The sequence below is a fragment of the Carassius carassius genome, chromosome 4, assembly GCF_963082965.1.
Source record: "Carassius carassius chromosome 4, fCarCar2.1, whole genome shotgun sequence".
NCBI lineage: Eukaryota > Metazoa > Chordata > Actinopteri > Cypriniformes > Cyprinidae > Carassius > Carassius carassius.
The window spans coordinates 9,033,213-9,177,391 of NC_081758.1; the positions used below are offsets into that span (position 1 = coordinate 9,033,213).

Below are 144,179 nucleotides of genomic sequence, written 5' to 3' on the forward strand. Positions count from 1 at the left end.
TGGGAGCATATGTTGTTCTATAACTTGGATATACCTTTCAGCATTCATGCTGCCTTTCCAGATGTATAAGCTCCCCAGGCCACACGCACTCACGCAACCCCATACCATCAGAGATGCAGGCTTCTGAACTGATTGCTGATAACAACTTGAGTTGTCCTTGTCTCTTTAGTCTGGATGACATGGTATCCCAAGTTTCCAAAAGGAACGTCAAATTTTGATTCGCCTGAGCAGTTTTCCACTTTGCAACAGTGCATTTTAAATGAGCCTTGGCCCAGAGAAAATGCCTGCGCTTCTGGATCATGTTTAGATATGGCTTCTTTTTTGACCTATAGATTTTTAGCCAGCAATGGCGAATGGCACGGTGGATTGTTTTCACCGATAATGTTTTTGTAACGATGTACAAACTTCATATTTACGGGAAGAAGGAGGCGGGAAGAAGGAAGCGGGAACCGGCGGACAATCAAATGAACTTGACGGCGACGGCTCCTCAGGTTTTGGGCAGCTGGCAGGAGTCCCCCGTTCCCTGCTCATAATAAAACCAAACACAACTAAAATCCAGGCCTGGTCCTCTCTCGTCCGTCACTGTCGTCGCTCCAGTTTTATATCCCTCCATCTTCTCCGTGGGACTCGAGACCGGTGGGTCGAGCAGGTGCGCTCATCTCCAATCACTCCACCGGCCTCGCTCCTGTCCCACGGCCCTCGGCCCTGCCCCACTCGTCTCATACCCCCATCGCAGGCCCTGCTCCTTCGGATTCCTTCACGGAGGCAGCAGGCTCCGGCCCCCTGGCGAACGACGCCGACTCCTCCGCTCCCTCACGGACGGCAGCCGCCCCTCCACATCAAGGGCTGCCGGCAGCTAGCTCGCCCGTCCCCAGCAACTCACTCCAGCCCACCGCCTCGAGCGTCCATGGCGGCACACTCCCTCGCCTGCTCGATGGCACCGCGGATTCACCACAGCGGCGAGGGATATTCAGCAGTGCGTCCCTCCTTCTCCCGGGCTTTGGCACCACTGTAACGACGTACAAACTTCATATTCACGGGAAGAAGGGAGGCGGGATCCGGCCGACAATCAAATGATATTTTAATAATCAAAATAAAGACAAAACAGAGCATCAGCCCCTCACGGATGACTGACGCGCACAAATAAAAACCAAACACAACTAAAATCCAGGCCTGGTCCTCTCTCGTCTGTCACTGTCGTCGCTCCGGTTTTATATCCCTCCATCTCCTCCGTGGGACTCGAGCCCGGTGGGTTGAGCAGGTGTCGCTCATCTCCAATCACTCCACTGGCCTCGCTCCTGTTCCCACGGCCCTCGGCCCCGCCCCACTCGTCACAGTTTTCTAGAAGATTTCCTAAACCCATGTTGTGATTTATATTACAGTAGCATTCCTGTATGTGATGCAGTGCCATATAAGGGCCTGAAGATCACAGGCATTCAGTATGGTTTTCCGGCCTTGACCCTTACACATAGCGCTTGTTCCAGATTCTCTGAATCTTTGGATGATATTATGCACTGTAGATGATGATGACTTCAAACTCTTTGTAATTTTTCTTAGAGAAACTCCTTTCTTATATTGCTCCATTATTTTTCGCCGCAACATTGGGGGAATTAGTGATCCTCTGCCCATCTTGACTTCTGAAAGACACTGCCACTCTGAAAGGCTCTTTTTATACCCAATCATGTTGCCAATTGACCTAATAAGTATCAAATTTGTCCTCCAGCTTTTCCATATATGTACATTTAACTTTTCCGGCCTCTTATTGCTACCTGTCCCAACTTTTTTGGAATGTGTAGCTCTCATGAAATCCAAAATGAACCAATATTTGGCATGACATTTCAAAATGTCTCACTTTCAATATTTTATATGTTATCTATATTCTATTGTGAATAAAATATTTATGAAAAAGTTTGAGATTTGTAAATTATTCTATTCCTTTTTTCTCAAAATTTGTACAGTGTCCCAACTTTTTTGGAATTGGGTTTGTAGATTATAATTTTAATATCAATATTAATATATTAATATAATAATCTGTTAAATGATGTTTACTTCAAAATTTAAAAACTTCCTAATAATTTACCCACCCCCATGTCATTCAAGATGTTCATGTTTTTTTTTTTTTTTCTGCTCCCATTTACCAAAATAATACTGGAGCATGATTTAAAACTCATTAAGTGCATGCTGTACACAACTCCACTTTTATATGCTCATCTATGGAGCATTTACCATCAGAGAAAGTCAGACAAAGATTAAGCTGCTATTAAAAATAACATCTGGCCTGACTGAGACATATTTATTTTTGTTGGGGGTGACGGAGAGTTGTTGATTTATGCACTCTTAGAAAATGTACAAAAGGCCCCTCGGCACCACCAAGTTTTTTCTATCTGTTCCATTTGACCTATTTCTTTTTAATACGACTGACTTTATATGAAATGTGAATTTAACATTGAAAGTCAATGTGATATAAAAACTGCTACTAATTTTTTTAAAGAGAGCAAATAACATTTACATTATCAAAAATCATTTTCACTGACAGTCTAAAGTTCAATCACTCTCAAAAACTCCCATTAAAATCACTGAAACTGTTAACACTCTGAAATCAATATCTTATTTACAGATTCATACACACATCTGCACTTTGTTGTTTCTGAGGAGAGAATTTGCCAGAAAGAGGTATTCCGTCAGTTAGGGAGTGAAGGAAGAACCGGGATTGTACTGATGACTCATCTGAACACCTCTGATTGGCCATTGCAATCAACAGAATCGTGTGTGATTCTCAACAGAATCGTGTGTGATTGGTTATAATGCGCAGCGCTGTAAAAACGCGTCTCTCTCTGGCTCAGCGCCAGCCAGCGAACACAGATCTGAATTTAGCAGCTGATGATATGACTCACTGAACGTTCTCACGCCGGTGTGATTGTATTAATATTAATCGGCTAATTTTTGTCTTTTGGAAGCTGCATTCAACTTGGTTCCCTTCTGTTATAAGTCACACGTACAACAAACTAATGTCACAGTGGTATCGTGTACTGTAATCGAATGTAGCCCAAGTTATTACCTGTTGAACAGTAGACAGCACACGCGGTGTTCATCTAATAAAGATCTTCATCGCTAGCAAACAATAGCAATAATGTTAAACGTTACAACTCTGAGTGAACCGCTTCAGACGCTCAGCGCGTGCGGCAGGGAACTGAACGAATCATTCAAACTGATTCATGAACCAATTCACTCGTTTGCTAACTGGTTTGATCAAGCCTTTGAACAGAGTTGACTTAATAGAATGAATCATTCGCGAATGGGCATCGCTCATTGCCCAGAGAAAAGTAGACGGCGCGTTTGGAATAAACTGAAGCATTTATAACATATTGCATTAAGATAAAGTAACGAGAGGAGCGTCGCCCACAGTAACGAAGTAAAAGTACAGATCTTTTCCAAAAAATTTACTCAAGTAAGAGTAAAAGTACCCATCTTTAAATATACTCAAAAAAGTATGAGTTACCCAAAAAATTTACTCAAGTAAATGTAACGAAGTAAATGTAACTCGTTTCTACCCACCTCTGGCGGTGTGAGCTGGTTTTCCGGCAGTGTCGTTTTACCAGGCTGCTGAGTCAGCGCTGGCTTGGGGCAAGCATCCTTGATCTCTGTCCGATTCAGGAAGAGGTCGCTTTCCAACACCACCAGGCTGGTCATTAAATGCCCAGTAGATCAGCTTGGTGTCGACAGAAGTCCTGGCATCGACCGGCTGGGTAGACGCCAAGGGGGCGGGGTCAGCTGTGGCGCGGCATTTGAAACCACGCCACAAAATTTGTTCTAGGAAATTTGCTCTTTAATACAAACCTCAGCAAAAGCAGGTGGAAGCACCAAAGTGCGATCGACACTTCATGCGGCTTGTGAGCATTGCACTGACAGGACTCTAGGGAAGTGGCGCGGGAGCAGAGCGGCGCAGGAGCAGAGCTGCTGGGGAGTGACGAACTGATCCAGCTGCCAGAAGCAGTATGCCGATCAGGGCTGCTCAGTGGTGGCGAGCTGAGGCGGAGAGCTGTGAAGGCGGCTGGCTGCTGGAAGCAGCAAGCTGCTAGAGAGCGGAGAGCAGGGAGATGCGGCTGATCTGCTGCTCAAAACGGTGAGCTGGTTAGCAATTATCTCGGCTGCTCGAACAGCTTCAGGTCTCGGATCCAGTGAAGAGATCCAGTCAGTAGTTGCTCAAGGAGAATTAATCAGTCTGCCTGGGTGAGACGGCTGCTTATATAGCCCGATGCCCCGCCCCTTTTGGCGGGTTCGGGCAGGCTCGCTCACCATAGGCTCACGTGGCAATTGGTTGTTTCTAAAGAACTCCACGATCCAATGGTCTTGCAGTTCCACTGCATGATTGAAAATGGCTTCAGAAATCGTAGAAAAATACTTTTTCCCATAGCATGAGTGTAGTATCGAAAGGGAACAGATGATTCTTCTGCACAATCTGATTTGCTGCAGCCTGGAATTGAACTGCTGGTTTCGTCTGGTCAGAGAAGAACTGGCCCATCGACTGAGCCTGGTTTTTTCTCCATTCTGTCACCGGTGGAGTTTTGGTTCATTGTCGCTTTCACCTCTGGCTTGCTTAGGTGGGGACACTTCATTTACAGTGATATCATTGACTTGATTGCAAATGATTGCACAGATACTATTTAAACTGAACTGAGATGATACATCATTGAATTCAATGATGAACTGCCTTTAACTGTCATTTTGTATTTTGCTTGATCCACAGTATCTAATAAGGACTGAGAGTCCGGGTGAATATGAGTGTTTGGAAGCTGAACACTAGCGCTCACTGCAGGACAGATGAAGGTGCCGGTGTGCTTACTTGCTCTTAACCCTCATGTGGTCTTCAGGTCTTTGCCCTGAGAAAATTTTCTTTTTCCAGAAAATACTAGAATAAATGTTATCACATTGGACTGAAATTTAATGACTTTGTTCACAAAGGGTATAAATACTTCTGATTTTTTTATTTTATAATTTTCGTATTTTTGGGGGATTTTTCACAAAATTCTCAAATATTGCTTATAAATCTTTCATTGTGCTATATTATCACCAAATACTGGATTCAATCTTTTTATCAAATTATTTTCTTTCATTTATGAGTGGTTTTGCATTTATATTTGCATCTGATTAATTGTAGGCCTCATTTATCTGAGAGCAGACACCTTATTTTTTAAGTGTTTATATATAAAATATTTAACAGTTGTTCGTTTATTAGTTAGTTTGTTTATATATTAGTTTATCACACTAGCATACTTAAATGTTTAATCATGGAGTTAGCTTTTAAATGGTTTTATTTTGTACAAAATGGCACAAAGTCACACATGTGACCAATTGCATGCTCCCTCAAAACTTGCAACATCTGTGGCATTGTGCTGTGTGATAAAACTGCACATTTTAGAGTGCTCTTTTATTGTGAGTAAACAGTCTAAATTTTCATCAGTTTGTATTTAATATTGTGAAAATAAAGAAAAGAAGTTGACAAAAAATGTAATTCAATTGGCCATAATATAGCATAATGAATAATTTATAAGCAATTTTTTGAGGGGGTAATTTTTGCCCTGGAACACCACAAGTGTTAAAGGTTCTGAACACAACACAAGGGTTAAAATAACCCTAGTTTTTGGTCATACAGATAAATGTAAATGAATCTTTCATCTGTAAAGACTACGCTTATTGCACTCAGAATAACAAGGAAACATGCTCTTCTGTAAAATATTTAAAATAAACATGATGAAAAGTAAACATTTTGTGCACAGACAATTTTATTTCGGTCCCATTGAGATAAAAATACAAATAAATGCACCCCCATTTGCACATAACATAAAACATATGGATGCCATAGATCAAGACTTGCAGTGTGGGCTAGTAAAGTAAATGGTCATTTTGATTTCATGCGGACTTTAAGCTTTAACTTTAACAACTCCTGCAATGTCTTCAGTTAACGTTATATATTTTGAATGATCGAAGCAAGAACATGCATTATTAATGTTTCTACCACTGTAACACTTTCTTTTGCATGTTACTGCATGCAAACCGATAAGTGTCAAAACAAACAAACGAAAAATCCAAATGTTACGGCTCGGGTAATCTGTCAATACAATAAGTTATACAACACCGCGAGACACGATACAGACAGATATATATTTAACAAAAACAAAAAAAAAACCCAGTTGATTATTAGGACTGAGAAATTACAACCTGCTTTACGTTGTCAGTTATCACCATGTCATGCCATTAAAGTTAATAACACTTCTGTATTCATTTCTTGTTTATATGGTATATTCTATACCGTTAAGCATGAAAAGTAAAATGACGAGACAAGCAGTAGTGATTTTAGAACGCGTTGCAGAGGCTGCGCAAATTTTGTGACATATTGACGCTCTTGAACACGCCGTCTCTCTTGAACTGAGGCGTAAGTACAGTCAGCTTTTTAGTGCAAAATCGTCCACTGATCAAAAGTAGTGGAGGAAATCAGGAAACCCTGTTTGCCTATGCAAAATGAGGTTTAATATTTGTGCAGCCAAACCTGAAGACTGTAAAGATATAGCGCGCATGATTATGGTGAGACACCATTCAGAACTTGTTAAGCGTTTTTTGAATGCAGCAGGATTTCCGACTATCTTTGAATATTTTATCGTAGGAATTGGCCGTTTATGAAAAGATGCCTGACCAAGTGAAGATATCCTATAAAGGTATTTTTTTAAACGCCTATTCATGTAAAGTTATTAAAGTTAAAATGAAGTCACATGTTTCTTATGTCTTGACTCTACTGGATTTCTCTTAGAGTTGGAGAGGGATGGATTTGGCCCCAATCCTTTTTACCAGTGTCTTGTAGCGGAGGTACCCGAGGAGCACAAGTCTAAAGATGGTAATGATTCTCAAAGACCAAAATCACATAACGCCAAGAGAAAACTGCACGAATATGGCCAACGCTAATTTATAATCTTTGGTTTAACTGAAATTACTTATTATATTAAATGTAGTTTACTTATTTCTTACCATATATTTTAGGATGTTTGTGCCATAAAGTCAGAATTGTAAGTTTAACCAAGAAATATCTTTGCTCATTACATTTAGATTTTTATTCATTTACAGAAGCAGATGCTTTTATCCAAAGTGACTTACATACAGTATGAGGAATACAACAAGCAATTCATCATAAAGAAGCATTAAACACAAGAAGTGTTAGTAATATGAAGCTTCAGACATTGTTAGGAATAGATCAAGCCAGAACAGGGATGTATTAAGGAATAATAAAAGTATTGAGAAAAGTTTTTTTCTCTCTCTCTCTCCAGCAGGGTGAGTTTTCAGGTGTGAATATTTTCAGGGATTTGACATTACGGACAGGGTTGGGAAGTAGATCATTCCAAAAGCAAGGAACTGTGAATGAAAGCAACCAACCCCCACTGCCCCCCCCCCCCCCCCCAGCAGTAGTTAACATGTTGCTATGAAAAAAGCTCAAAGGTCACACCTTCATGAGATGGATGCATGAACTTACAGTTTTATTGCATTTTAACTCCCACAGTAAATGGAGTATTGTGATGTTTTAAGACTTATATTTATGTCTTCACAAGTATTCTTAGAGAAACTGTCATCCCACAGGACATATCAAGGTTGGCTATGCTCTCTTCTTCTATACATACAGCACTTGGAAAGGGAGGACTGTGTATATGGAAGATCTGTATGTGATGCCAGAGTACAGAGGTGTGTATACTTCATCCATTAGTTGAAGAGTTTTGTTCCAAAATGCAAAACTCAGTCATCTCTGCTTACACTACAGGTAAAGGCATGGGAAAGGCTTTAATGGCAACTGTTGCCAAAGTAAGTTATTATTGTTATTTTTTTTAATCTGTAGTTTTATATTATTTGCATAAATCTGTGCATTATGATATTTACATTTATTTTATGGTATTTTGTGGTTAAACAAGGCTAGTTATCTCTATGAATGATCAGTATGTTTTTAATGTAAAAAGGTAAATGTAGTTTTTGTTACTTTATAGGTGGCTAAAGAGCAGCATTGTGTGCGTTTACAGTTCTCTGTATTAGACTGGAACAAGCCCTCCCTAGACTTTTATTTGTCTAAAGGTGCAGAGGACCTCACAGCTAAAGAGGGATGGCATTTTCTCCGCTTTCATGGAATAGCTCTGGATAATCTAGCACAGGAAGCACCTTAAAGAACATGACATAATGACATAAGTAATACTTCGTGAATAGTTTCACTTTGTTTTAATTCCATATCTTCAATCTTAGAAAAGGTTTAAAAATATTGAAACAAGAACAATAAAAGTGTCAATAATGATATTCTAATTAATGTTTCAGTTAATGTTCATTTTTGCACCAACATTCAATGCAAAGTTATTTTGACATCTTTAAAATACATTTTGCAGTAAACATCTTGCTGTTTCAAATTGCACTTGTCCCTAGACATTTTGTTAAACTGAACCTTCTGATTCACTGTGCGCAGAGCAACATTAATAAAACAATGTGTAAGAATGTAAGAACTTGACTGGCTTGCACAAAGCCCAGACCTGAAAACCTTATTTTATAAGTGAACAGGATGAATACCTGTGATAATTGCAACACTGCAATTTGAAACACTGGTTGCAATTTGAAACACTGGTTTATGAAGCATATTTTTGCTGCTGTCTTGTTGCATTCAAAATGCTTAAACCAGAAGATGTCTTTTGTGGGGGTTTTCAAGGGCTTTTGAAACAGTGGCGTGTACACCATTTCACCTGGGGCACTGTTACATTTATACATCATATTTACAGCAGATTAAATGATTTATGAGTAGAGATTTAAATCTACAATTATATAGTAACAGGAAAGGAAAGCTACATGGAGTACATATACTATATACATAAGAACAGAAATTCAAAAGCATTAAGGTTTTGTCGTGGTGCATATCCTTCTCCAGTTCCAGCATTACAGGTGGAGATGGGGGTTATATTAAAAGGTAAGAAGGAAAATGCCCCAACAAAAAATTTATTAGTAACATGTTGGGAATATAGGATAGAAAAAAAATTATAGTTTTGGATGGATCATTGAGGATTTTGTGTAGGATATGAAATTAAACCATTGCAATATTATGCCAGTTTAATATTACCACCAATACCTCTATGGATTTTAACACAACATAATGTTGATTTATTCCTATTGGAAGTAAGACGAGATGAGGGTCAAAATTCATTAGAGGCAGAGTTAACAAGGGAGTATTTATTGATTAAGTGTGAACATTATTATCAGGTTTTTACAGATGTGTCTAAAGAAGGAAGGAAAGGTCAAGTGTGGGTTTGCATACATGATCCCAAGTAGAGGGAAAAAGAACATCATCAACTTTTGGTGTTTACAGGAGAATTACTATTAATTTTAATTACTTATAATATAACTATTAAGTCTGGATGCTCAACAGATTGAAAATAAGATATTTTGATGGAAATATTTCAGATATTACATATAATGTAAATAGGAGTTTATATTGGTTCTTGTGCATATTGTGCATACAGTATCAGGAAATGTATTTAAATTAAAGAAGCTACTACAATATCATATATAGGATGGAACAACCAGCTAGAGTCTTATAGGTCTGGTGGGAGAAGATCCCTAACCCTTGAGTACAGTGTTATTCCAGGAGTAATATTACCAACAATACCATTATGGATATTACCTCAACCCAATGTAGATTTATTCTTATTGGAATCAAGGCAAGATAAAAATCGGAGGATGTTGGAGGCAGAGATGAAATAAGAGTATATTGGGAGTAAGTATGAACAATATGTACATGTTTTCACAGATGCGTTTAAGGATCCACAAAAGGAACAGGTGGGGGTAGCGTACATCATACCCAGATTGAAAGTGGCGAGAGGGGAAAGAATATCAGATCATGTATCTGTGTTTACAGGAGAGTTACTAGCAATTATGGTAGCAATTAATAAAATAAATGAAAGGGGTTTAAGTAAAACTTTAATATGATCAGATTCAAGTTCGGCCTTGATGTGCCTGGAAGCTCAGAAATCAGATACTAGACAAGATATTGTTTTGGAAATCCTACAGATATTGTTCATGATGCAACAGGAAAATAAGATTCACTTTTTATGGGTTCCGGCACATACTGGAGTAGCAGGAAATGAAGCAGCAGACAAGTTAGCAAAACAGGCTATGGCAAAAGAAACTATAGATATGGAAATTAAATATAGCAAATTAGAAATCAAATCAATAATTAAAAGGGAGATAAATAATAATTGGCAAATGTACTGGGACAATGAGGAAAAGGGTAGACATTTACATTTAATACAACCAGTGGTAGGTAGAGGAAGGAAGTCAAGTGAAAGAAGAAAGAAAGACTGTATTATTTCTAGATTAAGATTGGGACATACAGGACTTAATTCAACAATGCAAATAATAGGGAAACATCATACAGGTTTGTGTGAATGGTGTGGAATAAGAGAAACAGTGGAGCATGTACTAATTAAATGTAATAAATATTCAGAGGAAAGAAGTAAGCTAAGAGAAGAACTGCAGATGGAAGGTAATCAGCAATTAACATTAAGGATAATTTTAAATTCAGTAGAAGGGGGCAGGTTAATAATAAAGTTTTTAAGAAGAACCAATTTGATCCATAGAAGGGTTATAAATGTATCCAATTTGTTTTATACAGTTAAGTTATTATACTACTATCAATTTTTTTTTTTTATGTAACAGCATCCCTCTCTGGAATGAGATGGACTTTGCCGTAGATGGAGGAGCTGAACACGCAGCAACATTGAAAGCACGAGTCCTGATTGTTCTGGTAGTGGTGATCTAGTCTAGTGTATTTTGTCTCTGATCTATCACCCACAGTAGATGGCGGTAATGCTCTTTTTAAGAATGCGAACCGCCAAATAAGCACAAAGAAGAAGAAGATCTCTAACCCACTGTAGGTGGCAGTAATGTGATTTTTAAGAATGCGAGACGCCAGTAAAAAAAAAGAAGATCGCTTCTTTGAATAACTCGCTAGTCACCATCTCTTTTCCATTCGATTCGCATTTATACAAATACTTTAACACCAAGAAAGCTCAAATGGCAACAGAAAGCGAAGAGAACGGCACGGAAATGCAAACTGAGGTCTGAAAACTTTGTCACATAAGGGGCCAGTGAAATATTATCGCTGAAGCTAATGCTAGTAACGTTTAGTACTGATGAATTTATGTCTGTGCTTCATGAATATAATTCTAATATTTCTGATGTTAACACACCTGTTTGATATACGATTACATTCAAAATAAAACAGTGACATAATTAAATCTGCTGATCCAATTAATTCAATATGTTTTATCTCTGAGGTCGATGTAAATCATATATTGTGTCTCAGGTGGAGGCGTCAGCTTATTTGCTTGCTCGGTGTAAGCTGGAGAACCTCCTCAATAAGAGCATGAGGATCCGAATGACAGACGGGCGCACGCTGGTGGGTCTCTTCCTGTGCACAGACAGAGACTGCAACGTCATCCTGGGATCTGCACAAGAGTTCCTCAAATCCACAGGTACCCAGTGTACCCTGGACACACTCCTTATACCTTATCAGCACTAGGCACTCAGTATTACTCTGTAAGTGGAAAGTGAAGTAAAGCATGGTTCCTCAAATCTTGTCCTGGAGTTTAGCTCTAACCTTGATCAAACTGATTTTCTAATGATCCTGAAGACATTGATTAGCATGCTCTAGTGTGTTTGATTAGGGTTAAGGCTAAACTCTTCAGTTAAGTGGATCTCTTGGGCCTGATTTGAGGATCCCTGCTCTATAGTGCTGGGGTGTCAAACTCAGTTCCTGGAAGACTGGAGCTCTGCAGAGTTTTGTTCTAACCCTTCTCCAACTCGCACAGCATGTAGTTTTCAAATAAGACTGAAGGACTCAAATAGTTGGATAAGGTTTTTTTAATCTTAGGATAAGGTTTAATTAATCTGGCTCTCCAGGAATTGAGTTTGACACCCCTACTTTAGTGTCAGGTCATTGTACTGTTATTAGCAGTGCTTGTTTATGCAAGTCTACTTTTGCTGAATTTTGTCAGGAATTCAAACCACAATCTAATAATTATCAAATATTTAACACAAACTATTTCTGCTGTGGATACTGTAAAATTTACTTTCAAAAAGATTCAGTCTGTTGAGGAGAGACAGGGCTCCAGACTTCTATAGATCATTACTGCCTAATTTGGTAGCGGGGGTGATGCTGTATTTGTGAAGTACTATAGTATTTCACGAAAAATTGCAGTTACTAATGATATTTCATATTTAAAGGAGTAGGTCACCCACAAATGAAAATGTGCTTACCTTCAGGTCAACCAAGATGTAGGTGACTCAGTTTTCAACTCAAAGTTTTCAAACTTTCTAAAGGTAATCCCTGAAAGTATTTTGACCAATATTGTGCAGGCATTGTACATAATCTCCCAATCATGGTGTGCAAGAAGATGGGTTAAAGCAATGCAGTTACAGTTAAAGCAATGCAGATATGTGTACATTCAATGTTTGAGGACTGTAGAGAGCATATCAACAGGAAAACAAAGCCAAAACCTGGATATTTTAAGAAATTTTGAAATCCTGGCCATAAAATGTTAGAGAAAAATATCGCGCAGTATTATTTAAATACACTATATTAATTTTGTGTTGCCTGTATCTGCTTTTTTGACCCTCAAAGGACCTGTGAGTGAGTAAATTTACAGCAAAGTTAAATTTTTATGTGAACTTTTTTGAAATAATATATAAAGTGTAGCTTTACTTGTATAACAACAGTAACATCAAAAAATGGGTTGGGAGTCTACAGCTCTTGATTTGCCTTTTAATCAAAATTTTCACAGATTCTTTCGCACAAGGTGAGCCCAGGGTGTTGGGACTGGCGATGATCCCTGGCCATCATGTGGTTTCTATAGAAGTGGAATCTGAAAGCCTTCAGATGACCACCCATGGACTCTGACAACTTGATATACTTTTGAGGTCACCATATGGACTACATAGGATGTAGTTTCCACACACACACATTTTTTTTTTCCAAGATCCACTTTAGCTGGAGTTATTCACACCAAATGGATTTTTCTTTATTTTTCAGGGGACTCCAATTCCATTCACAGTGGGTTGGTCCTCTATGTTGAGAAGAATAATAACAGCATGATATGAACTGTACCTTTTTGTTTTTGAATCTGCTTGCATGTAAGTGGTGCACATTGGGTGTAATTATTGACACTTTCATTTTTCAATAAGAGATCTAATCTTTCTCATATGTCTTGTCTTTGCAACACTAAACTACCCTCGTATATCACCAGCAGAGTTTATTCACAGTGCTCATCACAGACCACAGACTTTATTGCTCATCACAGACCACAGACTTTATAATTAAATGTATTATTAGTAATTATAATTACTTCATTGCATTAGTTAATTATTGGTATTATTATTGCATATGTAAACAGAACAGCATATTTCAGCGGTGCTTATTTAACAAGAGTGAGGTGCTAATACATTATATGTATCAGTACAGTACATTATTTAAATGATTCTTATCAATAGAATAAAACAAATTCAAAGAAAATGTTTAGTTTTCTATATAATTAATCTGAATTATCACAACATGAAGATATTAACTGATCTAAAGAAGGGCTAATCTATATAACATCCTGGTCCAACATAATGATCAAGTTAATGTCAAATTATATAATACATTTTAGTAGGGGTGGGAATCTACAGGCTCATGATCAGATCCAATTCAATTTCTGGGGAACATGATCCGATTCAAAAATGGTTTTTGATCCACATTTTTTCTTATTATTTAATGAGTTTACTGATCATGAATTTCAGAGCCTGTATTCACAAAACATCTTAAGGCTAAAAGTAGCTCATAACTCGACGATTTGGGATAAAATCTTTCTCACAAGGTAAGCCACAAGGTGTTGGGACTGGCGATGATCATTAGCCATCATGTGGTTTCTATAGAAGTGGAATCTGAAAGCCTTCAGATGACCACCATGGAAAACTATAGAGACTTTTGGGGTCACCATATCGACTACAGAGAATGTAGTTTCCACACAATACAAATGTCAGTCCTAAATTTAGTACTCATAAATTTTTGCTCTAACAGTGTTAAACAAAGTGTGGTCTGTCACAACGTTCTACAAGCAAAGTAATCACACAAACAGTTACAGCACTTTCAGAACAGTATTGTTTCGCTGTTTGTTCCCTATCAAATAGCTTAAGTACAACATTAACAGCATTGTTAATAAAAAAGTTAGTAACTTATATATATATATATATATATATATATATATATATATATGTGTGTGTGTGTGCGTGAGAGCAAGTGTACAGTAAAACATGAAAAATTGCACCTGTTATTTCAAAGTGTAGCCTTATACAGGGTGTCCGCGGGGTTTTAAAAAGTATTAAAAAGTGATAAATCAAAATTGTCAAATTTAAGGCCATTAAAAGTGTTAAATGTGGTCTCAGAGGTATTATTTTTTTCCAAATTAGGTATTATTTTTTCGGACTATCAGATGTCCTATTCTGATTGAAATTCTATCTGCGTTCGCGTTAGTTCGTTTAAATATGGGCTTTAGCATATCTGGGCACATAATCAAAGATCTTTCGTCTCCGTCTCAACGTATGTTTGATGCTGACGTCATATTCAGTGGTCGTTCGGCATCATCTCAGAACACTGCGCGCTCAACAGAAGTGGCTGGCTTACGTTTTATTTTAGACTTGCTTCAAGGCATATCTTCAACGACTGGACAACCATCGTCGTCTTCATGGGCAAATGCAAGTTTTCTAATAGCTGGGTTAACGACAGTTAATCACCACTCATTGAACTCCAATGAAGGAATTTCGGAGCTGTTTAAAGAAATGTTTCCCGACTCTGACATCGCGAAGTCATTCACGTGTGGTAAAGACAAAACCGGGTACATCATCAGATTTGGATTAGCATCGTTCTTCAAAAAACAGCTTGTGGATGGCATCAACAAGGCTGGGCCATTCGTGTTGATGTTTGATGAGAGCCTCAATCAGACGTCAAAGAAAAAACAACTTGACATCCATGTTCGATACTGGGAGGCTGACCGTGTCCAATCCAGATACATTGGATCTCAGTTTTTGGGACATGGAAGGGCCGAAGATTTGTTGCATCACATAAAGGTTAGTTCTTTTTTAATATAACCCTCATTTGAAGAGTTATTTATTCACAAAGATTTTGTATATTATAGGATGATGTTGGCTAATTTACTGTTGGTTACACAAAATAATAAAATTGGCCAAAGTCCTGCAGTTACTTGAATGAAACCTGTAGGCCCACATGCATTTATTGACCTGTGGGGTATATCTCCAAGGTACAAGAAAATAGTTTTTAGTAGTGCCGTCAACGTTAACGCGTTAACGCATGCAATTAATTAATTTTTGTCTGGTTTCCATCCTACATGGACCTATTGAGATTCTGCCAGAGCGTTTTACTTCTTTCACATGGACAAGCCACCGTGGAGAGGGGCTTCTCCATTAACAAGAAGGTGGAAACCTATAACCTTCTTGGTGAATCCTTGGAGGCACTGAGGTTAATCTGTGACAATGTCAGTAGCTGTGGTGGTGTCCTCAAGGTGCCTTTAACCAAGGACCTGCTGGCTTCTGTGGCCTCAGCAAGGTCCCAGTACAGGCTCTACCTGGAGTAAGCGTAAAAAGAGGGAGAGTGATGCTCAAACACAGAAAAGGAAGGCCACAGAGGACGAACCACAGGAGCTCAAGAAGCAACGCAGAGTCCTGGACGAAGTCTGTGCCATCCTTGAAAATGATGCCAACAAATTGGCCGAGGAGGCAGAGGGGAAAGCTGGGTCAAAAATGGCCCAGCTAATCACCAAATCAAACACACTTAGAAGGAGACACAAGGAGAAAAAAGAGGAACTGGTCAAAATGGACAAAACTATTGAGGAAAAGGCCATGGAATTAAGGCACTTGCCATAGGATTTTATGCCCACAAGTTCATATTAGGCCTATAGCACAAGTGCAAACAATAGTTCACCAGTTCATAGAAGATGCCCGTTTGTGAATCGTCCGCAACAGTTCATAGAAGATGCCCGTTTGTAATGCATCAACTTGCAGTGAATGCCAGCCAGTGTGCTGGAACTATCCATTCTCTCCATTGCACATTTTATGTAGTTTGTTTTATTTTTATTTACTAAGTGAAATAAATGTGCAATATGTTGTCAACATCAGTCTCTAAATCTATTGTTTTTTGTATGTTATATATGTCAAAATCTGTGTAAATAATAGAAAGGTCGCTGATTAACACTTGCAATTCAGTGTCATGATGGTTTTAAAAATTATTCTGAAGGTAGTAAAAAAGGTATTAAAAAGTAGTAAATTTAACTTAAGGATTGCTGTATATACCCTGTTATAATAAAGCCTAAAGCATTGTTTTTTCTTCTTGGACAACCAGCCAATCACAGTCTTCCAAAGACTAGCCCCCCTCGACACGAAGATGAAAGTTTTGGAATTTTCCTTGCTCAGAGTTGCTCTCAGATTGGTCCTGAATTGCTCTCAAGCCAAGACTCCTACGTAGATATTTTTAAGATAAATTAGAATCTGTCTGAGAGGATTCTTTAAGAATGGAATCTTTAAGAATGCAGGCCCTGTTCTTGCCCAGCTGGTTAATGAAAACAAGGACATAAACAAAGGAAAATTTGGAGTTGAGATAACCTTCAAAACCGAAGGTGATCCCTTTTATAAAAGCAAATTTTCATCAAATTGTTTTTTTTTTTTTTTTTTTCTTTTTCAGATTGCCAGCAACAGCCATTTTAGGAATAGTTTGTGGTTTGGTCTCATGACTCCTCTTTACTATTCTTAATGTTTCACATATTTAGGAGCTAGTTTTACTGCTAAAATGCTTTTTGAAATACTCTTAGAGCAAAAATGTAGGACTCCTAAATGTTTGCTCTAAGAGTATTTCTGACATGCCCATTATTTTTCAGGCTGTGTTCGAAATGGCATACTTGCTTACTGCCCAGTACACAGTGTATACTGCCTAACATTTTTTAAAGAATAGTGTGTGAAACTGTATACAATAAGCAGCAAATATTTCAGAGTAGCGTGTTAAAGTGTTGTCACATGATAAAACATTAATTCAGCACAGCTTTGAGAGATTGTTACCTCTCAAATAAATGCACTAACCATTCTTTTTACAAAGGATTGTTAATCAAGGATTCATACTAGTAAACAATGCTATATTGTCCAGTTGAACCCATTTCATAATTAATGGACTTTACTGAGCAAAACTAATAATATTTGTGTACATGTACAGTAAATTAACATACTTTCCAGAAGGCCAACAATTCAGTAAATGTTTTTTTTTATTGGTTTTATTAAGAATTATGATTTGTCACCTTGAGTGAATTGGTGGGTTTTTGTTAAATGTGAGCCAAAATCAACACTATTAAAAGTACCAAAAACTTAAATCACTTAAGTCTGTGTGCATTGAATTTATTTAATACAGAAGTTTCACAATTTGAATTGAAATAGTAAAATTAACTTTTCCTTGACATTCAAATTTATTGAGAAGCACGTATATACGGCTAACCACTTAATAAAACTGTATTAATGCAATCTTTTATTTCCAATTTTCAAATATTTCCTTTATTGAAAATAAATGCCTTTCTGATCTGATATATGGTGGGAAAAGGAGTAGCCTACAAGTTTTGGTAGAACAAGGGCGACCTTGAACCTTGGTCGCTTGTGTCTAAATTATTCATCACATGTCTTTTATCCACTGCGCTACTGCTATTAAAGATAAATGGACATCTTTTGCAGTGCTGTTTATTGGTGGACAGAGTTATTGTACTTAGTCTCTGCCAACAAATTATTTGTTATATTACTTCAATAATTTTATTATTCAATAAAAATGCTTTAAAATAATCTGTGCTGTATAAAGCACTATAGAGATAAAGGTGACATTATTTGAGAATACTGTTTTTAGATACACAGCGATAGCTTGTAGTTTACAAAAACATGTATGTATAAAAGTGTTATATAATTATCCTTCCCCATCTCCAGTTCACTCACGCATTTGAAGAAGAAACATTACATGGAGTGCATTGCGTTTTGGGAAACCGTATCCCATGCATTGTCTTCAGATGCATACATCAAATTTCAGCAAAAGTAGCAGGTAATCTGGGCATTCCATGCATAAAGAGAATTCTCTTACTATTCACAGTATACATGCAGCATACTGCAATATAGTAGTAGTTTTGTGGTAGTAGGCTATTCTGAACACAGCTTCTGTACTGATTTCAGTGTACTTGAGTTATATTTACCAGTTTCTGGTAAATATAGTAGGTCATCCGGGTATTTGATGCATACAGAAAATTTGCACACTATGCACAGCATACATACTGGATACTGCTGAAATAGTAAGAGTAGTATGATATAGTAAGGCATTTCGAACACAGCATAGGAGTTAGGAGCTATTTTTAGCCTTAAGATGTTTTAAGAATATGGGCCCAGATGTTTTGTTCTGCCAAGACATAATTGACTCTGTAATTTCACATAATAAACACATTTTGAGGTACAAGTTCATTTAACCATTCAAAGTTGAGCACCGCATCATACTGCTTCAGAATGAACACACAAAAGCACACATGATGTGAGAATTTGATAGCAGCGATCTGTCATTTACTGTATGCAAATACTTTTTATCACAGAAAAAAAATTACAATAAACTATTTACCATGGCTTCATTCTCCAGTAGACCTCAGAGAATATTTACATTAGAAATGTCACATTTCTGCTTTATAGCAGATTCTGACCATAATGCATAAAAGAGGTCTTTCATGATGTGTTCTCTGTTTTGTGATGTTTATCCCAGTTATTCAGTAAGTTTCTTACACATATATTTTGAGTCCATATTGACTGGATGGGACACTGGATGGTGCAGAGACAGTCTGTACCATACGTCTGGATTGAGGCTGGTAGGAGTATGATCTAAAGTTCTGAAGATGTGATCTAAACAAACAAAACGAGAAAAAAAGAAAGAAAAAAAGATTGTAAATACAGACATTTGTGAAAAACAAACAACTAATGTCACCTGCTGCTGAGCTGTACCAACAATGTCTTAGTCAGGTAACTAATACAATGGTTTGTAAATGAAGTGTCATTTTAATAGGGCATGTGTTGCATACTAAACTCATTTTTTTCTTGTTTGCTGCGTATTCCACAGGAACACAGCAAGCAGCTGCCACCACATAAAGCCATTGTTGCCGAACTCCAACCAATGTACAGCCCGTCTCCGATTTCATACCTAAAGACATAGGACACATCAAACGTTACATCACAGAGGCATTCCAAGACCGCTGATCTTTTATGACTTGCCAATTTTGATAGCTTCCCTAATAATTTGATACTGTTTAATTAGAAAACTCTGACAAATATGATAAACTGAGAAAAAAAACTGATTCTTTTGGTCTTAAAATTTTCTCTAATAGTTCTACATACTGATATGCAGACTCTATATTCCACTTACTTTATTCCTGGATAAAGTGGGTCAAAGAATTCCTGAGTGATATTGAAAGCATACCAAGATGCTGCAATCATCGTACACAGACCTGAAACATGAAGATTAATTTTGAGACAAACTGCAAAAGGTTTAATCACTATGATTCTCCTTACCAAGACAGTCTATTATAGGCTGTTTGGAAGAAATTTATATTATGAAAACATAATCTTTATAGTCTTTGGTAAAACTTAACAAGTTTCAATTCATTAACATTAACAGTATTTAATTGGGTCGCATAACGATACTTATGCAGTATTTACTAATCTTGGTTAAGATTACCCTCTACATATACTATGTTTTTAAAACTGCAGTTTGTATACATTAATGTAATATAACCAAACAATAATTAACAATGAATAGTATATTTATAAAAAAAAAATTTACCTAGATAGTGTATATAATATATAGACTACCATTGACCTAGTATCAAATGCTATATAAAATATTTGTGACGTGACATTCAGCCAAGTATGGTGATCCATACTCAGAATTCGTGCTCTGCATTTAACCCATCCGAAGTGCACACACACTGAGCAGTGAACACACACACTGTGAACACACACCCAGAGCAGTGGGCAGCCATATATGCTGCAGCGCCCGGGGAGCAGTTCGGGGTTCAATGCCTTGCTCAAGGGCACCTAAGTCGTGGTATTGAGGGTGGAGAGAGCACTATACATGCACTCCCCCCACCCACAATTCCTGCCGGCCTGAGACTCGAACTCACAACCCTTTAACCATTAGGCCACGATTTCCCCCTTTTTTTTCTTTTTTTTTTTTCCTTTTTTTATTATATATTGTATAATAAAAATTCACCGTTAGTTGAAAACCGAATGTATGAAAGTTAGCAAATTTAATCCAAGGGTTAACCAGCTCTTTTTAAATAGAAAAAGATAGAAAAAAAAAATGTTATATAGCTGTTTGGTATAAAAATGCCAAACTGACATACTTTAAGACAAGACTCAATTAGATAATGATAGTGTGACACTTTATGGACTTTTGTGTTTGTTTTCATTTCCATTCCTCATATTCTTTGACCTAGTTTCTGTCTCCCTTTGATTGTGCCATCATTGTTTTCAGGTGTTTTGTGTCAATTACCCTCATTAATGTACCCCTTATAAGTTGCATTATGTTTAGTGTTTGGTTGTTCAGTCTTGTCGATGTGTACGTGTGTTTCTGCCTTCCCCCTATGGTCTACCCTCATGTGGATTGTTAAAGACTTTGTATAATCATCTTTCTTGTTACATGCTTCTCTCCTGTATCACACCGTGACCGAAGACTGGACCTTGAAAAAGTAAAGCAGTGTGTTTCCCCACGTTTTTTTTCCCCCAATTTGTCAGTTTTATTTTTATTTTATGGATGATCTTGCTGGAGCAGATGACCTTTCCCTTGAGGATCATACAAGACCATTCATTGAAAAAATCACCAACCATACCCACTATCTGGATTATTGCCTAGAGCGTGGTTGTCCAGAGTTGGTCCCTGTGGGAATTTCGCTGCCTTGTGCTGCTGGTGTCTTGTCCATCGCCTCTGACTGTGGACATCGTGGACCACACCAGCCCCATCCCAGACCCAGATCCCAGCCCACCATCTCCCCGATGCGCAGAGCGCATGCTCGAGCCCACTGCTGATGGAGAGCCAGAGTCTGTGCACTGGATTCTGCCACTCTCCATCGGCGTCATGGCTAGAGCATCCCTTGTCTCTGCCTCCAGCCTTTGAGTCCCGGACTCCGCCTCGGCCCTTCCACCCAGTGGCTCCACCATGGCTCCGTCTTTGCCGTCGGTCGGCCCCCTGGAGTCGTAGGTCCTTCCTCCACCCTGGCTCCTCCCTCCATCATCACCCTGGACTTTATTTCCCTCCCGATCATCTGGCCACCTCCTGAACCTCCTCCTGTCTGTTTGTGCTACTCTTTAGCCATTCCCTCTGTATTCCTTTTCTGAGGCGCAAGGTCACCCCTTCCAGGAGTGGGGCAAAATGTCACACTTTATGGACTTTTGTTTGTTTTCGTTTCCATCCTTCGTATACTCTGACCTAGTTTCTGCCTCCCCTTGATTGTCATCCTCTTCAAGTGTTTCATGTCAATTTCCCTCATTATTAATGTTTCCTTTTTATCTTTTCAGTGTTTGGTTGTCCGGTCTTGTCTATGTGTGTTTCTGCCTCCTTTCTATGGTTTACTCCTGTGTGTGTCTTATTAAAGACTTTGTATCATCTTGCTCGTTACATGCTTCTCTCCCCCATCACACCATGAAAGCACCACACAGACTTTATTAAAGAATGACCTGATTTTATATTATGTTAGTGCTGGCCGCAGATAAAGTTTTAATAGTTGGTGATTTTTATGTCCATGTTGATAATGAAAATGATGCATTGGTATCAGCATTCATAGACATTCTGAACTTTATTAGTGTTAGACAACACATCTCATGACCTACATTGTTAAATCATACTCTAGATTTAATACTGTCACATGGAATTGATTTTGACGGTGTTGAAGTTATGCAGCCAAGTGATGGTATCACAGATCATTATTTAGTTTTTGTGCAAACTTCATATAGCTAAAACTGTAAATTCTACTTGTTACAAGTATGGTAGAACCACCACTTCTACCACAAAAGACTTAATCAGTAAGTAATCTTCCTGATTTATCCCAATTCCTTAGCATATCCAAAACCTCAGAACCACTTGATGATGTGACAGAAACTATGGACTCATTCTTTTCTAGCATTTTAAATACAGTTGCTCCTTTATGCTTAAGAAAGATTAAGGAAAACAGTCTGACGGTGGTATGATGAGCACTTTCACTCTAAAAGAGAGAAGCCCAGAAAATGGAGCACAGTTGGAGGATCAGAACTAGAGGTATTTTGTATTGCTTGGTGGGAAAGTAACCTATCCTACAGAAAAGCATTAAAAACTGCTAGATCTGATAACTTTGTCTCTTTTAGAAGAAAACAAACATAACACCAGGTATTTATTCAATAAACTGGCTAATGAAAAATTAAGCATCAACAAGTGTTGATATTTTCCAACAGCACAGCAGAAATGACTTTTTGAACTACTTTACTTCCAAGATCACTACTATTAGAGATGAAATTGTAACCATACAGTCGTCAGCTATAATATCACATCAGAAGACATGCTGTAGATCGCCTGAGGAACAATTCCACTCATTTTCTACTATAGGACAGGAAGAAGTGCATAAACTTGTTAAATCATCTAAAACAAAAACATGTATGTTAGACCCTATTCCATCTAAGCTCCTAAAAGAGGTGCTTACATAAGTCATAGATCCTCTTCTGACTATTATTAATTCATCAGTGTCATAAGGATATGTCAACAAAAACCTTCAAACTGACTATTATTAAGCTTCTCATCAAAAAAACCTTGACCCCAAAAGAACTATTTAATTACAGACCGATCTCAAATCTCACTTTTCTAACCCAGATACTAGAAAAGGTAGTATCGTCATCCTTACATTCCTTCTTATGAAAAATGGTATCTGTGAGGATTTCCAGTCAGGATTTAGAGTCGTATCCAGTCGTACCATAGTACTGAGACTGCTCTAATTAGAGTTACAAATGACCTGCTCTTATCATCTGATCGTGTTTGTATCTCTCTATTAGTGCTATTAGATCTTAGCGCTGCGTTTGACATTGTTGACCACAACATTCTTTTGCATAGACTAGAAAACTTTGTTGGCATTAATGGAAGTGCATTAGCAAGGTTTAAATCATACCTAAATGAACGCCATCAATTCGTAGCAGTGAATGAAGAGGTATCATATCGATCACAAATGCAGTATGGAGTACCTCAAGGCTCAGTACTAGGGTCATTACTTTTCACGCTTTACATGTTACCCTTGGTAAAAATCATCAGGAAACATGGTGTTAGCTTTCACTGTTATGCTGACAATACTCAGTTCTATATTTCTTTGTGGCCCGGCAAAACATACCAATTTGAAAAACTAGCAGAATGCATAGTCGATATAAAAAAAACTGGGTGACGAGTAATTTATTTACTGCAGAGGTGTTAATTATAGGATCTAAAAACTGCATGTAATAATAACCAAGAACACTGTCTAAGCCTTAATGGCTGCTCTGTCAATTCTTCGTCATCAGTTAGGAACCTAGATGTGTGTGACAATCGCATTCCAGTAAAACACAGGGAGAGAGATAGATCCAATTGCAGATATGATTTATTATTGGGGTAATCCAAAACATAATGAAAACAAGCCAGGGTCAAAACCAGAAAGAAGTCCAAAAACAAAGGAAGGAACAGAAAAGGAAATGGAACGGGAACTCAGAAAACGAGGGGTCTCGGAGGACGAGAAGACTAACAAAGAATTTCGGAGGACGAGAAGACTGGGATATGAAAGGAAAGGACTTCATACAGACAACATGAAAAGACTGGTAAATATAGGGAGGCTAATGACAATTAAGTAAAGGCACCTGGTGCAATTAGCAGGAGTGCAATTACTGTAAAGAAAGGACAAGACTAGTGGAATTCTAGTGCCTACGGTGAAGTGCCTAAGGGCAAGTGAGCCCACTAGTGGACACCCAGGGAAACAGAGACTAGACAGTGTGACATTACCCCCTCCTCCACGGAGCAGCTGCCAGATGCTCCACCCGAACCCAAGGGAAGACCAAAGACACAAAAAGACCAGGAGGGAGGTGGAGCGGCGGAGGATCAGGGGGAGGGACGGAGGGCCAGGTCCATAGATGGAAACCGAAAAAAAGACACAGACAAAAAAACAAAACAACCACAAAAACACAAGTCCAGGAGGACATAACGTGACGCCCACCAGGGCGGAGCAGAAGACCACCACATCCGTGTGGTCGAGGCAGCAGCCCCCCAGGGTGGAGCAGAAGACCACCACAACCGTGTGGTCGGGAAGGGAACCCCCCAGGGCGGAGCAGAAGACCACCACAACCGTGTGATCGGGACGGAAACCCCCCAGGGCGGAGCAGAAGACCACCACAACAGTGTGGTCGGGACGGAAGCCCCCCAGGGCGGAGCAGAAGACCACCACATCCGTGTGGTCAAGACTGAAACCCTCCAGGGCGGAGCAGAAGACCACCACATCAGTGCGGCCGAATAAACAGGAGGACAAGGCTGGTTGGGCAAGTCTGAAACAGAAAACATGAACAAGTTAAGGGTAGCCTCTGTGGCCACCACAGGATCAGTCGGGTGCTCAGAGAGTTCGACTGAGACGTGACGAGACTCTGGAGCCGTGCGCTTCCTCTCCCCTCTCCGTCCACCATGGTGTGACGGCGGCTCCGATCCGTTCCACACGAGCCCAGGGTCGAAGGGGGGCCATGGTGGAGAGCGATGCTGGACCTCCTCTCGATCACTAACTCCTTTGCGACCTCCCCTGGTCCCACGGAAACCAACCAGGCGGGTTCCCTCAAACCCACTCCTATCCCGCTCAGTGGCTGGGGAGGAAACATGAAAAGACATACCGCTGGATATTTAGGGGATGAAGTCCTTCTGTGACGATCGCGTTCCAGTAAGACACAGGGAGAGAGATAGATCCAATTGCAAGTATGATTTATTATTGGGGTAATCCAAAACGTGATGAAAACAAGCCAGGGTCAAAAACAAACAAACAAAGGAAGGAACAGAAAAGGAAATGGAACGGGAACTCGGAAAACGAGGAGGATGAGAAGACTAACAAAGAATCTCGGAGGATGAGAAGACTGGGATACGAAAGGAAAGGACTCCATACAGACAACATGAAAAGACATGGTAAATATAGGGAGGCTAATGACAATTAAGTGAAGGCACCTGGTGCAATTAGCAGGAGTGCAAATACTGTGATGAAAGGACAAGACTAGTGGAATTCTAGTGCCTACGGTGAAGTGCCTAAGGGCAAGTGAGCCCACTAGTGGACACCCAGGGAAACAGAGACTAGACAGCGTGACAATGTGCTATTTGATAGCAATCTTTCCTTAAGAAAACGTGTTTCTAACATTTGTAAAACTGCATTTTTTCATCTCAAAAATATATTCAAATTACGACCTATGCTCTCAATGTTTCCCAATGCAGAAATATTAATCCATGTGTTTATGACCTCGAGGTTAGATTATTGTAATGCTTTATTGGGTGATAGTTCTGCATGCTTAATAAACAAACTCCAGCTGGTTCAAAATGCAGCAGCTGGAGTTCTTACTAGAACCAGGAAGTATGACCATATTAGCCCAGTTTTGTCAACACTGCACTGGTTAACTATTAAACATTTTATAGATTTGAAAATCTTACTTATTATTTATAAAGCCCTGAATGGTTTAGCAACTCAGTATTTGAACGAGCTCTTTTATAAAATTATAGTCCTCCATGCCAGGGGCGGACTGGGACCAAAAATTGGCCCTGGACTTTCTGGCCCACAGCAGCCCACCACATCAAAATGCAAACGCCCCTGTTTTGATGTAATTTATTTATTTGATATTTAAGTATACTGTTTGGGGATTTTAACCAATAGGGCAACTGATCCTCCATTGAGAAAAAAAAAAAAAAAAAAAAGATAACCTGCGTGCTGCAGCTGTTCATTTAGCGACTCCTAGTGAGCGATACATGTTCATCACGAGACAAACATTCTCCTAGAACTCACACTTTGCATTCAATTAACCAGTGTTGGGGAGTAACTAGTTACATGTAACTTAATTACGTAATTTAATTACAAAATAAATGTAACTGTAATCAGTTACAGTTACTAAGAAAAAATGAGTAATTAAATTACAGTTACTTCTGAAAATTTTAAAGATTACAGTGGGGATTACATCTGAATATTTACACACATCCACATACAGATGTAATTGATTTCTTTCCCAAATTGAACTGACTATTCTGAGACGAACGGCCCTATAATTTCCGCGATGCAGAAACATAGTCTGGTTAGTAGAATCCAGTCATAAAAACGGGATTGCTATTGCCTAACACGGACGGAATATGCCACATTGGACAAATATATCAAAAGTACACTTGCATCAAAGCATATGCAAAGTTTTAATATTTGCTATAAATTCAGAGACAAAGGTTACTGTTGTTAAACCATGCCACAAATTTACATATTTATTTATTTAAAAATAAGTACAAATGGTAATCCATTTGCAATAATAATTAAAAAAAAAACATGGTTACTGTACTTTTACGTAATAAAAGCAGTTAATTTTTGTGAGGGAAAAACATGACTCATGTTCAGTATTAGGATTTTATATTGTAGTGATGCACTCAATTTGACATGTAGGCAATTTAGAAAGTATAGTTTTGTTAAATCTTGAGTGTTAAAGTCATGAGGTAGATGGATAACAGGGCAAAATAAAGAGACTGAAAAGAAATGAAGTGAAGGTGAAGTTCAGGAGAGAACTTTTAATTATTTTGCATGTCCCCAAACTAAAGATTTAAATCTTTTTTTATATCAGGTCCATACAAAAAATAGTGTTGTCCATGAATTTGTTTGTATGAGTTTGAGATTTCCCGGTCTGAAATTTTATCCCAGTCCGCCCCATGTGGAAATTAATGAAGCAGACATGCAGACATGTGTTCAAATTTGATCATCTTAATTCAAGTGATGAAGGATTGTAAAAGTCTGACAGTATTGAGCACTGCTGTAAGGTTAAACCTGAATGGTGTAAATGTTTGAAGATGATTAACAGTTGCAAATAAACATTTATTGGAGATTTTGAAAAGTAATCAAAAGTAATTAGTTACATTACTTTAATAAAGTAATTGAAAAAGTTACACTACTATTACATTTTAAATAGGGTAACTTGTAATCTGTAACCTATTACATTTCCAAAGTAACCTTCCCAACACTGCAATTAACAGATGCATGAATATACGGTAATATAAGTTCATGATCCGATTCGTGAACAGATTATTCTCTTGAGTAAATCTTTTAAAATAATCATTTATTTTGTTTAACGAAAATATTGTGGAAACCAGTGGTTCACAAACTGGATAGATCTGAGGTGCAGGGCTCGCAAAATCGCTAGCCCGACGTCCAGGGGCTATTGTGTTTTGCAGTCGGGCTCCAAAATGTATCACTGCTCTTCCCGACGGGCTATCGTGAATAGTGATTTAAAATTCGCGTTGTTCACTCGCTTGGAGGGGTGAAATGTATCGTAGTTGATCGTTTTCACTTGTTTCTAAATCTTGCTGATTCAACTTTTTTAAACAATTTGCGCGCGTTCGAAGCTTGCGCGCACTCATTCAAAGCACGCGCTGTGAGCAGCATTTCAGACAATGCGCGTACAAAGAATTAATTCATCTTTTGGGTATCCTAACTTCTGAATGAATAAATACACACACAATTATTTCAAAATAATGGTATCTGCAAGTATTCTCGTAAACACAGTCGGTTATGTTTTAAGTGAACGTATACAGTGGCCTGCTGCTCAGAGAAATTCGCTGTACCAGATGAATCTGTCTCTCTCTAAATTAGACGAAAACGCGCTTGTTGGCTGCGCGATCGACTCACTCATCCATTTGCGTAGAAAAGAGATGTAATATTATCATTTCCGTCAATAAAAAAAAAAAAAAAAAATATATATATATATATTTGTGTACCGGGTGGGCCGGCCCACATTGGCTAGCGGCCCACCGGGAAATAAGTCCCGGTGCTCCAGATGGCCAGTCCGCCCCTGCTCCATGCCCGCTGCGTTCTTAAAAACTCTGGCAATTTGATAATACCTAGGATATCAAAATCAACTGCAGGCGGCAGATCCTTTTCCTATTTAGGGCCTAAAGTCTGGAATAGAGGTCTTCACGGGTCCATAAATTCGTGCCCGAACCAGAAAGAGACCTGTAATGTACTACACCGAACCGACCCGGACCCGTCTAATATTTCAAAAGCTGGACCCGGACCCGTGTAGTTCCGAGAAATGCCTACCCGGACCGGACCCGTATATTATTTGAAGGCTGGACCCGAACCCGTCGTGAAGACACAGACCCGACTGGACCCGATTGTCACATATTCCACTTTAAATTGCTATTACAAGTCAATAAACATGTTGCGAAAAAAAAACCTATATCTTAATTTAAGGAGCCGTAGTCTGTGATGCATTATAATCACATTAAGGAGTACCTGACTGCCTGTGATGCATTATAATCCTCAGACAAGAAAGTTATTCATGTTATTTCGCTCGTTATTCCAAGTCCAAGCTTAATCCACTCATTATCTCAGCTTCAAAGTTCCCCTTGATGTCACGGTGACGGATGACAAATGCAACTGTGCACATGTACATTCTGACTCGAGCTAACTCGCATAATAACTTCGACTGTTTACCCTTTTGAACTAACATAACAAACGCTCCTTCAGTGCCATGGCCGCTTACGCTATCATCTCTGTGCTCTCTGCTCTGTGTCGAGTCTGAATCTGACCACTAAAACTTTAAGATTAAACGGTTTATTTATATTAGTATAAAAATGGGAGAAAATGTAAAGCGCGGTTTGTCCCTCACTGGTTGCCATAGAAACATGACACGCGCTCGAGACTGCATGTGTTAGCTGGATCATCCTAAAATATGATTTAACGCAATTTGAGCGTCATAGAAAACATTCATGTGACAGTTCACCTCCGATTTTGTTGCTGATTTGAAATATATTAAATATGAGTGTCAAGTCTGCAATTATTACCGTGCAATTATTACCTGCAATTATTACCGTACTTGCATTCTGCGCGCTCTGCTTCTAACGGCAGAGAGAGAGAGAGATTGCTGTTTTATTTTTATTTTATTTTTTTGCTCACTCTGTTCTTTTCGTAATTTTACAAGTTGCAAGTTACAAAAAACACAAGCTGTGTCTGATCACGGCCAGGTGTTCTCCGAGTCCGATGACTCCGATCGCACAGGTATTTGTCATTGTTAGATATATGTTAAACAGACCCGGGACCCGAAGTAATAGATTCGGACCCGACCCGGACCCGGCTGACCATTTAAAATATAGACCCGGACCCGTACGGTCCCGGGTCGGGTCCCGGGTCGACGGGTCTCGGGTGCACTGTGAAGACCTCTAGTCTGGAATAACCTACCTAACATTGTTTGGGAGGCAGACACACTCTTGCAGTTTAAAGTTTAAAGACCCATCTCTTTATCCTGACTTACACATACAGTAACACACTAATATGCTTATAATATCCAAATTCGTTAAAAGATTTTTAGGCTGCATTAATTAGGTAAACCGGAACTGGGAACACTTCCCATAGCACTGATGAACTTGCTACTGTACATCATTAGAAGAATGGCTTCTATGCTAACATTAGTTTGTTTATCTCTTATTCTGAGGTCTACGTAGCCACCAGATTCAGCAGAGACCAGGACAACTAAATGAGAGCCCCGGACACAGATCTACAGCCGGTAAAGACCTTTTCTCAGACGACCACCAGGACAAGACCACAGGAACCAGTTGAGACCTCTGCACAATGTGACTTTGTTGCTGGTCAGAGGAGAACTGGCCCCCTGATTGAGCCTGGTCTCTCCCAAGGTTTTTTCTCCATTCTGTCACCGATGGAGTTTTGGTTCTTTGCCACTGTCACCTCTGGTTCACTTAGTTGGGGACACTTCCATTTACAGCGATATCACTGACTTGATTGCAAAGATTCAATTTGAACTGGATTATGACATCAATGAATTCAATGATGAACTGCCTTTAACTGTCATTTTGCATTATTGAGACATTATTCTTCTAATTAATGCTGTTCATTTGCTTTGACACAATCTGTTTTGTTTAAAGCATTACACAAATAAAGGTGACTTGACTTGACAGATGGTAGCTTTTAACTTCTCATAAATGTTAGTTTGGGAAAGTTGTCACATGATGTCACATAGAGAAATGTTACACAATTCCTTAACAAAACTTTATTTTGACCACAAATGTGGTTTGCTGTTCTTTTGTTACCATATTCTCATCAGTGGTTCTGTGTGCTCTGTGCAGTGTAATGTACCTTGACCTGTAAAAAAAAAGTATCACGACTAACCCCAACCTCCCCTATATTACAGGTGCTAAGATAATAATTGATGTCATTTGGTTATGTTCTTACCTTGGAGTATGAAGAAGACACCTCCAGCTCCAGCGATCCGATCCTTCATTACGTAATTTTCCCCTCCTATTTTGGAGCACTGCATACCCACTAGAGTTGCCACCAATCCGACTGTGCCCAACACAATGGATGTGATCATTAATGCACGGCATGCTTGGATATAACCTGAGAAAAAAGAGAAGGAATGGTTACAAAAAGTCTGACAGCTGATTGGATTGGTGGTTTTGTAGAGGTTCCTAATTTCTGTCCCCTCTTGGTCAAATGGCAAACCAAACCATATTTCTGCTTTAGTGTACAGCATACCCTGATAATAAATAGACTGAGGAAATGAAAAAAAGTGTTACCTTTTTGTCTAAAAATATGGATAATATGCTTGTTAATGCTTAATAATAAACTTATTAAACGTTATCAAATAATTAACAGATCGTTATTTAATGTAAATTTAAATGTTAAAAACAATAACAACAAAAAAATATTTTGTGGAAAACTCTGTGATCAAAATTAAGGAAAAGTAACCACTGTAGCAAGAAAGAAGATTACAACTAAAATTTTGGAGGGTTACAGCTTTCAAAAATTAGTAGGAAGTGTAGAGGCCCTTGCTCTGCATGACTTTAGCATATCTGTGGCTGCAGGATATCACTAGTTAATATAACACTCAGGGTTCAGTCTTTTACCAGTTTGACACAGAACATAATGTTTCCCATCTGACCCAAATTAATTAAACTTGCTTTCGTCACTAAAGTGAACTTTGGATCCATACCATCTGACCCAAATCTCATCATCAATCTCTCTCATCATCAATGAATTTAAGATCCCAGCTACAGTGAAATTCAAAGAATTTAAGAAATTCCAGAATTATTGAACCAATTCCCAACTGAGAGTCTCTGTATTATCCTGTCTTCTTGTTAATTTGTCTTACAAGGACGACCAACCTTTTTGGTGGACTTGAATGAATTAATATCATTCTAAAGCTGCAATTTTCTAGAAATCACAGATTTGGAATGACCAACTTCTCTTACCGTGGCCGCAAGGGTCATATCTTTGGCCTTCATCTGGACAACCTGCTGTCTAAGGGTTTCAGTCACCTTAGATCGGCCCAACATTTTACAATCTCCGAGAAAATTAGAAAAATGCTGCCAGATTTACACCAATAGCTTGGCGGTAAACTTTTTGTAAATTTTCTTTCATTTTGATCAGAGTTCTTTCTTAAATATATCATTTAAGTTTTTCATATGTGCTTCAGAATATAATTCATTTATGAAATGTGCTTATAAAATGTGACATTTTACTCCTGTTAGGATAACTTCAAATATGCACTGACCTTGAAATCTAGAAAATTGTAGGTTGTCTTCAAAATAGACTTCTACTATTTTTACATTTCCACAAATAATTTATTAATCAGTTGTTTATGTTTTCTAAAGTGTAAACGTAAATGTTTATAAATGTTTACTAATCATTGCTACCTTAATGAGCAGTCATGTCATTTGGCAAAATGTGTCCCAAACGACCAGAATTCACCCTATTTGCAGATCTTTATAAATATTTTTTAAATAAATTGTTCATGTTTTTACAATACCCAATCTAAAATTGAGATTATTCATCACTTGTTAATGAATGTTTATAAACACTTACTAATCGTTTTGTATCTTTATGGGCATTGAACTTTTAACTGCTCTAATAACGGGCGGAGAGTGAAGTTTAGCTTTAAGCTTGCTAAAGACATACAGTAATACACATTGTAATTTGGGTGCAAAATGGTTTTATTGCCTCAACACTTATATTAGTACAAACCCGATTCCAAAAAAGTTGACACACTGTACAGATTGTGAGTAAAAAAGGAATGGAATAATTTACAAATCTCATAAACTTATTTTATTCACAATAGAATATACAAGATAACATATCAAATGTTGAAAGTGAGACATTTTGAAATGTCATGCCAAACATTGGCTCACTTTGGATTTCATGAGAGCTACACATTCCAAAAAAGTTGGGACAGGTAGCAATAAGTGGCAGGAAAAGTTAAATGTACATATAAGGAACAGCTGGAGAATCAATTTGCAACTTATTTGGTCAATTGGGAACATGATTGGGTATAAAAAGAGCCTCTCAGAGTGGCAGTCTCTCTCAGAAGTCAAGATGGGCAGAGAATCACCAATTCCCCCAATGCTGCGGCGAAAGAGAATCTGGAACAATCTCTGTGCATAAGGGTCATGGCCGGAAAACCATACTGGATGCCCGTGATCTTCGGGCCCTTAGACGGCACTGCATCACATACAGGAATGCTACTGTAATGGAAATCACAACGTGCTCAGAAATACTTACAGAAAACATTGTCGTTTTATCTGGGCCAAGGCTAATTTAAAATGGACTGTGGCAAAGTGGAAAACTGTTCTGTGGTCAGACAAATCAAAATTTGAAGTTCTTTTTGGAAAACTGGGACGCCATGTCATCCGGACAGAAGAGGACAAGGACAACCCAAGTTGTTATCAGCACTCAGTTCAGAAGCCTGCATCTCTGATTGGGTTGCATGAGTGCATGTGGAATGGGCAGCTTACACATCTGGAAAGGCACCATCAATGCTGAAAGGTATATCCAAGTATGCTCCCATCCAGATATCGTCTCTTTCGGGGAAGACCTTGCATTTTCTAACATGACAATGCCAGATCCAAATATACTGCATAAATTACAACATCATGGCTGCGTGGAAAAAGGATCCGGGTAATGAAATGGCCAGCCTACAGTCCAGATCTTTCACCCATAGAAAACATTTGGCGCATCATAAAGAGGAAGATGCAACAAAGAAGACCTAAGACAGTTGAGCAACTAGAAGCCTGTATAATAAAAGAATGGGACAACATTCCTATTACTAAACTTGAGCAACTTATAACTGTTAAAAAAGAAGAGGGGATGCCACACAGTGGTGAACATGGCCTTGTCCCAACTTTTTTGAGATGTGTTGATGCCATGAAATTTAAAATAAACTTATTTTCCCCTTAAAATGAATTATTTTCTCAGTTAAACATTTGATATGTCATCTATGTTCTGAATATATTTTGTATTTTATTCACAATTTGTACAGTGTCCCAACTTTTTTGGAATCTGGTTTGTATACTATTGTGTATTATTATTAAACATCTTTTTCCTTGAATTATACATCATCAAAAAGAAATAAATATTTTTTTTCAAGAAAATACTTCAATTATAATTTACATATAAAAACAATTATATAAACAGATTGAATCGTGTTGCCATATAGTAATTAAATTGACCCCTGTACACTGTGGACCCTTAACCAACCCATACCTATACCCATACCTCCAAACATCAAACACCCAAATATCACCCATATCACACATAGATTTTCAAGATGTGCATGATTTTATGAATTAAAAGTTTAATGACATTTGTAAACATTTTAATTTACATTAAATAATTATATGTTAATCATTAGGCATTTATTAGTTAACATTAACAAGCACATTATGTTTTAGCTATTTGAATATATATTTATTAACGATCTGTTACGCATTTTATGTTTTGATTTCTTAATGAAAGTAAAGTGTTAGCACTACACTTATTAAGTTTTGTTAGTATTTTTATATTTTAGCTTAAAAGTTTTTATACACAACAATACAATACAATATTATGTGCTTTTATCCCCATCAGTTCCTTGTTCTCTCTATGTAGGTGGAAAAATGTGGAAACTACTCATTTTCAATATTGTTTTTGATAAATCTTCTGAACTTCACATGTAGAGATCCTGCAATCTACAAGAAGTTCCTGAGGAATGCTGTTCCTTGGTTATTTTAACTTTATGGACCATTTGGTTCACACATTTACAGACATTACCTGTTGAATGCATCTGAGGCACAGACACAGTGTAAATATATCTGACTAAAGATACACATAATCTTTCACCTGCAATAAACAAACTACACTAGTGTTGCATGACTTCAATGTCACCATCATTAAGTTTCTGACAATTCTTTCTGTATTTATTTAAAAAAAAAAAAATAATAAAAAAGACTTTGCTCAAGAGTGAATGTAAATACAGCGGTACTGTGAAAGCGGACCATTGAATATATGAGTTTTCTTGTTTGTGTGATGACATTTAAAGTTTATGATTACCTCTGTATTCTCATTTAGCCACATGTTAGCATCCAATATTTTCAAGAAAAGCTAAAGCTTAAAATAAAGGAATATTAATGATGTATTTTATACATCAGAATAAAACATTAAAGTATGTTGAGCGTGTGTTAAATTTCATCAGTCTAACCAAAAACTTATTCAAAAACCCATTGAGTTAAAAAATTGGAACCAGAAGTGCTAAAATTCTAACTTGTCTCTGGATTTGGCTTACAAATAAGTTATCTATAGCATATCTAAGTTAATATAGCATTAATTTAATTAAACATTTTCCATGGATAAAAGCAGAATTGTGTTATATTTGATAGCATCAGAGCGTCCTTCGGAGCATGTTTCCCACACTACTAAGCTGGGAGCGAGAAATAGAAAACCCAAAGTCGAGCTATATTGAGCAAATAGACATTTTTGAGTGGGAAATATGTCAAATATGTGGGAAAAGGACAATTGTTATTATTTTTAATATATAACTGGTTTCATTTGTGAAGAATATTAAAACCGGCCAGTTTTTGTCTTAGAGGTAAGTTACTCAATATGAATTACTTTATCATTAATAGAACTGTATAAAAGCAATATCACTTTCCCAAATGTTCTGTACCAAACACAATCTCATTGAGATTCCATTGTTCTTAATAAAAAACATTTTGTTCATAAACCAATGCAGTAAACAATGAATAATAGCAATACTAGCAATAGTAGTATAGTGATGGTACTATTATCATTACTACAGTTATTTATACAGTTTATTTTTTTTTAGGTATTTTACCTGGTAAAGCGAGCATGGACTGAAAATTCCAACAATTGAAAGTACCGGTGGAGTCGACCGCACAGGACATCCAGAGGTTCTCAAAAATGTCGGCGGTGATGATGACATTATCATCATCTGTAGACACTTTCCAGTAGTGATTATGTAAAGATAATACAGCTGAACCACACGCCAAAAAACCCAAGAGAAGTGCGATAATTTGCAGTATGTCTTTCATATTTATGGATCTTCTGCTTTTCTGGATCTTCTGTTCTATGTGGCATGCGTTCAATCAATGATATGTTACACCAGTAAATGGAATTTAACCTTGTAATAAACATTAGGGGCCGTTTATGATTTTACTGTGCAACAGTCTATGACTAAGCTGTTTGATTACAATGCTTGGTAGCTGCCAGAAGTTATAAATAGGCTACCGCAGGTATACTACTAAAGGAAAACCTATAAGGTAACATCAACTTATTCCAAAGAACCATACAGTAAATTCAGTAATTCTTCCATATACAGTGAAAAGTGGTTTATAGTAGCATTTAAGGGTTAAAGATAAAAGCTTACAGTTATAAATAAATTAACAATAAAAATGATACTGAAGAGAATTCTTTCAAAATTGTTTTTGTCTTTTAAGTTTTTAAGATCACTTGTTTTTTAGATAATAAATTTGAGATTATTTGATTAGTCATGAGGTAATCAGAATCATCTTTATATATGTTTAGAAGAAAAAATTAAATAAAATAAGCAGTTAGCAAATACTTGAGAATGTACTTTTTGAAAGTGTATTTGTATAATCGATACATGCACAATATATTAATATTTGAAATGGAAAAGAATTAACATTCTAAGGAAAGCTGAAGATACATTTCAGTGCTTTATCTTTATTTACCTATGTGCTGTTTAGATTGGAGGGGCTGAATGTTGATACAGCTTTTAAGCTCTTTCAGTGTTTTGCATATTCTGCATATTTTGTGTTGTGTAATATATAGCACTAAAACTTTATGAAAAGTTATTGATACATATGGGTGATACTAAGTTATTAAAATCCCTTAGTATAAATTGCATTCACACCCCCACCACCGGGCAAACAAGTCTTACAAAAAAGTAATACAATATGGTTTTTGTTATTTCAGGCAAGTTAAATCGGTTCATAAAAGTTCAATTGGTTCATTTGGCTCTGTATGCACTTCCAGCTGAATTTATCATCATTATATTAAGATACAAATAGGAACCTTTGATGTTTTATCATCTGGCTGATAATTAGACAACACTTCAATGATTTTATCTTTTAACTAGGCTATAGGCTTTGTAAGTATTCAAACATACAATAAATAACTGGATATCTACAGAAGCCTATATTACCCAATAAATCAATAAATGCTTCCCTGACTATGTGATCTTTAACTTCAACAGAGGAGTGGACAGCAATGTGGATAAGTTTAAAAAGACCCAAGGTGGCTGAATAAATCCTTTCAAGACATAAATTGGAGCACTGGCATTTGGAAATCTTATATGTGAATATGAGGGAATTTTAAATAATATCATGCTTGTTGCACCCCAGCTGTACATAGTGTGAGCTGCCTGACAATGACAGTTCTTACTTTTGCCCACCATTGATGATGCCACATATTCAAGCCCAGACTTGGCAGAGCCACATATTGTAAACCAACACTTGCCAGAACCCACCTCAATTCCATTCCTGAAAATAATGTTTCCTGGGTGACTATTAAATTGTTTACTCCATCAGCATTTCTTCCTCTCTTATTAAAAGAACACCAGCTTTTTACAACTTGTTCACTGAGCAAGTTAGATTACTAAGGTTATAATCTGATAAAACCTTTAACCCTTAATTTTAAAGGTCAGTGTGTAACTCACCCAGCACCTCTTTTAGCACCAAATTAAAATCTTCTTTCCATATATACCCTGACTATATATACCACAATGTGGTTTAGTTTTATTTGCAGCATGTGTTCAAAGTTTGCAAAAAGCACTTGAAACGGGTGTAAATAAAAGAGAAACAAATACAAACAGACAATCTCAGTGCAAAACATTCAAGTAAGGAAAACACTCTTTGTCAACACAAAACATCTCATTTTACCATTTTATATCACTTAGCCCCTGCACTCTCTATTGTCTTCTGGATCTATGGCTACAGTAAGACTCCTACTTAAATAGCAGGCTTTTAGCTAAAATGTTGAGTCTGGTTCTAATATCTGAAAGAAATGCTATTCCAAACTGCCTTAAAATCAAGTAAAAAGCACAAACTGTTTGGGTTCTGACTTAAGTATATACTTAGTTGTAATGTAATAAGGGTTATTTATATATATATATATATATATATATATATATATATATATATATATATATATATAGTGGCGGGAGGAGCACAAGACAGACACAGTGGGCGTGGCGTCAGGCCTCGGAGAGGCTTTTATTAACAGAAAATCAAATAAAACAGGGGATAAAGGTGGCCAAAGGGGAAGAGTGTCCAAAATAAACAGGGAATCTTGTGTCCTCGTCGTGCTGCGGGGTTCATGTGGGTCGGGCAGTGTTCATGGAGGAAGGGTCCAGGTAAGGGGCGGAGTCCTGCGGCAGCACGCGCTCCCCTCTTCGGTCCGGGGCGTGAGGGGCGGTGGCTTCCTCTAGCGGCCGCATCACTCTCGTTGGCCGCGGCGCTGGCAGGGGATGGACGGCCCAGCATCCTGGCCCGACGGCCATGTAAACGGGAGTCCCTCAATGCATCCTTCCTGGACCCACGAGGACGAAGAGACCGGTCTCCCGAGGAGAGGAGCGTTGGGCTTTTAAACAGCGGCGGTGATGAGGCTCCATTTCCTTTAGGTGTGCCCATAGACTGTATAAAAGGGTGTGCCTCATCACACGCCGCCAGCCCTGACTCGTCCAGCGCCCCTCCTCTCACACACCCACTCCAGTCGGGAGCCTGGTGTAGGGCGGTGATTTAGGACGGGGTGCCGGTGACAATCAGGGAGGAGGCAGCTGATTCGTCACAATATATATATATATATATATAGAGAGAGAGAGAGAGAGAGAGAGAGAGTTAATGGACAATTTAATTGTAATTTTCCATTACAGCTGCTAATGTACTGTATATCTATTTTGCATGCTCAGTGATGGTACAGGGCAAAACTAAGAATAAATAAGCTAAAACTATTACAAAGACAAAGAATAAATAAGTTAAAACAATGAAATGCTATATTTTTTAGGATCTATATTATTAAATACCTTTTAAACATTTCGTGAAAATCGTGTTTTTTCTTAAGAGCAATGTGAAATTTTTCTCACTTTAAAAAGCACTGGCTTTATCTGGAGGAAAAGTTATTAAAGGCATCGGTGAGATGATCTGTTCTTTGTCAGTGTCATGATGAATCCAACCCCAAAAGATGGGTTAATACTTTTTTCATTTGCAAGGCATTATGATTTGTCTTGTCTTATCCTCTTATGCAGATTTCTTAGCCACAGCTAAACCAATGAGTCCCACCAATCCAGCCAAACCCAAGCCAATGCCACCAACAATTGCCATTCCAGCCAGCCCATCTAGAAAAGAAATGAGAAGAATGTTAAATGCTAATTCCCTGTTTAATCTTAATATATGAGAAGATTATTTATATACAGGACCTGTATCGGCTTTACCAGAGGTAACCTTGTCCTGGTGGCCCCCCATCACTGCACATTTTCTGTCCCTTATCTCAGTGGTTCTCTATTCCAGTCCTCACGAACACCCAGCTCTGCACATTTTGTATGTCTCTCTTTGTTAACGTACCTGATTCAGATAATCAGCTCATTAGAAGTGAGCTCCGTGCATGAACTGTATTCCGATTGACGTGGTATCTACAGAGTATTCATTTTTCCCTGCTACTTGAGCAGGGGAAAACAGATTTGCGCTCCGCAACGACTTCACACGCGGACAAGTGTGACATCATATATATCTGTAAATAATTACAATTTAAATTCACGTCTTGCATTATACTTCAATGCACTTTGAATGGAAAATATACTTTCGCTTCAAACTGGAACCATGGCAAAATATACTGTGATGTCCACTTTGCAGGGCACTTACGTTCAAATAGATCAAACGGCTGAAGTGATAAGAGATATACACAAAATGTGCAGAGCAGGGGGTCGTGAGGACCGGAATTGAGAACCACTGGCTTATCTAACACACCTGATTCAACTTATCGGCTGAATTGGATGTGTCCAATTCATGTGAGGCATGCAAAATGTGCAGTGCTGAGGGGCCTTCAGGACAAGTTTAAAAAACCCTGACCTAATGCGATCTATGTTTTTTACTGTACACGGATATCTTGACTTGAAAGTGTTTAAATTAACAATTAATTAATTATTTTTAAGTATCAAAATGACCTACTTTTGTCACTGCCTCACCTGACACAGTTTAATAAATGGACACAAAGCGGCCTGAGGTTGGCTCAGCACCGTGCAGCTTAACCCTGTGCTCATTTTCATTTTCAGAAGTATTCAAAAAGTGTTTAATTAATTCAGTCTTGTTTTACCATGGATTCCTACATTATGTAGACCTCACAGTATACAATATATCATGACACTGCTCATCAATTAGGCAGGAACAAAGATGGACACTGGATAATATAACTACACTCTTGAATGAAGGAATTGACTTCTGTTATACAAAACAATGAGAAAGATACTTATTAACAATATTCATGCTCACCTTTCTTCATGGCTTTATCAATGAGTTTCTCCAGTTCTTCAGCTTGAGAATTTCCTGGTTCATTCCTCAGTAATGTCTTGATGTATTTCAGAGCTCTCTCATATTCCTGAAATTAGAGTAAAACAGGAGAATGAACGTAGCAAAGTCATTCCAATATGAGTTTTCTACTGAAAGCATCTGAAAAGCTCTGATAACAACCTTGATTTTATAATTGGCCACAGCCAGGTAAAACAGATAATCCCGCTGGTCATCCTTGGTACCCTTATGGATAAGTTCTGGTGGAAGATAAAACATTTCCTTATTTAGATTTATTAACAAGACAAAACTTTCGGTTCGTTACACCAAATGCTCTTAGACAACAAAATAATTAATGAAAATAGAGATTAAAAAATGTTTGAAATGGGATAAAAATATAGAGTTTTATTATTCAATTACCATCGAGCAACACTATTCCCTTCTTGATGTCCTCCGGGTGTTTGCTCCTGATCAGACACCACGCATACTCGAACTGCGTGTCTTTAGACACAGAACCCTTTGCTAACTCTGCCTTGTATTTCTTTCCAAATTTCTGAAAATCAAAATAATACAAAGTTAACAACGTGTCCACACCAAAAACTCTTTTAATTGATCATCAGGGCAAATAAAAAGCTATAAGCAGTAAGCACTAACATACAGACAATTATTTTAAGGTTATAAATTAGAGCATAGAGCATTTGGCAATTCTATTCAGACAGGAAGTTTTCCCACATGATGTTTCATATTGTTATTTTTTTTATTTATTTTATTATTATTATTATTATTTTTTTTTTTAGAATTAACCATTTCAAACAGATATGGAAAAATACCACAAATTACCTCCAGATCCTCTGGGGAAACAATCTCTCCAACAACAGCTTCCATGATAACGAAAATTATTACGGGTTTACCGTCTATGGTTTACACGCTAGACCATAGACATAACTGAGGTGCGTTCCATTCGACAGGGTCCCTACGCAGTGTTCGCTGCTCCCTACTCCCTGAGCACGGTATATCAGTTGAAGTGGACTTCACTGACAATAACCGCTCATTTGGAACGCCCTGCAAACGTCATCAAAGAAAGTCAACGATGGGGTCGCGCAGATTATGATATAACATTAATATATAGGACTACATTCATATTTAATTTTTTATTTACAATCACATTTAAAATATGTACACTATACAATAAAAAGAGAAAAAACATTGAGTACTATATAATGAAAAACGTATGTTTATAATACAATTTAATTGACTATTGCTGCTATTACTTGACTATTAACAGAATTGAAGCCCTGCTGTAACTGTCATGCAAATATGAAAATAAACTTTTATTTGGTTAACTGTGTATATATGTGTTTTTAATAAATGGTCATATATTGCATAGCGGTCTCGTGCGCCTTCTTCCCGCGCACAGCCGTATAGTAAACACTGAGGTAAATAAAGTAAAATAAAGAAATATGGCAGAGCCTCATCTGCTTCTAGTCGCTTTTACATTATCATACCTTTTTACAATCCGTAATGAATATGAACGAAGACAGCGACAGCGAAGACGGCCGTTCTGACTGGTGATGACGTGCTGCGCGCAATGACAGTTGGGGGATAATCGCTCTCCACTTCCTGTGAAGTGATGTATCGATGTTCCCTTACTCCCTGTGCCGTGCGCAGTGCCCTTCGAACTGAACATGTTCGCTTCCTTCGGATTGGAATCTCACTTAAGATGGCGGAATACCCTGTGAAGTCCACTTCGCAGTACACTTACGATCGAATGGAACGCACCTCTGGACTGTTCCTCTTCTTCTTTCAATTTAGTGGCGGTTGGCAAGCAAATGTATTATGCATTTCCGCCATCTACTGAGATGGAGTGGAGTGTGTAGAATCAAACGAAACACGGGGGCGAAAATAAGGGAAAAAAGAAAAAGAAAAAAATCCTTTATCTAAATTATTTTAATTAGATCTGTTGGCTTTAAAGAGTCTAGTAAAACCTAGAATCATGTAGGGAATTTCTTTGTAGATTTTAAAGTGACAGACTATTTTATCCAACGACTTGATTTGATAATCTAACATTAACCTTTCATTTTTATATCTGAATCAAATTACTGTGCCTGGTTGTGTACATGTGTTATAAAATCCTGTACGTTTCATGTTTTTCAATGATATGTGAGTAGTGAACACACACCCAGAGCATTAGGCAGCTATATATCCAGCACCAAGGGAGTAACTGGGGGTTCAGTGCCTTGCTCAAGGACACTCCAGCCATGGGTATTGAGGGTGGAAGAGAGCGCTGTTTATTCACTCCATCCCCCCCCAACAACTCAACCTTGCAACCTTCGGGTTACAAGCCCAACTCTCTAACCATTAGGCCACAGCTGCATTTCTATCTGCAATTCTTAATGCCTGAGTTTGTATAAATAATGTGCATATTTTTCTTCAGTGATGTGGAACTAGGCTATATGTAAAACTGCCATAGTCTAATGATCAAAATGCAACATACTCTCCAAAGTGATTGTCAGATAAGGACCTCAGTCTGTTCCAGCCAGACATTCTAATAGATACCCTGTTTGCATTTGTCATACATTTTTTTTATTTGAATCCCTCCAAAACCAAAGGTTTCTTACCACAGATACCTGCTCTAACATCTTATAGATATTTCATTTAATTCTTCATTTAATCCCAAGCAATTTGCCCATTTTATTACCTCTTGGAGTTTCCTTTCTACAAAACTTCCATTTCTTCCATTCTTCCATAATGCACCATCATCTCTGTACATTGATCTTCCTTGTACTTTAGAAAATAACTAAATTAAACATCATCATTATATTAAAAATGTACACTTAATATCCAGCAATATCGTCAACTTGATTTCACAGATACTATTTAAACTGAACTGAGCTGGACGATGTCATCACTGAATTTGATAATGAACTGCATTTAAGTGAAAGTTGAGTTTTACTATTGTCCTTTTGCATTAACACACTGGCTTCCTATTTTGATACTGTAAAGCTGCTGTGACACAATCTAGTTAAAAGCGATATAAATAAAGATGACATGGCTTCCATTTTCAGTTGCATGAATCTCTGAATGTAATTTTCCCACTTTAACATTTATTGTCCTATACAAAAAATAACACACAGAATTCAGTTATATAATTTACCTTTTATTCAAAATTTATATAGTTTAATTAATAATCTTTCCCTTCACATCATATTGTAGACCTTCTCTAAAAAAGACATAACATTACGTCTATTGTGCTATGACTTCTTTTTTGCTGATCTTACTACTTTCCTAATATTAAACTTGTTCTCACATTTCTTTCTTTCCTTCTATTCCTTTTTTTTTACGTGAATTTTCTTCAATGAGGGATTTGAGAAAAGTCACATTCAAATAGAAAGTGCGTGGCGCTGTAATCCAAGCAGTAGTGATAGATGTAGAGGACTGGTCTATTTTTTATTTTTACTGGTTTTACTGCTTTATTTTTTATGTTTTTCTAAGATATTTGTTATCACTGTAATAAAAAAATATAGTATATAGTAGGCCTATAGTATATAGTAGACCTATAGCGTACTAATATACTAAGATTTGGTTCGAATAGACAATATTTTAAATATGAGGCTATGTTACAGCTCCCCTTTGAAGCTCTTGTATTTTTCTCCTTTTCCATCTCTCCAATCCTATTCTGCTCACAGGATTGGAGATTAGTTTTGTTCGTGCTTTGTTGCAGTAACTGATGTTTTTGCTTTGCAGATAAAAGGGTAGTTTTAGATTAATATGTTGCAGTTATTGGTAATAAATAATTGATCATAAATAATATCGATGAAAATAAATTATATATATATATATATATATACACACATATATTGTTTTGGGCTTGTTTCTTAAGCTGCGGTTGCTTATTTGTCTTCGCAAGAGTTGGCAACTATGAACACGTGATATACAAATTGATTACTAAGCCAACCTGACAGGTGTTCTTCCCCGTCAAAATGAAGCGCCACGCGACTGCTGATCTATTGAAAAAAAAAAAGAAAAAAAAAAGACACTTGAGTTCATCGGGATAAAGTTTTTGAATAATCATCTTTGATCTACTCAAAGTTTATATAGCTGCAGTTGGCAGAAACTTTCTTTATGGTCATGTACGTTTCTTTGCTGTGGTGAGTATTGTTTTGTCTCTATAATTTCTCACATAATTCGAAGTTGTTGTATTAGGCCTTCTACTGATATAATTTTTGCGTTGCATGTTGTAATAACAAATTACACTAACTATAGATTGCTATTTGTGCGGTTTTTACAAAACAAACAAACAAAACAAAAAAAAACCCGTTGTTCTGTGCTACTTGCAACGCTTTTCTGTAGGCTATAGTTGTGCTGTCAAACTGATGAAGATGTTTTCTTAATTTGCTGATGCTCTTTAAGTTGCTGCGCGTTGAGCTCTCTCGGCCACTGTAATTTTACCTATAAATGTAAAAAAATTAACTTACGTAATTTTGCGTTTTTCAGGTTTTTTTTGGTTGGTTTATGTCCTATCTCTGTTCCTGATTCCATACCTATTGGTAAGAAATGCAGTTCTTAAAAGTTCAGAAATGCAGTTCTTAAAAGTTCAGATGGTTTTGTTATTGTTTTTTTATATAGACCGTTCCACTATGGACAATACAAGGTCCTATGTTAAAGATTGTGTATAAAGTTGTTAAATGTAAAAGCTGTGTTTTTTTCTCAGGTATGTTCAGGACAGAGTGCCATGATCGTCATTTCTGGTTGTCTGTCAACTCAAATTTCCTTGGCAACAAATTTAGGTTCGAAGTTCAAGGTATTCTATTTTTAATTACTCCCTCTTTCTTTCCTTCTTTCTCAATTTTAAGTTCAATTCAAATTAGCTTTTTGCCCTAACAAATTGTACATTGTATTGCCAAAGTATTTATATGAGCAAGGAAAACAGAATAGGGAAATAAAATGTACAAAAATAATGGACTGTATGATGAACAGGTGTACAAAAACAATAGTACTACAATCTTTGCAATGAGTGGTGTGTGTGTCTGTTTGAGTACACTGGTCGACAATCCCTCTTTTTGTGGCAGGCATTAATGTACTTTGCCACTAGTGAAATGCAGTCTTTATTTTATTTTTTATTTTCCATCAAGAAAATATTGAACTTGTTCATTGTTCTCTTGCTATTTGAAGTTGGGACAAATAATTTAAAATTTGGGAAAGAACTGTTTTCGAATGCCATTATAGTTAGGGCAGGTGGTTATGAAATGTAGTTTCTACTTTTCCTTGGCTACAGTACAGGTTTAACCTGACTGTGCTCCGATATTCTGCTGTTGTGTGGTCCCTCTTTAAGGCCAAACAGCATGCAGTTTACAAATAGGGTAGTTTTCTTTTTGTGCATGAATCATTTTGTTGAGCTGAATTCTGCAGGGTGTCAATGTCCTGATGCTGGTTATTGTTAGTCGCGTTGGTCTGATAAGTCTGTTTGTGGAGCCTCAGGACCAGCTGAATGAGAGGCCTCTTTTCATTAATTTCATGGTTTTTAAGGGCTTTAAAATTATGTATCCAAAAATTTGATCGCTCTTTTCTCAATGTGGAGTAAAAGAAGATGTTGGCCTAATTCTACCCTGAATGCATGTATCTGTACCTTAAAGGGTAAGTTCACCGAAAAATAAAAATTGTCATAAATAACTCACCCTCATGTTGTTCCAAACTCGTAAGACCTCTGTTCATCTTCGGAACACAGTTTAAGATATTTTAGATTTAGTACGAGAGCTCTCGGTCCCTCCTTTGAAACTGTGTGCATGGTATACCAGAAAGGTAAGAAAAACAAAGTAGTCCGTGACATCAGAGGGTCCGTTAGAATTTTTTGAAGCATCTAAAATACATTTTGGTACAAAAATAGCAAAAACTACGACTTTATTCAGCATTGTCTTCTCTTCCGGGTCTGTTGTGAGCGCGTTCACTGCAGTGTAGTGATATCCGGTTCGTGAACGAATCACTCGATGTAATCGGATCTTCTTGAACCAGTTCACCAAATCGAACCGAATCGTTTGAAATGGTTCTTGTCTCCAATAAGCATTAATCCACAATTGACTTAAGCTGTTAACTTTTTTTAATGTGGCTGACACTCCCTCTGAGTTCAAACAAACCAATATCCCGGAGTAATTCATTTACTCAAACAGTACACTGACTGAACTGCTGTGAAGAGAGAACTGAAGATGAACACCGAGCCGAGCCAGATAATGAACAAAAGACTGACTCGTTCTCATTTAATTGTTGTGTTTTGAACTCGCTCACAACAGACACTAAAGAGAAGACTCTGAATAATGCTGAATAAAGTCGTAGTTTTTGCTATTTTTGTACCAAAATGTATTTTCGTACCAAAATGTAAATTCTAACTTACCCTCTGATGTCACATGGACTACTTTGAAGATGTTTTTCTTACCTTTTTGGACATGGATGGTATACCATGCACACAGTTTCAAAGGAGGGACTGAGAGCTCTCGTACTAAATCTAAAATATCTTAAACTGTGTTCCTAAGATCTAAGATGAATGGAGGTCTTACGGGTTTGGAACGACATGAGTTATTAATGACATAATTTTCATTTTTCGGTGAACTAACCCTTTAAGGATGCTTTTACAAAACTCTGTATGCGGGGTTTCAGTTAGATTTTTGTCCCATTTTTTTTTTTTGGTCCCAACTCATGATTTAGGAGAGGACACCAAACTTCACTGCCATATAGTGCAATTGGTTGAACAGCTGCTTGAAATAATTGGAGCCAGGTTCTAATCAGAATTTCAAATTTTAAAGAAAGAATCCTTTCTTACTTTCTCTTTCAATTCTCTTTCATGGCCAAGTTAAGGTTTTCATTTGACCTGAATTTCAACCCAAGGTATGTGTAGTTTGTGGCATGATCAATTTTGGTCATATTGAAGGTGAATTTATATATATATATATATATATATTACATTTAAATTTATGCATTTAGCAGACGCTTTTATCTAAAGCGACTTACAGTGCATTCAGGCTATCAACGTTTACACACACACACACACACACACACACACACACACACACACACACATATATAATTTTTATTTTTTTTATTATATATATATATATATATATATATATATATATATATATATATATATATATATATATATATATATATATACCCTTCTAAGAGAGTCTCCTCTCACCCTGCCATTGACAAGGTACAGACACAGGCTTTGACAGAGGTCCATCAGAAGCTTCTTGTTTTTATTTACTTGGTCATCAGGGTTATATCTTGGGAAGTTTACAATGTTTTCTGGGAATCTCTGTCCAAAAATATTGTTATTTCCATTAGCTGTGGTGTAGTCCAGATGAGATCCTGCTGGCATTTCAAATATGTCCTAATGATAGAGTAATATGGATATTCAGAGGGAGGAAAATAGAGGGCACATAAGAAAACCTTTTTAGTGGTTTGGGTAAGGTGCTTTTTTTTAACATAAACCATTCAAGATAAAATGCAAAAATAACAACAGACATATAATACATTTACATATTCCAATAAGAGAAGAGAAAATATTATTCTTTTATATAATCCAGTGTTTTAGAAAAGAAAAACATCAAAAGTACTAAGCTTGGCCGCCTTAATTTGTGCTGTTGTACATTCACAGGCCACTATTTTAAGAAGACTATATGGATCCAATACGTTTTCCCACACGTGTGGTGTAAACCAGTTTTTTTTTTTTTTTGTATTATCTTTTTTGGCATCTTTTCTGTATTAAGCTTATACAGAAACCAGTAACCTCATTTAAAAATACACTGTATTTTAATATGTAATATACTGTATATATATGTGTGTGTGTGTGTATATGACCAATGTGTATGACAAAGCACCGCGAGAGTGATTCAAAAGCACAAGAGTCGTCTGCTCTCTAAGCTCTTGCGGTACTTTGTCACACACCGATCAGTCTGATGGTGATGACCTGCTTAAAGTCAAACAAGCCATATCATTCAATGAACCATTTATAAAGAACCATTTACTTCAATCCTGAATGTATCAGCCATTTAAATGAATCAAACGAATGAATGACTCGATGACTTGATCATTAAGACATTAACCAACACCTACTGGCAGTTTTAGTCTATTATTTAGAGTATCATTTTATTAAATTATTTAATATTTTCACAGTAATAATAATAAAATTAAGAAAATTATTAAAGTTATAAATGTATACTTTCAAACGTACTGAAATAATTTAAAACCGTTAGTTCATATATTGTCGGACGCAACTGTCATAGCACGCATCCTGTGACAAATTTGCCACATCTGTGCATGGAAGTTATCGGTCTAATTGTTCAGCAAAATCAGTCTATGGTGAAAATCAATAGTAGATTTCTTCAAGTCCAACAGTTTAACACAAATATTGGACATAAATGAACATGTTAAATATAAAGTATTAAATTTTAGGTTCATATATCTGGAGTAAAGTTCAATTGAACTGATGCATTAGTCATACAGCGCTCCAGACCGCGCACCACATGAGACCGACACACCGCCATAGAGACAAGAATGAGATGCATTCTAACATAACTATGGCATTAAACTCGGTTAGTGAGGGCTTGTTCAAAATATTGCACATATAAAGGCCATTCAGATTACTTGTTAAAGTGCAATGAAATAGCTTATATCTGCAGACTATGTACATCTGTTTGTGGATTGAGACTTTGTAAAGGCCAAAACTATGTATTTTGCATGCACCACATTATAGTGTGGTGTGCCCTTTAAGAGACTGATCACTTAACTTATAACGCACACTATGTGGTGATGACGTAGAAGGACTACGTGATAATCACTATGAATGATATGTTCGCTCTGCCGCCTTATTTTTCCTTCAACTCTTTCTTGGCGTTACAAATAAAGTAATCTCTCATGAATGAGAAGAGCGCGTTGCAGTGTAAACAGCTGTTTAAAATTGTGGGACACCAACTCCTCGTTTTCTATCTCTTTCATTTCATGGATTTAACAAGTTATCTGAGTCAAAGCATTACAACCTCTTCACCAACTACAGGCTAATCCTCTTTTGTTCGCCTGGGCGTGTGTGTGTAAAATGCGGGGCTGAAGTGAAATAAGTGGGCAGTTTGATAGCCGAATTATAATAGACCGCCTAATAAAAATAAGTTATTTCATACACCATTAGGAGAATGAGCCTTATATTGTCTTGACTATCGACAGAGACATCTGCTATAATCGATATCTCTGACTTTAATACTATTGTCTATCGGCACAACCCCATTGGTCGACCAGAAGATCCAATCCAATCTCACTTAGGATGAGAGGAAATAGGACCTGCCCAAGGAACTCCAATATGCTCTGAGAGCAGTAACTGAAAAAGTCAAAATATGAGGATGCCGGTCAACCAAACTTAATTCTTAATGCCTGAAACTAACAAAGGTATTGGTCATCATATAAGTCACCGCATGCGTTTATGCCTAAAGAAGACAAAGATGTTTAGACAAATGTATGATTTCCATATAGATTGTGCCATAACGGTAAAGGGTCCTCCTATCAAGACTTTCAATCCTTTTCCAGATTCTAATAGAATTAGCTATAACCGGGCCAAATTTGTAATTATTGCTATTTTTCCCTGTTCCAGCAAAAAAAATTCTTTAAGTCTGTTTGGTTTAACCTTGTCCGCTTCAATCACTCTCCATGAAACTTAAGATTGAGGGTCAACCCAATTATGAAGAGACTTAAGTTGGAACGACCAGTAATACAATTCAAAATTGTAATCAATGCCACTTAAGACATCCTGATGGATTGTGCTAGTGTTTCAAGAGATAAACAAAACAATAAGGGGAAAATGGACAACCTTGCCTCATTCCCCATTGTAGAAGGAACGGGGGATAAATAATATTGCCAGTCAAGACTGATGCCACAGGTGAGTGGTATAAAGTCTTAATCATAGAAATAAAATGTTCACCAAAGCCAAAACATTGCAGAAATGCCCACATATAAATCCACTTTAGCCTATCAAAGGTTTTTTCTGCATCAAGTGAAAAAACTGCACAGATCAAGTAAAAGTTGACGCATATTGATAAATGGTTTATAAAACCAGTTTGATCCTCCCTGATCAAACCATGAATTACCTTATCCATGTAAAAGGGAAGAGCTTTAATGTAAACTATTGGATCCCCTGGGTTAAGTGATATCGATCTGTAGCTGGAGCAGTCTAACCAATCCTTCCCTTTTTTTTTTATTTTATTTTTTTTATTGGAGATTTTCAAATAATACAAACAACCGAGACAACAATCAAACAAACAAACAAACCCCAAGTGCTGCAAGTTAAATAAAATGTACAAGTGTATCTGTTAACAAAAAAACATAATAAATCAAAACGGAAGAAGTCAAAAATCTCTAAAAAATAAAATTTCAAATTTTGTGTAGGAAGGATTGGAGAGGTTCCCAAAGTTTCCTGAATTTGTCCTGTTTGTGGTTGAGGTCATAAGTTAATTTCTCCAAAGGAAGAAAGGTTGACAGCTGAGAAATCCACATGGAAATTGTAGGGATCTGAGATGTAGACCATTTTAGTAATATACATTTCTTAGCCAGAAATATGAGGGTAGTAAACAGAGATTTGAGGTCCGAGTCAAAAAGGTCTTTAGGAATGTCATTCAACAAAAAAAGTGAGGGGGATAAAATAAAACGTTTCCCTGTTATCTCCTGGATTGCAGAGTGGACCCCTCTCCAAAATGGTTGGATGTGAACACAAGACCAAAATACATGAAAGAATGTGCAATCTTTCCCTTTTTTAAGAAGTAATGATATCAGCTACATGTTTTTATCTCTGTGAAATACACCATGCTCGACTGCAAAGTTAAATGAGTTAAACGTGTCCATACCAAGATTTCTAAATTTAATTCGGGGGGGGGGGGGGGGGGGCATCTATACTTGGAAATATGCCTTTTTGAAGGCTTTAGTGATTTATAGAACTCTAAACTTAATGAAAACTAATTAAACTCTAAACTTAATTCTAATTTAGCGATACAGTTTACAAACTGATTCCTCAATGTTTTAGCTTACAAATTTATATAGAAAAACTTTTAAAATGTCATAAATCATTGTAGGGTTCATTGTGACCTGACCATCTGATTATTTTATTGCACTGATATATGATTTTGGACCCAATACCATCAGTCTAAGAGCCAATAAGTGGCTAGGTCTCTCCGATTTGAAATTATTTTTGCCTAGTCCTATGCAAAAGAAACTCCACGTTTGAATGTGAAAGTAAATTATTCTTTTTTTCAAGGAGGACAATTGTGTGGCCCGTTGATAAGTAAAATGTTGCTTTTTTAGGTTTTGTAATGATTGGATTTTACTTTCTTATTGTGTAAGCTGATGAATTTCACTTTTGCGAGAGTGGAAGAAAGTTATACAGAATCCTTGTATTGCACACTTAGTAGTTTCCCACAGTATTTGAGGATCTAAATCACATTTTGTATTGATTTCAAGAAATTCCTTTTGTTCTTTTAGTGAATTGATGAAAGTCTGATTGCTTAATATGTTAAAGCATGATAAGGCTTTGGCTTTAATATTGGAAAGATGATTTTACACAACACAGCAGAACGCTCAGATAATAAGATTGGTAATATAGAGATCAAAGAATTAGACGAAATTAGAGATGGATTGGGAAATATGTAATCCATCCTAGAGAAAGTCTTATGCCTATTATAATAAAAAGTCCTTTAGAGGTGGTATATTGAATTCTCCAAAGATCCATCAAATTGAGTTCAGTCATAAATTAAGCAACTTGGAAGATGGATTGGCTGTTGAATTAAAATGAGATTTATCCAAAACAGGATTTACGACAGCATAAAAAAAAAATCCCACCACTAATTGGCAATCAGTCTGCTCAAGCAGTCTATTGGAAATATTAGAAAAATAATTATAAACGGTTTTAATATTGCTCTAGAGCAGTGATCCTCAAATCTGACTTGGAAGATCCACTTTCCTGCAGAGTTTAGCTCCAACACGATAATCAAACAAACCTGCCTGTGATTTTTCTAATGACCCTGAAGACATGGATTAGAGCTAAACCAGGTCAAGTCCAACATTTTATGAGAACTACTGTTCCAGGCGTGTGCATACAAGTCTGATCAGGTCCTTAATCTCTACCAGGTTGGTGTGGTTTGGTACTTTCCAAGTATTGGCAGAGTTGGACATGGTTGAGCATGATCTGTGGGATCTTGGACAGATTTGCCATTTGACTTTTGCAATTCATTGTAAAGTCACCAGAACACTTGATGACCAACAAATGACACCTCAATTACAGGACAAAACAACTACTTTATCATAATTGTCTTGACCTTAATCATAAGATTTGAGTAGACTGACTCATGATGCTCCAGAAAAATATCAGTTTACATGCCCAACATTGCCCTGAATACCCTAATTCACCCTGTATCTCCTAAAGGCCCCGATATACTTCAAACTAAGGTAATTTTCATTCTTTGTTTTGGGGCAAAAAGAAGCTAGAAAAGGTTGTGCGACGGTATACTCTTAACAAACTTTCTGACACGGCCACGCTGCTGGAAGCAGGTGTAGATTAATGTTAACATGACACGCAATGCTTGCACGTATCCCCTAAAGAAAACAAAACGATGAAATGAAGTGAAGACAATCTAGGTGTGAGATGTGGCCCAAGGGACAGAATATTTTAGATAAAAGAATAATGATTTGCAGCAGTGCAGAGTCAAGTATCATGTTTGCAATACAAAAGAACCATAATCAGTCCATAGTCTTAAAACTTTAAAATGATGTAGGGGAAAACATATTTGAATCAATTTGTTGCTTTATTAGTGTTGTTTTTTTTTTTATTACACTGGATAAATTTTTTTGATAAAAACAAAGGTTTATTGTATATTCATTATAAAAACATTATAAATTCATTATAAATTCATTGATAAAAACAAAGGTTTATTGTATATTCGTTTGGAATTTCATTTACTGTATACCCTTTAAATTCGCTTATTGAAAGAGCAGCAGCAGTATGGTGTATCATTGATTTAAAACGCATGTATTTGGTACTTGCTACCTTATATCTTTTACTCTTTCCTTTCATTATTTTCATGGCTTTGGAAAATTTGTCTCGTATGTTTCTCTGCGTCCCTTTTTGCATAACTCTGGGTCATCGACACCAAGCTTCGTTGCTATTTCTTTCTAGGAATGAAATACTGTCTCTGCATCTTTAAAGTCTCTCCGTGAGTCATCATACAGGTGCGGATACATTTGTGCAGCTCAGCTATTCGACACTCTTGTGTATTCAGGAGATGTTGCTCTTCTTAATGACTTTCGAGGAATGAACGGAGAAAATTAAAAAAAAAGGTGGAGTTTCAGAACACACCCACCGATTGTGTAACCGCCATGGACCAATAGAATCTCAAAGGTGTTTAGGAGCTAAATTAACTCCCCCCAGAAAGCTTGCTTGGGTGAGCAGTTTCGAACTGCTAAAACAAACTTTGTTTTGGCCTGATTTTGTTCAAAATAATGTCATATCAGTTCGTTCTTCTATTTTGTTTGAAGTATATCGGGGCCTTAACTGAAATTGTTATTGTCTTTCCTTTATAGCAGACTCTAAGTTCCGTGAGGTTTCTGGTCAGTGGGCAGCAGAGTGTGGCTATACTATGGCACTTGACTCCTGGGGTGACCTGCTGCTGCGTGTTTCCTATCTTGCCTGTCTGGTGGAAAACCAGGTGAGGCACACAAGAAAGGCTTTTCCAAACATTGGTTAACTTTAAATGGTTTAACATTGCATTGTTTGACAGTTTTACAGGAAATTTAATTTTTACAAGTAAAAACAATGAATTGCAATATAAATTGTTGAAAACCGTAAAAGGACATTCCCAGAAGTTTGTGCATGACATGATCACATGTTTTGATATTTTATTGAAATGGTTTCTTTATTTTGTTATCAGTTAAACATTTGTGTTCAGTTAATGTTTATTGCATTACTTCAGTGTTGTGTTCCCTTGCAGGTGTTTCGACTCCCGAACAAAAAACATTTTAATATTTTTGACATTGACTACGTGAAGCTAAGCTCTCGAGACGAGACTTATGACAGATAATATAAGTTACTAATCTATAATTAGTAGTTAATAATTAATAGTCTTTAATTCTGGTGTTATAGCTGCTTTATCTAATGATCCATGGTGCTGACGCTCTCTAGACGCGGAGAAACTCCTCTTTTGTTCATAACCACTCCTCTAGCCCCAGCTGGCCCGCCTTGGCCCAAGGTTTTCGTTGGGCCAAAAAACCCTGGCCGTTGGCCCCGAGGAAGCCACGACGAGGCACAATCAAGCCCTGGAAGTGACAGTGGAAATGCGACTGTCCCTGGCACGCAGTAGCATGCCCGCTTTTGGCCCGACAGTGGAAACACTGCTATAGTTAGCATATTTTCATACAGTGAATTTCTGGCAACCATAGCTCATTTTCAACATTTGTTATAGTATTTGGTAATCTTAAGAGCATAACAGTTAGCAGCGTTGATTCTTGTTGTTTCAGAGGGAGTCTAAATTTCAGCTGCTGGTGTGGTTTCGAAATCAGGACTCAAATGGGAAGGAGAAATCCTACCCTTTACTGCTCACCTGCCCTCTTCAGGTCCCATGGTCACCTCGGGAGCTTGTCTGTGAGCAGAACTACATGGAGGTGGAACATACATTTTGTTTAATGAAGTGTAAATTTCCTGATATAAATAGTTGTGTGGAAACAATCCCCATGATGCTTACACCATAACCCCAGGTGTCTGTGCTGAAACTGCTGCCTCCTGATAATCACATAGGCACAGCATGGGTAACACCAGCCCCTGTGGTAAGAGACTGTGCACTTTTACTGTTTGGATTTAATGTATCTGAATTTCCCATTTTCTGTCATGTACATAATTTACTTACATTGATTGATCAAATACTTGGTCAAATCCTAAGCCAGACTTGTGCCATTAATTCAACCTGGCTTGCTGTAGCCAGAAGAGAACAAGTGTAAAAGGGGGTTCTTCCAATGTCCTTGTTGTTTTTTAACCTGTTACAACCAAAACCTCTGGCTTGCTTACTGGAGGATTAAATCCTTATGTGTTGCCTTTTTAGCAATTAAATTAAGCAGGGCGATATGACCAAAATCTTTACCATAATATTAAAAGTTTCAACAACCATAAGGAATGGCATCATGTAGTAATTCGGTCTAAAATCAGAGATGTTATTAATTGAAATGAATGCCGTGGCCTATTTCTTAAAATTGTAGCTTTAATGACTGCTAATTAAATTTTTAATGTTAAACTCTCATCAGACTGCTATTTTTTTCACTTAAAACAATTTAACTGGATCTTCATTAATGCTTTCTGAGAATTGTTTACTCTAGCTTGCGACAAAACTTTGATTACAATATTAAAATATTTTAATAGAACAATATTGTCCAGTATTCTCAGAAATATACTCCGTATGTCTATCAGTTAACTTGACACTGACATGTACCGGATTCACTGCAGCATGTGCTAAACAACACCATAATTACAGTATAGCTAGATCGAAAATCCAGACGATCACATGTATCATTGTTTTATTTTATGGCATTATAGATATAACATTACGACTTTCTGTAAAGCTACTTTGAAATGATGTATATTGTTGCTTGTCAAATAAATTGACATGACTATGTTGGGCCACTCAAACAGATTGCAGTTGGTGCACATTATACCTTTTTAAAGTAACATGTAATCAAATTGGACAGTTATGTATTTGCAGTGTGTATTATAAATAATTTATCAGTGTGCATCATTATTTTTTTATAAATCTACCCTCATAATCTTAACTCAAAATAACTTCACCTTGCAACCAAATCTCCTCTTTTCTCTGATAACGTGTTTACTGGCACGTGGTTTTAAAATGGCAAATGACAATAGCAGCAATGGTAAAAGACACACAAACTAATCAGTTCCTGATAAAAATCTAGTCCCACTCATTCTTTCTTTATGTGAGAAGGTGTTTCGCTATGTCATGATCAAGGACAAGATGTTCACAACTTATTTTATACTGATTTAATGGTGTGTATGTTTGTTAAGGGCCATAAGCTACATATGATGTTTTCTTGTCTTTTTAGGAGTTGGGAGAGGGTCTGTTGGAATGGAGGGTGGTGTTCCGTATACCAGCACTCAGCCAGGGGGAAGGCATGAGGGAGGAGACTGTTCCAGTGAGATTGGCACATTTGCTGGGTTACCACATTAACACCACTGACTCACGCGTCCTTCTCCGTTGTGCCTATGGATCCAAAATGGCATATATGCTACAGGTCGATAATAAAGCCAAAGATAAAGGAGAGATTACCTACCCCATCTGTTAGAGTATTTTTCTTATTTCTTCTTAATTTTATTCTAATATATATTTTTTGTTTGGCAAAATATTGTTAAAAATAAAGGATAAAAGGAAATAAAAAGGAAGACCCAACAGTTTTGTATTCTGGATGAGTCAGCCTATCATACACTGATTTTCTGTGAGATTATTCTCTGACTGTCAAACTTATTTTTTTTTGTAACTTTTTTTTTTTTTTTCTTCAGAAATTCATGTAGTGTGTGGTGAGCACATACTTTGATATTAATACATGATCTTTGTACTATAATTAAACATTTACGGTCTTGAGACCATTGTAGAATGGGCTGTTATGAAAATTAATATTTTATCTGAACTGTTTCAGTGGGGTGAGACTGATGTAGAAGTGGTGAGTGCCACCATCTTGTACAAGCTTAAATGGACCCTATTGACTGTCGACATGTCAGTGGCCTGTACCATTGGTATGTTACTCTTGCTGACTCCATTATTCTATTTTGGCTTCCTAGTCCAGTTATGTACCCATAACCTGATGTACTTTTAGCCTAAACCTAGTTATCTTTTATGCAAATCTTCCACTAAGCCCCTCTATTCTTTTCCTGCTCACCTCCTCCTCAAATTCTCTCTTTCAGGTCAAGCCCGAATGGATGGTTCTGATGTATTGTGGTCTCTCCCACGTGACCTCCCCACTCTGGTCCATCCTCCCTTCGTAGAAAAGGGTCTTAAGTTGGGCGTTGGGGGGCGGTACCTGTCTGAGTGTGTTGCCCACCAGCGTGGTTACATGATTCACAACAACAACAGGACATTGGAGCTACGTATTCCTTTCGGAGCTGAAGGAGGATTCATCAAGGTACATCTACACTTTTTCGCTAAAAAGCAGAATTTTTCCACTTTTTCATAACTTAAACATACTGAATTTAAACCTTCTGTTACCAACCATCTTTTTCCTGTTCTTGGTCAGAGTCACGTTATTGATGGATTATACTCTCAGTCATATTTTGTGGATGTGTTCCTGCTGCGTGAATGGGAGGATACAGCATGGAGTCTGACTCAGCAGCGAATATTCAGAGCAATTTTTATTCATCACTTGCCACGACCAGTCACCCTTATTAACAGTGAGAACAAAAGCCAATCCACTTACACGCTGTTCTCTAACTGCTACATGTTACTTTTTTCTTTTATAGCCTGACTTTTGACTATCACCATGAAATCGAGTCCATTTTACCTTCTGGGAAGAATATTTGCACAATTAAATTCAAGTATCTTATAAGTGGTGACTGTCAGTTTATGCGCATATGACAGGATTTTTCAGAAAAATTAATACAAGACATAGTCAACCAGAGGATGAACATTATTAACAGCAATTATTATATGATGCAATCACACTTGTAGCAATTTGTTAGTTCTGTATGTTGTTTCATGGTTAGCATCATCTGGGGTCCTCGGAGGGGTTGGCATCATCTCTTCTCAGGTGTTTTGGATCCAGACTGGAGCTTGTGTAAATCCTACAAATCCGTGGCAAAACAGAGAAACAAATGGAGACATAATTAGCGTAGCTGCTGTTCCAACAAAGTAAAATTAGTTAGTTTAACCAAGGATAAAGAGTAAGAATGTACATTTGATCAGATGCAACTGCAGTCACAATTTATGAGATTCATTATTCGAAGGCTTGGCGAAAGAGATGTGTTTTTAATCTAGATTTAAACCGAGAGAGTGTGTCTGAACCCCGAACATTATCAGGAAGGCTAATCCAGAATATGGGAGCCAAATGTGAAAAAGTTCTACCTCCTTTTGTGGACTTTGCTATCCTAGGAACTACCAAAATCCACCGTTTTGTGACCTTACGGAACTTGATGGTTTGTAAAGTGGTCGAAGACTAGTTAGCTATGAAGGAGCTAAACAATTTAGGGCCTTATAGGTAAGTAATGATAATTTGTAACCGGTAAGGAACTTAATAGGTAGCCAGTGCAGAGACTGTAGAATTGGGGTAATATGATCATCATTTTTTGACCTGGTAAGGACTCTAGCTGCTGCATTTTGGACTACCTGTAGCTTGTTTATTGAAGATGCATGACAACCACCTAGAAGTGCATTACAATAGTCCAGTCAAGAGGTCATGAATGCATGAACTAGGTTTTCTGCATTAGAACGGGTAACGTTTCATAGCTTGGCAATGTTCCTAAGAATGCTGTTTTTGTAACATGGGAAATATGGTTTTCAAAAGACAAGTTGCTATCAAATATAACACCCAGATTTTTGACTGTAGGGGAAAAGTAACCGCACATCCGTCTAGTTGCAAACTGTAGTCTACTAGATTCTGTGTACGGGTTTTTTATTTTTTTATTTTTTTTTACCAATTATTAATATATCTGTCTTATCTGAATTTAGAAGACAAGAAGACAAAAACATTTGACGTGTGTGTCTGTCTTGCTCTCTTCTTGCCATTGTAGAGACTGTGCCTTCACAGAGTGAGTTTGCCATCTCATTGTGCTGTTTTCCTCATGATGTTTCTTTGGGGAATGTGACTGTAGCAGGTCAGCCAGTGCTCTGGAAGGAAAGGGAATGGAAAGGAGTTCATCTCTCTCAAATTCCTTTTCCCAACAACACATACATGTATCTGTTTCAGATGCCCTTCTCTCATTCGCTCATCCCACAAAAGGTGATATACCACATACAATGGTTTGCCAGCATTTTTATTTTTAATAAGGAATGCTTCCTTCCCTCTCTTCTTGTTTAGTATTTGGGAGACCGGTTTAGGAGGTACACTCTTTATGGGGTATTCTCTTTCATTCTGTTTCCTGATGGAGAAATCTACAACCATTCTGCTACTGTTGTGGCAGAGCTACAGGATGTAGGTATGTATTGTCCCTCATTTAAATCTGATGAAAAAATAAAAACACTAAAATAATAATAATAAAAAAAAGTTGGCCATGTTATTGGCAAAGTAAATTTATGCTATCTCTGGTTACTATTGTCTTGTTGAACCAGACCAAATTAGAAAAAGCCTTTGATACAACTAAGCAAAGTTTGAATCTACCTTAGTTGTGGGATTTATAGATAGGAACAAGTATGGTTCCAATAAGGCAATATTCAGTATATAAAACCATATACTACTTATTCCATACTATTTAGCAATGTAATGCAAATGTCGACTGCACAACTGAGAACAAGTACAACCAAACTATAACCAGCCTTTACATGTAGTCTTTGGTTCAGTCAGTTTTAATGCAGTCCTCATGACTGTGTAGACATTACCAGTTATTCATGGTAACCATGGTTCCATCTTGAATTAAATTGCCAGTGTGAAAAATGGTGCATACAAAACACAAGAACAAGTGCTAAGCAGCACTGAATTTGCTGTGCTTGAAAAGAGCCATTCCAGGATGCATTTGTTTTATCTTTGTCTTTTGTCTCTCAGTCTTGCCGAAGCTTAAAGGGGAGTGTACAGCACGAGGTGTGCGTACATTGGCTTACTACGGTAATATAGAGTCCTCTGAGTGGAGTTTGTATGTAGGAGGGATGAGGGTTGACTGGGAGCTGGTGGAGCTTGGGGGATTCTCTCTGGATCCCCACGAACTCTACCTTAACCTGGAAGTTCCACTATATGCCCCTGGCATGGCTTATGAGGTACAGTAAAGGCCTGAAAGCCATTATTCATTTGAAATCATGTGACAAGATGATTGATCTTTCAGTGTAAAATTATTACAGTTCATACCAATGCAATGCTTTCCTCTGTCTCTTAGGGCTTGGGACTGCAAGGTCTGTTAGTGAGTGTGCTGGTGAGTTTGGTTCATCTGGAAACAGCAGAAGAACAGACTCATGTGCAGCGCTGTGTGTTCCCTGTGAGAGAGTTATTGGGTAATCTTTACAAACCACTGTACTCTTAATGGACACTTTATCCATACATACCATAACTCTCTTGAAGACCGCTTGTTTTGAAATGCAATTTGTAAACCATATTGAACCTGATGGCAAACATGGGACCTGTAGCCATTGTTGCTTATTTCATATGCAAAGATGTTTGGCAATACCCAGGTTTCCACTGTCGGGCCAAAAGCGGGCAAGCTGGTGCTGCCAGGCACTTTCCACGGTCACTTCCGGGGCTTGATCGTACCTCGTTGGTGCTTCCTTAGGGCCAATGGTCCGAGTTTTTTGGCCTGACGAACACCTTGGGCCAAAGTAGGCCAGCTGGGGCTAGAGGAAAATCAGACGTCACTTCTTATTCTCTATGACAATTGTGTATTTATTTAGGAACATATTTTATCTGTCATAAGTCTCATCTCGAGTTTAGCGCCACATAGCCCATGTCATAAAAATATAATAATTGTTTTTGTTCTGGAGCTTTTATAAAAATATAGAAATTATTTTCTAAATGTGATGTGAACTGTCTATAGGCTACTGAGACTACAAAGCTTTATTTCTGTGTGATTAATTTTCTATCCTGACAAATTAATTCATTATGATGTATCACTTATTATAGTTAGACATTGATGCTTCCAAACGGCCACTTAAATCATGGTCTTTTTGTGATCATGCTAGTTCCTGTGACACATTTCTTATTAGTTTTCTGATAACTTCTCTTTTTTGGTGAAATGATGGGTTTGCATGAAGTTGTTCCTGAGAGGCATGTAAAGGGCGTGTTTTAGTGAAACGTAGCTGAGCTTCTGGCCGACGGTGGAAGCAGTGCTATTTTGGCCTCTGTCCTACTGGCCGGAGGCTATTAGCCCCGTTTGGCTCGTTTAAAGCACTGGCTGGCACTGGCCTGACAGTAGAAAAGCAGCATAATGTTTGAAGGTGCAAAGATTTATAAAAGCGAAGTTAATTTTGAGGTCATTTAAAACTCAATTATGTTTTTAGTGCAGTAAACATTGGAAACATATCTTGAAGGAACTAGTTTCTTCCTTTTGCTTTGTTTCTTCTCTGTACAGTGTGTCTGCCTGATGGAAGAATGGTGGTGATGGTCGACACAGCTGGTGTTTCTCCCCCAGTAAACCCCAATCATACAGCCCTGCTGGATCCTGCTTGTAGACCACTGGAGACTGACAATTCCAGAGCCATATTCAGTTTCTCCATAGACTCTTGTGGCACTGTTGCAACAGTAGGATTTTAATATTTGATCATCCTCCGTGTACAGACAAATCTTGAGTAGTTTCTAGTTTAAGCAATGGATAATGGGGTGTCTTTAGATCTTTTTTTTTTTCCTTGGAAAAACTTTACTTGTCATTTTGAATATACTTGGGTTGCAGTAGGTTACTTTTTTTCCCTCCATTTTAATAAATTTTAAGCAGTTTCAGGAGTTATGAATAAAATCAAGATAAATATTCAGCTTGTTAACAATTATCAGTATTTCAAAACCTTATTATTCTTAATAGATATGGCACCTATTTACAGAAATCTTCTATAATTTATAAACTTTATCAGTAAAAATCTTTTTTTACCTGCAGCATGATGGGGATCAGATGATTTACAGGAATGAGGTGAGAAATATGCCCCCTTTTCCTCCACACCTGAGACTCCTCAGCCAACCTCAACCACATTATAGGTAAAACCCCTTTATAATAAATTAACCATGAACTCATAGTACACAATTTGATCGATAAATACTGATTTCTGCCTTATGTTAGGGTAAAGTCACAGAAAAGACCAGAAATGCATTGTAGATAATGTTAAATTAATGTTAAACAACTAGATGAGGCTTATGCAGTGCTTGAAGTGGAAAAGAAGTGTCAGTATTGGATGTGAGTCACTATTCTCCCTGTCTTCTCTGATGAAATCAGCCTTGCATTAGCGCTGTTTCAAACTTATTTATTACTAATGCATTTGCTTTTTGGATCCTTGAACTCCAGGTTACCAGTTTAAAATTATCTGATTGCAAAAACCTGCTTTTAAGGTTTTGTTTTTGTTCAAATTTACTGATTCAAGTAATTAATTACCAGTCCATACCATCCCACTTCAAGCACTGAGCTTATGAGAATATGTATTTACTAAACTATGATATGCCTTAACTCTGGAGCCCTGACTAATTAGGCTATATTCAAGTTTGAAATTTAGACATCAGGGAAAAATGCAGTTTAAGTGTGTAAATGTGTTTCTGATAAAGTATATTTATCTGTATAGCCCATTATTTACCATTAGTTAGTTTTCTGTATTTCTCTTGGGTTCAGGGTTTCACTTGGCTGTTTCCATCCAGAAAATGGAAGTCGCACTCTTGCCATCTACCTGCCATCCCAATCTCCCACACTTCTACCAGAACACACACACAAAACAGCCTTGTACTCGCACACAAGACATCCTGAGGACCGAGGTGAGGAACAGATCAGACATTCACAAATACCGATCTTACCAATACCAAGAGATTTGATACTTGGGTCTGAGGATTTCTTACTCTTCTCAGGCAATAATTATTTGTGAAACACCGATGTCACCGGGCATGCCACATTTTGGCATCAGACTCCTTTGGATTCTACAAAGTGATAGATGAACTGACAACAAATTACTGTTGTGTGTAATTGGACACACAGCCTTTGCTTTCAGTAACAAAAGATATGGGAAGTTTTTTTGTTAGTTTTTTACCCCTTCTGTCAATTCAAGTGGTACTTAAAAATTCACATTGTATAGGTTCAGCTGAACGTTTCACAGTTCTGGTCCTGAATATGATATATTCCTTAATTACTGTGCTGTTATCCGAAAGTTAACAGGCTGTTAAGATTAATATAAATGTTTGTTTAAAAAAAAAAAAAAAAAAATAAATTTTTCACGATACTTTTACAGATAAGAAAATCCACTCACTGCCAGCTGGAGGATGACACCCTAAAGGTAAATGTTTATACTGTTTAAAACAGAAATTGAATGTGCAATCAGTATTTACTAGAGTAAATTTATCTCTCTTTTAATGAATTTTACACACATTTGTAAATATTGTATTGTGTGACCTGAGAATAGGGTGTTCTACTTGGGCATTGAATCAAAAACCTTTGTGCAATGCTTTATCCAAGGTGATGGGTCTCGGCAAAGTCAAAAGTTTTATCAGCATTATCATTGAGATTAAAATTAATTTTTTTTGTTTTTATAATTGTAGCAATAAAACTTGCTTGCACTGTTTCTATGGAGCTGAAGGTGGAGCCTGACAGCACAATGGAAGGGGCCTGTCCTGTTAGTCACCTCATGACAACAGCAGATCTGTCCAATAAAATGTCTTTTTCACAATCCAGGCTTCCCTTTCAACATTCTTAAAAACGTATTGATGTTCTTCATATTCTAAAGATAATGATAGCAAGGGGGTTACTAATTGGCCCCAGCTTCCTGCTTCAATGGTAAATGAATGAATGAGTAAGTGTGTGTGTGTGTGTGCTAGACCATTTTATAGTGTCTTTGTGTGTGAGTGAGTGGAAGAAAGCTTTTGGGGAGTGAGGGCAAATGAGATGGGCAGCAAGTATATAGGAATCAACTTGGAGAGTTTTGGGTCGTTCCTTGTGCGATTTTATATTTCTCCCTCATGTTCCGCCTTCTCTGGTGGTCAGTAATGACTTCTAATGTATTCTCTGCTGGAAACCAGCCCTTCTTTCCATCAGAGAGACGCATGCCTTCATACCAACCTTGACAAGGAAAATATAAATAAATTTTAGTTTTGAAGATTAAAAAAAAAAGTGATTTTATATTAACCGTACCTTCACTGGTTTTGCGCAGCACATTGATGACATCAGTTGGCTCCAAGCTAAGTTCATCTGCCTGTTTTGCCGCATACTGCCTGACGCACTGCACTTGAGGACAGTCTGATTGACGTACACACAAACAATGAAACTCATTATATAGCAGTATAAATTGTGTATCAAAGAGAACTTATCCAGAATATATTAGTGGAAGCTTCCTTTAAGTGGTGGGTTTTTTTGTTTTTTTTTTGAATGTGGAATGAAAGGAAGGTATTTAGCAGCTTCTCTAGTAAAAAAATAAGTATACTAAAATGTACTATATTTGAAATCCATTTATTTTGAACTAAGTATACTACAAATACATTTTCATATGTATGTACTTAAAATACCCTGCAATTGCAAACTTTTAGTATGCTAAACTGACATAAAGAAGGAAATAGTGCTTAAGTACAACTGAAAATATACAGTACTGAATTATATTACAATTTTTATTTGTGCTAAATTAGAGCTATTACAAGTTTACTTTAGGTAGCTATATATTAAATATATTTCATGTAAAGGCCAACATGATTCAAAGATATACAATTCTCATCAACGGTGACATCAAAACATATGATTAATATTAAGAAATATGGATTGTGCACATGTACTCCAAATAAAGTTTAATTATAATTTTTATATCATTGAGTCTCGAGTGATGTCATTAAATGTGTTGATTTGAACTATACTTAGCATTAAATTATTTAATTTTAAATGTATTAGTTTTTTACTTCGGTTTACAGACCCATTTTTCAGAGTTTAACAGACACTGGTCAACATTCACTTTACGTAATGGAAATCAACAGTTCCGCTAAAGAAGTCCTCTAGTGTTCCATGAAAAAAAAAAAGTTAATATTTGGGCAGTAGTATGAAGTGGAGTAAATGACAAATTATTTATTTTTCGGCAGAGCAAAAAATGCACTGTGATGCGCTGCTAAGATGGTGACGGCCGCCTCCGTCCACTTTTGGCTTCAAAAACTCTCTTCGTAAACACACGGATGACAAAAGACGAAAGCTCACCCCAGTCCTCATAAATCTTTTCCTCCCCGAGTGCTGCTTTAATTGATGGGAAAGCAGCCATCCACCTATGCATGTCTGACCTGGGGATAGGGTGTTTAAAGATTGAGAGAGGTCAGAATACAAAAAATGTAAAATGACAGTGATTTCACTCTGGGGCTGGTATGAATAAAGGCACTGAGCTACATGTGTCTTACTCTGTATTAGCCTTAAGTAAGTGTTCACAGGTGCTCCCACGATAGTTTTCCAGGAGGGTTAGACAGAAACAGTGATCCAACTGTGGCCCAAGATTGTTTTCTGTGGCCTGAACCTGAACCAGAGACCGATGAGCATGATCGATCACCACAAAGCGGTCTGGACAACCACTGAGAGAAGAGAGAGGCAAAAAACAAAAAGGGGACCACATGAGACTGAAGATTCGCTTAACTCACTCATTACATTGTGTGCCACAGCATTTTTTTTAAATGCCTGAAATAAGGTTTGTGTTTAACACACGCTCAAAATATTTTATTATTATTATTATTCCAGAACATAAAATACATCAGTAATGTCCCACCCATTATTTATGAAAAGTAAGTTATCTATGAGTTTCCAACTGTAAATAAAAACATATGACCATGGTGTAGTTCTTTATAGCCTAATGTTAACTTTTTATGTCTGGTGATGTCATGTAGGCTTTAAAGTCAATACAATTTGTGAAGATAATCATGATGAACAAAAGGTGTAAAAATTTTAGCTTTCACTGGTCACCGAGCTTTTGGGAAAATCCTACTGGGATTTTGTTGAGGGACCCAGGTTGGCCTACAAAAGTCATACCAGTTTTTTCTTTGTTTTAGAAGGTTAATCTCAACTATACGCCTCTTACCTTTTCTTTGTGGTAAGAATGAGAAGGTCATTGAAGAGGAACATGTACACTGGGGTATATTTGTTGCGGATGTTGAAGAGGGACCCTCTTTTACAAAGCTCTTGTAGTTCTCCCTGTTTTTCTAGACAGCGTGTTCTGGAAATAATTGGAATGGCCTGTGGAAAGCAAGAAACACAAGTTACCGAAAATAATATTTTTTTATTCATAATATGTACTGATCAGACACAACAGGTGACGTTGGATTAAAAAGTTCACCCAAAAGTGAACATTCTGCCATTATTCTTGACAGAACTAAATATGTGTTAATGTAAATACAACAATGTTGTTTTTGTTTGTTAGTTTTTTTTTATGGTTCTTTGCAGCTAGTTATAATAAACGTTTACTAATTAATTTATTTTCTGCTATTTAAGGGTCTTGAGCTGCTCTTTGGCTCTTATATTGATGTCACATTAAACATTTTCAGTTCAGGGGATTATTACCTCTATGTAATATCTTCAAACAAGATAAGTGAAGCCCTCTTGGGTTCTGTGAAGCGATGTGGGTGTATTCTAAATAATAATTAAAAAAATATTTCTGTGGCAAGAGGCTATACCTTTGTAAATGTAAGAGTTTTTCATTTGACTAGTGCATTAATGCATTTACAGACCTTGAGTTTGTCAAACTCCAGCTTGTTAGATATTTGAATGAGCTCCTCCATCTGTTTCATCTGCCCCACCTGTGTGTTTGCCTGTGTGATTAGCTACAAAAAAGAATGATGACAAGTGAAAATCAAAGCTGGATATGAATGATAGAACAAATGCATATGGAGAGATTTCACATTTATGAATTAAATTTTGAAAAGGTGGGTTAGATTTAAAGTTAGCTGCCCATTTTAGAATTATTTTAATTTAGGGAAATCAATAGGCATTTTGCGAAGCTGTTATGAAATCAGCAACATGACAAATGTTATATTAAAAAATGTGCAGAAAAAAAAAAATATATATTTTAAAATAGTGATTAAGATACATACTCCCATGTTTTCATTGTGTATGTGATTGTTTTACTTGATATTACACCACAGGTTTTTCTAAACCAGATGAAACTAACATGAAAACAGTAAATTTTTTAAGAGCTTGGTCTATGTGTTTTTTAACTAGGGTTTTAATTAATTATTTTTATGTCACTGGTCCATTGTAAATCAGTTTTGAATGTGACTTACACAAACAGATTTTGGATTCAGAATATAATATTTTATATTTTAGCAATGTCACACAAGTAAAAGTACTGTTTTACTTGTGTACTCATTACAAATAGCAGCTTACAGTTTTGCTGATATTTAATAAAACAGCACAAAAGTGAGTGTGATATTGCTTCAAAGGGGTCATGTGACATTGCTAAAAAGAACATTATTTAGTGTATTTGGTATAATGCAATGAGTTTATGTGGTTTAAGTTTCAAAAAACATTATTTTCTACGTACTGTACATTATTGTTACTCTATGCCCCGCCTTTATGAGACAAAACCAATAAAACCCTTTACAAACTAGGCATTTGTTGCATCCAGTAGGGACATAATTACTGATTATGAAGTGAAATGACATACAGCCAAGTATGGTGACCCTTACTCAGAATTCATGCTCTGCATTTAACCCATCCAAAGTGCACACACAGAGCAGTGAACACACACACACCATGAACAATCACCTGGAGTAGTGGGCAGCCATTTATGTTACGGTGCCCGGGTAGCAGTTGGGGGTTCGGTGCCTTGCTCAAGGGCACCTCAGTCATGGTATTGCCGGCCTGAGACTCAAACCCACAACCTTAGAGTTAGAGGAGTCAAACTCTCTAACCAATAGGTTACATCTTCCCACGTCATTATAATGACTTACACTGTCTTTTTACATGTTGAGTTGCGTATCATGCCAGACTGTCCTTGCAAAGTTGGAATTGCCCCACTTCATAGAAACAGACATTGGCATTGTAGGCTACTTTCACAGGAAACAGTGCTCATCCTCCGTAAAATGCTCTGCACATCTGAATATTTGGGTTAAACTGTTCTGGAACAGTGTTGTAATCTTCTTTTGGATGGCCAAATAAAGTAGTTTCACTTTCAAAACAAAACACATACAGTAGCGTCTCCATAACAAGGTACGGCGTCAACAGCAAGAATAAAAGTTACTTCCTTTGTGTGAACATTTGGGCAGCATTATGCAAATCTTTGCACATCGTGACATAGACATGGGGGTGTGTAAGAATGAGCCATTTTAGGTTGCCGTGGTTGATTCGTAACTTTTATAAAGAATATCTCTTTGGATTTGAGACTATAGTCTTTGCAAGTTCTTCTTCATGCACCAAGAGCTTGTAACACTCCAAAGAGAAAGGAAAACTTGAAGTCACATCATATGACCCCTTTAAAACAGTTCATACTACTATTTCAGAAGCAGCTAAAGAAGAATTTAAAATATTTTGTTGTAAACGCTAAAATGTTTTACTGTTGTTATACTAAACATCAGCACTCTGTCAATCAAATTCAAGGCTCAATGCTGATTTTGTTCATTTTACCTTAGACACTGAAGCCAGGCCCTTGGAAGCTGTTTCCTCTTCTTTAGTGCCCTTTGCAGTCCACTTTTGAATATTCTACAAAAGTTTGAAACTAATGAAATTAACTCTTGTCTAATAATTTCACATTTACTGGAAAAATTTGAGTAATAAGTATTTTTTGAGAACATTAACAGTGTATATCTCACCTGTATGAGGATTTTGATGCGTGTGATTCGTTGGAAGGGCAAAAGCATAAAGGATGTGAAGGGCAGACGTTTACAGAGCGGAGATGACTCCAGCCGCCTCATCACAAGAGAAAAATCTCTGTTACTCTCCCTGCCAGGACCACACATACACATAAGCAACATGCCCAACAACAACATGTTTAATGATCACTAAAACTAATCTTTAACTAAATAATGTACATTATTTATTTAATTATTATTATTTATTTATTTTTGTAGGTATGGGTTAAAGACTTACATCAGTCTGCTGTAGGTCTTCTCTTGATACTGCTGATTTCGGACATAATCAATAAAGACTGAGAAATGGTTCTCTGAGTGCTCATAAATTATGTCACACACGTCAGATATCACCACATTCTCTTCTACTCGCTTCAGCAGATCCCCTATAAACCTGAGAACAGAGATGTGCATTCATACTTATGGGGTAGTTTTTGGCTGAGACTGAATAAGTGATGACAGAATTTCTTTCATTTGTCATCCTTGAACTTGGCTCTCTTTCTCACCTCTCACTGACTTCATAGACCTGCAAGAGGTTGGAGAAGAGGGCCTTCCTATCATGAATGACCAGAGTCTCACTGAGTTCCCGTGACCCCAGGAAATGATCCTTCAGAACACACAGGGAGCGCAGGTAGGAGGCCTCAGAGGTGAGCACTTCGAACATGCTCTAACACACATAAAATTTAAATTAACAATATGTAACATAGCTGAATTTGGTAAAGAAAGATGTAAAGTTATTTCTAACAGTGGTAAACTATTACTCTCACCTCTTGTCTCTGTTTTTCAGTGCGAGTGAGTTTATGTAACACTCCACTTTCCTTCACCACTTTTAAATCCTGCCAGAGTGTATTCTCTTTAAGGCCTCTCTTAGATCGGATACCAACAACCCCCAGTCCCCCGGGACCCTCAAGGCGTTGGGTTTCACTAACACTCCTCCTGTTGCAATCAGGACTATCAGACCGGATATGACTGGCTTCTTTAGAGACCTTTGCTTGGTAGATCTGATGTAGAGGTTCTGAGGATGACATTGTTTTGAGAATGCATGGTTGAACAGCAAAAGCTTCAAAGAAATGTTATTGCACCTAATGTTTATTTAATCTAACCAGTGAACTATGACTTCTGCTGCAAAATCTACTTTGAAATTCAACAAAACCAGAAATAATCATTAACTATTGTTTTTATACATCTGAAACAGATTCCTCTGAGTGTGTATAAATTATCTCACCATAGCTGTTTGGCTCCGAGTCACTGGAGGTTTTCTGTGGACTTCCTGTTTTCTCACACAGCCTGTAAGAAACCCACAACAGCTTAACCTCACCAAAATTAGTGGGCTCAAATGAGTATCTATCACAAATAATAAAGATATAATTAAAAGACAGTTTTTTTTTATGCCATTGGTAAAGTAAAAAAAAAAAAAAAAAAGAAAACTCTGGATGTGTTAACAAACCTCGGAGACAAAAAGGGGCAGTTCTCATCACTTCATATTTTCATTTTGACCACTCTTTCCAGCTAAGAGTCAGAAATAGAACCTCTCTTTTTCAAATCCGTAAAAATAAAATCCGTGGTATGTCAGGGTTTTATTTCAGGGTAAGAGGATGTGTAAATTTAACTCTTAGCCTGCTACTTGTAAGATGTTGAAGATTATAAGTAATACAGTATAAAGGAAGTCAGAATAAATTGTTGTGTAGAACAATATACAATACTTCTACAGCATTTATTAATCATAGTTATTGTTAATTTCAACATTTACCAATACATTAATAAAATAAAAAGTTGTGCTTGTTTACATTACTTAGTGCTTTGTGATTTAATATTAACTATCAACAACTTTACTTTCATTAACAAAAAGGAATAAATACTGTAATAAATATATTGCTCATTGTTCATTTATGTTAGTTAATACATTAACTAACATTTACTATTGGATCCTTATTGTAAAGTGTTACCCAAAAAACTTTAGTGTTTTCCTTACAATGTCTTTAAGATACCAGGAACAACACAAGACCTACATCCTAAAATTACTGATAGAAATTATTTGACCCCTCTAAAAAGCATTGCATAACTTGCACACTTATTGAGAACAACTTACTGATGCTGTTAACTTACGCTTCCGTGTCAACAGACTCCCAGTCTCCAGAATCACCATTTTCATAGCTCTCACCTACAAAACAAACATGAAGCTTTTCAGAAATCTACACATATGTGTGATTAATTTTAGGCTATAAATAAAGCATTTCAAAGCAGATAAATAAAAACAACAACAACAAACAAAAACAAAACAACTCATAACTGATATAATACCTTGATGCCCCAAATGATTTTTGTAAGTAGGACATGTTCCTGGATCAAGATTAGGTAAGAGTCAGGATTAGGTTAGGAGCTTAGACAATGTTAGGGGAGAGCAGGGGCGAAAGTACATAAAAAACATAATTTTAAAAGATAATGTTGTAGACAGAGATATATTTCTGCTGTGGCCAGTATGGTATTTTGTAGAAATGTAGAAAGACTTCAGTATACAGTAATTTCACTTTGAACATAAGTTGCACATTGTTACTTTCGACCCTGTTGGTTGGGTCAAAAGTAACAGAACAATATAAGCTTTTTTATAAGATTGTTTTCTGTAACTCTTATTTTTATTAAGTATACCTGACTATGACTTTTTAGGATGTAACTGCAAACATATTTTGTCCTTTATCTTTCCAAAAACATTATTCAATTACATTTTCATATTTTCCATTTAAATTTACGTTTTATCAAATGTCTCAAAACCCGACTGTACAAACTTTAGGGTTTTTTTAATATATTTTTATTTCAGTGTATTTTTATTAAAATAAAAAAAAAAAAATAAAGAGAATGAACAATATAAAAATTTAATTACATAAATTCTAAACAACTGTTTCCATCCAGTTGTTTTTATGCATCAATTCAAAATGTGCATTAAAACATCTGGAAACACTGCAAATTCATAGGTGGAGGTGTAAAAGCTAAGATATGGCTAAAACCTAAATATAACTAAGGTAAATGCGATGTAGCAGAGCCCAGAGAGTGATGTTCCTCTATGTCCAGAAAAGCCATCTCATAAACATCTGGATAAAACCAGACCTCTCTCTGTCTGTCTGTCTGACCCTCACTCTTGACATATTCTTTTGGTATAATATGAGATAAACATTTTAATAAATGATGTAAGACACATAAATTAACAGTATAACATGCACCAGAACAAATGAAATACTTCTTGTAACTGTAGCGGGACTAAAGTAACAATCGTTACTTACGTCCCAACAGAAACTCCTGACATTTAAACCTGAATTACTTTTATACTGAAAAACTCTGAAAATGCAAACTTTAGGATGTGTTAGTATCAATAATTTACTTTTTGTATTTGAAAACAGTTTTACGGGCCTAACTACAAGAAACGATGATGAAATCACGTGATATTTCTCAGCTCCGTCAAGGGTTGCGTGTTGAACATGCTGTCATAGCTTGGAATGCAAATGCAGTAGGAGGCTCTGAGAAAATCGCTTTGTTACTTTCGTCCCACATTACTTTCGACCCCGCTCTCCCAACACAAAACACAAAACACTAATCTTTAACGCTGATCCACATTTTTTTTCTTTCTCTAATAAAACTGCATTGCGTGCTGTGCTTTAGTAAAATGCAATATTTGGAAATTCTTCTCTACTCACCTAATGGGGTTGGTATAGATATGCGGCGAGACAATTTTGCATTCTCACTGCTGCTTGTGTTTCTGATTGGTGGACCGCCGCCTCGAAGAGAGACTACACATGCCAGTGCTGGCTGGGAAGTCCATTTCTTTGTTTTTCGGTGGGACGGAGGATGTAGGGGACGTCGTGGGAGAGGTCGAGGAGGGACAGCTGGAGGGGTAACTTTATTGTCATTTGATGGCAAAACATCCAAATATAAATTAGCATCGGTATGGTCCAGCTGTGCAGACTGTTGAATATTTTTATACTCCGAAGACTGATAAGTCCTTGGTGGTAAAGGGGGTTTTGAGTGGTTTTGAACTGACTCATCAGCATGTGCAAATCCATTTCCTGCTAATTTGTAAGGGCTGTGGTGAAGTAGGAAACTTTGGCAATTTATACATGGAGGCAACACTTGGGGTTTTGAATTGGGTGATGGCCTGTTCTGTGGACAACTGACTTCATTGCTGGTTAGGTGTAAAACATCCTTATTTCTGTGACTTCCTTTGTCTTGATGTATGTGATTCTTTTCAATAACAATATCCATGTCATTTTTCTTCTTGTGTAGAGGTACCCAGACTAGTTTCATACCAGGCCTTTGAAGATGGCAGAGGCAATGACAGTGTTTCTCCGCTGAATGGGAAGGTGGCGCAGTTGATCCCTGATGATTCTCTATGGTGCAACTCACATTATTTACCTCACTGCCATCAGGAGCTGAGGGAAAGAAGGATAGCCAGGTGCTTTATTAAGCTTATCAACAGCCCCCCCCCCCACACACACACACATTTTATTTTTTGTGCTGGTATAATGTATTAACCCCTTAAACAGGGCTGAGAGTTCTACATCCATTTTTGTAGGTGAGAACATAATCGGATTAGCCAAAATATTAAATAACTGACCAAGGAAAGGGGCAGGGGTTTGTGATCAGTTGCATTCACAATGCACAAAGCCAGTGGCCCTTAACTGATTTCACTTTAAGACCCACATTAAACATTGGACATCAAGTTGCAACTCAACAAAAATTGTATGTTGTACAAGAGCAAGCAAAATAAAAATGTCTCTTGAATTGGTTTCATTGGCTCAGCAGCCAACTTGTTTATCTGATTTGCAAGGGTTAGGGTTAGGGTTTCCATTTGGGTCACTGAAAAATAAAAAAATTATTTTTATTTTTTCTTAATTAAGAAAATCTAAAAATGTTTTACAAACAACTCGTACCCCTTGTATTTATGTTGGTTTTATATGATTTTAATTGAATGATTCTGAACCTTCATCATGTGATATCTACACCACATAAACCTACACCAAGTAATCGCTAACAATCACTTAGAACCAGGGTTTTCAGCATAATTTTATATTCAGGCATATACAGTATAAAACATACACGTTAGAGAGAGATTTCACTACCTGATCGACCCATATCCACATCATCTACTGCCGGTTGAAGATTTCTTTCCCCCATCATCTGTCCACCTTTCGCAAGTCTTGAAAATGAAGATATATCCTCTACTCTGTCTTTTGTCCTGGGTGGACATGACAATCTAGCTTCGGCTACCACAGAACTTCCATCTTGGCTTATATTTTCAAAATATCTTCTTTCTTTACTGTTGTAGTTTACTGCCGTTTGCTTGCCCATTCCTTGTTCAAAGTTACGCAAAGCATGAACCACTCTGCTAGAGGATCCAAAGTGGCTTGACTGGCGTGAAGCATTAAGGTTTGGTTTTGGTGGAATGGTAGGTTTGCCACTGGATGTGTTGTAGATTGACTTATTCATCATTTGATGCTCCAGAATAATTGTCATGTCCAAGTGAGCAAGATTTACACATCAAAATCCAGAGACACATGGATGCACTGATATTAAAGTTCCAAATGCATCAACTGATGCAGCAAAATCCCTGATTGTGCGACAGTTTAGTGTCTTTTTGATCAATGAAGCCTGTGTTGTCACACTCTGTTCAGTTGTCATATCAATATAAAAAAAATAAAAATAAATAAAAGAAGTTAGTTTACCTTTCACCAAGCATTCAGAGCAGCCACACACCATATGTGAAGGAATATTTTACCTCCTCCGATGTGTTATTCTTGTGAACATTTTTGTTATGTGAACAAATTTGTTATGTGTGTTGTTAATAAATGTCATGGCTATATGATGGTTACTTCTCCTTTCAGATCTTGTCCCCTGGTCTTTCACATGTCTTAAAAGGGAAGTAGGTCGTCACACCAAATGGACCGTTGAATATGCAGTGACATACTGTAGATGCTGGACATAAGATAATGCAGTATTACTTTGACTATTTGATTATCTGTTTGATCCAAAATAAATTTAGCTAATTTCTAGAAGCATTGTAACACATAATGAAGTTACCTGCAGAAGTTTTTGGATGATGTTACTTGTATATTATATTATATTGTATTGCATTGTATTGAGTTATACAAAGATTGCTATGAGAACTGAATACCACAAAAACAAAACAAAAATCATGAACTTCCATGTCTCGCTTTAGCTTTAAACAACTGAAAGCTCCCAGTTCAACATTTTAGCAAGGCAGCTGATTCTGACTGACCATAAAAGCACAAGACTCTACTGTACTTTCCTACATTAAAATATTTTATTGAAATAGTCAAGTTTAATGTGACTGCTATACAATCAAATGTATTATAAATCCAAAAAATCAATGTGTTGACAAACAGTAAACAGAATATCTTTTTGGGATTTCTAGAAAAATATATTTTAACCATAAAAGTAAACATGTATCTCACTTCCTCTACGACATGTATGCTGATATGTGTAACTTTTTCACTTCCTTCATTTTCCATTTACTAGATTTAATTCCTCTTTTTATGCTAACATCCTCCATGAGCAAAAATTCCCTCATGAAAATGTAAAAGGACCTTCACAGACAACATTATGAGTAATACAAATAAAAAGATAATCACTGGTTTTAATGAATGTCAGAACTTGGTGTTATTTGCTTACTATATATTAGCTGATTTAAGAAAAACATTTATTCCAGTACATACATATGGAGACCTTCTGAGTTACACACTCTTTCTTCACATTAAGCACATAATTCATGCCTTTGCTGTTCACCATGAATCATTTCCTGTGCTCCCACCGCTTTTTTCTTTTTCTTTTGTAGTTCACAGTAGAACACATCCCCCTCCTTTTGCTTCCACATAGTTGGGATCCAGATCGTTCGGCAGTTTTCCATTTTGTCCCCAGACGTTAAGCTCCCCAAACACGCCTGTCTCAATCATCTCCTCCTGCCATGGAATTGGTACGTTCCCAGTTGCAAAATCATTGTAGAATTCACTGTCTTTGTTGTCAATCAAAACACCTTTGATGGTGCTGAATGCTCCCACATCATCAATGTCTTTGGCATAGACCATCTTAGGATCTGGGACAAAAGGAGGAGGAAGCATACCTGTGCAAAATAAGAAAATATATAAAAGATGTAAGAAAAAAAGGTTTAAATTATAATACCTAAAAAAGGAGAGTACCATTGTACACAGATGGTACTTTGATACATACCTTTGTTCTTTATGAGTACCAAATTAGGTTACACTTTATTTGAAGATGTCCTTATTACAGTGTAATTTTATAATTAGGTGCTATGTAATATTAATTGACAACATGTACTTGCTATAGGTTTTAGGGTTAGATTTAGGGTTTAGTTTATGTTTAGTATCATGTAATTATGCAAATGTTACTATTATTACCCCAGTAAGTACATGTAACAGGTAAAAGGGACACTGTCAAACTAAGTGTTCCCCATATCCATATACCATTATATTTACATATATGGCACTTCAAAGAAAACTATTAGAAAAAAAATCAATACCATAGTACTTTTTAAAAGTAGTTAAAAAAGTTTATGATGCATATCCTATGCATACCAGCCTCTAATCTCCCCCAGTTGAGCTCTTTAAAGAAGGACTGGTTCTTCAGTTCAGCACACTCATTACTCTTGAAGCCAAGTCTCTTCTCTGGATCTTTCTCCATCAGTCTGTCACAGAGTTCTTTAAGTTCATGGCTGAAGGTTGGGGGGTATGAGACTGGATCATTCAGGATGCGCCGTGTCACTTCATTGTTGTCCACCTGTGGTGCAGAAAAAGTAGGTAGCAATGATTAGTGAGGATGCCTCAAATTTCTATCATCTGATTTCTCTCATTGATGATCAATAACCTCTGATTTGTCACTGCAAATCACTGTCAGTGTGAAAGCCCCTTAACAGATAGACAAAGTGTATGCAGGAGTATGTCTACCTGTTCTCCACGACACCTGAAAGGTCCCTTGGCCGCAACCATCTCATACAGAGTGACCCCAAGAGTGAAGTAGTCTACAGAGTAGTCATACTCTTTCTTCTGTAGCAGTTCTGGAGCCATGAAACCTGTGAAGGAGACATATCCGTTACTTACATCTAACCAGGGCCTTTTGCAATGCTGGCTTAAGAATATGTTTTTCTCTTGTTTATTTTCCAGGAACAGGAATAATGTATAGTTCATTTTTACAGTATTTTAAAGAATAGATGTGGCCTTGTCTTCTTTTCTATACTTTTGATTCATTTTGCAAATTTGATATCACTAGAATGTATGTGTGCTGCTTTTTTCCATGCATAATTATATATTTTTATTAGTTTTGAAACACAATTTTAATAACTTTTATAGCTACACACATACTGTACACATATGTTACATCATTATAGTTGTCTTAAATCCGGTCTACGAACTTCTGTTTCGTAGACCGGAACAGGACATTTTCCACCACACAAACTCTCACACTACATACTATACCCTGGACTATATATCCCACGATCCATTGCCCAAGGACACACAACTACAATCAATCAGACTCCCTATATAACATTTGTTCAGTTCATGCTTACATTGCCGAGTATTGTTCTGCGTTTTTCACTATTCCAGTGTTAGCAGTGATACAGAGCCAGTCTATTGTCCTAGTTTAGACTAGTCTTTGCTTTCCTGTTTTTCCTGTGTATCGCTCTCTACCTTTGTTTTTGGATTGCCCTGTCGTCTTGCTGTTTGGACTCTGTTTGACCCTGCCTAGACTATTGTCATGTGCCTGGATTATCTCTCTCTGTCTAGCCCTCTGGATGTTGTTTGCTGATCGGAGACACTTTCTGCCCTCTGCCCTGTGGGCTTTAATGGAAGTGCATTAGCATGGTTTAAATAGTACTTATATGACCGCCAACAGCAGTGAATGAAGATGTATCATATCGATCACAAGTGCAGTATGGAGTAACTCAAGGCTCAGTACTAGGGCCGCTACTCTTCACGCTTTACATGTTACCGCTTTATATGTTATCTGGCTCGGTCGGTGTTCATCTTCAGTTCTCTCTTCACAGCAGTTCAGTCAGTGTACTGTTTGAGTACATGAATTACTCCGGTATATTGGTTTGTTTGAACTCAGAAGGAGTGTCAGCCACATTAAAAAAGTTAACAGCTTAAGTCATTTGTGGATTAATGCGTATTGGAGACGCGAAACCTTTAAAACGATTCAGTTCGATTTGGTGAACTGGTTCAAAAAGATCCGGTTACATCGAATGATTCGTTCGCGAACCGGATATCACAAACTGCTTTGTTTTGAACTCTCTCTCACAACAGACACGTAAGAGAAGATAATTCTGAATAAAGTCGTAGTTTTTGCTATTTTTGGACTAAAATGTATTTTCGATGCTTCAAAAAATTCTAACTGACCCTCTGATGTCACATGGACTACTTTGATGATGTTTTTCTTACCTTTCTGGACATGGACAGTATACCGTACACACAGTTTCAATGGAGGGACTGAGAGCTCTCGGACTAAATCTAAAATATCTTAAACTTTGTTCCAAAGATAAATGGAGGTCTTACGGGTTTGGAACAACATGAGGGTAAGTTATTAATGACATAATTTTGCTATTTGGGTGAACTAACCCTTTAATGTGTCAAGCTTTCATTTGTTAATTTTTTTTTTGTCATGTGATCTTTTAAGCAGGCTTTTTGGACTTGGCTTTCTCATGCATTGATTGGATGATTACCTGAATGTGCTCCTCCCAAACTTTGTAAAATAAATCTTTAAATTGTGTCATGTGTTCCTAGTTGTTTGACAAATAGACCTCATGTTACATTGTCCATTATCTAGCTTTGTTCCATGTACCACTGTTGGTGAGTTTGCCATGTTTATCAAAGTTTCTGTTTATTAATTACCTCATGCCTTGCCATAACCCTCACTGGACCTTGGATCAATATATTGATTTAGCATTTCATTTGAGTGGTTCCTCATTTCCTGTAGTAATTGCATATAAAGAACCCTGCAATCATACAGTTCCCACCACACCAGAGTGCTTCCATTCCCAGACTGTCATGTCAGGATTCACGTCATGCTTGCCAAGCCAGAGCCTGCTCACACCACACCTGAGTCATCAGCCAAGATGGCCACCACATAAGAGCTTTGTCACAACATGGCCACCCCACCAGAGCCTCATTAAGCCATGGTCACTGTGCTAGAGCCCCGCCATGCAAGGTTCCCCTATGGATTTTTTTGGGTGGGACTATAGAACACAGGCTCCTGCATTAGCAGAGCTTGGGCCAAGACATATAAAACTAATGGCCGGTGTAATGGATCCACCAATGGTGTCAGTGTGATCAGCTGGCACCTGGTGGCCTCAACGCTCTCAAACCATGTGGCCTCAGTGCTGTCCAACCCAGAGGTTGCCATATTTTGTGTTTGTGTTATACACACTGCACTCCAGTCCATGAGTCTGCTCCAGAGCCTGTTCCAGTCCACGAGTCCACTCCAGAGCCCTCTCCATGAGTCCACTCCAGAGCCTTCTCTACTCCATGAGTCCGCTCCAGAGACTTCTCAGTTCCATGAGTCTGCTCCAGAGCATTCTCTAGTTCATGAGTCCCCTCCAGAGCCTGTTCCAGTCCATGAGTCCACTCCAGAGCCTGTTCCGGTTCATAAGTCCACTCCAGCACCTGCCCCAGTCTATGAGTCCACTTTAGAGCACTCTCCATTCCATGAATCCACTCCAGAGATCACTCAAGGCCCAGAACTCAGTTCCTTGTTGGCGCCAGCCTGTGAGTTTTCTATTTGCTCTTTTTTTGCCAGTCATGTCAAGGCCAAAGAGGATGTGATGCAAAAGCTGATTTTTCAGCAACATTAGTCTTCATTCTTCAGTGTCACCTGATCCTTCAGAAAACATTCTAATACTCTGATTTGCTCCTGGAGAAACATTTCTTATTATCAGTGTTGAAAACAGTTGTGCTACTTAATATTTATGCAGAAACCCTGATATACTACCATTCAAATATTTGGGGCTATGTGTGTGTCACAGTGTCTGGGTTGTGTTCCCTGGGTTTCCACTAGGTGTCCTCAGTTCCCACGGTGTTTATCATATTATCACTACCTGTCTCCTTATTTGGTCACCTTCCTCCTTGTTTAGTTAATTGATTGTTCCCCACCTGTCTCCTGTTTCCCCATTATCCTTTTGTGTATTTATACCTGGTCTGTCTGAGTCCTTGTCACGGAGTCCTTGTTATATGTCGTTTGCGTGATACTTCCCTGAGTCTGCTCTGTATGTATGTTCATGTTATGTTATTGGATATTCTGGTTTTGACCTTGCCTGGACTGTTTACCTCTTTTGGATTGCCCCTCAATAAACCTCGTACCTGCATTTGGATCTCTCCCTTGTTTCTTGTATCACCGTACGTGACAGAAAGACTCCGTCACCTTGAGATCCAGCGGTATGTCGATTTACGCTTCTTCCCCAGCCACAGAGCGGGAGAGAAGCATTCAATTTGAGGGAACCCGCCTGGTCGTGTTTCGCGGGACCAGGGGAGGGCGCCGAGGAGGAGGTGGGCGAGAGGAAGCCCAGCATCGCTCTCCACCATGGCCCACGTGGGAGGGACCAGAGCCGCCGTCTCACCAGGGCAGAAGGAGAAAGCCAGCGACACTGCCCATGATGACCGCGGGTCCAGCACCACAGCACAAGATGGCCGCCAACCCAGCGCCGCTGCGGTGCATGGCCACCAACCCCACACCACGGGGCAAGATGGAAGCCAGCCTCACACCACAATGCAAGATGGCTGCCAGCTCAGCACCAATGCCCAAGATGGCCGCTGACACCTTTCTCGAGTACTTCGAGACATTATCAAGGATCCTAGAGGTTCCCAAGACGGTTCACGTCATGACTGCTGAGTCAGCACCTCAGCACAAGATGGCCGCCAGCCCAGCGCCACAGCACAAGATGGCCGCCAGCCCAGAGCCACAGCACAAGATGGCCACCAGCCCAGCGCCACAGCACAAGATGGCCGCTAGCTTAGAGCCACAGCACAAGATGGCCGCCAGCCCAGCGCCACAGCACAAGATGGCTGACTCAATGCCTGAGTCTCCGGACAAGGTGCCACCGACTCGCCATCATAGAGGGCGGAGGAGGAGGAGACAGGCGCCTAATATTCCTCAAAGCCTGGAGAACATTCCCGAGCGGACCGCTGCCGTCCAGGAGAACTTTCAGAGCGGGCCGCTGCAGTCCAGGAGGCCGAGGTGGTTCCGGAGGCCGAGGCGGTGCCCGATGCCGAGGCGGTGCCCGATGCTGTTCCGGAGGCCGAGGCAGTGACCGATGCTGTTCCGGAGGCCGAGGCAGGGCCCGATGCTGTTCCGGAGGCCGAGGCGGGGCCCGATGCTGTTCCGGAGGCCGAGGCAGTGCTCGATGCCGAGGCGGTGCCTGATGCTGTACCGGAGGCCGAGGCGGTGAACGATGCTGTTCCGGAGGCCGAGGCGGGGCCCGAGGCCGCTCCGGAGGCCGAGGCGGGGCCCGATGCCGAGGTGGTGTCCGAAGCCGAGGCAGCTCACGTCTCCACAGGCAGTCCAAAATCGAGTCAGGTGTTCATGGACCCTCCTGAGTCAGGGTTAGTCACCGTCGACCATCTAGAGTCAGGTCTAGTTCCTGTGGACCTTCCAGAGTCGAGTCAGGTCCCAGTTGACCTTCCAGAGTCAGGGCCAGTCACCGATGACCTTCCAGAGTCAGGGCCAGTCACCGATGACCTTCCAGAGTCAGGGTCAGTCACCAATGACCTTCCAGAGTCAGGGCTAGTCACCGGGGACCTTCCAGAGTCAGGGCTAGTCACCGGGGACCTTCCAGAGACAAGGCGGGTCACCGTTGAACGTTCAGAGTCAAGTCAAGTCACTGGGTGGGCTGCTGCTCGGCCCTGTTGGACTCCTGCATCGACCACAGGGGGGTGGTGGTCATCTGCTCCGCCCTGGGGGACTCTGGTATCAACCACGAGGACGTGGTGGTCTTCTGCTCCGCCCTGGGGGGCTCTCGCTTGGACTACATGGTTGTGGTGGTCTTCCGCTCCGCCCTGGGGGACCCTGGCGTTGACTACACGGTTGTGGTGGTCTTCCGCTCCGCCCTGGGGGGCTTCATGTTGTTGTTTTTGTTTTTTGTTTTATGTGTTCACTTCTGTCCCTGTTCCCCTCTGTTAGTCTGGCCCTCCATCCCTCGCCCTGAGCCTCCACCTGTCCGCCTCCTTCCTGGTCTGTTTTGTGTCTGTCTTGGAGCATCTGGGAGCCGCTCCGTAGAGGGGGGGTACTGTCACAGTGTCTGGGTTGTGTTCCCTGGGTTTCCACTAGGTGTCCTCAGTTCCCACGGTGTTTATCATATTATGACTTCCTGTCTCCTTATTTGGTCACCTTCCTCCTTGTTTAGTTAATTGATTGTTCCCCACCTGTCTCCTGTTTCCCCGTTATCCTTCTGTGTATTTATACCTGGTCTGTCTGAGTCCTTGTCACGGAGTCCTTGTTATATGTCGTTTGCGTGATACTTCCCTGAGTCTGCTATGTATGTATGTTCGTGTTATGTTATTGGATATTCTGGTTTTGACCTTGCCTGGACTGTTTACCTCTTTTGGATTGCCCCTCAATAAACCTCGTACCTGCATTTGGATCTCTCCCTTGTTTCTTGTATCCCCGTACGTGACAGTGTGTGGGTATTTTTAATTGAAATTGATTCTTTAATTTAACAAATATGCATTAAATTGATTAAAAAAAAGTTACAGTAAAAACATTTACAGTATAATACAGGTGCATCTCAATAAATTAGAATGTTGTGGAGATGCACCTGTATTCTATTTCAAATGAATGCTCAAATAAAAGTTATTTTGAAATATCTATTCATCAAAGAATCCTGAAAAAAAAGTTTCCACACTCAATACCCATGGCTGAAGTGCCATTGAGCAAGGCACTGAACCATCAATTACTCTCCGGGCACTGGAGCAAATAGCTGCTGCCAACTGCTCCGGGTGAGTGTTCTGTGTGTGTGTTCCCTACTCACTGCAGTGTTTTTGCACTTGGATGGGTTAAATGCAGAGCACCAATTCCGAGTATGGGTTATCATACTTCACAAATGTCACGACTGAAGACTAAAGATAATAGTAAGAACAATTATCAATAACTAAGCACCAATAATAAATGAGCATCAAATTAGCATATTACAATGATTTCTAAAAGATCAAGTAACACTGAAGACTGGAATAATGATGCTGAAAATTTTACATTGAGGAATACATTTCATTTTAAATATGTTAAATTAGAAAATAGTTATTTAAAATTATAATAATATTTCACAATATTCCTGTTTTATTGTATACATTTTATCAAATAAATGCAGCCTTGGTGAGCATAAAAGACTTCATTAAAAACATTTAAAATCATAATATTTTAAGATTTTTGACATGTAATGTAAAAAATGGATCAACACAAAGGTTAACATAGATATGTATGGACAATCATAATTTAAATGAGCATTTCCTCTTTTTTTAGACTTTTTAACTTAGAATGGGACTTCAAATGTTTAATTTTTTTTATATTATGAGGGGGCCCTTCACTTTTTTCCCTCAGTTTGAACTCTGCATGCACAGCCATATCACCCTGCAGGGGCAGCTGTGGCCTAATGGTTAGAGAGCCAGACTTGTTACCAGAAGGTTGCCGGTTAGAGTCTCGGTGCTGGCAGGAGTTGTAGGTGGGAGGGAGTGAATGAACAGCGCTCTCTTCCACCCTCAATACCCATGGCTGAAGTACCCTTGAGCAAGGCACTGAACCCCCAGTTGCTCCCTGGGCACTGGATATATAGCTGCCCACGGGTGTGTGTTCATGGTGTGTTCACTTCTCACTGCTGTCTGTGTGCACTTGGATGGGTTAAATGCAGAGCACCAATTCTGAGTATGGCAAATGTCATGACTTTCACTTTCAGACCAAGATTGGTTGGCCACTGAAGCTAAGTATAGTTTAGCCTGGTCAGTACCTCCAGGAAAAACTATGTTGCTGATGGTAGAGGTGTTAGTGAGACCAGGGCCTCACGTATGGTCTAATACCCCAGTATATTGACAGGGACACTATACTGTAAAAAGCTCCATCCTTTAGATGAGTCGTTAAACCGAGGTCCTGATTTTCTGTGGTCTTTAAAAATCCCATGGCACAACTTGAAATAAGTAGGGATGTATCCCTGGTATCCTGGCCAAATTCTCTCCAATTGGCCCTTGTCAATCATGGTCTCCTAAAAAAACCCATCCATTGAATTTGCTCTATCTCTCTCTCCTCTCAACCTATAGATAGTGTGTGGTGAGCACACTGGCGCCGTACTGTGGCTGCTTTCAAATCATCCAGGTGGATGCTGCTCACTGGTGGTGGTTGAGGAGAGATCCCATGATATGATTGTAATCCACTTTGGGTGTACGGCAATACACAATAAAGCACTATATAAATTCTTCATTCATTCATTCATTCATTCATGCAAACAAAGAATTTATTTTAGAGTAAATGGCATGAAATGGCTCTGACCTGGGGTACCAGCATATCCCTGTGTTTTATCTTTCCCTTGTGGTAATTCAACAGCCAACCCCAGATCAGAGAGACGCACATGTCCTAAAATAACAAAAACAACAACAAAAACATTCAGAAACAGTGGAGTGTTCAGTGGGGAGGCAAGCAGTTAAGCAGTTAGGTGTGTTTCAGCGTTACTTACCTGCATCATCTAAGAGGACATTCTCTGGCTTGAGGTCTCTGTACACAATCCTGTGCTGGTGCAAATGCTCAAGCCCACAGATGATCTGAGCTGTGTAATAACATGCTCTATTTTCATTAAAGCCTGGATTCTTCTCATCCACATTATACATATGGTATCTATAAATTCAGAGCAAATGGAGTTTAAGAGTTTGGACAAATTGTGGGTAAAATAAGAATGTTATAATTGCTAAATAGATTTTGACATTTTCAGAGGATGAAATAGTAAATAGCTTTTTCCATGCAACACATACTGACACAATGGTCAATAGAGCTCACCCTCAAGTCTCTATGACATTGAGGTCCCAAGATACATATATGTCTAAACTAGCCATAAGATAATAAAAGCTATTTTGGGGGTCTTGCATCTTGATCAAATCATCTTAAAGTGTTCAGTCTGAGAAATTGTAATGCGTGGACATTGGAGCACATCTAACATTTAGATGTTATCCAAGAATATTAAACAGTAATAAACACACATACCCTTCCAGCATTGTGAGATAGATAATGTGTTGTGACGCAAACAAACACTACAACTCCAGAATATCATTGCTGCCTCTCAGATTATCTCCACAAATTATGCTGGATTAGGAGGAAAGCTGCTACAATTCTTACAGATACACAGCAAGCATTCTTAATTAATTAAGGATTTTAAAATATATTATGGTTTTTGTTTATATTTTTTGGAAATACGTATATATTATATAAAAAATATTTAGAATTTTTTAATATTGTTGCTGAAAGTGCTTTTTTTTATTGACTATGTAAAAAAAAATAATATTGTAATAGGCAGTATTAACAAAATCCATATTACAAAATACTGAAATGTAAATAAATATATAAATAACCTAAAATGTTTTAAATAGTACATAATCATGTTATGGCAACTTTTTCTTCTTCTGCCTTAAATACTTAAAAACACAATGATATCTACATTATATTCTGGCTGAGGAACATTTGCAGCCATTATAAAATAAGAAATATGTAGACAGTTGCACATTATGTACATCAGTTTGTGCACAAAGTTGCATTGTTAACAAAATACAGTTACAATGTACCTACAGGGGCACAACTACACATGAGGGGTATAGAAGTGTTGTAGTATTTTCCTAGTTTTTTATTTATTTGTCTCAAAATTATTCATATTTTTTTTCTATATTTTATATAAAATTAGAACATTATATGTAAAACTCACATTTTTATATTCATGGAAGAAATTCATGGAAATGTGCCTGGAAGTGGACTAGAAGGACTTGAAGTGGCCTATAGGCCTATAGTCCTTTTCACGTTTTAAAATCACAATTATAACATGTAAAAACAACTAAAAACATAAAAAATGTCAGCACTTTTTTGTACATATGTATTATTTTGCAACTCATCGGGGTCTACATGACTCACACAAAAGTAACCTATTTTTAATTCGAAACAGATTTTCTGCAAAAGGTATATAGTTTGCATTCCAGTTAACAATCTCCTCAGTTTCTCTAGAATATAAACTGAACCCCCATTCACAAACATAACACCCCTTTTTTATGACAGAAACAAAAGGAAATTAATAGATATTTTGGTTCATGACTTACTGTGAAAAAAGGTTAAGCTTAGGTCAAGCTACCAAAATTAGTTTGTTCAATTTATTTTAATGTATTGTTCTTTTTCCCTTTTTCTCTACCCAATTGATATTAAACTGGATACGCCCATATGAATTTGGAAAGTAGACGATAGTTTTCTGCTTGGTGTAAAATAAAGCTTTGCTGTATAATTCTCGCTGTGTAGACCTAACCATAGTACACAAACATTTTTATAATTCAGTACAATGGTATATATCAAAGTACAATTTCAACGTATTTTGTAAGTTCAGTTGATTGATTCAGTTCAGATTCTACAATAAAAATAAATAAAAACTAAATGCAAATTCTGAATTCTACACACACTACTGGTTTCCAATTTTGGGGGGACATTCCATAGGCATAATTTACAAATTGCAATTTTTCTCACAGAAAACTTTCTGCTATTTTTGATTTTCAAAACATTTAATTCTGCAGGATTTATAAGCTTGTTTCCTCATGGGGACCAAAAAAAATTCCCACAAGGTCAAAATTTGCTAGTATTGCTGACTTTTGGTCCCCATAATGTAGTAAATATCAGGTACACATACATACAAATTTGTACAGGTATCTTTGTGAGGACATTCATTTACACAATGCAATAGACCCTTACTCTAACCATCACAACTAAATGCCTAACCCTTACCCTAACCCAAACCTTAATCTAATTATAACCTTGACCCTAAAGCCATGTCTTTACCATTTTAACATCCATTTAAAGCAGGGCTTGAAAACCGTCCAAAATGTTCTTACTTTACTCTCTTGGTCCTCACTGCTATGGTCTAAAACACAAACTGGCTCTAAGAAAGATAGTTCTACAAGTACAGACATATACACACAAACACTCACACACATAAACATATACATTATTCAAACAAAGAGATATAAGTGACACCTGAGGTCTCCACCATTCATGATGGTCATGACCAGGCAGAGGTCAGTTTTGGTCTGGAAAGCATAGGCCAGGGTCACAATGAAACGACTGTGCACTTTAGCCAGGATGCGCTTCTCAATAATAGCACCCTATGAGAAATCAAGTAAAAAAAATAAATAAAAAAAATTAAAGCAGACAAAGGAAAATGAGGTAAAAGAAAACAATTTGGAAAAATGGTGGCCACATTTAGTTATGCATGTAGGTAAAAAGTTCTTGAAAATGGATGGGTTCTAGAGGGTTGTTTTCAGGAGATTTACCATAAGGACTAAAACAGTTGCTATGGCTTCTTAAGACAAACACCAATTACAATATCTTACATCATCAGTAAAAACTGACTCTTCCTAAAGTCATTTCTTTGAGAAGTATTTGTTAACCACATACCTTGCTTTTCTAGGATAACTGTATTTTTATCCATCTTAAAGCTTCAGTACATGCAACTAGGGAGTTTAAATACAATCAGACATTTTTTTTGTTGTCTCAGAACAGGTCTGAAATCGGCCAATCATAATCGAGAAAACTGGTGACGTGAATGGGATAAAATTCTGAGCAATAAAGTATAAGCAGTTCTTGGATTAGACTATAAACGTTAGCAAAAGGTTAATTCCATTTACCCTGCTAATACCTTTCTAGGCATGTAGGTTAGCTCCTCGTATTTGTCTAGTTTGCATTGCTTTTCTCCTTTCTTTTTTGAGGTGGACATTACAAATGAAATCTATCATTTTCTCTTCTTTTAACTATTAAGGATTCCTCTTCTTTTTACTTATCTCCCTTTCTGTTTCTCAGTTGCAGCTGAGCTGCTTTGTGGAGTATCAAGCAGAGCCTGCAAGCCTCTTTGCACTGAGCCAATACACTATGATTAGAGCTGCTTAATACCATGCTCTAAGGTTAATCTAATCTCATGTCTCAATGTGTCTCTTCCCCTTTTCCCAAACTGCTCTTTTACCTACTATGTGGTAAAGGAGTGTCACCAAATTCACAAAAAAAGAGATTGCTCCACTTGTACAGTTTTGGGATATCCAAATTAATCAGGATTTAAGTTCTGCAGTTAGGCCGCCTGTACCAAAGCTAAGTTTGGACACTGGATCAAGCCAAATAAGGTTTGAATTAAGCATAAGTTTATCTACTGATAAACTATCCCTCTCCCTTACATCATAACCTTTACGTTTCTTCAACCTCTTCTTGTTCAGTTTCTTGTTGGCATACATCTTCCCTGTCGCCTTCATTTGGCAAGCATGGACCTCACCAAATCCACCTTTCCCAAGCACTCTGAAATCCATGAACCAATCTTCAGTAACAGGCTGGCCCTCCAACCATTTAAACTGGATGTAACGTAGAAAGTACATGCTGTCCTTGAAGCCATTGAGTGCTTTAGCTTCCAGTTGGACAAGAAGCTGCTTTTCACTCTCTTTAAACAGATCTCCTCGAATGTTTCTGTAGTCCTCTTTCACCCTGCTCACAGCTTTGTCTCCCAGGAAGTCACAGAAGTTCTTGGACGAAGACTCATAGTATTTGTTGACCATCTTCTGTGCTTTCTTAGCTCTGTCATTTTCCTGGGCAACGTTGTAGTCTTCAATATCTTTCCACAAATCTACAGAATTCTTGTGAGCAGTTTCGCTTTCAAGGTATTGCTGAAAGAGGCGCTTACCAATCGGTTGCCGTACACACATACTGTCGAAGGAAGAATCCACCGTAGTCTTCATATGTTCACATTGTCTGATGTGTGGCAGGTTGAGCTTGGTGCGGTATTTCTTGTCACGCATAGTTGCTGCAGCAGAGCTGTCTATACTCCCGCGTGCTGACACATAGGCTGAGTTTGCCACCACAGTCTCCAAACCTCCAATATCCATGTTTGAGAAATTCTAAGATAAAGAAAGGTGTTATTTTTCTTTATATTGAGTGAAAATCAATTGCTTATTAGTGATATCTTTTAATTGTCTTTTAATTAGCTTTAGCATTAACGTTTTTGAGATCCTGCCTACTTTCAAGGTAGCCTTTGGCTTTATGTCAGTAGTGATCAACCACAAACTTAAGAGTTACTGACATCCAACAACTGTCTATTGACCTGTCCATGGGGCTAAGAGCAAGGCTTGTCTTCACAAAAGCTTATCTGCTAAACGAGAACTAATAATCTCCCTTTTATCTACCCAGAATTCTGTAAAGAAGCTACCCTTAACGTACTGTGCCAGGTTAAATGCAACAATAACCTCTGTGGCATGCTGCCATTTACCACCGAAAATCATTTGCATTTACATTGGAAAATTTAAAAAAATGTGAACGAAAAAAATATTAAGATAATATGTTTGCTTAAAAAAAACTTGAATAATCCAATAAAAAATGTTTCTAAAGTTGTCTGAATTGGTTTTTAGAGGTGGAAAATAAATTTCTAGGGCTGTTCTTCTTGTAATGTGACCCGTTTTGTTGCTGTCTTCAACTCATTATTACAATGGTAATCCACATCATGCTGTGCACAGAGCTGCAGTATTTAGCCCAGAAAATTCATTTAAGATTCATAATTTATTCTTCACTGATACCATGTACAGCTGTATTCATTCTCACAGGCAAAAGTGCTAAATATTAGGCCTGTTGCTCGGATTGGCTGAGTCTCAAAGACCTTGATACTTTCTCATTGAATTAAGACTCACCTTTAGTGTTGTTGCCAAACTTTAAAGCTGTGAATGTACAGTAGAGCAAGTCTAACCAGCATGAACTAAGTCTTCAGCTTAGCCTTAGTCTACATCTTATTTGCTAAAATACTGTCGTATAAAAGTAATTTAATTGACTCTCCCCTGCATGATATGATATATGGTTTAGTTGATTGTGTGTGACCTGACAGCTTGACTTTTTGGTTATAATGTTTATAAATGCTTAACATTTCAAAAATATATATAATAAATTATGTTTTAAAAATTCACGATGGGATGTGTACCATTTTGCAAAGACTTATGTTTAAAGTCAGGGGTGGACAGTATTTCAAATACATGTTTTTTAAATACAAAATATTATTTTGTATTTAAATATCTTTGGGAAACAAAATCTAATGTATTTTGCATTAAAACATTTAATATGAGTATTTTTACATAAAATAAAGTAAAATACATAAGGTATTAGCCTCCTTATTAGACTGCTGATTTCCTGCAGGGATGGGGAGTATTTCAAATATACTATTTTGTATTTTAAATACCATTGGAAAAATTCAAATGTATTTTGTATTTAAATACATTTAATCTTAGTAATTGTTTGCTTTTAGAAGTTTTGTATTCTTGTTGATACAAGCAATCAACAGTCTAATAAAGATTTTGATTGGCAACAAGTATTTTATGTATTTTGAAACTACAAAAATACTAAGATTAAATGCATTTAATTACAAAATATTACATTTACAAAATACATAAAAAATACTATTTATTGTTAAAGACCATAATTTACACATTTGGTAATGAGAGAATTTTTCAATTGTACAAAAGACAAAAGAGAACAAATGCTTACACAGTGTAAAATCAAAACAAAACCCTGCAATTTCACTGTACAAGCAAAATACCACCATGAACCTGCAAAGTTTGTGATATGTCTCTACCAATTTTAAGACCAAGTCTTGCAGCCACGCCTGCACAATTTACACACATAAACATTAAATATTTTCATCATACTAATGTAAATAATTAGTCTTTAATGTCCTTACCTTTATTTTTGTAACTCTTCCTTTTGCAAAATCCCTGTGACAAAGAATTGTGGATTAAAAGCTCCAAAGGACGGGTTCAAAACTCCACAGACCAGGTAAAACCCTATCTCCTTCAGCAAGCATTTTAAAACTCAGACACATGCTTCCAGGTAACGTCATTCAGTGGTTTGCCTCATTCTTCCTCTCCCTCCCAAGATTCACTCTCACTCTGAAAATAAGTGAGGAGGATTAGGAGGAGTTTGTAGTCCATCTGAAATCCAAACTGATAGTTCATTAGCCTATGTGGATTACTGTCACAGTCTATTAGTGTAAGTCTGCTGTGGGTCAGATCAGTTATCAAAAGGGCACTGCACAAGCAACAAGATCGTGCTAAGGATACATTACCTTCTGTCACTCCATCTTTATTTTGCTCTCTGTCAGAAATCAGCCTTTCAGAAATAAAACTGTTTCATGCTATCTGTTGTTCTTAATTTATATGTTTCTAACTTTTTTAACAAATACAAATTTTGCCCAAGGTATGATTTATTATTAATTTATCATGTTAGTAGTGATAAATTTAACCAGGGGCGTAGCCATCTTTTCAGAAGTGAGGGGGACAGAAAAAAAATAAAATTAAAATAAAATATATACAGTCGTGGCCACTGCATTTCATTGCTGTCATTAAAGGACCTGCTGAGATCATTTCAGTAATCGTCTTGTTAACTCAGGTGAGAATGTTGACGAGCACAAGGCTGGAGATCATTATGTCAGGCTGATTGGGTTAGAATGGCAGACTTGACATGTTAAAAGGAGGGTGATGGTTGAAATCATTGTTCTTCCATTGTTAACCATGGTGACCTGCAAAGAAACGCGTGCAGCCATCATTGCGTTGCATAAAAATGGCTTCACAGGCAAGGATATTGTGGCTACTAAGATTGCACCTAAATCAACAATTTATAGGATCATCAAGAACTTCAAGGAAAGAGGTTCAATTCTTGTAAAGAAGGCTTCAGGGCGTCCAAGAAAGTCCAGCAAGTGCCAGGATCGTCTCCTAAAGAGGATTCAGCTGCGGGATCGGAGTGCCACCAGTGCAGAGCTTGCTCAGGAATGGCAGCAGGCAGGTGTGAGCGCATCTGCACGCACAGTGAGGCCAAGACTTTTGGAAGATGGCCTGGTGTCAAGAAGGGCAGCAAAGAAGCCACTTCTCTCCAAAAAAAAGCATCAGGGACAGATTGATCTTCTGCAGAAAGTATAGTGAATGGACTGCTGAGGACTGGGGCAAAGTCATATTCTCCGATGATGCCCCTTTCCGATTGTTTGAGGCATCTGGAAAAAGGCTTGTCCGGAGAAGAAAAGGTGAGCGCTACCATCAGTCCTGTGTCATGCCAACAGTAAAGCATCCTGACACCATTCATGTGTTGGGTTGCTTCTCATCCAAGGGAGTGGGCTCACTCACAATTCTGCCCAAAAACACAGCCATGAATAAAGAATGGTACCAAAACGGGTAGACAGACAACAACCCACTAATTCTGACAAACTCAAAGAAGTGATTATGAAAGAATGGGTTGCTATCAGTCAGGATTTTGCCCAGAAGTTGATTGAGAGAAGCCCAGTCGAATTGCAGAGGTCCTGAAAAAGAAGGGCCAACACTGCAAATACTGACTCTTTGCATAAATGTCATGTAATTGTCGATAAAAGCCATTGAAACGTATGAAGTGCTTGTAATTATATTTCAGTACATCACAGAAACAACTGAAACAAAGATCTAAAAGCAGTTTAGCAGCAAACTTTTTGAAAACTAATATTTATGTAATTCTCAAAACTTTTGGCCACGACTGTATATATATATATATAACATTACAATACAACATAATATAATAAAAAACGTACAATATGACATTTCTGTAATCTATATAGCCTATCAGTCAACAGTTTTTTGAACAGTGAGATTTTTTATGTTTTTAAAGAAGTCTCTTCTGCTCACCAAGCCTGCATTTATTTGATCCAAAGTACAGCGAAAACAGTAATATTGTGAAATTTTATTTTTACTATTTAAAATTACTTTTCTATTTGAATGTACATGAAAATGTAATTTATTCCTGTGATCAAAGCTGAGTTTTCAGCATCATTACTCCAGTCTTCAGTGTCACATCCTTCAGAAATCATTCTAATATGATGATTTACTGATTATCAATATTTAAAACAGATGAGAATTTTTTTCAGCATACTTCAATGAATAGAAGGATCCAAAGATCAGCATTTATGTGAAATAAAAAGCCTATGCAACATTATACAGTGTATCATTCAAAATATATATATATATATTTTTGGAAAATAAATTATAGAAATTAATACTTTTATTTAGCAAGAATTCTTTAAATTGATCAAAAGTGATGATAAAGACATCATTTTACAAAATATTTCTATTTCAGATAAATGCTGTTCTTCTGAACTTTCTATTCATCAAAGAAACCTGAAAAAGATTCTACTCAGCTGTTTTCAACATGATCATAATATGTGTTTTTATTTCTTCTTTTTTTGAGTAGCAAATCAGAATATCAACATGATTTCTGAAGGATCGTGTGATTGGAATAATGATGCTAAAAATCAGCTTTAAAATCTCAATAAATTACATTTTGAAATATATTCAAATAGAAAACAGTTATTTTAAATAGTCTAGTGAAAATATTTCGTTTTGCTGTACTTTGGATCAAATAAATACAGGCTTTGTGAACAGAAGAGACTTGACTGGTAGTGGATACTATAGGCAACTTTAATTTTTCTTTAATTTCTAGCTTTTAATTGGCTTAGAAATATATAACTGCTGGGCAATAACAAATAATAATGATTTTTTTATATACTACAAACACTTTTTTATCACATATTAAGGCAGAATAGTTTTAATACTACTGGGGAGCAGTAGGGGGTTCGATGCCTTGCTCAAGAGCACCCTCAATACCACGACTTAGGTGCCCTTGAGCAAGGCATCGAACCCCCTACTGCTCCCCGGGCGCCGCAGCATAAATGGCTGCCCACTGCTCCGGGTGTGTGCTCAAAGTGTGTGTGTGTGTGTTCACTGCTCTGTGTGTGTGCATTTCGGATGGGTTAAATGCAGAGCACAAATTCTGAGTATGGGTCACCATACTTGGCTGAATGTCACTTCACTTTCACTTTTTCACTTTCACTTTTCACTTTAATACTGTAATAAATGCTATGTCAATTGGCACTGCATTGTTCATATACTTTATTTATCACCTGCTGGAGATGACTTGAAAAACCATATATTGTCGCAATCGTCTGTTAAATGTCTTCCTGTTTCCAAAATGTTCTGTTTTTCTGTGAAGACAACTGTTTTCATACAGCGATAGCTGGACGCTTTTGTCCATATTAGGAGTTTCCTGGTATGACTTTCTGCGCGAGAGCGCCCTCCGGCTTCTAGTATGAATTAAACACACACACACACACACACACACACACACTGCAGGAGAGTGTTTAGTGTTCCGTGATGTTCATCTCGCCTCCTGGGTCCGAATAAAATATCAGGTCATGTGCAGACTATCCTGTCTTTTTGAGTTTAAATCTATATTTATTCACACCAGATCTCTATGCTCTATGAAAACCTCTATGCGCACACATTTGACTGAAAAAGTGCTGGGGACGAATTTCCATGATATCAAAAGTGGGGGGACACGTCCCCCGCGTAATCTACGCCCCTGAATTTAACATTTTAATTCACTATTTTATGGATGAGATGGAGCAGATGTGAAGTGAAGGAAGTTCATTTCCATTTGACATGTTTTATATATGTAATTGCATATGTTAAATATCATGTTATCGTGGTCACATACTATTTTGTGAGAAATTAAGTTATTTACAGCTTTCTCCATGGTGATTTACAGTGAACTTATTATACAGTGACAGTTCCACTGGAGTAACCTGAGGTTAAATAGGTTATCCTATCCTATTTAACTTTATTGTAGTTGTATGTTTTGTCAGTCCTCAAAGAAAAATACAGCTGAGTATCATCAGTATCATCAGCAAAACACTAAAAAGTGTTTCTTAATTATAAGATCAAAATGTACTCGTACAAAGTGATAATGGTCAGAAACAATTTGAACCATGCCATTGCAATACTACGGAGACCCGCACATGACATGCTAGAAAAAATAAATTAATTGTGTGCACACAATTCAATTTACTAATTCATTCCCTCGATGTACTAAAATGTGCACACAATTACTCTTTTGTTCCCTCAATTTGCTAATTTGTTCTCTCTATTTGCTAAAATGTGTGCACAATTTACTAATTTGTTCTCTCGATTTATAAATCGTGTGCATGATTTAGCAAATCGAGGGGAATGAATTAGTAAATTCTGTGCACAATTTATAGATAAAGGCAATGAAATAGAAAATCGTCGACATGATTTAGCCTACACTTTCTTTTCCTGCATGTCATGTGCAGGACTCCGTACAATTCCACCAGTTATATTTTTTTAAACATTATTTTAAATCCTGTCATAAATAATATTGTGGTTGATGCTATGCAAGGCAGCACTAAGGTCCAATAACAATAATAGAGAGATGCAACCAAGATGGATGATGAGAGCAAGTCATTTGTAATTCTGAATGCAGTTTCAGTACTATTAAATGATCACTTGACTGGAATTCCTTGTAGATGCCATTTCTCTCCATCAAGGAACATAATTGTAAAGACATCACATTTTCTAGTATTTTTGACAGAAAAGGGAGTTCTGAGTTAATTAATTCTCTAGAATTAAGTTGTAGTCAGCTTGTTAGAGCAGGAGCCTCGGACTGAGATAGTCCTGCTCAATAGTCCTTCACCAACACGTCGACTAACCATAAACCTGACTACATAAGAGTCAAATTACCCACACATTCACATGTGAGATGTTACCTTGTTATGAGATAAGCAAGAATATTCACTTATTCACCTGTTTTGGCCACTTCCAACTTTGTTGCAACAGATTGTAGAGTGCCCATGAAAGAACTTCATTTATCTGCACAAGAGCCCATGCAGACCTCAACCCTGAACACATTTGGAATATAGAATACAAGCATTGCATCAGTTTCTGACTTAGCTGCTGCTTGTGTCTGAATGGGAGTGAATCCTTACAGCCATGTCCCAACATCTGGTGGAAGCTGGAAAACACTAACAATGGGAAGAATTAATGCTGGGAGCTTTGAAATTAAATATTTTGCAATCACATATTTGTGATGTGCTCAGGATACTGTTGGCCATATGGTGTTACACAGTCTAACTAGCCACATTACACATAAATTTTCCCTAATTTTGTCATGCTCTTCTTTATTTCTAAACAAGAATTATTCAGGTCAAGCCAATTTTCAAGTTATCAGGTTAACCCAGTGAATACCTGTAGAAGTACTAGCAGGTAAGACCGGATTTAGCACATGTTCTTTAAGAGGTTCAGAGGAGGGAACTATCTTATTGTGGAGATTGAGAGCAGGGTGCTAAACAAGAACTGTGTGGAGAGAGAAGGGGGAAGATAAAGTGGGATAATTAGGCTAATTGAGGTTTGACCTGTGACATGGTTTTAAAAAAGAGTTTGGTAAGGAATTGTTATCTGTTATGAAAAAATAGAATAAAGACTTCATGTCTTTGTAGTGCCCCTGGATGTTCCATCAGTTTATTGGCAACAGCAAAAGCTCACAATCCTAAAAAAAAATTCTGAACCTTTGCCTGAGTGGACAGGGTCTAACTGTGAATGTACAGGCAGGCTGTAAGAACATTGTTTGGTGTAGAGTGTTTGATGTTTGGCCTTATAATCTGGCTAAAACTGTCTAATAGATCAGCTAGTTTAAGGACATGCGCATAAGCGCCTCTTCTAGTAAGCAGACGATGGTGCTACTGTATTCTGCATAATCCAGAAGAACTGTCTAATCATTTGATTAAGTTGACTTAAAAACCTTTCTAGGTTATGTAATACATTGTCATGTTTGACATTTCATAAATCTTATTAGGATAAAATTAAACTCACACAGGTGTGAATTTTAAATAATTTCACTACTTTGAGTGAATGTGAATGAGTGAATGTCATTTTGCTAAGCAAAAGATAGCAATTTATAACAATTTATTCTATTAGATGTTTCTTCATTTTATACTCATACTAAAAATTTTTTTTAAACAAAAGTCTAATTCCTTAATGAAATCAACTTCCAGGATTTTTTGGTTTGAAACAACAGCATAAAAATATTTAAGTATAAGCGATGGATCTAATTAATTTTGCGATGTTCTATGTATTTAGTGGGCCTGTGTCACTACAAAAAACTCCATTATGTTTGATAAAACTTGTATTTTTTTAAGAATTTAAAGAATTTTATTAGAATATCAGAATTTTAAAAGTTGATGACATTGTTCTTGACACTGTCATGTGCTTTCCCCGATATAGATTTCACTATGGTCATTTAATATATATATTTTTTCATTTTATATGTTAAGGGGCTCAGAAGCTACAACAGAAATTATATTTTCTTATTCTGTTTGTCTCTTTTTATGAAAGAAAGAAAGAAAGAAAGAAAGAAAGAACGAAAGAAAGAAAGAACGATATGTGTACTGTGCTAGACTACAGTAACTGAAACTTGTTACAGCACTTGTATACTGTTGCCCTCCTACTGGTCTGAATGTCCTCTATTTGCTTTTCTCATTTGTAAGTCACTTTGGATAAAAGTGTCTGCTAAATTATTAAATGTAAATGTAAATGTTGTTTATGTACACAGTGTTACTCCCCTGCTCTTAACTGCCACTTTCCAATGTACCACTTGGATCTCCAGTTAAGTGATTTGTTAAGACAATTCATGTTATCTATTATTTATTTATTCTAAACAGTTAACCTTTGTCTCAATTGCAGTTCTGCTGCACACTCTGGGCTTCTCTAAACCTGCTTAATGAAAGGAATCCTGGGAACTATTATAACATATGCCTTCATATAAAAAAGTAATATTTTGAATCATAAATTTAGTAATAATTATTCCATAATTTCAAGTTGACATTTTGTTATACACCACTAGAGGGCAAGCTTGACCTCAATTTACATCACATCCGGTACCAGGCAGCTGATGGAGGGAAGTCAGCGCTGTTGGCCACTCGTGAGTGTTTTTTGGAGGGTTTATGTTTAAAGTATTGATATGGCCTAATTTATTGTAAATTGAAGTCATAGGTTTATGTTCCTTTGAAATGAAATCACGATGTGTTCTATTAAGAGTTTAACGTTGTGTTGAAGATTTTAAAGATGTTGTTTCATTGAAGGCACTGATAATACATGGCCAGTAAGAGTAAAATCTTTGTGAGACATGGGGAGCTGACCCCAAACCCATGCCCAAACCCCGTCACCGCTAAAGGCAGTATCTCTGCATTTTGGGTAAAAGCGGTAGAATTACATAATGGGTGCTTCTCAAACGGAAGGAAGCGTTCAGTTTTGCCACCCAATTTTCAGGGAAAGTTGCTAAAGGCAGCTCGAATAAAAGCAGCTAAATGACGTTGTGATGTCATCGGACGAGTTGATGAGGCAAACCTACATCACTGCGTAAATCTCAGGAAAAAATATTTGAAATGTGTTTATTTAATTTTTTTTTTAAATCAAAATTATAAATAGATTTTAGATATGCCTAATGCTGAACGTCTGATTTTAGAAATAGTGAGAAAAGTAGAACAGTTCTGTCAACAGAAGTAATTAATCAAACAATATTCCTAATTATAAATTAATATTTGAAAATAATAATAATAAATAAAAATGAAAACAATTTCAACCAAAGTTGAAAGCTGAACATGATTAACAAATGAGCAGAAATCTGGTCAAAAGCTGGTTGAATAAGGACAACTCCAAAACAAATGAAAAAACAAAATGTTAACTTAATGGATAATGTTCTGGCAGAAAATTGCCAGTAGTTTTTCATTTTTTTACATATTTGTATACATATTGTGTACATATTTTACATATTTATCAGTACCTAACTGATCAACAATTAAAGGTGCACACTAATTACAGGGTGTATCCAAAGCCATTCAACACTCATTTATGACTGTATCATAAATTAACAGTTATTATTGAATTGCAACTAGCAACTCAATTCATATGTGTGCATTGCTAGGCGCCTCTCTCCAACTCTCTACAGGCTAATGAGCTGTGTGGCTGGCTATCTGTTCAGTGGTTCTTCTCTTTGTGTAATTTAGAAGGAAAATGCATATGCACTTAAAAGAAAAGAAGCTAGAGTAGTCTGAAAAGTTGCTAAACCTAGCAACAAAATTGCTAAGTTGGCAATACTGGACACATGCTTGTAAGGCTCAATATCTAGTCTGCCACGTCATAAAGCTTGGTCAAAGGATGTCTCAATTTGAAGGATCCTACTTGGTAGTCTTTCATGTACTTCATTTGGCCTGTTTTAACGGATGCAAGAGGTGTGTCCTACACATCCTTCAGTCAACCCACAATCCTTTTCTAAGAATCATAGGTAAAGGCATTGTTTTTTTTAATGAATGAATGAATGAATCACATAATTCTAAACTGTGTGTAATGTGAAACTCTGGGAGACCGCAGACTTTGTGTACTGACTTACCTGTACTGCATTAATAGAAAGTTTATTTACTTAAAATTTCAATATAAAGTGTTCTTCAAATTATATTTTTATAATGTCTGCTGGGCGGAAACATTTATGATGAAGCCATGCGCACTTACTAGACTGTCTCATTCCAGTGTTTAATGCAAAGAAGCCTGGGTCTGAAGGATGCAAGGAGCACTCATTGCTTTAAGGTGCCAGACAGGTTAAAAAATACAAAAATAGAAAAGAAAAAGACCTGGGCTGCATTCTGTCTGCATTCAATCTAGTCTGTTCATTAAAATGCATCTATCAGATTAGCAGCTGGGTGGCAAGTTTAGGGGCAGCTCCCCCTGCCTCGCAAAGATTTTATTCCCTCTATAAATGGCTTTATCGTTGCAGTGATGAGCGCAGCTATGGCTCGGCCTCTGTTTGGTGGTGCATTATCAGCTGTTTTTCCCCCCAGTGCCCAGGATATCAGGTAATTATATAGAATTATATGTAAAAAAAAAATAACGTACCATAACAGCTAGTGTAGTACTATGTACACCTGTCACAAAATGTCTCTCTTTTATATTTATAAGTCAGTTTCTTGGACAGCCCAGAGTTGACTATCGACAAATTAATTGTTATTTTGCAGAGTCGCAGTTTTTCCATTGAGGTTGCCGCCATTTAAAAACCCACCCTTGTGTTGTGCATGTTATTTGCTTTAATAAAGCTCAAATTTAATTGATTTGTGTATTAAAAACCTGTCATTCTCTTCCCCATTGTCTGCAGTGAACTGAGACAGATCCCTGATAATCAAGAAGTGTTTGCTCACTCTCAGACAGATCAGAGTATTATCACTGAATTGCTGGAGTACCAAAGTCAAGTGCAAGATGCTGACGCAGCCAGGTAACATGTGGTCTCTTAATAGAAAAACAGATCTTGGAAAACATCTTCTGTGTGATTGCTTGCTCATAACAGAGGTACAAAACAAATAATAAAAGCTAAATTGAAAAACAAAAAAAAAGCACACATAGAAATCGTGCAATGGCATCAGATATGGTGAAAGATTCCAACAGGTCAGACAGGTTTAGGTTTGAACTCCAACCTGCCTGCAGCAGTTAACATTAGGGCTTATTTCTCAGTGAGTGCTTTTATATATAAATTAATTTATAATACATAAGTCCATTGCTAGAATGGCTGCCTTAAATTCAATAGAAGAGTTGTCTATAGTCACTGGACACATCGGGAAAGAAGATATTTTTAATGGCAATACACTGGTATGAATAACCTCGTTTTTCTGGTTTGCATTGTAATAGGTATCACTTTGAGGACGTGGCTGCAAGTAACAAGGCAGTAGAGAACGGCTCCTGGGAGATCAGAGTGGTGGAGCAGCTCCCTAAGTCCGAGCTAACAATGCAGGAATGCAGTTCTGCCTGGTTACTCTCTGGAGCTCAGCTGGTTTCTAAATTCAATGAGGAGGTGTGTCTTTATCACATTGCATTTGCAGTGGAAAAGTTCTAAATCTAGCACTGTGTAAAAATAACTGTGTACAATGAAAAAGGGAAAGGCCATACATACACAATTATATTAATCAAGACGTTTAATGAGTTGGGCATGGTTAATCTTCAGCAAGCCTAAAACCAACAGCATTTTACTTTATACATATTTTTTTTATAAAAACGTTTTTCTTTCATCAGCTTATATTATATTTGTTTATAGGCCAAGAACACCGTGAACATTCACCTGTGCTTGTTTCGTCTGCCGCAGTACACCACTGACATCTTAGTGACGTTCAATGATCCTGTTTGTATCAAGTGAGTTGGTTAAATATATAGGTTAAACCAAGTTTTTTTCCCCATACACTGGAAGATTACTTTGATGATTCAAATGGAATTATAAAGTTTATACTTATGGTGTTAACAGATGTTGAAATATAATCAGGATCCTTATATGTATAGAGTGAGAGGTTTGATGTTAAATCTTCTCTCTCAGTCCCCTCAGCAGCAGTGCCCTTGGAAATGTGGCTGCTATACCATGGACACTACAGGACTTCAAGGGTGTTCTGCAGTCATTCTGTCTACTTGACCCTGGAGTTTTTGGGTAGATGTTTCACGTGCACATTAAAATGCAGTTGGTTTTCAATGAAAAGTTTTTTTTGTTGTTGTTGTTTTTTTTCAGAGGCTTTTAAGTTATGCCTTTACAATGACTGAACAGATTAAAACAAATTTCACAGGTTAGACTGGCTAGAAACCCAGGTCCTCTAGAAAATATTTTTCTTTTAAGTGCAAGTACAAGGCATAGCATTTATCTGATTCATAAGTGAGAATGTGCAAATGTGGATTCTGGAGTTATTGGTAAAAAGCAAAAAATAAAAATACATTTATAATAAGAAAACATTGTCTTCCTGAAACTGACCTACATTTGAAAAACCAGTGTTTACTCAACTTGGAGCATATCTAGTTCAGTAGTTCATTCAGTAAAATTTCTCTGGAATTTTCTTGTGGTTCTCTCAAAAGTTTGAAGTCATCATTGTCTTTTGTTTCAAACATCTCCATTACTTGACCACACAACTAATGTTTAACAACTTGAAACTCTATGTTGAAACTCAGGTTTCACAGAGTTAGTCTGTAATGTAAGAAACTTTCACTTCTCTTTAACTTGCCTATCATTCTGAAATTGTGTAATCACTATTAAGAAATCAGAAACTTTCACAACAAGGCTGTATATGGTAAACCTATATGTAGAGGGATCAAGATGAAAACAAAATGTATTTTGACTTAAGTAGAATATGCCCATAGTTAATTTTATAAACTACACTTGTAAACATATAGAAATCTTTCTTCATAAATGTATTAAAAATGACCTTGGGACCAGATGATAAATAGTAAAGAAAAAGGTTTAGGCTTATTTCCTTGTTGATACCACTTGTTGGTTTGGTTAATACAATGACATGCAGACATTTCTAAATGTGAATTAAGTGTCCAAAAGCTTTTAATATATTCTTATAGTGTATTTGTACTTAAAAGCCAACATAGCACAGTCTTAATGTCATGTATATAGAAAACACAAGTCATTCTTTCAAAAATAATTTATTCTCAAATTATATGTTATGTCACAGACCCATAATGTACATATATAATTTAAATCTCTTAGTAAATAATTTAATGTTACATTAATTTCTCTAAAGCATCAGACAGCTCATACAGTACAGCACATGTAATGTAAGGCAAATGGTGACCATTATTCGGTCCCACTGAATAGTCTTACTGTTTCATTGTCCTAATATTCTCTGCAAATGATGTCATGTTCTCAAAGAAGATTTAATAACATGAAACTGTTAATTGTACAACCAAAAGTAATAAGGTTTATATCTGTTGCTTTGTAAATTTATGTTCCACCCAAGGAACCAAGATTAAAACAAAGTACACCTTCTTACATTAAAGACATTGGCAAACAAGACACAAAAAAACAAATTGAGAAAATGCTATTGTTATTTTTTAACCAGTCAGATAGTGTGCAATTTCCTTCCAACTTCAAACTACTCAAAAGTAAGTCTTTGTCCTTCCAAACATGATTAATAATTATAGTTGTCATTGTCAAGTGAAGTCAAAGAAGAAGAAAAAAAGCAGTTGTTTCAGTCATTCTACACAATCTCTGTGTGAGAACTAAACATTTACAGTACATAATGTGATTAATAGTAGTCAAATAAAATTGTTCAACCATGTGATTCTGATGCAGCGGATTACATATTCTTTAGGAAAGGGTCAAAAGAAAAAAAAAAGAAAGAAAAAAAAGATGATTTAAAAAATGAAAGACATAAGTTCTCTGTGAAAACACATTTTATGAATAAGTTTGGATTGTGCATCAATTTTCAAAAGTTACCAGATCTAAATGTTTGTTTGAAGAGATGTTTCCTCTATAAGCACTCTTTTGTGCATAACTTCTTCCTTATTCCATCAATTAAGCATCTTAAGCATCAGAAAAAAATCTGATGAATCAGAACCAGGAATTAGAGAACTAAAATGCATAATTAAACAGAAGTGTACGTGTGTTCTGTTTCTATAAAACCATATGCATATTCACTGTGTTATACAAACACTGAGTGTGTTTGTATAACAACATAATGATCAAGTAAATATTCCATCCTGCTACATACATTCTAATTGAGTTTTATGTCCACCTTTTTTCTTGTTGTAAAAATGAGCATTTGTAAATTCTATGGGTCTGGCTTCCAGTCTCATCTGCATCCACTCGTTCCAGCTATTTTTAGCTGAACAAAACAGTTCATTTTGCTGCTTGATATTAAAAGTTGGTGTGTCTTATTATATTACTTTAATGTATTATCTTAATTATGAACACACTGGTTTGTAGTGCAAATCATTTTACCGTTTACTGCATGTTATTCTCCTTGTTATTTACCTGTAGCGTCTAATGAACCAGAAGTCGCACCCATAGGTTTACTTCCACATTGAAGAAAAAGGTGGAAGATTTTTTTTTTTTTTTTTTTGAGAATTCCAGCCCTGGCTCAGTGCAGCCTTCCAGCTGTTTCTTTCCACCATATAGTAATGGCTCATTATTACTATTTTTCATTGCATAGCAACATTGTTATATCAAGACAGTTGTCTTCTAGTGAAAGGCTGCCATATGAATGCTAAATAAAATAATTTTTTTATAAAAAAAAGTCCTTAATATATTTAGTATGTACCGGTAGTAACTACTTTATAAATGCAATGAGTGCATTGCGGCACTTTGTGTCTAATGACAACGTTGACTATTTTCACAACATAGCAAGCACCTTTTGTACCATCGTGCTCGATTGCTTATTTAATCACCAAATCAGGGAAACACTATTGATATTTTGGTGTTGCAGGCAATAGCGAGGCGCTAGTTATAGCTATGGTACAAAGTGCGCAACTCATTCCAGAAAAGTAGGGAAAGGATGGTATGAGGTCCGATGCGGAAGTAGGAGGCTCCGAGACCTTTATACAAACCAGTCATGCCTTCCTTCTTCAACGTCATAGAGAAACAGTCCACAAAACCTCGGTACAATATGCCCTGCAGAAGAAAAGTACAGAGAATTAGATAAATGCCTTATTTTACTAGCTTTATCAGTTTCAACAATGATGACATCTGGTATGAGATCACCTTGCCCACATGGTCCACAGGCTGGTTGTAGAGCCGAGTGCTGACCACATCAAAAGGAGTCATAGCTAATACAACCACTACACTACTGATCATACCAGCACTCAGAGCTATTAACCAGCTGCCCTCAGGGAACACCTACAAATTCAGAAAAAAACAAACACTGATTACTAACAAAACATAGATTTCAGATAAATTACAGTTCTGTCATTATGTACTCAGGCTGCTTTCCTGCCACACTTCCTTGTTTTACTCTTGTATGAACTGATGATGTTGGTAAAACTGTACCTGTCATTCAGGTGATTTCAGGTGCAGTTTGTCTTTGCAGATTTGTTACACCTATAGAATAATTTCTTCAGTTTTGAGGTCATTTTCTGAAACCCCAATAATAGTTTTATATATGTATACAAAAAAATTTATAAAGCAAACTATAAAAGTTTATCATGACTTTCAAATAGAATACCAATACCTTCTATTCATTTGTTGGTCTTTGTCACAAAAATGACAAACACCTTAATATTGATCTTTATATTGTATTTAGATCATTTTATTGTGCTGTATTAAGCAATCGATTTTGCCATTTCCTAGTGGTTAAACTATAGGAGGCTGTATTCATATTTAATTCCCTTTCCTTTCTAAATTACTAGTAACTAAAATAAGAAAATCCCTAGTAAGATCAATAAAGTGTTAAATTAACTGTAGCAATAGCATAGCCTAATGCCCTAAATACAAGGTTTGCTTAAAACATGTATTTCATGTCTTTCCATTGTTGACATATTTTCTTTTAAAACAGGAAGATGTGCAGAGCATATCAAAGGGCATGCGAGTAGTGTTAATGTAGAACACAGTTATTATCTACAATATTTGTAGTCTTGGCAGGTGTTTTGAGGTGTGTGTGTGGGAGGGTGATCCTCATTTTAGAGCGCATTTTATTCGGTAAAAATATGTATATCCCCATTGAAAAAAAAGTCATTAATAGTCTTGGTCCATTTTCCATGAAAAGAAAGATGCGTTTATCTGTGTATATATATGTGTATATCTGTTAATGTTTGTTTTGTCCATTTTTATTGGTGTACCAACATATTGATAACCTCAAAGCTAACACAAATTAATGACTAAAAGACAAAAAGTTTGATTTAATGGGGTCCCAGGCTAAATGGACATCTCTAATAAGATGATTAAATTATTAAATTATACTAAAATAAAAAGCATACTAACTAAAACAGTGGTCTCTGTACTGTCCTACATAGACATATTATGACTAAGCTGGATGGCTAAGGCTAATTTACGCAGACAGTGTTTTGAAACTGACAGTCATATTTATAAACGGGTATTGCTCAAAACAGTTTATGGGAAAAGCTTAACTAGTGTCTGTAAGAATAGGTGTTAACCTCCTCTTCTATTCTGAGTGTGAATAACTCCCAGCTGAAGTGAAATATCCTGTGCTCACCTGTAGGTCAGTGACCAGCTCTTTAGAGGCAGAGAAAGTAGAGAGCTGAGCAGCTGACCCCACACTGACCCTTGGGACTGCCGCACTTGCACCCCTCCACAAACCAAGAATGCCATGCTGTTTGTGGATGGCCAATAGAGCATGCATCATTCCCTGACACAAAGAAAAAGCAAAGATGTATAACAAACAGTCGCAGAGTGATTTTTAGATTCAACCTGTTATGCAAACAAAACCACATTTCGTACATTTAATTGTACATTACCACATGTGATGGGATCTAACATTTAAAAAAAAATTAACTTCGCAACCCTAGGATCCGTCAACTTGAAGATCAACGTTCAAAAGTCACATTCAAAGAAAAAAATAAATCTGATGTCATTGTAAATGATTCTGTGAGGTGACCATTAACTTACCTTGTGCTTATATTGGTGTCCAACTGCAATAGAGGAAGTGGATTGAGACTGGAGATGTGTTTTTACCTGAAGGAAATAAATAGAAAGTGAGAAAGGGGTTAAACAGCTTGTAAACTAAAGCCACTTGGTGATTTTTGTGCATTTTGGACCTTACCAGTATAAATAATCTACTTTGTGTATGAAACCAAAAGGAAATGTTTCTGAATATACTGAAATATTTATAATCACGTGTTTTATTACTTTGTTACAATAATAATAATCATGCTATAATGTATAATAATAAAACATTTAATCTAATTATAGAGTACATTGGTCTGTTTACTGTTGCTAAGCGACGTGATAATAAAATTAATATGATGTAGGTCACAGATCTGCCTATATCGGCTACTTTAAAGATGTTCCCACGCCTTTCTCATCCAATCAGAATCTAGATTCGGAATTGTCGATTTCTTTCACACCACTGATGCATTCTATTCTGTTGAACAATTGTGCTCTCTTTTAATTGACAGCTCTACTTAACGCGTTAATGATATTCAGAGTGACCGCACTGGCCGTCAGTTAACACGTGCTTAATCAGTCGTTCACTAAACAGAAACAGAGACAATTCTCGGTACTCACCAGGTAAATCGGGCTCCCGATTACAGCGCCCACCACACCAGCAATGGCCCCGGAAAATATGCTCTTCGTAGCACTGACCCTTTCGTCCGTGTGAATGTAGCCCAAGGACTCGATGATGGCGTAAGACCCCAGTCGGACCCCATTCATAAAAAACTGATAAACCAACCCGGGGACCAAACCTTTTTGAAGACCAGCCAGTCCATCTATTTTGCCTATCGTGTAAAAGGCGTGGAACACATTCCTATAATACACTTGATAGGTTCCTCGGCTTTTCAGCTCTCCTTGTAATTGCATTCGGGTTTTGACCACCTCCAGAGGGTTCGTAAAAAAGCAGGCACCACACGCAGCGACTCCGCCGAGAACGAAATCCATATTTCAGTCGCGGAATTTCCGGAAACAGGTGATGGACAAGCTCTTTAATTTCACTTTAAACAAGAAACTTTAGGCCTACTGTAGCAGCCAGTGAATAAAATAGCTTATTAATCATGTATTTGTTAAGATAACTGACAAATACTTTTACAAAGTCATTTTTCTACAGTTACAGTAAGAAGCAGACGCGTATCTTCTGTAACGCTAATCCTCCTCCCAGTCATGCGAGTATGAATTCGCTGAGTATGAATGTCAGACTGCATTCGCTGGGGCGCGTCCATCATCCCGGCCTACCTCTTAACCAATCAAAACAGACACTGCCCTAGCCCTTGTTACATGTCCTCTGATTGGGCGGTTGTGAATTACGTCAAGTGACACATTCAGGCAGCTTTTTTATTACACAAAGCTTCACTGTGTAAAGAATATAAGGTTACGCTTAATTTTACAATGTTCTTGTTACATATACCTAATAACAGTAAATTACACATTACAAGAAACCAACCCTAAACTAAACCCCTTATACTATAGTAAGTACATGCTGTTATTTAATATTACTCAGGAGTTCTACTTATTTGTGTTGCACTGTAACAAGGGTAGCCTGTTAAAATAGTGTAACATTGTTAATTAATAATGTTTAATGAATGTGAAATAATAAGAAAGATAAATTACTGTGAAAAACTTAAACTACTAAGAATGTACATATAACAAAAGTAACTAATAACAAGTTTATTGCCAGCTGGTAATGTTACCAACCTATAAATATATCACAGTTATCTACATTCCTGGGACTTCAGTTAAAGCTGACAGCAGCTCACAGCACTTTCCTATGATGTTATTGGTCTTTTTGTTTCTCCATCCTTCTCATCTTTCATATACTTTTCAGCATTACATCCAATACACTCAGAATAAAAGCTTAAAATGGCAAAAAAAAAAAACTTGCCACTGTGGTGTTGTCAACTTTAGTCTATTGGAATGCAAGTTAATTTTGTCAAAGATTTTCACAATGATAGCTCACCAATGTTTTTTTTTTTTTCAGCTTCATCATACAAGATGAATCCTTTCATAGAACATTTGATTGACTTAGCCAGATGAGAAGGCAAAATGACTCTTAATTTGAATTATTTATTGAAACACAACCACCAAATATTAAAAAATAGTTTTGTAACCAGAACCAAATACACTTTCAGTTTAGAAAGGTTAAACATTCTCCAAAAATTGCCCACCTAATGCAAGTCCCTTTATTAATTAATAAAGAGTCTTCGTATTGGCCACTCAAACAAAGGTTTGAGGTCATTCCATCACATCCCCATGTTGTGTGGCTTTGGGATCTGGAGGAGTTTATGGTTCTTCCTCTAAGTGTACAGTAAACAACAAATGGTTAGATTCCTTTCATGAAGTTTAAAATATAACAAAAAAACTGAAGATAGTCCGTTCAAATCAGGGATCAAAGCAGACATAAAATATATAGATTAAAAAGTACAGTTATCCTATCATTATCATAAAATAAACACTTACAGGGTGTTCAGGACCCTTCCAAGAGAGATGATGAGTTTTTTGATGACAGGCTGACTGTAAATTATCTTACACGGCTACTAAATAAGTATAGAGACATGAAATACTGTTTTAAAAATATTTATCAAAACTATTTGAAAATTATAAGATTCTGATATACCGGTAATCCAGTAGAAAATGCTCTAGCAGTCCTCTGGCAATTACAAAATTAATTTATTTTCAATTTAATTTAATTTTTCTATTTTTCTATTTGACTAAATTATATAATGTATCTTCACTTGTTTTAAGTACTCTCTCATTCAGATATTGCTGTCCCTTAATGATTCAGAGTAACCTTTTTATTTTCTTCTGTATCAAAGATTTTGAACTCGCTGTAAATGGCAGCTGGTAAAGAATAAATTAATACTTAAGTCCATGTCGCTAAATAGACTCTTAGACAATAATGTACCGGTCAAAATTGAGTGAAATATTTACATGCCACAATTGGCCAAGTATTTTATGAGCCTAGACTGAGACCTACACAACCATTAAAAAAGAGAAGTCTCTGTTCAAACTATCAGGTTAAAATTTCAGACAATATTAATCTATCCATTTATAATTTGAATAACTAAAAAGAAACAAGCAAACAAGTAAATACTTACTAGGAGAGTTTCTGTCAGGAACATTTCCTGTCTCAAGAAATAACCACAAGTCTGAGCACTTCATGGTTTCCCAGCGAGTTACTGAATAGCTGAATACTGAAGACGAAACTATGCAGACCAAAAGAGAAAGCATCTTAAATGACATTATTTATTTATTTATTTTAAATATTGCATTAAACCATTATATTGTGTTTATAACACCCACATAGACAAATGGTGTATTTATTTGTGTTATGAGTCTTGTCTGTCATGATAATAATGAAAATGCATCAGGCTTACCAATAGACACTAGAAGGTTCCACTTAAGAGGATATGGGATTCTTTTCTGAAGTGCTTGCTGTGCAAAAAATAAACCAGCTGTGCCTGGTCGAGAGGTGTAAAGTTTTCACCCAAAGCCAAAAGAACAAAATTAGTTAATAAAATAAAACTAATCAGAGGTTGTATGTTCACAGCTCACACTCAAGTATATTTCATATAAGTACACTTGTCCTTATAAGACAAATGCAAATAAGACAGTTGCTCACATACACCACAGTACAAATTCAAAAATTCATATGGATGGCATAAACTCAGATTAACTGACCAGGAAGCATTTGAAAAAAATTTAGTTTATACTGATATCTCTTCTATCTTTATACAAGATATATATCTATATCTTTATTTTTGTATATTAACTAACAATTAACTATGGGTTTTGCCCCAATAACCTAATTTGCTGCTTATTAATAGTTAATAAGGTAGTTGCTAAATTAAGGTATGGGGTAGGATTAAAGGTTCTAAAATATGGACAGACAGAATAAGGCATCGATATGTTTTTCTTTATAAGTACTAATAAACTGTATGCTATGCATGCTAATATACTTAGTAATATGCATGCTAACACTAGTTAATAGTAAGAATTGGTCCCTAAACTAAAGTGTTACCAAAAAAGATATTAAAGCATTGTTATTTGTCTTTTACTTGAACAAACACAAATTGTGGACATGAAAGTAACGTGAAAAAATTAATGTGAGTAAGACACTAACCCAATATGAAGCTTGCTGTGCCTTTCATAAAGGCGTAAGACTGACAAGCGGCGTACTGCTGCAAACCCTGAGGACAATGAAATATCATCACTATGGAGTTATTGTGATGTAAGCTCAGGGGAGACTGGGGCTAGTTGTCACAAGAGCTAGGCTATATCTCAGTAGCCTAGTCTTTAAAATAAAAGCCTAGTAGCATAAATGCTACTACACTGTAAGAAAAATGGCATCTATGCTAATATTAGTGTATTTCACTCTTATTCTGAGGTCATCGTAGCAACCCAGATCCAGTTCATATCCAGACCAGATGGTGGGTCAGCACCTAGAGACAACCTATACAGCCCTGAATGTCAACAGAGACCAGGTCAACTAGATGAGACAGATCCCCTGCAAAGACCTTGTCTTGACGACCATTGGCACAAGACCATGGGAACCAGACGTGTCTGCTCAATCTGACTTGCATTGCAGCCCAGAAATAAACCACACCTTGCTGGCTTTGCCTGGCAGGAGGAGAACTAACCCCCAACTGAGGCTGGTTTCTCCCAAGGATTTTCTCCATTGCTGTCACCAATGGTGTTTTGGTTCCTTTCCACTGTCGCCTCTGGCTTGCTTAGTTCTGGATACAATTGCTGTCACCAATGGTGTTTTGGTTCCTTTCCACTGTCGCCTTTGGCTTGCTTAGTTCTGGACACAATTTCTGGCAATACTGTCACAGTCACTATTTGAAGAGAAATGAACTGAGCTGGACGAGGACATCACTGGATCAATGATGAACTGACTTTTCTATTGTTTTCTATTGTCCTTTTGCATTATTTGCACTTTTTTTAAAGCTGCTTTGACAATCTGTATTGTATAAACCACTATATAAATAAAGGTGACTTGACTTGCAGAATAATTGTATAATGGTTTCAGACACTTCACTGTTAAGCATCAAGTCAATTCTGCACTAAAACTTAAGTATGCATTCAGACAGATCAGAAGGTTGACTTTGAATAAGAGGTTGAACTGTGAAATCTGAAGTGTATTTTTCATAAATGTCAAAATATTTAGGACAAAACGTGTGTTCTGTATGTTAACTGTATACAACAAACTGGAAAGACATTAGCCTAAATTTTAAATACAGATACTTGTGGACAATGGCTTTTTCTTTTCTTTTCTTTACCTTACCTTTTTTTCTTATACTAAAAATGGATTCGTCTCAAATAATTTAATAAATGGTCAATAAACTGCTGGTTTGAATTGTGTTAAATGAACTTCATAATTTTTACTGGGAAAGAACATTTAGTTCATTATGTGTCTGTACATAAAGTGGTTTTCACAGGAGCAAAAAGTGTGACAACATGCCCCGGACTCATCTGTGAATTACATTTATGGCAGAAAATGTCACATAGGTCAAGCAACAGTCACGCATCATGCATATATACGCACCGGGTGTCTTGCTGCAACCGCATCATCAACTTTAGTAAGACCGAGGTTGACCATCCTGCTATAACTATGGGCTATAACCTCCAAAACGATATGAGTTTATTCTGCTTCGCTTTGTTATTGTTGTGAAACTTCCGTATGTGCAGCGAAGAAAATGTGAAATGAGTAACAAGCTACAGACTCTATAGCGTCCTCTTATGGACTGGATACCTAAATCCACTGAATCCACTCCATGAATGATCACAAGCACATTAAAAATGTAGAGCAATGAGAAGGAAACAACAGAAATGCATTTATTTATTTATTTATTTATTTTAAATAATGTAAACATGCATTTATTTAAACACTGATTTTGGTAGATGTCCACCATTCGTTATTCGTGTTTGGTTTGTGATGGTGGCATTGTCTTCCTCTTTGCTGACTTTGAACATTTCTGAAAGTATATATATACAATATATATATAACAAATTCAGCAATTACTTTACATACTATGGTTCTTTGGAGATGTAATGTTGCAACATGCCCACATGGAAAAAACCTATATAAACATACATGTTTCAATATAAGTTTTCATTTAGGTTTTTAATATATGTGACATATATAAAATTGGCCGTTTTCCTATATTATATGTACATATATGCACACACACACACACACAGACACACACACACACACACACACACACACATATATATATATATGTGTGTAAACCATAGACTGTATAAAGACATAAAACATATATGTACATATATGTACACACACACACATATATGTACATATATATTTACACATATGCGTACATATATGTACACATATATGAGCATACATATACCTATATAGGTACATGTGTGCACGTATATATGCACCCATATGTTCTACTATAATAGTAAAATTAAAATCCATAGCTGCTAGGCAACATAAATAAAAGTCCAAAATGTAGAAATGTGCATTATTTATTTACTCAAGATCAATCAAATAGTACAAAACAAAAAATATAGCACAAGAACAAAAATAAGACAAAAAACCTGCTAGGCAACATAAATAAAAGTCCATAATATAGAAATGTACATTATGTATTTACAAAAACAATCAAATAGTACAAGAACAAAAATAAGACAAAAAACTGAACAGAATTGTTTTTTTTTTATCTTGTTGCTCTTCTCAGCTCTGTGAGCTTCGAATTAATAGATGTGCCTATCAGCCCACGTCTCGCCCCTAGTCAGACACCACTACGTCACGTAACAGCAACAAAAACATGAACAAACACTGAACGATTGTATTTTTTTATTAACTAACATTAAGACGGATTAATAAATGTATTGTTCCATGTAGAGCCCTGCGCGGGACTGTTTTCTTCATCCCGCTCCCGCCCGCGTCCGCTGAATTTCTGACCATTACCGCCCGCTCCCGCAACGTATGTGTTACACTCCCGCCCGCTCCCGCAATATGCATGTCCACTCCCGCCCGCACCCGCAAAACTCTGAGAATTTATTCCCGCACAATAATAGAGATGCATTGATTTTGTGTCTTCTCCCGTCCCGCAGAAAAAAAAACACGTATATGTATTGATATTATTAAAGAGATTCATGGGTTGTTTGTTTCGTTTCCCTGGCCTGCATGTAAAAAAAAAAAAAAAAAAAAAAAAAAAAAGACAAAACACAATACATTCAAATATAATTTCGTTTTTATCAAAAACTTTGCACATAAAAATAGACTGCTTTGCAAAAAAAATATACATAATATGATAAACTAGGCTACATGAAAAACAGCAGTTTTACAATTATTAGCCAAGTGTCGCAGGTATTCTTTTTGAAAAATACATATAAGAATAAAAACATTCAAACTTAGGCAGCCTGCTCAATAACACTGGCATCATCACGCCTCTTGACCTAATTAACAAATGGCAACGAGGGGCTGTGCTCAAAAAACAACACTAATAAATAACATAAAATAAACAACGTTAACGAATGAATTTAACAAATGAATCACTTTGCAATATTGCTGTCAGGCAACCTCCCTATCCCGCGGTGGGTTTTTTTAGCCGCCCATTCCCGCCCGCAGCAAAATTCAAACCGCCCGCTCCCGCGAGATTTGCGTTGGGTCCCGCGGGTCCTGCAGACACACGGGCGAGTGGAGCTCCACTCAAGAGCGGAAATACGTCACCTCCACTAGCAACGCCGCAGCCATGTTGGCACAGGCAACACTTTCCGTAGAATTACGTCACCTCCACAAATGACGCGGCCAAGTTATGTCACCTCTTTGTACGTAATGTTAATATGTTCTGTACTTTTATCTTTGTTACTTTTACCTAGTAGAAATAATAAGAAAAATAATAATCGATACTTATCTTTTACGGTTTATGACACAACAGCGGTTTTTTAACCCCCCCCAGCAATTTGCACTAGACATCCACAATCCATATTTTGAGGGCTTCTGCCTTTTGTTCATGTTTGTTTTACCAATGTACAACTGCCAATGTAACATTCCATACATTTTTAGAAAGTTAACCTTATGTTTGTGATATTTAGCAGTGAAAAATAAATGAAATATTAAATAAATTATTAAAATAATACCCCAACCAGAACTTTGTTTTTTTAATTTTGTATTTTAAGCAAAATAACAACATATACATATTAACCACAGTAAAATAATGAAGAATAATTTCCACAATTTAGCAGTTTTAATTGATTTTGAGTAATAATAATAATAAACATCTTACACTACACTGAAAACACATGAACTGCAAGTGACCATAATTGTTACAGTAAATACACAATGTGCACACACACACACACACACACACACACACACACACACACACACACACACACACACACACACACACACACTTTACTCTTCAAGACCTCCATCTTCAGTGAAGCAATCCCAGCTACAGTAGCCAAGGTGGTCATCTTCGGAGTAAACCCAAAAGCACTCCCTATTGTCCATTTCCCTGGTGACCAGCCCCACAGTCTTTGTGAAGCTGGCTGCACTGTAGGCGACTGCACCTAGAGATGATGTAAGGCTTTCTATACTTTATGTGATAGTGTCTCTTTAAATATCTTCACTGCACCTGTTCAGTATCAACAAAAATAAAAAATAAATACATTTTAATGTTTCAGTCAAAGGTTTCATGTTTGGGAAATGGAAGAGAGTGAGATTACTTGGCCTAATTGTTATGGCCACAAAAAACAAGAGGGTCAATCACACTTACTGAAGTCACTATCAAGCCAGCTGAAGTGTGCCTCCTGTTAGTTAAATATGCTCCTGACTGACAATGTTGTTAAATCTCTGGCTTGAACAATTACGTCAGATGGGTCAAGTTTAATTACAATACTGACATTGCATTATCATTAATGTTAAAGCAATGTACTTGTTGCTGAAGGTTCCTGGGCCACCACAGTTGTGCTTTGTTGTTCTGATGCATCTGATTGCTGGGCTGGAGACACAAAGAAGACATGAGCACAGCAAAACTGGAACAAGACTATGTCTGTATACTGACATGATGTAAATTCATCAACACAGAAAAGTACAGCATCAAACACCTTTGACAGTCCTAAAGCAGACAAGATGATGGTGCACAGAAGATCCAGTCTCTATTTGTGGTGGTGTTATGAGCATGGATAAAACTTGATATACATTTGATCTGAAACAAACAAGTCAAACAATAGAATAATAGAACAACAAAATAGAAAAAATAAATATGTACATGTTAATGTCACATGTAAAAAGACTTTGACTTCTAGGATGGCAACATACAATTAAAATGTAAAGAGTGCTGCATTTTCCATGCCAATCCTATCCCTGCAAGTGAATGAAAAATTAAATATGAAAAAAACCTCCTCATATGACCTTTTTAACATTATACAACAAATGCTAAAGGCATACACATACAAAACGATTGTGTCCTTTCATTATTCACTACGTTATTTTAACACAAGCCACCGAAAACTAAGTTATTCCTATGCTAGCTGTCATGTAATGAAGGTAAAAATTTAAAGAACAAACAATTAACAAATAAGTTTATCAGAAATGTATTATCCAAACCGTTCCCCAGTCAACTGAAAAGAAAGTATGTTCTTCAAGAATTTAGTGAAGAAGAGGCATAGAAAATAAGGAAGCTTTATTTTACTTATTCAGTTCTTCCTAAAGCCAAAGAAGTAAGATTTAAAATTCACAATGACATTTACCCATCTAATAACTTCCTACATGAAATATTTAATTAGGAGAACCATTCATGCAGGTTCTGTGAGAAAGATATTGAAACTGTGTTGATCACATGTTTTTCCAATGTGAATTTGTAAAGACTTTTTGGCTGGAATTTCAAAACTGGCTTCATTCAAAACATAAATCAATACACCGTTTGACTGTGATCTCAATTAAGGTTGGAGTATTGTTGAAGGAAAAGATCCTAGAATTTTTGATAAATAACTTAATTACTTTGTGCAAATACTATATTCATAGATGTAAGCTTTTAAAGGTTAAACCTCACTTCAGCGGATGAAAGAATGAACTAAAGATATTTTTAAAGTCTCTTCATTACATGATGGACATGCTTTTAACTTGTTTTTGCTTTTAGAATAAGACCCTCATCCTTCTTTTTCTTTCCCTTTTTTATTCTGTTTTATCTTATGGTGTGATTATTGTGATTATTTTTGTATTTTTTTCTTTCTATTTGGCTGTATCAACACTAATAATATGTGTTCAGTTGTTGAAATGTGCCGTAAAGGTTTGTAATTGAACTTGATACCTTAATTAAAAAAAATTAAAAAAATTTTTGTTAAATAAAAACATTGGCCAGACACAGTGATCTTTACATGACTATATAGGGTGTATAAATGATTTATAGATCAGTGGCCAGACATCAACATTGCTCGCGATATAATATAAATCTATAAATCCATAGTGTTTATTAATCCTTTTGTGAGTAATTTCACGCAAGCCCTGTGCGATTTTCTTACACTGCACGTTACAACAGCGTCAGTTCACCATTTTAGCGATGCTGAGATAAAATTACCTGAGTGAAGAACTCACGGCGACGCCATCTTGATTTTTTCAAGTGGAGGTGACGTATTTCCGGTTCGAGAGTGGAGCTCCACTCGCCCATGGTCTGCAGCCAGACCCTTCTCCTCTAGTTCCATGTTCGTTTGTGTACCACGCGCAAGGTTTATCAGCCAATCCATGTCTTCTTCTCCGTTTTAAGTGTATCTCTGTGGCAGAATAGAGCTCGGGCGTAGACGTTATGGAATGGTGCATTGTGGGTAATGGCGGCCATTTTAGAGGCAACGCAAAGCCGGTTTGTATAAGATAATAGCCGGTCTCCAGATAAAGTTATAGAACGTGACAAAAAAAAGTTGCCTATACCTATAAGGACAAACTTAATAATGAAGCCAAACAACGCTACTTAAAAAAAGAGGTTGTAGGCGGAATCGATCCCTATGAACACATGAAAGTTTACCAAGCCTCAGTTTCCCTGATAATTTCTCCTACCGGGTCTATGGAGTGAGCGCTAACACCTCCCATCAATTAAAAAATGTAAAGTCACTGGAGGCTCACCTGCAGTTCACAAATGGATCTGCAAATTAAACGTGGAAAAAACAATCGTTCTCACTAAGGAAATGTTAACATTAACCAAGCATCAGTGGTGACACACACACACACACCTCTCAGATTCTGCGAGCAATGAAGCTTGTCTATGCCGGTTTGTTACACTTCAGGAGTAATTACTCACCTATCATACGTGCAAAACGGTAGATTTTCATTCGGTAGTTCTGTAATCCGGTATAATATTGACGAACATTCACCTCAGACACAACCCACCGTTCACCAAAACAAGACGCTTAACTTCCTATTTTGAAGTTCGTTCCAGTTTTTTTATTTTTTAAACAAGTTGTTCAAATTTGTAAATACAGTCAGCACAAAAATATCAAAAAGTAAATTAAGTTCAGGATTGGGTCAAAAGAAAATTTTTAAACAAAAAATACAGACACTCTAAACTGACTCCCATACTGGCCAAAAACGTAATGTGTGTGTGTCTGAGTGTGTGTGTGTGTGTGTGTGAGAGAGAGAGAGAGAGAGACACCATACACAACATGTCTCATCATAACTATGTATTATAATATTATCGAAGGTGATGGTTTTCCTCCGTACAGCGGCGACCCAAGCCATTTGACACCTCTTGGTGATTTCAGACACCTTGTGTTTTTTTCCAAGTAGGAAAATGTTGAAAACTAATATGATTCACGAGGCGTTTGCCCTATCAATCATGAGACCGACCGATTACAGCAGTTCTGAACCATTTTCCCAAAAATAATCAAAATTAATGACCAACTGACCAACGTTACCTAATGCCTACTATACAGTACATCTACTTCCGTACCACGATTCCCACAATGCATTGCAACGTGACGCAACGATCCCGATCTCTATTACAGCGCAACATGCTGGTCTGGCATACTACATCGGTTTCGTGTGGACGCGGATATTTCTTGAGACGAGGGAAAAAAATATCGGGGGTAAGCTCCGTCTCCGTGTGGACGGGGCCGAAGAAGTAACGGGTACTTACGGTTATGGATAGAAATGTAGCGGAGTAAAGAGTACAATATTTGCCTCTCAAATGTACTTGAGTAAAGTCATGAGTACTCCCCAAAAATGATACTCGAGTAAAGTATACAGATCCCTCAAAATTGTACTTAAGTACTGTACTCAAGTAAATGTACTCTGTCACTGTCCGGCTCTGTATAGACGGTTTCATCGGGCGCACGCGCCTGGACCTAAGTTAGGACTTGGATGTGAGGGATCCAGAGTGATTTTCTGAGCCCTATTCCTCAATCTGGATGTATAGAGTTCTTGAAGGGTGGGCAGGGGAGCACCAATTATCCTTTCAGCAGTCTGAACAGTTCTCTGTAGTCTTCTGATGTCTGATTTTGTTGCTGAACCAAACCAGACAGTTATTGAAGTACACAGTACAGACTCAATGATGGCTGAGTAGAACTGTTTCAGCAGCTCCTGTGGCAGGTTTAACTTCCTCAGCTGGCGAAGGAAGTACAACCTTTGTTGGGCCTTTTTCACAATGAAGTCAATGTGATTGTCCCACTTCAGGTCCTGAGAGATGGTGGTTCCCAGGAATCTGAATGACTCCACTGCAGTCACAGTGCTGTTCATGATGGTGAGTGGGGAATGTGCAGGGGGTTTCTCCTAAAGTCCACGATCATCTCCACTGTTTTTAGCGTGTTCAGCTCCAGGTTGTTAAGACTGCACCAGACAGCCAGCTGCTCAACCTCTTGTCTGTAAGCAGACCCATCACTGTCCTGGATGAGGCCGATGACTGTAGTGTCGTCTCCAAACTTCAGGAGCTTGACAGAGGGGTCTTTAGAGGTGCAGTCGTTGGTGTACAGGGAGAAGAGCAGAGGGGAGAGAACACATCCCTGCGCCGCCACTGCTCCTCCGATAACAATGTTCAGTAAAACGTCTGTATAATTGAAATCCAGAAAAATATCCTGTGGTGTGTTCTGCCGAATGTTCAGCAGTTCATCCCTGGTGAAACGGATCGTGTTTGTTAAACAAAAAAACAGGAAAGACGAACAAAAACAGTACAAACACTGGAGAGCCAAGCACTGAAGCAGCCATGTGCGGCGCCATCGAGTCGCTTCGTTATACCCATAGTTAAATTCCATAACATGCCAATTACATGCGATACCAATTTCACGTGTTCGCACATACATAAGTTCTTGCATATTTTTTTTTTTCGTTAATTCTTAGTTTTTGCCTTGATAATAGAAAATATGAGCTAGGCATCATGTATGACAGTCAAAAATGAAATATGAGCTACAAAATGAACAGATCCTGCCATTAGCTATATAGATGACATATATTTTATGTATAGGGCTTATATGTGGATATGAAGAAGCAATACAGGAGACCTATATTTTCTGTATATGCACCTCAATTTTGCCTATATGTGGCATATATACGCATATATGCAGTGCGTGTTCTTTTTGCTCATTGCTCCCTACTCCCTGAGCAGTGGAAATCTGTTGAAGTTTACTTCACTTCGGAACATTCATTCACTGATTTGCACTACACAACGTGAGAGTTACATCATATACCTCTGTAAATAAATAATTTCTAAATTCATCATCAGTGGCAAATCCTTTACATATGTAAACGTACTTACAGACTTTGAGACAGAACAGCCGGCATTGTAGTCTTCTCTCCCAGGATCAGGAAACAGTCCTCCATAAAATGTGCTACACACATCTGAATATTTGGGTCGAACTGTTCTGGAATAGTGTTGTAAATACAACTTAACCACTGATTTCTAGTTGTGTCCTCTTTTGGAAGGCAAACCACTTCAAAGTATTTTCACTTTCACAATGAAACAACGTCTCCACAACATAGAGCTGGCGGCAACACCAAAAATCACAGGTTATGGATTCTTTCTTTGCGTGAACATTTGGGCAGCGTTATGCAAATCTTCCCACATCATGATGGTGGTGTTGGCGCAGTGTATAAGACACATGCCTTTGGCGAGAGACCCGGGTTTGATCCACTGTGAGACACCAATGTGTCCCTGAGCAAGACACTTAACCCCTAGTTGCTCCAGAGGCGTGCGACCTCTGGCATAAATATAGCAATTGTAAGTCGCTTTGGATAAAAGCGTCAGATAAATGTAAATGTAATGTAAATATCATGACGTAGACAAGGGCGTGGACTCTGTGGGTTTGAGACTTTAGTCTTGGCAACTTTACAGATATTCTTTATGAACCAAGAGCCTGTAACACTCCAAAGAGAAAGAAAAACTTGAAATCGCATCAAATGAAAATTTAAGAATTATAATACCTGTTTATTTTTTGTGGAAAGAGCTCTCTATATTTTATAAATTATACATTTACATTTATCAGGCATATCAATAGATAATGAAGTAATTGTAGATAATATATATATATATTTTTACAATAATATGATTAATATATATATTTATATTTAATAATTATTTTTAATTTGAACAAGTTGTGCATTTTCAAAGCAATCCTTTTGCATTAAATCAGTGGCTTCTTTTAGGGAAAACATTATATCTTATATGATAACTTTCATATCCCTAATCATAAAGCATTCCAAACAAAGAAATATGTTATTATGTTAGCACATTTGTGATGTTAAGGATTTGTCCCTAATTTACCTATGTGAGTGCAGGTATTCATCACTTGCTGTCTTCTTTGTGACCGGACTGCTCTGGCAGCGCCTTCTGGAGGTGATGGCTGTCACATCACAGGTGTATGCAGAGAGGCGACAAGCAGTGTATGACTTTTCTGTGCCCAGGTACACCACACACCCATTCAGACTTAACTTGTATTGTATCAGACTTATATGTATAGGAGGTAGAGCTTTCTCACATTTGGCTCCCAAACTCTGGAATAGCCTTCCTGATAATGTTCGGGGTTCAGACACACTCTCTCTGTTTAAATCTAGATTTAAAACACATCTCTTTCGCCAAGCATACGAATAATGTATCTTTTAAATTGTGAGTGTAGTTGCATCTGATAAAATGTGCATTTTTATTCATTAGCTTGGGTTAAACTAATTTTACTTTGTTGGATCAGCAGCTATGCTAATGATGTCTCTATTTTGTTTCTATGTTTTGCCACGGGATTTACATCCCGTGGTAACTAGGATTTACACAAGCTCCAGTCTGGATCCAGAACACCTGAGAAGAGATGATGCTGACCCTCAGAGGACCCCAGATGATGCTAACCTAATCAACAAACAGAACTAACAATTATTGCTACATGTGTTACTGCATCATATAATAACTATTAATTAATAATATTGATAGTTCATCGTCTAGCTGACTTCGTCTTGTATTATTATTATTATTTTTTATTTTTTATAAAATCCTGTCAAATGTGCACAAACTACTAGCTACTACTAAATATTGTAGAAACATAATTTTCTGTAAAGTTGCTTTGTAACGATTTGTATTGTAAAAAGCGCTATACAAATAAACTTGAATTGAATTAAACTTGAATTCGAGAAGACTGCCCAAGGGAGTGACTGGAGCTCTCCAGTTTATCCCCAGTTCATATCATCCCAGGACAACTATGGCCAGAGCATGATCCAGATCTTCTGCTGTCCTCACCTCAGTTACTGCTCTAGGACTCTGTGTCTCCTGGACAGAGTGAAAATACACTCAGCTAATAGGAGGTACCAGGAGATAAACAGCTCACTGTAGCCATGCCAGACAAAATAACTAAATAAATAAACAAACAGTTACACTGTAGTAAGTTTTGTGAATTGTGGATGTGAATGCAGACATGACACACTTCACCTTTAACACGCTATTATGAAATACTAGTCTGACCCACCCCAGCAGAGTAGTGTTCTTCACCAGTGTGTCATTACAGTCCACCTGGAATGATTTGGGTTTGGCTCCTTTCTCTGGCTCTATCAAGCACAGGCGTACCTGTATAGCTGTACAGCCAATCACACAAAGCTCTCATGGAGGTTTAAGTCTAGTGTCCAGTTTTTCTGGAGTAATATCCACAGGTTTTACTAAAAGGACTAATGTCACCATCAGGTGAATTTTTAGTAATCTAAGCAGACTGCATCCAAATAGAATTAGTAAACCACTAATATCTCCACAATATTGTTATTCAAGATCAAGATAGCACTTTGCAAGTCTGCATTACATAGTTACAGGATCACAAAACAACCCAACCTAAAATATGCCATGCTTTTTTTAAGGCATACTGAAATCATGTTCATAGGCTCCTTCAGAAGAATCTACAGAGCCGCAGATGCTACACCAGTTGAAGTTCACTTTAATACCAACTAGACCTTACTATTAAATTGAAACTCAAATAGAGTGCTGCAGGGATTACATAATTTTGGCCGACCCTCAAGTTAGCATTTCCTTGACAAAAAGTTTAGTTTTTGTATTTAAAATAATTAAATATAAAAAGCTTACAAATCACAATGGGATATTACTGTGTGTATTTTATGTCATTGAATAAAATGTGAAAATATATTAAGCCTTATTTTAGGAATTTAACCAACCCGTTCAAAAATTCTTTGGGACTTTGGCCATTTTTTATAATACAACAAAACAATTTCTTATGATAGGACATAAAAGGACAATATTTAGTATTAATTACTGTGGAAGTTTAACCTGTATTTGACTTCCAAGCCACTTTCAGGCTCTCACTTCTCCCATGATACAGTGCAGTTCATTGATGGGAGGTTTGTAACCATCACTGGAGGTGGTTTGGATAAACGCTCCAGTCTCCTGAGACACGTTGACACTTTTCCTGCAGTTCTAGCCCAGTGTATGGCGACACAGAGAGCAATGACAGCAAAGCAAATAACCGTTTTATCATGAATGTTATATACACTATGCCAACACAACAAGTAAATCAGCACTGTTGTGTGATGAATAAAATGATCTTGAAACCTTTAGTTGCTCATGCAGAGGACAATGCCACTTGGCCAGGACACCAGCATGCTGGGTTTAGCCTTTAAAAGAGTGTGAAGTCTTATGCTACCTTTAATATGAATAGTCCCCCTAAAAGTGACAATTTTAGCATCATTTACTCGCCATCATGTCGTTCCAAACCTTAATGAAACTGTATATGAGTAAGAGTAAAAAAGGGTGGAAAATAACTGATCTAAACTATTACTTTGAACAGTGGCAGAATGTGTGAGCAGACAGGCCTAAAATATCTGTGTTATGCAGATTTGCCTATAATAGAGAAGTAAAATTAGTGTTAATGTACATGATATGCTACATATTTTTGTTACTTTTCTAAACAATATCATTAGACTGTCAATACATACAACACTACAACTACAGTTAATTAAATAACGTACATAGCAGCAAACCAGATACTTTCTAAGTTTGGGCTCTGCAACAGCTGTAAAAGACCATCCAGCAAAGCAAAGACAGAGGTGCTTTCCAACAGCAGAGCATGACCATCTTCATCATTTGCTAAGCAGCTCAGAGCAAAGCACACTGTTTGGCTCATCTTCACTCCTGAACTGCAGTCAGCGAACCTTGTGACAAATAATAAAATAATAAGTGATGTTTATTGAAATTTTAGACTTTCAAATATCTGCCTAGTGTGGAAGAGCACAGCTAAAGCAAGAGAAGGAGACAGGAGCCTGACAGTTATTCGGGGACAACCCGTCCAATGGCCAAACTTCAGAAGGAGTGAGTCTTGACCCCAAAGAGAGGGGAGATCAGAGGACTCGAGGCTTAGGATAGCATCCTGATCACCGTTTAGCATAAGCTTCTTCTGGCCAGAGGCCTCAACCTCAGCGCACCGTGGAGGAAACATGTAACCAGAAGGTGTCTGCCCACTGACTGGGCACCAAGAGGGGCGCAGTAGGCTGCCATGGCCACCACATAGAGCTTCAGGGTGGAGTGGGTCAACCGTGTGGAGAAGGGCCTGCAGGAACTCCAGAACTGTACCAACCGGGTAGTTAACTGTGTTTAGTTGGCGGTCTCTGTACCTAGAAGTGAAAAGATTCCACTTCAAGGCGTACAGTTTCCTCAATGAAGGAGCTCTGGATTGGAGGATGGTCTCAACAACCTCAGTTTGGAGACCGGAAGCTAAGAGTTGTGTCTCCTCAGAGACCACACCTACAGCCTCCAATCTCTCCTGACGGGAACCTCCCATGGAGTGCCGTCAAAGAGAGAAATCAGGCCCAAGAACCATACCTGGCCCAACCAGAACGGGGCTACTAACAGCTGCCGGACTCCGTTCCGGCACACTCTCTCCAGAACTCCCGGGAGCAGAGCAATCAGGGGAAAAACTTACAGATGAATCCTCGGGCACATCTGTACCATGGTGTCCAGCCCCACTAGGGCTGGATGAGTCAGAGAGAACCAGATTGGACAGCGTGATTTCTCTCGAGTCTCTCAAGATCCACCCGAGCTTGGCCAAAACTCTCCAACTCCGCTTCATCACCTCTGTGTGAAGCGCCCATTTCCTGGGCCTCGTCCCCTGCCTCGACAGGATGTCTGCTCCCATATTAGGATGCCCAAGAAAGTGGACTGCTCTCAGGGAGAGGTGTTTGCCCTGGGACCACACATGGATACGGTATGCTAGTTTGTATAAACGGCGTGAGCACAGAGCTCTTTGGTGCTTGATGTAAGAGACCACTGCTGTGTTGTCGATGCGAAGCATGGCAGCATATTCAGGCAGTTGATATGCCATGTCAGATGGCGGCCACTCGACAGACTGCAGGCATGGTGGCCACTCATGACCGCACCCCAGTCGGTGAGGGACGCGTCCGTCACTAGCATTACTTGGCGACAAGGAGCTCCCAGCACCGGGCCTTGAGACAAGAACCAAGGCTTTCTCCACATGTCCAAGGCACATAGGCACCACTGTGTGACCTTTAGCATGCAAAGCGGTTTTCCCCTTGGGGAGAACCCCTTGGTCTTGAGCCACCACTGTAGGGGTCTCATGTACAGCAGGCCAATAGTATTCACGGTGGACACAGCTACCATCAGACCCAGAAATATCCAAGACTGCTTGACTGTGAGTGACCGGCCTTCTCTCACTCTTGCAACTACAGTAAGTATCGACTCGATCCGAGCAGGTGACAGAAGTGCCTGCATCATGGTTGAATACCACACCATGCCCAGATAAGTGGTTCTCTGTACTGGAGTAAACATACTTTTCTTGGCTTTAAGTCTTAACCCCAGCTCTTTCATGTGAGCGAGAACAACACCTCGATGCCGAACTGCCATCCACTCTGATCGAGCTGATCGAACCAATCGTCGATGTGGTTGTGTCTTGAAAGTTTGGGGTGAGAGTGCAAGGCCAGAGGAAGAACTATATTGGTAGGCTGTTGCCCCCAAAAGCAAACCTCAGGAACTTCCGATGAGGAACGATGGAAATAAGTGTATCTTATGATAGATCGTAACACAAGTCCTCTGACTTGGTCTGTGCAAGTTTGCTGAACTTCAGTCCTCTAAGCGGTTCAAAAAAACGCAAATCTAAAATAGGATGCATCCTTCCTCGGAACAGTGAAGTACCGGCTGTAGGACCCGGACTCTGCAACGGGAGGAGGAACCACCTCGATGGCCTCCATCCTCAGAGAGTGTCTACTTCTGTTCCATTACCAGAGCCTGCTCGGGACCCACCAGGGTGGGAAGGTCCCCAGTAAATTGAGGTGGAGGAGAACCAAACTGGATTCTGTGGCCTCTCACTACAGTGTGCAGGACCCACTGAGACACGTTTGTCAGTAGATTTCACGCAGCCAAATAGTCTACTAAGGGAATCAGCATCTCAAGAATGATCTCTGGTGTCATCAGAGCAGTTAGCTCAGTGCCCTGAAGCGGTGCACCGGCAGGAGATGGCTGAACTAGCAGCTCTGGAAACCTCCCAGGAGGTCGCGAGCCTCTTAGCACTGCTACGTTTCCGGGCGGTAACTGAGAGAAGCGCTCACCAGAGACCGCTGCACCATGGAACACCAGCAGGGTTGGCAGATCGATCTTCTGAGGGCACTGAGGAGAGATGGGCACTGTGTAATGTGGTGTATACCGCTCTTCTCCAGAGAGGCCTGCCCTCTGAGATCCTGAGCCACAGCATGTATCCTAAAACAACAGTCCTCAGACCCACATTGTCTGCTAGGAAGACTATACCAGAGCCTGTTCGGGGCAGGACCCCATGAAGCATTCTTGGCAGTGACTCCCATACCACCATGTGACCTCCTAAGGGAATCAGTCTCGCAAGACTGACCTCTGGTGCTCCTAGAGCCACTAGCTTGGAGCCCTGAAGCAGCAGACTGGCAGGGGACAACAGTACTAGATGCTCTTGAGACCTCCATAGAGGTAGCGAGCCTTTTAACACCTCTTAACACGTCTCCGGGCGGTAACTGAAAGAAGTGCTAGCGGGAGACCGCTGCACCCTGGAACACCGGCAGGGTTGGCAGATCGATCTCCTGAAGGCACTGAGGAGAGATGGGCACCGTGTAATGCTCTTCTCCAGAGGGAGCTGGCTCTCAAAAAGTGTCAGGACGTTATGACGAAGGCCTTCCAGTGAAAATGACGGTATGCAGAACCGCTTTCCACTAGAAGCCTTCGGCTACAGACTGCCACTCTGAATCTAGGGTCTACAGAGTACATGAAATGACGCCCCCGGCACAAGGGGCTGGAACATGGTAGTGTTGGGACTGCTCCGCCCAGCAGCCCCTAACCGCCTCAACCTCCTCAAAAGAAGAGAGGTAAACACGTGTTCTCACTCAAGAAATTACTCTCATAATGAGATAAATATTTTATTTTATTCCTCAGAATTAAATGTAATCAATAACCAGACGGATAAACACGGTCTAGTGTAGAAAAATTCACATCAAAATTAAATAATGAAATATGCGCCTCGTCAGCGCCGAGAATTATTATTCATTTATTTTTGGTACTCAGTCACACAAACAACATCAATCTCCTCAGAGAAAGATGAATTCTAAAGCTAGCTCCGCCTCAGTGGGGGAAGAAACTGCAGCATGGGCCAAGCCTCGAGAACGAGCTCTAGATCTAAGGAACACAAGTGGAGAAAGGACGAGCCGTCTCCAACCCGTTCGCCATATCATGTGTGGTCCCTGTGATCTTGGTCGCCGCCGTGCAACTGGCGAGCTCATCGATGCCCTTCACATCAATCTCCTCAGAGAAAGACAGGCAGAGTGTCGCGCTCTATCCCAGGGAGAAGGTTCTGAAAATGCAGGCTTCTGAACCCAGAGAGTGGGCAGCGGATCTGGTGGTTAAGGAAGAAGATAGGGACTTGCCCGTCTACATTCCTTCCACCGGATCTGAAAGCAAAACCCGCGAGCACAACCATCGCTCTCCCTCTGCAAAAGCGGTGCTGGCACCGCGCGAAACGCCAGTGAAGGCTCCCTCCTCAAAGAGAGCCTTCTGAGAGTGAAGCAAATCGCTCGCATCGCAGCCATCAACTCCCTCGAGAGCTGATTCTGCGCGTTTCACTTTCTAGCAGACAACACACAAACTGCGTGTGTCACTCCCCCTTTTGGGGGGGCAGGGAAAACACACAGCTTGAACGCCACCTGTTCTTGCCCAAAACTTCTCTTGATTGAAGCTTAGACATAATGAAACTTATCAGTGGATAAAAAACACTAAATAAGACTCACAAACAGATAGAGACTGACACACACACACACAGAGCGCTTGCTGAAGACATATGGCTAAATTCTGGTTTCACCGCATGTGGTTTTAAGCTTCCTGGTCTCTGACGTCACCTGCCTATGACATCTTGCCCATCCATTGGTCTGATTACACACATGATTCAGAGCCGGTCATGCTGAAGGCGGTCCCCAAAGCGTTCTCCGACGCGGCTTGGGTTTCTGAAAAGGAACCCATGTGTCCAAACCTGAATAAAAAGCTTACCAATGTCTGTTATATTCCCTGAATGATGATGCCTGAACCTAGAATTACTCCAATCCACAGTGAAGTCACCATTCCAGTAAAACTAAATGGTAAAAAGGTTATAGCTTTAGTAGATACAGGATGCACCCAAACTTGCTGGTCTTGTTTATGACATCTGGTCTTGTATTGTACATCGTAAAATGTATCCATGGTGAAGAATGGTCTTATGTGAACACTGAAGTCTATTTAGGTGTTAATGAGCAATCCTATTTTATGAAACTGGGGCTATATCCTCTGATCATCAGTCATGACTGTTCTGTGTTAATAGATTTATTGTATTCAGGCAGTACTTGCAATCATAGGCGCCGATTTATGTTTTTCTCCGTGGGTGCTCAAGGGCGCACGCCATTTAAAAAAAATAAAATAATAGACTAGGCTATTCAAAAAATATTGCATTTCAGAACCTTAGGCTAATGGACAGCGGCCGATACAAACAAACACAACAGCGTCACTTCTCAAAAATACAAACAGGATTGGAGATGAAAAGTTTAACTGACACGTAACCGCTAATGCGTTCAGCTTCTTGGGAAATTAATGTTTTGTAAATATTGATTAAAAAACTATTGCGAAAGGACAGCGTTTCCATTAACCGATTGTTGCGACTAAAATAATGAGTTTCTGGGAATGTCTACCTCATTTATGTTTCGAGGTTTCTTTTGATAGTGGCATGGCTTTTCTTTGAGGTTTCGAATCCATTATTCATATAGGCTAAAAAAATATTTTTTTATTTTATGTATTTAACAAAGAACTCGTATTCTGTCCAAAAGTAGGCTTCTTTTGTGTCCATTAGTTTTTCCTCTTTTAAACCGTATATAGGCCTATACTTGAGCAGAAAAATGTTCCCATTTAAACCCTGTTACGAACTTTAAGGAGTCTAGGGAATGTACCGTAACATTTACATTTTAACGTACTGCTGGGTATGAAATGAGGTGGAAGAGCATGACAGACAAAACTTTGAAAGAGAAAAAATACTGGACGTTTATTCACAAAAAGCCAAAGCCACTAGATCCAGTAAAATAACAATAATAATGTGCGCTATGTACAAGGTGAAAATGTAAACAAACAAACAAAATGGGAAAAGAACGAAAGCGGCGCCAAAGGAAAGAACAAAATATAAGAAAACAATCCTTAATCTAAACCTAATCTAACCAAAGCAAAATGTAGAAAATAAACCGAAATTTTCAGTGCATCCGGCACCTTAACTAAACTGTCTAACAAAAACAGAAATACAATGTGTGGCGCTCACTTCTTACCTAGTGTGTCTATACAATATGTACAGTGTATATCGCGATATACTGACCTGCGTTCTCTTCCCTCTGTACTACCAGCTGTTACTCAAGGTCTCATAGCGAACGAATAACATAGACAACACATCAAGATCAAAGCACATAGCTTATTATCTGAGAGGGCACTTGTGGTGGATGTCGATATATCAATATTAATAGGTTTGGCTTTTTTTATAACAAATCTGTCCATTTTAGTCTGATTAATGATTAGTGATTACGGAAAGCAGTAAATGATTACATACTCGCACGGCACTGTATAGTGGGGGATGGGACGTTTTCAGAAACGCTGTGATTGGTGGATAGGATATGGAATAGCATGCGACTGGTTATGTCACTGTCACTGACAACAACATAACCAATCACAGTGTGGCAGACGCTTCATAGCGCCAACTGCAATGTTTAATTTTAAATAAATGTAGCCTACTGGCAGTCTGGCACTGGCACACGTGGGTGCTCATTTTCCGTGGGTGCTCGGTATTTTCCGTGGGTGCTCGAGCCCCGGAGCACCCACGGTATCGGCGCCTATGCTTGCAATGTGGTTTTAACCCGGGCAAAATTTAGACAGAGTCATAATTGAATCCTGAATCTAATTCAGAATCTAATTGAACACTGAAACTGAAAGTACTGCATATGTGGAATAACGCAGAAATAGTGTAATGACGCGCAGAATTATCGTCTCTTCCTGTTGAATAAAGTGTTGTATAAATGCGTGTCCTGTCATTATAAAACTCTCCTTACACTCAAAAGCTGTGAAGTGTGGCAGGACAGGACAACCTTGTTTTGGATACTCATCCACAGGCAACCCGTTTTGGGTGCGGGGAGGGGCTTTTTTTTTGCATGATAAATATTAGCAGCATGGCACAACGGTTTATATAAATGGATAAATATTAATTCTGCTGTTAAAACAAATAAAGAAACTGTGCAAGATAGTGGTTATTATGTGCAAACAGTGAGAAACTCTATATTTGTGCAGTGTGTGCATGTAAAAAAAAACTATTCTGATTAGAAGCTTGTGACATATAAATGCGCAATTCAACCCAATCACTTTAATTAGCGTTCATGTAAACAGAGCAATGCATAGAGATGTTTTTTTAAAGGCTTTTTTTTTTTTTTTGCTTAGAGAATGATTTTTTTTATCATAACACCCGAAATGCCCTACAAATGGTTCTCACTTTCAATGTATGCAATATGGTCATGAAATTGGGTCATTCTATCACATGGGTCATTTGGGTCACCGTAAAATGTACCATTGAATTAACAAAAAAATACAATAAATTCTAGCCAAGCATGACTAAAGATATAGCCGAATTCTGTAAGAGGTCTCCAGAATGCCAAAGCACTGCCCCCCAGGGTCCCCCAAAAGCCCCTTTGATGCCTTTACCAGTAATTGAGGTGCCTTTCTAATGGCTGGGCATGGACATTATAGGCCCTGTAGATAAAGCAAAGCAGGTAAAACATATATGTTGTTAATTTGTGACTATGAAAGCCAATGTCCTGAGGTTTTCCCTTTGAAAAACATTAAGGCAAAAACTGTAGCTTTTTGTTTGGTGCAGTTCTTTTCTAGGGTGGGTTTATCCCAGGAGATATTAACTGAGATATTAACTGAACTCAAAATTACTGAAGCAGGTTTATCAATTGTTGAGGATAAGAGGCTTGAAGACCATCCCTAACCATCCAGAAACAGATGTTCTTGTAGAAAGATTTAATCAAACTCTTGTTCAAATTCTCCGTAGGTTTGTGTGTGTGATACAGGGTCTGATTGGGACCAGTGGTTGTTACCTTACATACTGTTTGTGTACAGAGAAGTTCCTCAGGCCTCCACAGGTTTTTCTCCCTTTCAGTTGGTAACTTTCAATGTTATTGACTATGTGGTGCAAATGAGGGAGACATTGTAGAAGATGACCAAGCTGGCAGCAGAACAATTTCATGAATTACAGAGAAGGAGGAAATGCTGGTATGATAGAAAGACAAAGCAGCGCTAATTTGAAATAGGGCAGCAGGTTTTAGTCATGCTTCCAAAGAAAAGTTGCTGGGTAAATGGCAGGGTCCATACAAGGTCACAAAGAAGTTAGGTCCTATCACTTACCAAATTGCTACTCCTGGTGAGTCACGTTCTCATAGAACATTGCATATTAACCTCTTGAAGGAATGGTTTCCAAAGAAAGAGTCTGTAAGTGTGAATTTGATTTGGTTGGTAGACAATGAAGAGGAGATAGAAGAACAGTATTTATCTGTTAGTCAGGATTCCTACTCAGTTAATCTTGACCACTTATCAGGGGAACAGAAAAATCAAATTGAAGAGCTATGAGATTCAGAACTGTTTAAGAGTACTCCTGGTTGTACTACTCTCATTCATCATCAAATTGTGTTAAAACCTAAATCTCAAGTGAAAAGGATGTGTTACCACATTCCTGAAAGGATGGTGTCAGCATTCACTGAGGAGGTTAAGTTAATGCAGGATATGGGCATTGTGGAGCCTTCCCAGAGTAAATGGTGAAATCCAGTTCTGATTAATACAGAAGAGTTCGCTTTTTGTATTGATTTCCATTACTTAAACTCAGTATCCAAATTTGACTACTTTCCTAAGCCCTGAATTTAGAAGCTTACTGAGCGTTAGCACTCGTTAGCTTGTCATTAGCGTTTTCATTCGAACCTATCGCTGTTTTCTTTTCTCCTCTCCCTCGCTCCAGTTTTTCACAAGTTCATCAAACAACCGCAGTAAGAATATTTCATCAAGCACGGTGAGTAATGGCTTCTCCCGTCATTGTTACTTGCACCTCTTGCCACATGTACAGTTTATCTATCTCTGTCGCTGATGAGGGATTCACATGTGATAAATGCAGGGAAATAGTTAGGCTGACAGAGAAGATTTCAGAATTAGAGACACGCATCCAAACTTTAATTGAGGACAGTAAGAATGTTAGGGCTCTAGATACGGCTTTGGATGCGTCTAGCTCAGGGATTCCTGTACATTGTTCGGTTCCGGAAACAGAGCCCCAGCAGCAGGGCAACTGGGTGACGGTGAGGCAGCGTAGTCGTGGGTCAAAACACCGCTCTTCTGTTCCGATCAAAACATTAAACAGGTTCTCCCCACTCAGTGATGCACCCACTGAGAAACCTGATGAAAGTGCTCTAGTTATTGGTGATTCTATTGTACGGAACGTGAATATAGAGACACCAGCCACCATGGTCAAATGTTTACCGGGAGCCAAAGCGCCTGACATCTTGGCAAATTTAAAAGTGCGGGCTAATGCTAAACGTAAATACAGTAAGATTGTTATTCATGCCGGCGCTAATGATGTTCGACTTCGCCAGTCAGAGATCACTAAAAATAACATTAAAGAGGTGTGTGAACTTGCAAGCACGATGTCAGACACTGTAATATGCTCTGGTCCCCTCCCTGCTTACCGTGGTGATGAGATGCATAGCAGATTGTCATCACTCAATGGCTGGATGTCTAAGTGGTGCCCACAGAATAACATAGGTTTCATAGACAATTGGACGAGCTTTTGGGGCAGACCTGACCTGTTTAAAAGAGATGGTCTTCATCCCTCCTGGGGTGGCGCCAGTCTTCTCTCTAGAAATATGGCAAATAGTCTTAGTGTTTATACTTGACTAACTGGGGCCCAGGTCAGGAAGCAGACCGACTGGCTAAACCGACTGTCTGCTAGCTGCCTCCCGTCACAGAGGTCAGTTAATTCTCAGCACATAGAAACTCTTTCACCTAGATATCACACTATAGAGACTGTGTCTGTTCCCCGAACTAGAAAATACAAAAAACGTCCAAACCAAGTTAAGATTAACAATTTAATTGAGGTTCAACAAATAAAAAACAGAAGCAATATGGATAAACAAATGATAAAGCTTGGCTTATTGAATATCAGATCCCTTTCTATGAAAACACTTTTTGTAAATAATATGATCACTGATCATAATATAGATGTACTCTGTTTGACAGAAACCTGGCTAAAACCTGATGATTACATTATTTTAAATGAGTCCACCCCCCAAGAATACTGTAATAAACATGAGCCACGTCTAAAAGGCAAAGGTGGAGGTGTTGCTTCAATTTATAACAACGTTTTCAGGATTTCTCAGAGGGCAGGCTACAAGTATAACTCGTTTGAAGTAATGGTACTTCATATAACATTATCCAAAGAAACAAATGTTAATGATAAATCCCCTGTTATGTTTGTACTAGCTACTGTATACAGGCCACCAGGGCACCATACAGACTTTATTAAAGAGTTTGGTGATATTACATCCGAGTTAGTTCTGGCTGCAGATAAAGTTTTAATAGTTGGTGATTTTAATATCCATGTTGATAATGAAAACGATGCATTGGGATCAGCATTTATAGACATTCTGAACTCTATTGGTGTTAGACAACACGTTTCAGGACCTACTCATTGTCGAAATCATACTCTAGATTTAATACTGTCACATGGAATTGATGTTGATGGTGTTGAAATTATTCAGCCAAGTGATGATGTCTCAGATCATTATTTAGTTCTTTGCAAAATTCATAAAGCCAAAATTGTAAATTCTACTTCTTGTTACAAGTATGGAAGAACCATCACTTCTAACACAAAAGACTGCTTTTTAAGTTATCTCCCTGATGTATCCAAATTCCTTAGCATATCCAAAACCTCAGAACAACTTGATGATGTAACAGAAACTATGGACTCTCTCTTTTCTAGCACTTTAAATAAAGTTGCTCCTTTATGCTTAAGGAAGGTTAAGGAAAACAGTTTGACACCATGGTATAATGAGCATACTCGCACCCTAAAGAGAGCAGCCCGAAAAATGGAGCGCAGCTGGAGGAAAACAAAACTAGAGGTATTTCGTATTGCTTGGCGGGAAAGTAACATATCCTACAGAAAAGCATTAAAAACTGCGAGATCCGATTACTTTTCTTCTCTTTTAGAAGAAAACAAACATAACCCCAGGTATTTATTCAATACAGTGGCTAAATTAACGAAAAATAAAGCCTCAACAAGTGTTGACATTTCCCAACACCACAGCAGTAATGACTTTATGAACTACTTTACTTCTAAAATCGATACTATTAGAGATAAAATTGCAACCATTCAGCCGTCAGCTACAGTATCACATCAGACAGTGCACTATAGACCCCCTGAGGAACAGTTCCACTCATTCTCTACCATAGGAGAGGAAGAATTGTATAAACTTGTTGAATCATCTAAACCAACAACATGTATGTTAGACCCTATACCATCTAAGCTCCTAAAAGAGGTGCTTCCAGAAGTCATAGATCCTCTTCTGACTATTATTAATTCCTCATTGTCATTAGGATATGTCCCCAAAACCTTCAAACTGGCTGTTATTAAGCCTCTCATCAAAAAACCATGACTTGACCCCAAAGAACTAGTTAATTATAGACCAATCTCGAATCTCCCTTTTCTGTCCAAGATACTAGAAAAGGTGGTATCCACACAATTATATTCCTTCTCAGAGAAAAATGGTATATGTTAGGATTTCCAGTCAGGATTTAGACCGTATCATAGTACTGAGACTGCTCTCCTTAGAGTTACAAATGATCTGCTCTTATCATCTGATCGTGGGTGTATCTCTCTATTAGTTTTATTGGATCTTAGTGCTGCGTTTGACACAATTGACCACAACATTCTTTTGCATAGACTTGAACACTTTGTTGGCATCAGTGGAAGTGCATTAGCATGGTTTAAATCGTACTTATATGACCGCCATCAGTTCGTAGCAGTGAATGAAGATGTATCCTATCGATCACAAGTGCAGTATGGAGTACCTCAAGGCTCAGTACTAGGGCCGCTACTCTTCACGCTTTATATGTTACCCTTGGGAGATATCATCAGGAAACATGGTGTTAGCTTTCACTGTTATGCTGATGATACTCAGCTCTATATTTCTTCGCAGCCCGGTGAAACACACCAATTTGAAAAACTAATGGATTGCATAGTCAATATAAAAAACTGGATGACGAGTAATTTCTTACTGCTAAATTCTGAAAAAACAGAGGTGTTAATTATAGGACCTAAAAACTCTGCTTGTAATAACCTAGAACACTGTCTAAGACTTGATGGTTGCTCTGTCAATTCTTCGTCATCAGTTAGGAACCTAGGTGTGCTATTTGATCGCAATCTTTCCTTAGAAAGCCACGTTTCTAGCATTTGTAAAACTGCATTTTTCCATCTCAAAAATATATCTAAATTATGGCCTATGCTCTCAATGTCAAATGCAGAAATGTTAATCCATGCATTTATGACCTCAAGGTTAGATTATTGTAATGCTTTATTGGGTGGTTGTTCTGCACGCTTAGTAAACAAACTACAGCTAGTCCAAAATGCAGCAGCAAGAGTTCTTACTAGAACCAGGAAGTATGACCATATTAGCCCGGTCCTGTCAACACTGCACTGGCTCCCTATCAAGCATCGCATAGATTTTAAAATATTGCTTATTACTTATAAAGCCCTGAATGGTTTAGCACCTCAGTATTTGAATGAGCTCCTTTTACATTATAATCCTCTACGTCCGCTACGTTCTCAAAACTCAGGCAATTTGATAATACCTAGAATATCAAAATCAACTGCAGGCGGCAGATCCTTTTCCTATTTGGCGCCCAAACTCTGGAATAACCTACCTAACATTGTTCGGGAGGCAGACACACTCTTGCAGTTTAAATCTAGATTAAAGACCCATCTCTTTAACCTGGCATACACATAACATACTAATATGCTTTTATTTTCCAAATCCGTTAAAGGATTTTTAGGCTGCATTAATTAGGTAAACCGGAACCGGAAACACTTCCCATAACACCCTATGTATGTACTTGCTACATCATTAGAAGAATGGCATCTACGCTAATATTTGTCTGTTTCTCTCTTGTTCCGAGGTCAACGTGGCCACCAGATCCAGTCTGTGTCCAGATCAGAGGGTCACTGCAGTCACCCGGATCCAGTACGTATCCAGACCAGATGCTGGATCAGCACCTAGAAAGGACCTCTATATCACTGAAAGACAGTGGAGACCAGGACAACTAGAGCCCCAGATACAGATCCCCTGTAAAGACCTTGTCTCAGAGGAGCACCAGGACAAGACCACAGGAAACAGATGATTCTTCTGCATAATCTGACTTTGCTGCAGCCTGGAATTGAACTACTGGTTTCGTCTGGTCAGAGGAGAACTGGCCCCCCAACTGAGCCTGGTTTCTCCCAAGGTTTTTTTCTCCATTCTGTCACCGATGGAGTTTCGGTTCCTTGCCGCTGTCGCCTCTGGCTTGCTTAGTTGGGGACACTTCATCTACAGCGATATCGTTGACTTGATTGCAAATAAATGCACAGACACTATTTAACTGAACAGAGATGACATAACTGAATCCAATGATGAACTGCCTTTAACTATGATTTTTGCATTATTGACACTGTTTTCCTAATGAATGTTGTTCAGTTGCTTTGACGCAATGTATCTTGTTTAAAGCGCTATATAAATAAAGGTGACATTGACATTGACATTGACTGAGGAATTAGGAAAAGCCAAATTCGTCACCACAATAGGTTTATGTAAGGGACACTGGCAGGTGCCATTGGCTCCTTAATCTCGAGAACTGACAGCTTTCCGTACCCCTACAAGCCTTTTATTACAAGATATTTAGTGTCAGCTGGAAGATGCATCTTTATCATCTTACAACAGTGTTTCAGTGAATAAAAGATGCCTGTCTTACTATCAATCCTGCTAAGTGGTTAAAAAGGAGACTGAGTATTTGGGCTATGTCCTGGGTAATGGTGTTATTAAACCCCCGATCCAGAAGATTCAAGATATTCAGCCTTGCCCACTTCCAAGTCCCAAAAATCCAAGTACCAATCCAAGTTAGAGAGTTTGACCCCACCCATAAGGTTGTGGGTTTGGGTCTTGGGCTGGTAATAACACGATTGAGGTGCCCTTGAGCAATCACTGAACCCCCAACTGCTCCTCGGTTTCCGCAGCATTAATGGCTGCCCACTGCTCCAGGTGTGTGTTCACGGTGTGTGTGTGCACTTTGGATGGGTTAAATGCAGAGCACCAATTCTGAGTATGGGTCACCATACTTGGCTGTATGTCACATTACTTTGTGATCTTTTTTGAGATCTTTTTTAGGTCTAGCTGGGTGGTATTGGAGTTTTTATACCTCATTTTGCCACTAGAGCGGCTTCAGTAACACATCTTACCTGGAAGTTAAGTCCAAATCAGAATAAATGGAAAGAACAGGACAGGCTAGCTTTCCAGGGTGTTAGGGATGCCTTAGTGACTAATCCTGTTATTTGTTGTCCTGGTTTTGAGAAAATGTTTGTGCTTCAGACAGATGCTTCTAAAGTAGGATTGGGAACTGTTTTGAAACAAGAGCAGGGAGGGGAGTTACATCCTGTGACTTACTTGAGTCGGAAACTGTATCCTCAGGGGACAAGGAACTCTGTTACTGAAAAGGAGTGTTTGGCACTGAAATGGGCCTTTGATTCTTTTTAAATACTATCTTCTGGGATGAGATTTTTTAGTTGAAACTGATCATCAAGCACTGCAATGGATTGATAAAAGAAAGATACCAATGCTTCTGTAACTCATTTAAGTTTGTCAATACAACCTTTTCATTTAACTGTAAGACATTGGCCAGGGTCAGAAAATGTGACCACTGATTTTCTCTCTTGCTTACCGTGTTACCTTGAGTTTGGGGGAGGGGAAAGATATGACGATGTCATAAATTATCTTTAATCTTTGGGCTTTCCCATGCTTTTTGTTTGGTTTATATTTGTTTGGTGTACATTACAGATATTATTTTTTTTTGTTTAAATACAATTTTGGGTTTATTTGTCTTGTCTAAGGTGCACATTAGGTCAAGGAAAAGAAACACCAAAAGGTTCCTTTTGTATTTTTTCATTTATTTATTCAAAGTTTATTAGTTTTATTTCCTTACTTTTGTTTCCCTCTGGGCTCATGACTGCAGCATGGTTCAGGGGTTGGGTTTTAAGAGGAAGGGTAATGGAATTCTGGGTAGTGAAGGCATAGTCTACTGGCTAGTCTGAGTGGGTGGGTGGGGGGGGGGGTCATCGTTTATTGTGTTTATTTTTCTAATATACAGGTGCATCTCAATAAATTAGAATATTGTGGAAAAGTTAGTCCAATAATAGTAATAACAAAAAAAAAAAAGAAAAAAACATTTTTAGTGTATTGTTGACCTTCTGGAAATTATGTTAATTTATTGTACAGTTTGTGGCACTGCTGAGGTGATATGGAAGCCTAGTTTCTTTGATAGTGGCCTTCAGCTCATCGGCTCAAAAATCCTGCTGGAAAATGTAGCATTTACATTGACAGTGAAGTGACATACGACCAAGTATGGTGAACCATACTCAGAATTCGTGCTCTGCTTTTAACCCATCCAAAGTGCAAACACACAGCAGTGAACACACACACCCCGGAGCAGTGGGCAGCCATTTATGCTGCGGCGCCCGGGGAGCAGTCAGGGGTTCAGTGCCTTGCTCAAGGGCACCTAAGTCATGGTATTGGAGGTGGAGAGAGCACTGTACATGAACTCCCCCCACCTACAATTCCTGCCAGCCCGAGACTCGAACTCACAACCCTTTGATTGAGAGTCCGACTCTCTAACCATTAGGCCACAACTTCCCCAAATTTGGACCAATCATTTGGACCAATCAGACACACAACTATTTGTTATATTTAACAAATAATATCTAATGTCCCCTCAGCTAACCAAAGGCTCTATGGACCCTTCCCCTGAAATGCAACTATGTACTCAAAACATTCGGTTAGACACACATCTAGATAAGATTGTTTTACAACTCGAATGAATGTAGAGTTTTCACTCTAAATTCACTTTGTAACAGACAAATGTACCCTTGTACTATAAAGTCCATTTTAATTATATCTCCCTCTAGATATAACGACTTGAGACATGTAGGAACATGTTCCCAATTTAATGGTCTAAATGTTCATTTATATTATATGTTGGTACCTATAGAAGGTATTTGTGTTAACTAAATCTTTAATAGTTTCTTCATCAACATCCAATCAAAGACCAGATGTGAAACATATGCCTGAGGACAAAAGGTTGTAAAACTTCCCTCCAAAAGGTACCATTCCTCATTGGATCACTCATATCCTGAGGGTGTGACATCGTCATCCTATATAGATCACTGATCACCAGATCAGGGCAGTTCTTTTAGATTCAGAAATTCCAGGAGAAGATGCTGAGCTAAGAGCCTTAAAAACCACCCTAAGCTTGCACCAGGCCTTCGGCCTTGACTTTCCATTCATCAAGATCCTCTGATTGGAACTGGTCTTTCTCATCAACTCATTTCAGCAGAGACCAACTGGAGCCCCAAAGTGCATCAGGACTCTTTTCAAACAGTCAAGATGTGCAAGTAATTGATACATTAAGTACTGTAAGGTCCACGCACGCTTTCCAAGCGTGGTATCCGGTGCTGGATGAAGGTTTTCTGCGTGTTCAGTCTTTTCAACATGTAGAGTTATTCAATTTAAATCCAATTCTAATCTGACTCCATTTTATTATTTAATCTGACTCCATTTTAGTATGACCTCGAATTTAGGTTGAAAGGTAAATTGGTTGTTTGACTGTCTCTAATTAGTGTTATTATTCTTCTGACATTTGATTATCTTGATTTAACTCTTTATTTTATATTTACTCATTCATTAAGAATCTATGTCACCCAGGGTGCCCCACGATGGCTGTTCTACATGTGCCCCACGATCACAAACTCATCAGTCTAAACATTAGCCAGAGGTTATGACTAAGTTAATTGGTCGCCCATGCTTACCATTCTTTAAATATTGTTTCTGTTTAGTCCCCCACAGTTACCCATGTACAACTTAGTTAAAGCTCAAAACAATAATCAGCGGTTATGCTAGCACTATCTTTCTAGCCCACTGAAAGTCATATAACTACGTACAACTTAATTAAAGCTGAGACAATAATCAGCGCTTATGCTAGTACTATTTGACTAGCCCCGATAGTTAAAAATAACTGCGTACAACTTAAATAAAGCTCAAAAAATAATCAGCTGAGACAATAACTAGCAGTTATGACCAGTATTATGACTAGCCCCCCATACTGTAGTTAATGCAACTGAGTACAGTACAACTTAACTAAAGTCAAGCAGTAAGTCAGAAATCTAAAACCTCACCTGAAGTGTGAACACACTTCATACGGTGGGCTCATTTCGGCTACAGAAGGCCCTGATCCTCTTTCCACATTTCCTTAAGTACCTCAGACCAAGACAAACATCCCCCAAAATGGAGACAGGAACAATTGGAATTTGTATTGATGATGTAGAATTTTCACCTTGTAAGACTAAAGGCATTTTGCATGTAAGATACTGGGAAATGGCACACCCTCTACAGTGAGCAAAATATCTCTTAACTCTTAGGATCTTTATCACCTTTTTGTCTGCTTCTTGTAAAATTGAGACCATTGTACCAGTCGCCCTGAGACAATTACACCAAATGACACCAAATATGACTGTAAATAGCATTTGCATTAATGTAGACCATTATATTGACCATTCTGAGGTGAGCTAGGTGAAGGGAAGGAAGGGGATGAGAAATAACTCATAAGCATATGTGAGAGAGGAGTTTCCTGCACCTCCACTCTGTGGGGTCTCTCGAAGATGCCTGTGTATGTTTGTATTGTCTGTTCCTCGGGAGATCAAGGAACTGTTGGAAATGTGAGAGAGGCGTTTTCTGCATTTTCTCTCATTGAGATGTGGGAACAGATGTCTGTATGTTAATGCACTGTGTGTCTGTTGTATGTCTCAGAAGATCAAAGTGTCTGAGGTTCTGTAATTCTTCCAGATTCATATGCACCTTTTACAAAGGTGAGTTTGAACTAAATAAACTGATGTAGATCTGTGAATATCAAATTCAGCGATATCCTCATGGTTTTTATTTCTCTTCTCTTTACTGCTTAAGCTTTAACCCGTTTTCCTATGCCCATTGTATGCATGTGTATGTTTGACTAGTTTAAGTGTTTATGTAGTTAATAAAGTCTTACTTGTATCACACTTGAGGTTGTTCATTGTTTGCTCATAACTGAAGTCCCGAATCATGCAGATTTTAGCTACATGCTCCAAGTAGTATTGCACAATAAGAAAGTTATTTTCCTTAAACAGGAAATTAATGTTCTTATAATTGACAGAGAGTTGACACCCAGGGGTCAAGTAAATACTTACAGTGGATCTAAATATTTATAATTAATCATAACTAGCTATGATTGATTATTCATATTTCCCCTTTGAGCTGATTTGTTACAATAATTGGTGGAGAATGCAGGCTTTATAAAACAAAGGTTATGAGCTGTCAACCTAAAAGTGTGTGCTTGATAGCCCAGGTTAGAATAGGGCATGACTTGAGATACTTATTTGCCTCCCTATTTGCTGTCTTGTTTAAATGCAGATAAAGTAGGAGCTTGAATTGGTACCACTTTTATGATTGAAAGAGTCTTTATGTATTTCATGCTTAATTGTATCAGTGTAAGATTAATCTGATTTTAGCGAAGAAACCCTAATTTTCAGTATTAAAGTGTAAGTCTGACCTGAAAAAGAAACTCAGCAGTCCAAACTGTACCATAATGCATTAATCTGCTTTAGTGAAGAAATCACAAAATTGCAGTATTGTTTAAACTTTTTCTGACAAAAATGTCAGTACAATGTTATGTAAAGGTAGATTTGAGTGATGCCCCTCTTTCTACAGCATCAAGGCCTTACTGATTATAATAAGATCAATGCAATTCATCTACACTTTGACTGTGTGTATACAAGCCTAGCAACATGGTGGTCATTACTGTGTTTCACTCGCTGAGTGAAACTAAAGGTGTAATACTGTACTTCAGTATTCATGTGTGAGACACACGTAACTACATATACAGGTGCTGGTCATATAATTAGAATATCATCAAAAAGTTGATTTATTTCATTAATTCCATTCAAAAAGTGAAACTTGTATATCATATTCATTCATTACACACAGACTGATATATTTCAAATGTGTATTTCTTTTAATTTTGATGATTATAACTGACAACTAAGGAAAATCCCAAATTCAGGATCTCAGACAATTAGAATATTACATAATACCAATACAAAGAAAGGATTTTTAGAAATCTTGGCCAGCTGAAAAGTATAAACATGAGAAGTATGAGCATGTACAGCACTCAATACTTAGTTGGGGATTCTTTTGCCTAAATTACTCCAGCAATGCTGCATGGCATGGGGTCGATCAGTCTGTGGCACTGCTCAGGTGTTATGAGAGCCTAGGTTGCTCTGATAGTGGCCTTCAGCTTTTCTGCATTGCTGGGTCTGGCATATAGCATCTTCCTCTTCCCAAACCCCATAGATTTTCTATGGGGTTAAGGTCAGGCGAGTTTGCTGGCCAGTTTAGAACAGGGATACTATGGTCATTAAACCAGGTACTGGTAGCTTTGGCACTGTGTGCAGGTGCCAAGTCCTGTTGGAAAATTAAATCTGAATCTCCATAAAGTTGGTCAGCAGCAGAAAGCATGAAGAGCTCTAAAACTTCCTGGTACACGGCTGCGTTGACCTTGGACCTCAGAAAACAGGTAGTGGTTCTTGAAGCACTCACTCCAGCTGCAGTCCACTATTTGTGAATCTCCCCCACATTTTTGAATGGGTTTTGTGACTTGGCTCATGAAGATCAACTGTGACTTGACTTAGTTCACGGAGGTTAGTGGTGACTTGCTTTGACTCATGAAGTTTGTCTGTGGTTTTACTTGACTCATGGGTGTTAATGGTGACTTTACCTGACTCTGGACGGTCAGCGGAGACTTGACCTGACTCTGGATGGTCAACGGTGACCTGACTAGACTCATGAAGTTTAACTGTTGTTTCACTTGACTCTTGGGTGTTAGTGGTGACCTGACTTGACTCATGAAGTTTAACTGTTGTTTCACTGGACTCTTGGGTGTTAGTGGTGACCTGACTTGACTCTGGAAAGTCGACGGGGACCTGACTTGACTCTGGAAAGTCGACGGGGACCTGACTTGACTTGAAGATCAACCGCGGCTGCCATCTTGCACAGCAGCTCTGGGCTGGTGGCCATCGTGTGCAGCGGCGCTGGGCTGGCGGCCATCGTGTGAACAGTCTCCGGGCTGGCAGCCATTTTGTGTAAAGACTTTGGGGCTTCAATGCTGTCCTCCTGCAGAACTTTATTCAAAGAATGGTCAGACAGGCAGAAAGCAGGAATGGTGTCAGGTATGTAAGGGGCAACCAAAATCGAAACGGAACCAAGCAGAGATCGGGGCAAGCAGCAGAGAATCAGAGTCAAAATACACAATCCAAGAGCAGACACAGGAAAAACAAACACAAGAGAAAACGCTCGGAAATGCTAGACAGGCTAAACAAGATTTCGCAGTGAGTGAGAGTGATTGTGCTGCTTTTA

At 37.9% G+C, this 144,179-nt stretch overlaps 10 protein-coding genes across 10 annotated transcripts; 4 read left to right on the plus strand and 6 right to left on the minus strand.

Annotated features, from left to right (window-relative positions):
- Nucleotides 1-5,907: 5,907 nt before the first annotated feature.
- Nucleotides 5,908-8,328, plus strand: sat2b (spermidine/spermine N1-acetyltransferase family member 2b). Its single transcript, XM_059541002.1, has 6 exons — nucleotides 5,908-6,582; nucleotides 6,662-6,713; nucleotides 6,806-6,889; nucleotides 7,624-7,725; nucleotides 7,802-7,842; nucleotides 8,022-8,328. The coding sequence occupies exons 1-6, from the start codon at nucleotides 6,520-6,522 to the stop codon at nucleotides 8,193-8,195; spliced, it is 516 nt and encodes a 171-aa protein (XP_059396985.1). The 5' UTR covers nucleotides 5,908-6,519; the 3' UTR covers nucleotides 8,196-8,328.
- A 2,637-nt stretch (nucleotides 8,329-10,965) lies between these two features.
- naa38 (N-alpha-acetyltransferase 38, NatC auxiliary subunit) lies at nucleotides 10,966-13,261 on the plus strand. The gene is made up of 3 exons (XM_059546052.1): nucleotides 10,966-11,124; nucleotides 11,372-11,540; nucleotides 12,849-13,261. Exons 1-3 carry the CDS (start codon nucleotides 11,080-11,082, stop codon nucleotides 12,962-12,964), a joined length of 330 nt encoding a protein of 109 aa, XP_059402035.1. The 5' UTR covers nucleotides 10,966-11,079; the 3' UTR covers nucleotides 12,965-13,261.
- A 5,286-nt stretch (nucleotides 13,262-18,547) lies between these two features.
- cldn15b (claudin 15b) lies at nucleotides 18,548-36,082 on the minus strand. The gene is made up of 5 exons (XM_059546040.1): nucleotides 35,506-36,082; nucleotides 30,594-30,758; nucleotides 19,532-19,613; nucleotides 19,196-19,309; nucleotides 18,548-19,014 (listed from the first exon to the last, which is right to left on the minus strand). The coding sequence occupies exons 1-5, from the start codon at nucleotides 35,720-35,722 to the stop codon at nucleotides 18,894-18,896; spliced, it is 699 nt and encodes a 232-aa protein (XP_059402023.1). The 5' UTR covers nucleotides 35,723-36,082; the 3' UTR covers nucleotides 18,548-18,893.
- Nucleotides 36,083-38,869: 2,787 nt separating this feature from the next.
- On the minus strand, nucleotides 38,870-41,144 carry LOC132129424 (mitochondrial fission 1 protein-like). Its single transcript, XM_059541016.1, has 5 exons — nucleotides 41,051-41,144; nucleotides 40,631-40,763; nucleotides 40,394-40,470; nucleotides 40,196-40,301; nucleotides 38,870-39,045 (listed from the first exon to the last, which is right to left on the minus strand). Exons 1-5 carry the CDS (start codon nucleotides 41,093-41,095, stop codon nucleotides 38,948-38,950), a joined length of 459 nt encoding a protein of 152 aa, XP_059396999.1. The 5' UTR covers nucleotides 41,096-41,144; the 3' UTR covers nucleotides 38,870-38,947.
- Nucleotides 41,145-44,156: 3,012 nt separating this feature from the next.
- Nucleotides 44,157-63,460, plus strand: LOC132133261 (uncharacterized). The gene is made up of 18 exons (XM_059546064.1): nucleotides 44,157-44,358; nucleotides 44,705-44,757; nucleotides 44,922-45,011; nucleotides 53,813-53,937; nucleotides 54,746-54,889; nucleotides 54,983-55,051; nucleotides 56,333-56,521; nucleotides 56,924-57,020; nucleotides 57,189-57,406; nucleotides 57,518-57,671; nucleotides 59,007-59,215; nucleotides 59,294-59,411; nucleotides 59,975-60,183; nucleotides 60,300-60,414; nucleotides 61,485-61,654; nucleotides 62,001-62,098; nucleotides 62,721-62,825; nucleotides 63,320-63,460. The coding sequence occupies exons 1-18, from the start codon at nucleotides 44,333-44,335 to the stop codon at nucleotides 63,360-63,362; spliced, it is 2,232 nt and encodes a 743-aa protein (XP_059402047.1). The 5' UTR covers nucleotides 44,157-44,332; the 3' UTR covers nucleotides 63,363-63,460.
- A 132-nt stretch (nucleotides 63,461-63,592) lies between these two features.
- Nucleotides 63,593-75,039, minus strand: arhgef15a (Rho guanine nucleotide exchange factor (GEF) 15). Its single transcript, XM_059547028.1, has 15 exons — nucleotides 73,996-75,039; nucleotides 72,574-73,305; nucleotides 70,994-71,048; nucleotides 70,113-70,174; nucleotides 69,655-69,902; nucleotides 69,394-69,554; nucleotides 69,129-69,281; nucleotides 68,852-68,981; nucleotides 68,667-68,741; nucleotides 66,773-66,865; nucleotides 66,127-66,281; nucleotides 65,459-65,626; nucleotides 65,265-65,344; nucleotides 64,224-64,328; nucleotides 63,593-64,151 (listed from the first exon to the last, which is right to left on the minus strand). Exons 1-15 carry the CDS (start codon nucleotides 74,387-74,389, stop codon nucleotides 64,000-64,002), a joined length of 2,763 nt encoding a protein of 920 aa, XP_059403011.1. The 5' UTR covers nucleotides 74,390-75,039; the 3' UTR covers nucleotides 63,593-63,999.
- A 136-nt stretch (nucleotides 75,040-75,175) lies between these two features.
- On the minus strand, nucleotides 75,176-91,061 carry grk1b (G protein-coupled receptor kinase 1 b). Its single transcript, XM_059546076.1, has 8 exons — nucleotides 90,867-91,061; nucleotides 88,336-89,046; nucleotides 87,149-87,276; nucleotides 84,612-84,769; nucleotides 84,428-84,511; nucleotides 76,855-76,979; nucleotides 76,486-76,687; nucleotides 75,176-76,013 (listed from the first exon to the last, which is right to left on the minus strand). Exons 2-8 carry the CDS (start codon nucleotides 89,032-89,034, stop codon nucleotides 75,730-75,732), a joined length of 1,680 nt encoding a protein of 559 aa, XP_059402059.1. The 5' UTR covers nucleotides 89,035-89,046; nucleotides 90,867-91,061; the 3' UTR covers nucleotides 75,176-75,729.
- Nucleotides 91,062-97,873: 6,812 nt separating this feature from the next.
- Nucleotides 97,874-101,784, plus strand: rangrf (RAN guanine nucleotide release factor). The gene is made up of 6 exons (XM_059546086.1): nucleotides 97,874-97,969; nucleotides 99,818-99,896; nucleotides 100,193-100,309; nucleotides 100,720-100,882; nucleotides 101,123-101,217; nucleotides 101,396-101,784. Exons 2-6 carry the CDS (start codon nucleotides 99,820-99,822, stop codon nucleotides 101,505-101,507), a joined length of 564 nt encoding a protein of 187 aa, XP_059402069.1. The 5' UTR covers nucleotides 97,874-97,969; nucleotides 99,818-99,819; the 3' UTR covers nucleotides 101,508-101,784.
- A 1,368-nt stretch (nucleotides 101,785-103,152) lies between these two features.
- slc25a35 (solute carrier family 25 member 35) lies at nucleotides 103,153-108,234 on the minus strand. The gene is made up of 5 exons (XM_059546094.1): nucleotides 107,027-108,234; nucleotides 106,409-106,474; nucleotides 105,996-106,148; nucleotides 104,549-104,683; nucleotides 103,153-104,458 (listed from the first exon to the last, which is right to left on the minus strand). Exons 1-5 carry the CDS (start codon nucleotides 107,396-107,398, stop codon nucleotides 104,288-104,290), a joined length of 897 nt encoding a protein of 298 aa, XP_059402077.1. The 5' UTR covers nucleotides 107,399-108,234; the 3' UTR covers nucleotides 103,153-104,287.
- Nucleotides 108,235-108,390: 156 nt separating this feature from the next.
- On the minus strand, nucleotides 108,391-112,145 carry tmem141 (transmembrane protein 141). Its single transcript, XM_059546103.1, has 5 exons — nucleotides 111,999-112,145; nucleotides 110,574-110,640; nucleotides 109,828-109,911; nucleotides 109,549-109,656; nucleotides 108,391-108,747 (listed from the first exon to the last, which is right to left on the minus strand). The coding sequence occupies exons 1-5, from the start codon at nucleotides 112,050-112,052 to the stop codon at nucleotides 108,734-108,736; spliced, it is 327 nt and encodes a 108-aa protein (XP_059402086.1). The 5' UTR covers nucleotides 112,053-112,145; the 3' UTR covers nucleotides 108,391-108,733.
- Nucleotides 112,146-144,179: the final 32,034 nt, after the last annotated feature.

Bases quoted from the DNA above. Each gene is read 5' to 3' on its own strand.
- tmem141 (XM_059546103.1), bottom strand. From the start codon at position 112,052: ATGGTCAACCTCGGTCTTACTAAAGTTGATGATGCGGTTGCAGCAAGA. The intron at 110,641-111,998 runs GTGCGTATATAT...CATTGTCCTCAG, and splicing joins CGGTTGCAGCAAGACACCCG to GGTTTGCAGCAGTACGCCGC. The intron at 109,657-109,827 runs GTAAGCCTGATG...TGGTCTGCATAG, and splicing joins GAACCTTCTAGTGTCTATTG to TTTCGTCTTCAGTATTCAGC.
- cldn15b (XM_059546040.1), bottom strand. From the start codon at position 35,722: ATGAAAGACATACTGCAAATTATCGCACTTCTCTTGGGTTTTTTGGCG. The intron at 30,759-35,505 runs GTAAAATACCTA...CTTTTTTCTCAG, and splicing joins GTCCATGCTCGCTTTACCAG to GTTATATCCAAGCATGCCGT. The intron at 19,015-19,195 runs GTTTAGTATGCA...TTGTTTGTTTAG, and splicing joins AGCAAACAAGAAAAAAATGA to ATCACATCTTCAGAACTTTA.
- arhgef15a (XM_059547028.1), bottom strand. From the start codon at position 74,389: ATGACAATTATTCTGGAGCATCAAATGATGAATAAGTCAATCTACAAC. The intron at 71,049-72,573 runs GTGAGTAGAGAA...TTTGTTTTGTAG, and splicing joins ATCTATACCAACCCCATTAG to GTGAGAGCTATGAAAATGGT. The intron at 66,866-68,666 runs GTAAAATGAACA...TCTTTTTTGTAG, and splicing joins GCCTGGCTTCAGTGTCTAAG to CTAATCACACAGGCAAACAC.
- slc25a35 (XM_059546094.1), bottom strand. From the start codon at position 107,398: ATGGATTTCGTTCTCGGCGGAGTCGCTGCGTGTGGTGCCTGCTTTTTT. The intron at 106,475-107,026 runs GTGAGTACCGAG...TATTTCCTTCAG, and splicing joins TCGGGAGCCCGATTTACCTG to GTAAAAACACATCTCCAGTC. The intron at 106,149-106,408 runs GTAAGTTAATGG...TCTTTGTGTCAG, and splicing joins GACACCAATATAAGCACAAG to GGAATGATGCATGCTCTATT.
- LOC132129424 (XM_059541016.1), bottom strand. From the start codon at position 41,095: ATGGAAGCTGTTGTTGGAGAGATTGTTTCCCCAGAGGATCTGGAG. The intron at 40,764-41,050 runs GTAATTTGTGGT...TTTGATTTTCAG, and splicing joins TTTCCCCAGAGGATCTGGAG to AAATTTGGAAAGAAATACAA. The intron at 40,471-40,630 runs GTAATTGAATAA...ATCTTCCACCAG, and splicing joins GGGAATAGTGTTGCTCGATG to AACTTATCCATAAGGGTACC.
- rangrf (XM_059546086.1), top strand. From the start codon at position 99,820: ATGAGCGCAGCTATGGCTCGGCCTCTGTTTGGTGGTGCATTATCAGCT. The intron at 99,897-100,192 runs GTAATTATATAG...CATTGTCTGCAG, and splicing joins CCCAGTGCCCAGGATATCAG to TGAACTGAGACAGATCCCTG. The intron at 101,218-101,395 runs GTGAGTTGGTTA...CTTCTCTCTCAG, and splicing joins AATGATCCTGTTTGTATCAA to TCCCCTCAGCAGCAGTGCCC.
- naa38 (XM_059546052.1), top strand. From the start codon at position 11,080: ATGGCAACAGAAAGCGAAGAGAACGGCACGGAAATGCAAACTGAG. The intron at 11,125-11,371 runs GTCTGAAAACTT...ATTGTGTCTCAG, and splicing joins GCACGGAAATGCAAACTGAG to GTGGAGGCGTCAGCTTATTT. The intron at 11,541-12,848 runs GTACCCAGTGTA...AAATTTTCACAG, and splicing joins AGAGTTCCTCAAATCCACAG to ATTCTTTCGCACAAGGTGAG.
- grk1b (XM_059546076.1), bottom strand. From the start codon at position 89,034: ATGGATATTGGAGGTTTGGAGACTGTGGTGGCAAACTCAGCCTATGTG. The intron at 84,770-87,148 runs GTGTCACTTATA...CTGAATTTATAG, and splicing joins ATGAATGGTGGAGACCTCAG to ATACCATATGTATAATGTGG. The intron at 76,980-84,427 runs GTCAGAGCCATT...TCTCCTTCACAG, and splicing joins GGGATATGCTGGTACCCCAG to GTTTCATGGCTCCAGAACTG.
- LOC132133261 (XM_059546064.1), top strand. From the start codon at position 44,333: ATGGTCATGTACGTTTCTTTGCTGTG. The intron at 59,216-59,293 runs GTGATATACCAC...CTTCTTGTTTAG, and splicing joins ATTCGCTCATCCCACAAAAG to TATTTGGGAGACCGGTTTAG. The intron at 60,415-61,484 runs GTAATCTTTACA...TTCTCTGTACAG, and splicing joins CCCTGTGAGAGAGTTATTGG to TGTGTCTGCCTGATGGAAGA.
- sat2b (XM_059541002.1), top strand. From the start codon at position 6,520: ATGAGGTTTAATATTTGTGCAGCCAAACCTGAAGACTGTAAAGATATA. The intron at 6,583-6,661 runs GTGAGACACCAT...ATTTTATCGTAG, and splicing joins ATATAGCGCGCATGATTATG to GAATTGGCCGTTTATGAAAA. The intron at 6,890-7,623 runs GTAATGATTCTC...GTCATCCCACAG, and splicing joins GGAGCACAAGTCTAAAGATG to GACATATCAAGGTTGGCTAT.